At 42.6% G+C, this 144179-nt stretch overlaps 3 protein-coding genes across 5 annotated transcripts; 1 reads left to right on the top strand and 2 right to left on the bottom strand.

Moving 5' to 3' along the window:
• The first annotated feature begins 67944 nt into the window (after positions 1 to 67944).
• On the top strand, positions 67945 to 105101 carry LOC133345910 (late secretory pathway protein AVL9 homolog). The gene is given in 18 exon segments (XM_061557021.1): positions 67945 to 68084; positions 76297 to 76417; positions 77571 to 77656; positions 78870 to 78941; positions 87372 to 87461; positions 88063 to 88129; positions 88441 to 88481; positions 93897 to 93935; positions 94254 to 94323; positions 94914 to 95227; positions 95230 to 95403; positions 95405 to 95554; positions 96178 to 96312; positions 97074 to 97293; positions 98120 to 98237; positions 98917 to 98970; positions 99584 to 99672; positions 100803 to 105101. Coding segments are annotated over 18 exon segments (2034 nt in total). The 5' UTR covers positions 67945 to 67994; the 3' UTR covers positions 100907 to 105101.
• A 198-nt stretch (positions 105102 to 105299) lies between these two features.
• Positions 105300 to 112816, bottom strand: DUSP19 (dual specificity phosphatase 19). 2 transcript variants are annotated; one of them, XM_061557024.1, is made up of 5 exons: positions 111985 to 112718; positions 111849 to 111954; positions 108278 to 108324; positions 106935 to 107087; positions 105300 to 106363 (listed from the first exon to the last, which is right to left on the bottom strand). In XM_061557024.1, the coding sequence occupies exons 1-5, from the start codon at positions 112111 to 112113 to the stop codon at positions 106154 to 106156; spliced, it is 645 nt and encodes a 214-aa protein (XP_061413008.1). In that variant the 5' UTR covers positions 112114 to 112718; the 3' UTR covers positions 105300 to 106153. The 2 variants fall into 2 exon arrangements, with proteins under 2 accessions (XP_061413008.1, XP_061413006.1); XM_061557022.1 differs by having other exon boundaries at positions 111849 to 112816.
• Positions 112817 to 116755: 3939 nt separating this feature from the next.
• On the bottom strand, positions 116756 to 143604 carry LOC133345907 (stAR-related lipid transfer protein 3-like). Of its 2 annotated transcripts, none has more exons than XM_061557019.1 (14): positions 143473 to 143604; positions 140334 to 140730; positions 136273 to 136350; positions 134045 to 134122; positions 131522 to 131575; positions 129840 to 130074; positions 127906 to 127970; positions 124171 to 124263; positions 123797 to 123856; positions 123306 to 123401; positions 121089 to 121168; positions 119710 to 119814; positions 119482 to 119575; positions 116756 to 118732 (listed from the first exon to the last, which is right to left on the bottom strand). In XM_061557019.1, the coding sequence occupies exons 2-14, from the start codon at positions 140580 to 140582 to the stop codon at positions 118589 to 118591; spliced, it is 1431 nt and encodes a 476-aa protein (XP_061413003.1). In that variant the 5' UTR covers positions 140583 to 140730; positions 143473 to 143604; the 3' UTR covers positions 116756 to 118588. The 2 variants fall into 2 exon arrangements, with proteins under 2 accessions (XP_061413003.1, XP_061413004.1); XM_061557020.1 differs by having other exon boundaries at positions 140334 to 140685; positions 143473 to 143603.
• Positions 143605 to 144179: the final 575 nt, after the last annotated feature.

Raw genomic sequence — 144179 nt, 5'->3', positions numbered from 1 at the left:
CCATCAAGGGGGTGGGAAAAATGTGAAAAATGTCCATTATTTTATATGAGCAACGAAAATCCGCAACTAGACAGGACCTGTTATTGGGAAAACGATGTATCTTTTAAAATATATAATCTTGCAAACATATCTCATTAAAATTGACCTAAATGGGAGTATAATTGGTTTTTCCTCTGAGTTTGTCGTATTTATTTTATTGAATTACTGCAGCTGTTGTTCTGCATCTACATCAGCCATATACGAAACAAGAAGACTGAATTACAGTACTTCTTTGCAGAAGTGCCGACGGAAAGGAGTCTCACTGAGGAAACAGCACATTAGTGTATTTGTTCCCCTGTTTAAGCACAATACTTGTGGGTGCTTACAGTTCATATGGAGTCCTCAAAATATGTGAAAATATTGCATTTTGTATGGCCAGTGATCGCTCACCATGATAATGAAAGCTGCAAAATAGAGAAGCAATTTGCTTTTTGGAGCAAAATAATGACCATTTCTATCGTTCCATACCATAGCTAGCCTAACAAGGGCATGATTGGAATGAAAAGGTTGCCAAAATATTTTACGAACGGGATATATAACCGACATAGTTTACTGAAACAGCAAACTGTATAAAGGCATATGAAATTAACGTTATGTTGTAATTTAAAACGCAAATACATTGCGGGAAAAATATATATATTTATAATACCAATCTTTCAAGTGGCTGCCCTGTTTTCCGACTCAGAAATGGCAATGGTTAGTTTGATGTGCTCCTTACAGCTGCGGCCCTCGTAAAATTCTGCAGTCTGATCGGTCGCTTAGATTTGTGTCGCAATCCCAACAAGTGCTTTGCTTCATGTTGTGTTATATATTCGAGCAGGTTACATCGTTTGTGGTTCTAACCACAAAATTGTGGATCATTTGTGGTCCCTGGTGTCTCATAGAGCACAAGTCACTCCTTTACTGCGAAATCACATTGTGCACCTCCTCTGAACTGCAAGGGGAAATTGATTTTTTAAACCTGCTCATAAATCTTCACATATCAAGCAAAAACAACGTAAATATTTTTTCCATTCGACCACCTAATAACATCTAAACATCCATGCAAATAAACATCTCAAATTGTATCGTTGTGGGTTTTATTTTCAAGTACAAATACATGGTGTACCATTTCCACAGTTACACCAAATACTAGTCCGATGAGCTAAAAAGTGATTTTTCACAGATGTTGAACAAAATATGATTGAGTGAGATGTCCCCCCTTTGCTTCACCGTCTACATTCGGATCAATCACGTGGCTCAGATTATAATGTATTACATTCTGTCCTCTATGCAGAATGGAAGGCCATACATACAGCATAGCAGGTGAGTTTGTGTCCATCTGCTTGCAATGAACAACGCCATACTTTCACAGAAATGAACAGAGGCTTTTTCTTGCACATATAGTATCCCAATTTTCCCGCATTAACGCCTCTGATAGTTTGGCATGCAATCTCTGTGACTGCTAAGAGGACTGGCGACTGGCAAAGATATCAGACGAGATCACTAAGTGGACGCAGGTTATTGAGCCGTAATGCGTTCAGAAATAAAAGAGCATCGGAATGCAAGCAGGCATTCATACTGTGCCAAAAGTACAGTAGTTTATCTTGAAACAATGTATGTATCTTCTTGACTTTACCGAAAGAACCAAGAAGATGAATCCCTGTAGTCACGAAAGCTTTAAATCGAAATGTATGTATCATTGGCTAATTATCCACGAATACCCCCCAGCATTAGCGCACGTTAATTTTCAGCTTCGTTCCGTTAAATGAATGTGTCCTTTGTCTCTCTCTCGAAATTTAGTTTTTACTCTTAATTGCCATTGAAAGCTATATACAATATTATTTGGGTCTTTCGGTAAAGCCACGTAGATAGAAAAAATAATAAAATAAAAAATCACGACGTTTCGATCGCAACACAAGCAATCGTCTTCAGGTGAAAGAGAGAGAGTGGGAAATCTGCTGAGGCAGGCTGTTTATAAAGGTTTAGAGATGGGCGGGCAGATAATGCCGATGTAGGAGCGAGTAGGAGAGAGAAATTTGAGGAGCGAGTATGAGACTTGACTTTTAAACAACTTTTATTGCCGCCAGCAGCAACAGCACTGGAGGCGATTCCGATATGAAATACACAGTCACCAGCAAACAAACGAATAAAACGCGAGAAATAGAGCTGGGCCGGGCAACTAATGCCAATGTAGGAGCGAGTAGGAGAGATAACATTTGAGGAGCGAGTAGGAGAGAGAAATTTGCTTGTAAATGTATGCTCGGGGAGTGGCAAGCCGCCATTTACTAACAAACCTCAAGGTTGGCTGTGTTAGTGAACGTAACTCAGAGAGTCGAACATAACTGCTAACATAGGTAGGTAGGATAGGAACATCACAGCCAGTTATGACCTAAATTGGCTAATAACGTCCTTATAGTGAGTGCTCAGTTTGTACTCATCTTCTCGGTTGAAATTGTGTCCGTGTTTATATATCTGGATGGCTTCATGAACGAATCTTTACTGATAGCCAGTGGGTTTGCAGAGTACATTCGTCTTGGGAAAATCAATTTCACGTGTGCCCACAGCATTAAAACAATGATCAGCCACGGCTGAGGTATTTGTCCGACCGTGTTTCAGATCTGCCACAATTTCAACCGAGAAGATGGGTACAAACAGAGCAATCACTGGAAGGATGTTATTAACCAGTTTTGGTCATAACTGGCTGTGATGTCCCTATCCTACCTACCTATGTTAGCAGTTATTTTCGACTCTCTGAGTTACATTCACTAACACAGCCAACCTTTAGGTGTGTTAGTAAATGACGGCTTGCCACTATGTCATCCGGGCCCTTGCCGAGCTTATATTTACAAGCAAATTTCTCTCTCCTCCTCGCTCCTCAAATTTCTCTCTCCTACTCACTCCTCAAAAGTCTCTCTCCTATTCGCTCCTACATTGGCATTAGTTGTGCCGCCCATCTCTAAACCTTTATAAACAGCCTGCCTCAGCAGATTTCCCACTCTCTTTTTCACCTGAAGACGATTGCTTGTGTTGCGATCGAAAAGTCGTGATTTTGACTTTTTTTTCTATCTACGTGGCTTTCCCGAAAGACCCAAAGAATATGAATTCCTGCCATCACGAAAGCTTATATATATACACAATACTGTACGTTTAGCTTCCACCTCCTGCTCTATGGTACGTCCCCCATATATCATCAAATTGACAAGCAATTATCAGATACAACACTCTACGTGAAGATCTGTCAATTTGTCATGTTTTTTTTATCTTAATGTATTGCATTTTTCTGGCAGTGCTCATCCTTGAAAAGGTATACTGATTTTCATGCAGCTTGGGCCATTTGAGGAGTGATTTCTATTTCAGGACATTTATTTGAGCTATTTTCCAATCACCTTTGTTCTTGTTATTAAATATATTTTTTTGTATAAATATAGACAACGATAACAAAGACAAGTGCACACACAATGCACAAGATGAGATGGCAGTGACATCAGTTGCAACTCATGGCTGCAGGCCGAGGAGACGACAAAGTCCACCTCAAATGTTCCAGTCTCAGGCGATCCATGCAGGTAGATTCATTCATCATCTGGAAACTAAAATTTGATTTAAATCCACAGCACCACCCGTAAGCAGCAGCAGCGGCAGCCACAAGCCATTCAAAATGCAGAAATTATCTTTTGCCCCCTCATGTGACCATATAGTAAACCGGGCCTGAAACAAATGCTTTTGCGACATCCCTGCTCCTACTCAGCACGGAGTCTAGTGGCTGTTGTTGCATGTTATTATAAGAAATAAAACATCTCCTACATTCATGTACTGTACTATATTACAGCTTTTGACCAAGGCACCCAGAATTCGCCCGATCTCATCAGATCTTGGAAGCTAAGCCTGGATAGTGGTTGAATGGGTTACCACCATGTACAACGTATACTTGCAATAGGCATTATGGGCTGTAAAGCAAGAGCCATTTTTTTGCACTCCCCCCACCTTCACCAATCTACAGTGGCCAGTATTGAAGTATTGACAAATGACCTTAATGGCCCACAAGGCATGAGGAAGGCCTTCACTCAGCAGGGGATTGACAATAGGCAGACAATTGTTTCATAATGATAACAATATTTACCAGGTCCTTGGATTATTAATTGCAACTTTTGCAGTGCCATGTATTCCACTTTAGCAGGGCAACTAATGCTCAAACTTATTTTCGATTAATCTATGTAAATAACTGGAGGAGAGTTTATTTGAGGCAACATGGTTTATTAAGAGTAACTGCTAAGGAGGTAGCCCCTCCAGACAATTATGCCTCTCACTGACTAAAATACATCTTCTTGAGTGAGGCTTGGGTCTTCACTGCTATAAGCTGGAGCCGACCCTTGCCAGGGGTTCGGCTCTGCCCCTTGGACTCTTCTCTTCAGGAGTCCTCTTCAGTCTTCAGGCGAACGATGACTGCCAGGACCGTTCAGAGGTCCGGCTTTTATACAGAGCCGTGGCTCGCTCCGCCCCCCCCGCCACACCTTCCTTCTCGAACCTTCCAGCAGGACCTGGGGGTGATGTCATTCCCCAGCCCCCTCCTGGGGTCTCCATGCCGTTCCATAGGGGTTACCGTTGGGCCCTGTGGGCCATAGTCCCTTAACACTGGGGCTCAGCCTCTCTTCTGCCCCCTATTGGCATGTTGCCGGTACTACCGGCTCACTGCGTGGCGATGGCACATCTTCGCCCAATAATACCTTTACATCTGTACTCATATGTTGGTTTCAAAATGCAGTAGCTCTCCTGTAGTATGTTTTAAAACGCATTTAATGATTAAAAGTTTCATTGCAAACTTGTATTAGATGTTATTTTATTGAGAAAACCACTTATTTACATAATTGTTGTCACATTTCCATTATATTTTCAAATTTTCTAAAGTTCTGGATGTCATTAAATAGTATACTTTTGAAAGTCCATGTGCAATAATTACCATGCTCGATTGCGCCATTGTAATTTTTAAAGTATGTTCAGGTACGTAGACCTATAATGACGGCCTGGAACGTGTTTTATTGTTCTTTATTTTTTTTAAAAACGACTACTGTTAAATGACACAAAACCTACAAAGTAGCAAAATACAGAATACACACGACCAATACTTGTGCTGTATGTTCCTGTCATTGGTTTTGCATAGATTTAAAAGTGTGGCTCATTTATTTATATGGTCAAACATGGTATGAATGCTTAATATGTAAACAATGCGAGTATTCTTACATTTGTTATGAAATGCAAGAATGTGAAATGACATGCGACTTAATATAACTATTTTGACGTAGAGATGGAAACATCCATCACGTAAAAATATAGTTTTATAAGGTTTGATTTAGATCCCTATTTTTCTTGTAAACAGTACTTCGTGCAACCAAAGTATGTCCTTGTTGTTTACCAATATCCGAATATATACTGCATTCAAATGTAAATGTTCATCGTAAATATATTAGAAATGCGAACACAATTAAAATATTAAACGTCGGATATTAAATCAGATTATAATAAAAGTATTTGTGTCACTTTTTATTCCTTATTTGCATTTATATTACCGAATAAAAATAACTAAATTGATCAATTGCATGTATACCAGCGCTTTACCCCAACCCACACACAACTACGACAAATAGGATGAAAATAATTACACAACATTGACAATATGGCAACACACTGATCTTGGATGAGAAAACTACACTTCTGTTTGCAAAACTCATATTAAAAGAAACGATTTGTGTTCTCAAGGGTGTTCAGATTAGCCAAATCACCAAGACTACTTCATCTGAGAAGATGAAACAATAAAGGACAGCCCCAGAGGCAGGGGGAATGTAATTGCCACCCTCCGTCCCAGCATGCGAGAGTCTGTTGCCCTTACTCGGAGAAACGGGCCCAGAGGGTTCTATCTGAGCTGCTGCATTATTAATCAATTCCAGCGCAGGTCACCAACACCCACAGGGCCGGCACTATTACATTATTTACCAATTTTCATTCGGCTTAAAGAATTGCATGACCTGGTTTCAGGACTGTTCAGTGTAATACAGATATGCTGTTTTTTTTAAAACATCCGAGAAACAATTATATTTTTTATAGCCATTCTTCCTTAATGCAACATTACCCGCAATGTAACGAACATAATTTCCTTTTGCAGTGCCAAACAGGAACGGCCTGTGGTAATATTTTTTTCTCGGGCGGAGCTGGCAATAAGTATTAAATTAAACAATCAATTACTGCTCATCAATAGCACAGTATTGTGCATCATCACTACACCACTACTATCGTGACCATCATCATCACTACTGTGCCCCACCAACACCACCGTCATAATCTCTATCGCGACAATGAATCAGTCGCAGGTCCCAGCCGCCGGGGGGTGTAGCAATGAACCCCACGATGTATCACCATGCAACTCTGCTCTATGCCCAGATGCCACGTTGAGTGCAGGCCGCCGAGATCACGAAGTCTCAGATCGGCCTCAATCGCTCGCATGCAGGTTAGCCTCGGCCTGTCCCTGGATCGCATTCAATCCCAAGGAAGGCCATCGATCATCATCAGCAGCAGCAGCAGCGATTGTATATCATCATCAGACAGTGCCAATCATGATAATCATTAACATCTATACTAGACTGAGCACTATTAACATTTATAATTTTATGCAAATTTACTCGAAGTATCTTGTGATTGGCTATGGGACCGTCAGTAGCTCATCATTCAGGGAGGGGAGTAGATTGAATCGGCTAGGGTTAAATGAGTAAACCCATCAATCCAGGGTTAAATGAGTTTTCCATCTATCCAGGGTTAAATGGATATACCCATCAAATCAGGGTTAAATAAGAATACCATCTATCCAGGGCTGCATGGGTATACCCATCGACTTGAATTGCCCCAGGTCAACTCAAACTCGATGCGGAAAGAACGTTTTTTGAAAACAAGCGAGCAGCCCATGCTTCCTTAGGACATCACCGTCCATCACCAAATCCAACCCGAATGCCAGCCAGTCAAAACTTTTTTGTTGCAATATGATGTTTTTTATTAATAAAAATGTTTTAAGCAAATGTGTGGAGTTCCGCCCGAGCAATCCCAAGCTATTTTGAAACATATAAAAAGTTACATTTATATTTTTCAAACAATACAGTGTACACCAGAGCACAATGTAAAGTGATAAGAAAGTAACATTCCATTTTGTTCTCAGAATAAGTGAAGCAAGTCAACTGCTTGCTTGACTACCTTTGATTGGCATCCTTGCGCCACTAATTATGGAAGAACTGTACACTTTAATTACATCAGTGTCCAATCTAATGACTCGGTTATAGAAGACAATTATAATACCGTGCATGGGAATGTAACGCGGTGAGGGCAGCTCCCCTTGCTGGTATTTTGACAGGAAGTTTAATCATGCACGGAGCAAATATATATAAATAAAACTTGATCCCGCTATGCGTAGCATGATCACATCTTGGATAGACGTTACCGGGAAATGCTGTTGATAAGCATTAATGATAAAAAAGGCATGCCAATGGTAGTGGAGTCCACAATTCACCTGACCATATTTGTTTTTACAAATTCTACCTACAACCACATTGCACTGGGTACCTATTGTTGGCTGATGCGATGCATCGATGGCCACTGGCAAACCAGGTTCTGCGGCCTCGGAACAGTTCACTTACATTTCGATTTAAAGCTTTCGTGACTGCAGGGATTCATCTTCTTGGTTCTTTCGGTAAAGTCACGTAGAATGGAAATAATAAAATAATAAGAATAAAACATAATATAATAATATATGTTTAATTTTTTAAATTTTATTATTTCCATTCTACGTGACTTTACCGAAAGAACCAATAAGAGAGTTCACTTACATTGCAGGATCAGCAGCAGAGTGCGGATCTATGTCGCCACACTTCACGAGCCATCAGCCCAGAGGTCGCAACCGGGTACCCGATACCCGTACCCTACCCGATACCCGGCTACCCGTACGGATACGGGTACCCGTTTGCGACCCTGGTGCTGCCGGGTACGGGTACGGGTAGGCCGTGAGTCACTGGTGAGTAACCGTTTGTCACTCATTTCAGGTAGGGTACGGGTACGGGTAGGGAACGGGTACCTGCGACCCTGGTGCGGCCGGGTACGGGTAAGGAATCAAAACCCGTTTGCGACCTCTGCATCAGCCTCTACAGGATCAGCCTCTCTCACTCCACCCACCCCTGCTCCATCCCCCTCCATACCTTTCTCAATCAGGGAATGGGGTCAGCGAGCAATCTTTAAAATAAAACAATGACACTAAACACAGGATAGGTGATCACAAACTCGGGCATATAAATACAGTGTATTATTTAACAAAGACACGGCCTTGATGTTGAACTAAGCGAGGTGAATTACACCGTTAAATATTTTATTTAGACAGCAATTCCAATTAAAACCTTAACCTTATAACTTCAAAATTATTCCCAATTATGGAATAAGTACACAATTACAGCAAAACTTACAAATGTAAATAATTACTCATAATATCTGATTGCCACGTGACATGTTGTATTGTAAGCTTTTGATTTAAAGAATAGGTACAGAGTCGACTCCAGAATGTGTACATTGCCACATTGAACAACATCTTGGCCTTTCATCTTTGTATTGGGGCGCCACAGTGACGAGATGTTAACGACTTCGCCTAGTATGCGGGTGTTTGTGGGTTCCATCCCGACCCTCACGCCTGTATATTTGGAGTTTGGATGTTCTCTGCTATGGTCGCATGGATTTCTAGAGAGATGAAGAATATCACACCTGTATACCTACTATCAACTCTCCATTTGTGATTGAAGAGATTGTCACCATTCAGATGTATGGAGTTCTTTCCTTTTTTTCACACCTCACTGATAGCCAGAGGTGTGGACTCGAGTCATGTGACTTGGACTCGAGTCAGACTCGAGTCATGAATTTGATGACTTCAGACTCGACTTGGACTTGCATACCAATGACTTTGTCCCACCTCTGAGGTGTGGACTCGAGTCATGTGACTTGGACTCGAGTCAGACTCGAGTCATGAATTTGATGACTTCAGACTCGACTTGGACTTGCATAACAATGACTTTGTCCCACCTCTGCTGATAGCAACTACGTTTCAAATTATTTTCGTTCAATTCTGTCTCCAATTGGACAAACTTTAATTCGCCAGACAGTGTCCGTGTGTTGAGTGTAGGAATGGTCAAATCTTGTTCATAATCGATGATTCTTAGCTCCCTCTGCTCCGTCGCCTGTCCATACGATGTCGTGGCTGCTGGATCCAGAGCCGCTGCCAACTGGAGGCCGTGGTTCAGGTGCATCGGTCATGGCGGCACGGAGAGGGGATGGTTGACCATACTACACCATGCTGGTCAGTGTGGGTTGGTGAAGGGAACACATTTCGTTTCACCTCTCGCAGACTACTTAACTGGTATGGGTGCCCCTATCCAGTCGAGCTACTCCGGTCTCAAAGGAAAGGCACTCCAGCTACTTTCCCCCGACAAGACAGTGCTCTTTCTAGATTTGAAGTTTTCGTGACTGCAAGGATCCATACTCTTTGGTTCTTTCGGTAAAGTCACGTAGATGAAAAATAAAAATAATAATTTAGTTATTTTCATTTTATTAATATAATTATTTTCATCTACGTGACTTTACCGAAAGAACCAAAGAGTAAAGACAGTGCCCTGTTGAAGGAGATTTCAATTACCTAAATATTTCACATGAGAAGAGTAGAAGTGATGGTGAATTAATTCGCGCATGGCACGATATGTTTGATTTATATCTGAACAAGCACTATCCGCCATCCTCCCCACCAACCAGCACTGACAATTGTGGTGAAATATGGTCATATATCCCAACGACCTACATGTGGGGAGGCCCTCATCTAACAGTGGATTGACAAAGAGATGTTCATAATTAGTATTATTTATTCATGGAAAGTCACAGGTGTGATACAATACAAACAAACCTACCACGTAATTTTCTCATAAACAATGCCCAGATTTAAAATGCCTTACGAGAGAGAAACATTGTAAGGGACTGATTTAAAATCATAGATGGGACAATCTGCCACAAGACGGTTCCATTTAAGTCCAATTTGAGCAAATTTGACAAAAGCCCTGTCACTGATATATGTGGTGGCATCGCTAGGAGACAAGAACCTGCTGATACCATTGCCTGCAATTATTTTGTATGTGATCTTTTCTATGCTTTTATATAGTGCTTTTATCTAAGCGCCTTACAAGAATAACAAAATGGTACATTAGTATTGGCTGATGCAGAAAAATGAATGGGAGTTGAGTGTTGGGGAGGGGAAAGAATGGGAGGGAAGGGTGATGATAGGGAAAGTGAGGGGCGAAGGGGGAAGATGGTTAAGGTTTTAAGGATCAAGACAGGATGTAGTAGAGGGATGCGCTTTTAAAAAAAGATGAGTCTTAAGGGAGGAACGAAAATTGTGATGGTAATGTAAAGAAGATGTGCAGATACAAGTCCAGGGATTTTGTTTTACGTCAGCAATTTTTTATAACTTCTTAAAAAGTTTGTTTGGCGAATGTTAATCATAAAATGGGAAATTCATTATCTTGAGTAAAAACGTAATTGTATAAAACTAATTTAAAGTTTTACAAAAATATTCACAAATCAAAAGGAAATGGGACAAAATGTGCAACGACTCAATTGGTTTCTGTGAGGACCTCATGGAAATTGCCAATTGCATCAAGTTGAGTTTTGCCATTGAGTTTGATGATATTATTAAAATCAAACAGTATGCTACTTTTTTGAAAAAAAAATCTGCTTAATTTTATGTTATTTGCAATGTAATATTTTTTTTTCTTTATAAGCAGAAAGACAAAATATATTTTAAAAATCCAATATCTTGACCGTTTTCTTTCATGCTGAGACGTAAATTGTTATTTCATGGCAAAAAAAGACACACTTTTACTTTAAATTGAAAAAGAGAAGCATTAAATATAAACTCTCACCTGGCGTAATTTGAAGCATCATTCTGGGATTGGATATGTGCCCCCAGCAATAACTGCAATATAGCGAATTAGGTATTTGCGAGATATAATGAACATCTATTTATAAAGTACTGGTATTTACTGATTGACAAGCTAAATGCATCACCATCAGAGGTGTACTTTTGGTTTGAAGAAAACTGCAATCAGTCTTCAACAAAGTATTCATTGAATTTCACAACTATGTGTTGCAGCTTTCGTTCATGAAGTTGAGACTTATACAATATTTTACTGTCTCCAAATACTCATTCAACCTCCTAAAATTCCATGAGCACATTGGCTCATTGATATTTATTCCAATACGACAATTGATGGCCGCTTACTCACCCTCCCATCTGTAAAGCCTCAGAGCTCCTTGCTAAGAGGGAGCCTGCAGCGCTTCGTAAACCCCAAAGCCCCATTGGACATCAGTAAAAAAAAAAGCCAACTTGCATAAAATGTGAAAACAACCCCTCAGGGCACTGACAAATGATGCTGACATTTTACCTTTCACATCCCCATGTCCCTAAGTGAGTATGGCTATTTTTGCAAACATAGTCAAACATATGCTATATTAGTTCAGTTTTTTTCTTCAAATTTTCTTGCTGTGGATTTCACACCTGATGATGATTGCTTGTGTTGCAGTCGAAACGTCGTGAGAATTTTATTGTTTTATAATTTCATAATTGTATTATTTCCCTTCTACGTGACTTTACCGAAAGAACCAAGAATATGAATCCCTGCAGTCACGAAAGCTTTAAATCGAAATATGCTATATTGTCAAAGTAGCCCATATCTCATAAAAAATATATGATATATAAGTAAGATTGAATGGTCTTTGGTTTTATTATTGGCCAATAACATTCCGTCGCGATGTTATATTGACTTAAAAAATGTGATATTTTTCCTCGAGATTCAAGGCCACTCGGTAGTCTACAATACGTATTCTGGTTTAACTGAAACTTGATTGAATAATGCATTCGGTAATGCACTTTTTATTGTGTGTAAAATACAAATGAATATCTACCGAAAATCTACTTTTAAAAAGCCAACCCATGTTTCAGATCATTTATGTTTTACACTTATTGGTTATGAAAATACAAATGATGTTGGACCTCAATTCACACACAATAATGGCAGCATCATACTCTAATGAATTTTCAACCTTATCATTCTTGGTTCATATCTGCCTACATAGAGCTATATGTATTCATATCGGATTGCAAGCATTTGTCGATTAAAAATGTTGATGTAGAAAATGTGACCAGACGAACTCTTTGCAAGAAACCCAAAACGAGTAATTCGGCATATGCTGGTGTGCTTTGATTGAAATCCCTGAATATGAAGGAATCATTCTCTCAACAATGCTTCATTATAGAGAGAGATATAAAAATAGGTTATTGGTGCAGGCTTGACTGAAAAGACATTACCCAACATATTAAACACAACAACAATTACACAGCCATCCTTTATAAGTCGGAACTGTATTTGGAAAGGCAAATACTTTAGCCACCCATTGACAAACTGAATAATACATTCTAAGGCGCCCATACACCAAAAAACATTAAGCCGGGGTGTAATGAGTCACCACCTTCCCTGATAATTTGATAAATTGCTTTAACTCAAGTTTGCATTTTGCTGGAAATATATGTTTTTAACCCATTTCATTCAACATATGGGGCTTTCAATTGAATTAGATATGGCCCTTTCATTGAGAGCTTGGGAACTGATATTAATCAATGAATTAACGCATCGTTATAGGCTTAGTACTTAGTAAATAATGTTAATTTATATCCCATTGTCAATACACGAATGGATGAAGGCCCCCCTCCCATTCTGTGTTGCTTCTGGGAGTTGTTTTTACCATTCTTCACTTTGCTGGTCAGTATGGCTTGGGACTATGTGACATATCATCCGCTATTGATATTGACCATGGCCACGGATCAAACTCTAATTGTCGGAGTAAATAGCGTGTTGTACGTACGACTGTGCCACAACTCACCCACCCCCAGTACATATTAAGGCATTCTTTGTTCAACAAAGCAACAGCACCCTACGTATTCAGTTAGAATTGTTTTAGATGAATTATGATAAAACTCGAGCAAACATTGCCTTGCAATTAATACACTAGCTGCCAAATTGTTGTATGTATGTATGTTGAACTTTTCTCGCACCGTACGTAGCCAACCGTGCTAATCAGACGTGCTAAATTGTTCCATATAAAGTATTGTAAAACAATATTGACAAGATCATAGCGGAACAAGTTTCAGATGTTAAAATAACAACAGATATCATTTTAGCATGAACCACACACTCAAGAGTCAAACAGCCTTTAAATATATGAAGTATACCAAAGTGAGGCATTCGGGTATAGGAAAACAAAAATCACTTGACGATGTAATTATCATACTTTAAAGCCCGAGTGAGATCAAATACATACAAGCCTAGAAGTCAGTACATGTATTTCTTGCACAAAGATGGTTATCCAATCCCTGTCTGGTTTTACCAATGGAAATGAGAACCTCAAATTACTATGACAAAGGTTATTGTAGCTATAGGTGCTATGGCGAAATGCCTCGACTTAAATAAGGCATTTATAAAAATAAAAAGGGTCGCACAGGACATAAAATCTATAACAATTGTATTCTGTGCTCTTTAAAATAATTACTTTGTTTAAAATACGTTTAATATTAGAATTAATGGAAAATCAAATGTGTTTCATCAATTTCAATTTGACCTTTTCCCAGAGACAGATAACTCGAATCTCATAAACCCAGAGCCAACTCACGCACCTGTGTCGATTTAACATATTGTACGAGTACAAGTTGATAAGGTGTGAGACAGCTCCATTTTATTGCTGACTTTGAAGGCTGTTCATGCTGGAAAAATACACGAATTGGAAAACACAATCATAGAATACCTACGTAGGTCAGGCCATCCTCACCTATTCTACTTAAACTTGTATTCAGTTCCTGTCAAAAATTGCTTAAAGTGTTACGGTATCTTGCTCTATTGTTTTACGTGCACACATATGACTCATTCCGTTGACGGTGCTGAAAGAGGAACCAAAGATGATGGGGATGTATCATTCATCAATTGTAACACTTCATATGTAGTTAATTTAAAAGGCCAAGCAACTAAAAATTGATGAGATGTGGTGTGTCTAAGAATACTGACTGTTCATGTCATGTAGATTTGTGGAGTTGCTCTTTGCAAAAAAGGCAACCACAAAACTAGAGATGATGGCTTAGTTGTAACTGATTATTTCTGGGGAAAGACGGGCAAACGTTTTACGTGAATTAATAATCACAACGTAGTTCTTGTTTGATGTAATTTGTGACAACTTTTTGACATTTCTCAAAAAAACTTGGCAAGATGTGATAGATATAATGCATGTTCAAATGATTCCTGAGCAACTGCTTAAAACGAAATACAAAAAAAAGGTATTTGAATAAACCCACGCGTGTAAATTTGTAGTTACTTTCATTGGTTTTCATCTTTTGCCAGCAGATTTCAGAAAACAAAAAAATGAGGGTTAAAACAACATTTGATGACTTCGAAAAACAAGTAGAATTAATTTGCTCACGTAATATTACACTATGGTGGTAGGGAGTGGTCGGGCAGTCATTCACGCAGTCTGCTCTGAACCCGGCAACCTGAGGTCAATACCTGGCCACGGTGGTGAGTGACATCTGAACCTTGGGCCCATCACAGCTTTCTCCAACCTGTACAGACCAGTGTGGTGAAGTATGGTCAAACAACCACTACGACTGGGGGGGTCTTCCTCCAGCAATGGATTGACAAAGTGCATTAAATGGATTCATAATTGAGTTTTGGTGAGGCCTCGTAAAATATCACTTTGGAATTCCCGACCATCGTCTCTTTTCCCAAGCTCTTACAGTGACCTTGCTCAATTCAAGAAACATGTTAACTCTTCTATATTACAACTTTGATAGTGCTAAGTTTTGGCCTTCAGCCTTGTGCTCAGAAATTGTGTGAAAAAATATATTGTCTGAGAACATCGAGGTGTCAGGTTATGAATGATAACTATTGAAAAACGTGTAATTTCAATTATACATCGGCTTACTGTATACCATGTAAAATTAATTATAATGTCCAACAGACCCAATGATTAGCAATTAGTGGTACATTGTCATAGATGCATTTATTGCATGATAATTTAATTCCCATTTACAATTTATAGTTTGGTTCCTGTAAAATGTACAACAATTGCTACTATTAAACTTCTGCAGTACATAACATGGCACTACACTCACCCCCCTCCAGTGGGATGTTGTTTAGTGCTTGTACTCCCTTTGTAAAACCTGCCACTTATTCAACATTTCCCCCCACAATATTTCCGTTCTTCTACAGATCAGCGTTCCGTTGATGTGTGATCGTTTTAAGGCTTTCGCTAGCCTATTTATCCTATCAACCAATGGTGTCTAAGGATGATCACCGATAAATACACTTCGGTTAGTACTTGAATGGGCGACGTTTCACCAACATGGAAGAGTAGGCCAAAATAGCCATGAGAGGGGTTCACCAGAGCTCCCTCCAGTGGAGGCCTTTCTGGCAGCAGTGGCATGAGCAAGAAATTGCAGGGACTGCGCCTTCACCCTTTGCTATGTATGATATTCCACCTGCTACAAACGTTTGTATACTCCGTACCTAGAATGAATCTCTCTGAAGATGAAACACTACATGGTAGGCACATGCCACTCATGACCAACAGGAGCCCCTTTAGGACAAATATTGAGTGATGCAAGCCTGCTTATCTGACCTACCTACTGACCCCGTATTAACATTACACTTTGAGTTTGTGGATGGTTATTGTTCAATGTGCAATTACGCACACGTATTCAGAGGTTATGGCATAGAGCATAACACAGATGCAATGCCTTTGGAATTCCTTTTAGCACAGCATAAATATTAATGGTTTTGAAAGTACTGTACATATTATGATTGCACATGTAGTTACACAGCAAGCATTAACTGCATTGTGCACTATTAGGCAGTACAACATTATCTCACCAATAAAATCAAAAAGAGTTTTTCCATGAAATGTATATGGTCATTCGTAATTTTGGGAAAAATTGTCTTCATGATGGAGATTTGCTAGCTTGTAAATCAAAATTGATCGAATTCGTTGTTAATGCAATGATGCGTTTTTGCCATGTTTAGCTAAAAGTGTTTAAATACCCAGCTTTCAAAATTGAATTACATGTCAATTGTAATTACCCAAAATAAGGTCTTGTCTCACAGATGTGCCATATGCACGTGACAAATCACAGAAGTGTATGAACATGCAATGAACATATTTCTTCTCAGCATGATGACAACAACTGAACGATGAAAGCTTCAAAAGAGTGCAAATTCATTTGAAATATGAGGCAGCACCTCCGATTAGCACGGTTGGCTAAGTCCGGGCTGAAAGAATTCAACATACATACAGTGCTGAGTGGACAGTGCCTGGGTGGACAGAGGCAACGTTGTAATGTGCCCATTACAGCATTGGCCAGCATTGGCCAGCTTTGGCCATTCATTCAATTAGGCCATGCAAATCACATATTGAGGGAAATTGCCACGGCGAAAATCTTGGTCGTCAGTAGATTATAAAAAATTACCAGAAAAAAACCAACTCGTGTCCTATACATAGACAAACCATCGATGTAAGTGTTTGCTTGGGCTGTTAAACGAGAGTTGTTAATCGTAAACTGGTGATAATTTTCATAGCAGATTATTAAGTCAGGCATCTGTAATCAATGCCAGTGGAAGTGTTTAAATCGAGCGATGCATGCAACTCCGATTTGGTCAGTAGCAGTCATTTTAAGGCACCAGCGGCAAACCTAAGCCACCACGTGGTACATTTTCCCTCGTTTAGCTAAAATGTAAAGGTGCAGCCATGAAATTGCTTGCTCATGCTACCCACATTTTACGCCACCATGCGATCAACTGACTGCTTGTTCCCATTGCACTGCTGGATGGACAGTGGCAAGGGGATTTTAAGAAACGCACGCATTGTTTCAATTGTCGTGCTAGGCGATCGAATCGACATTGCTATCTCGAGATTAAAAGGCAAGTCTTATAATCGTTACATCGTAGCAGCAGCCGTCGTTTTGCAATTTAAAAAAGAAACAATATATTTCCTTATTGCAAGAAATTTCTAAATGTGCGGCAAGGCCAGGAGGTTTTTTTTTACAATTTATTCATGTGATTACTGGGAACGCAAAAACCCGATTTTAACAAACCTACAATGTCCTCGAAAAAACAAAGGATATAACAAATATCTGCAGATTTTTCAGCAAATGATCTTGGCTTCAGCCAATGACCATACTACAACGCCCTGACCTCCAATTGTACATCACCATCGAACTGCAGCAAGAAAAAAATTATTCTTGTTTCAAATGCACCGCCTCCTCATTACATATGTCATTCTGTTAAGAAAAGTGTGGCTCCAAATAGAACAATTTACTCCCATGCTTAGGCAACTCAAAGTGTGGGTGCTTTATGCAGACGGAACAGCATGTGCTGTGCTTAGAAGCGTGGCTCGTCATAGGTGGACAAATCACCGTTAAATAATAATCATGCAGCTGTGCACTTACGATGGGACTACTGACAGCGACGGACATGCAATGAGCATCATATTGTTACTCGTTCATAAAGCCTGTCTTCGCCAGGCAAACGTTTTCAATAAAGATAATAATGAACCTGATATTATTTTTACAATTTTTATCTATGGTCAGAGACTAAGAACTACAAAAAAAAATCTGCATTTTTCTACCAAAAACTAAAATTGTTGGCTTGAATCAACTTCTTATAGTCTATGGATCTTTCGGTAAAGTCACGTAGATAAAAATAACAATAAAATAAGAGAAATAAAATGTTAAATAAAGTGAATAAAAAATGATATCACGAAGTTTCGATCGCAACACAAACAATCGTCATCAGGAGAAAAAAGAGGGGGAACGCTGCTGAGGCCGGCTGTTTATAAAGGTTTAGAGATGGGCGAGGAAGCTAATGTTTCAAGTTTCATTTACAGTACTAGGTATAGACCTGTGAGCCATGCGGCTCTTGAGTCGGGTGCAACCGCAACAAACAAAATATGAACAGATAACATCTTAAAGCGACGACGCGCAACAGAAACATCCTGGATAAACCAGCAAATCTTCCAGAAAAAAAAACACCGTATTGCAACGCTGTGTCAAAAATCCCAGTGTGATGCAAGACAAACAATAACAACCATAAGACAATTTAGATTCAAGTTATCAGGCCAACGCCGTACTTCCGCAAGAAACATGGCTTAACCATGTGTTTTCGAAATCACCAAAATAAAGCTATAAAATACAATGTAACAACAGTAATCATAGGAACTTTGATTCAAATTTAACAATAAACGATATACATAACATGTACGACCAAACTTGCAGCCATATTTGGCAGCATGACACTCCCAGTGTATGATGTGAGTGAGTCAGTGGTAGTGTGAGTGAGTGTATGATGTGTGAGTCAGCATATGATGAGTGAGTCAGTGTATGATGTGTGAGTCAGTGGTAGTGTGAGTGAGTGTATGATGTGTGAGTGAGTCAGTGTATTATGAGTGAGTGTATGATGAGTGAATCAGTGTATGATGAGTGAATGGGTCAGTGGTTGTGTGAGTGTATGATGTGTGAGTGAGTCAGTGTATGATGCGTGAGTGAGTCAGTGTAAGATGAGTGAGTGTATCACGGCATCCTCCCCGCCATCGCGGCCTCCTGCCGGTCAACGCAATAGTCAACACCCCACCTGGTTGATTACGTTCTCTCTCTCTCGAATTTAGCAATCTTTGGAAGAGCGTAATCAACCAGGTGGGGTGTTGACTGTTGTGTTGGCCGACTCTCCGTGTTGTATTGCGTTATATTTCCAAGTTTACTATGTTTGTTTTCTCATTCATTTGTACCTGATGATGGTTGCTTGTGTTGCAATCGAAACGTCGTATTCTATTATTATTTCATTTCTCTCTATGTGAATTTACCGAAAGCACCAAATAAGAAATGTTCCTGTTGTTTGTGTCCTAAAAGCTACCTATGTACCAAATGTTAGCTTTCTACCTTGTCGGGAAGTACCCTAGTGGGTTTTGAGACACAGATTAAGATATTTATTGATATAGCTATTAAATCGTAGTGTAGTAGAACGACACTACTGTATTGGCTCGGTATGGGGGCTGTAGGCAGGTGTCACGGGGGTCGTGTCGGGCTGTGACACTCTGCGTGAACCCAACAGGACACGTGACCGGATAAACGGGGGGGCAGGGGACCCAGGGAGGTCACGTGGTTGGGGTTCGGGCCTTCCCGAAGGATCGGGAAGGGGGGCGTAGCCTGGGGCGGAGCCGGCCACGCCGGAGTGGTTATAAGTGGGGTGTGTACGGAGAGCTGGGCCGTTCTGGGCTGTTCTGCTCTGCTGCTGGGTCATCTCTGGGATGAAGCTTTCCGGTCTCCGCTCATGGACCAGGCAGCGTGTTGGGCTGTCCTGGTCCAGTGATGTAGTACCCCCGTGGGTTAGCTAAGTTAGGAACGGTGGCTACCACCTGAAGTCGTTATGTTAAGTGTTACCTGTTGTGTTAGCTAATAAATAGTGTTGCCTCCGAAGTCCATTGTGCACCTGAATTTAACCCACTACAACATGAACAAACGAGAATTGTTGTTTTTGAACACGTTTTTCAGTGCTATTAATTTTGTTGGATTTCAAATTAATATTTTGGATGCACTTGCATTTAGTGATGATTCGCATCTTTTTAATAGCCACACTATATCACCAGTTAATAGCTTTTGGTTGAAAACCTAGACATTGTATGTCTAAGTATCATATATTTACATATGATTTCATAAGAAGTGTATTGGCCTGCAGTTTCTCGTGTGTTATTGTATGAAGAACAGTAAATGCAATGGCAACCTATCTTACTGTTTTCGTCATTTAGTTTTCGAAACACTCTATTGCGCTTCCAATTGGCCAGGGATGCTTTAAAATCCTAACAGATTTTTTACGTTGCAACTGTCTGCTTTGAAAGTTGCTAATTTAATGTAATCTACTAAATGAATATTAGTATTTTACATTGGTTGAAAGCATTTTGGAAATTAATTGCTTGAAAGCCTCTTTACAATTCTAATAACTTTTACTTAATTCAATTTACTGAGACACACTTGGCCCTCAAACAAAATAAAAAATGCTTTAAATGAACATAATTGGTAGTTGGGACACTTTATAGATAGTAAAAAAAACCTGTATAATCTAATTACAGTACGGTGACTTTCTGCCACTCACGTTTTGGTCCTTTTATTATATTATTTAAGAACGGAGGGGTCATTATTATACGACTCGATTCATTCTTGAAACCCGTACAGATAGCACAGTGGCAGAGCTCTCCTTCTCACATCTGTATCGTTTCACGCTCAAATCGCCTCAACCAATCATCCCTCATAAATCAATAAAATTATTACTGATTTGTAGGAAGTCAACAGTTATTGCACTATCCATAGATTCAATATCCTACGATATAATTCAGATTATTTGAGAATGGGAGGCCTTTGGCTTATGTGTAAGAGCATTCTGAGTGAAGACCACGTGTGACATGATCATAGGGCACACTCCCATTATAGCCTTTATTAGACTGTTGGGCAAGTGTTGTTGGCGAGCACCTATTAAGGCTGGCATGGCCCACCAATAAAAAGCATTGTTAGAAAACGGCATAAAGTGTGAAGACCCAAAGAATATGAATTCCTACAGTCACGAACGCTTTAAGTCAAGATGTGAATGTAGTGTTATGCTATTTCCTAACAACATTTGTTTAAACAGAAACCTTGTTTAATAATTATTGTAGACATACATTTTTTGCAAACTTTTGTAATATAATTATAAGGTGCGAGTAGAAACTGCAAATGCATAATAGCTACAACAACAAAAAACACAACCCATCCAAAACCATTCTCTAATACATTAAATGTATCGTGACCATTTAAACCAAGTAATGAAATGTAATGTTTTCTACATTAATTGGGTTTGACATGTTATGCATTTTTAACGGGCATCCATAAGTACATAGTCTTAGATTGCTAAGTACTCAACAAAATATAACGTTAGGATTATCTGTGAAAAGTATAATCATGACTCCATAGCAGTGTCCTTTGCAGATTAAATGAGTGCATCAACAGAGCCCTTTATATATTTTAACTCTGGCAACAAATAAAAATAAAATGGCAGTCTTCCTCTTCATCCGGTGTGGTCCCACAAAGTGAATTTTTTTAATGTAAGGCACAGCTGCACAGCGAGTACCATTGAAAGGCGGCAGACAGAAGGTAATGACAGCGGGGTGGAAAGCGCCTAATGAGGAAAATGGCTCGCGTGACATTTTTGTGATCGCACGTGCCAAGCGCCTACTCACATTTGGTTCATACATTAGACGTTTGAGGTTGCTAAGGCACTTAGGAGGACTCCTCTGTTTGTCACGGCTTAACACACCGCTTTGGCGCCTACTTTGCCAAGCCACCCTTAGCAATGCCCCCCACCCATTACATTGCATTCATTATTTATACAAACGGTCTTACCGTATTAATTAATAGCTGTCCTTTTATAGACGTTAACCGGTTCAAAGAAAACCCAGCAGCAGCGGCACCAACACCAGTGTTTGTGGATACCACTGACCGCACTGGTAATGTTATGCTTGCCATGTGCTGGATACCATTTCCCTAAACACGTTCAGATGATAAAGGCATCTTCTTGGTTCTTTCGGTAAAGTCACGTAGAAGGGAAATAATAAAATAATAAAAATAAAACATAATAAAATACAATTCGCACGACGTTTCGGCCACAACGCAAGCAGCCGTCCTCAGGTGAAGAACAGGTCTGTCGGAAAGACAGCGTTTGAACGACAGACTTGTTCTTCACATGAGGACGGCTGCTTACGTTGTGGCCGAAACGTCGTGAGAATTGTATTTTATTATGTTTGATTTTTATTATTATACTAGCTGTACTACCCGGCTTCGCCCGGGACTTGTATCCACCACGGCCGGCCGCCTTTGTCTCCCCAGTGGCGATGTTAATACGCCACACCAGTTACTCGTTTTGCGGCTGAGTCCCTCCCTCACCACTGTCCCTCCCTCACCACTCTTCCTCCCTCACCACTCTCCCTCCCTCACCACTCTCCCTCCCTCACCACTCTCCCTCCCTCACCACTCACGCACGGCCGCCTTTGTCTCCCCAGTGGCGATGTTAATACGCCACACCAGTTACTCGTTTGAGGCTGAGTCGACCTAGGGGAGGTTCAAATAATCGTCACCGGTGGTGGCCGTGAGCGGGAATGGAACTCGGTTCGCTGGGTTTGTAGCGCAGCGTAGCGTTAACCACTACACCCACCGCTCCTCACACACCACACACGCACAGACACACACACAGACACACACACAGACACACGCAGACACACACAGACAGACACACACACACAGACACACAGACAGCACGCTAACCACTACACTACCGCTCCCCACACACCACACACGCACACACACAGACACACACACACATAGACACACACACACAGACACACACACAGACAGACACAGACAGACACACACACACACAGACACAGACAGCACGCTAAGCACTACACTACCGTTCCCCCTACACAACACACGCGCGCGCGTCCATAGGTACACATACACGCGCTTGCTGCAGACACACACGACTGTCAGGGTGCGTACGGCAGTAAACGACTGAAAAAAGAAAGCGGCAATGCTGCGCGAGGAACGCCTTAGACCTGCAACACATTTGTGTAATGCGAGCGTAAACACACAAACACATACAAACACATACACACACATACATACACACACATACACACAAACACATACATACACACAGACATACACATACACACAAACGCACACATACATACACACAAACACATACACAATACACACAGACATACATGCAGACACACAGAGACACACATAACACACATACATACACACACATACATACACAGAAACGCATACACACACACATACATACACACACATACATACACACAAACACATACACACACGTACATACACACATACATACAGACACACAGACATAGACATAAACACATAAAAAAAACCCACATACATACACACACAGACATACACACAAACACATACACACACATACATGCAGACATACATACACAGAGACAAACACATACACACAAACACACACATACATACACACAAACACATACACAATACACACACGCATACATGCAGACACACAGACACACACATAACACACATACGTACACACGCATACATACACAGAAACACATACACACACATACATACACACACACATACATGCACACAAACACATGCACACACGTACATACACACATACATACAGACACGCAGACATACACATAAAGACATACAAAAAAACCGACATACATACACACACACATACACACAAACACATACACACACATACATACACACATACATAGAGACACACAGACATACACATAAACACATACACACATACACATGATCCGGCTTCGCCCGGGACTTGGATCCACGATGGCCGGCCGCCTTTGTCTCCCCAGTGACGATGTTCACACACGACAGCAGTTACGCGTTTGAGGCTGAGTCGACCTAGGGGAGGCCCAGGTCCGTTTCAAATAATCGTCAGCGGTGGTGGGCGTGAGTTGGAATGGAACTGGGGTCGCTCAACCAGCTTAATGACCATTTGTACAAAGAACATATAAAGAATCGATTATAATAACCAGGCTACAGTCCACATTATAGACTGGCAGTACACGCACTCAGCTTCATAAGCAGGCTAGAGTGTACATGATAGAGTGGCAGTACGCTCACCGAGTTTAATAAGCAGGCTACAGTCTACATGATAGACTGGCAGTACGCTGACCCAACTTAATGACTATTTGTACAGTGAACATTTAAGTAATCGATTGTTGGCGCGTTGGGTTTAAAAGTAATATAAATAGCACACATTGTGGTGGGGGTGGAGTGAATAGTAGGAAAAACTTTGATGAATTTACCTCAGAGTGGCGTGGTGGGTGTCGAGGCCTAGTAGCGTGCAGAGCCTGCGGCCTCGCCAAAATTGTCCAGCCGGCAAAGGCAGGGTACGGGTGGCGTGCCTTCCCCCCCCCCTCAGCGCTCCAACAATACTGTGTAATGGCTATTATTTAATTATTTACGGAGCCTATGAAAGTGGCGAAGGCGTGGCTAGCCGTTGCCAGGGGCAACCGCCGTCCAATGAAAGTGCGTATGGTCCGAAATCCACACACAGACAGACAGACAGACATGCACGATTTTATATATATAGATTATTTCCCTTCTACGTGACTTTACCGAAAGAACCAAGAAGATGAATCCCTGCAGTCACGAAAGCTTTAAATCGAAATGATAAAGGCAGTTGAAACAATGGGATATATTTTTTTAAATCCCCCCACCTTTGTCTGTTCACCCAGCAGTATTAATGGGTGCACCACAGTTAGTCGATCGGCAGGTTACGTGTAAGTGGTGTGAAGGATATCTACCCCCATCGCTTTCAAAGACGTCTGATCAGCATAGAAGAGAAGATACATTCACTTTGAGAGCTTCCTCTAGTGGAGGTCCTTCTGCCAGCAGTGGCACAAGATAGCAATTGCAGGGTTTCGCCTTTAGATGTTAACCGAGCAACTACAGTCATTACTAATATTGTACGTGAAATAATGACCGGTTCCTGATTTTAAGAACCGCTCATAGATTCTAAAAACGTTTGCCGGTTCAACGGTTATCAATTAACAATCCGATGTGAATTAATAGCATTATGTTCTCACGATGCTTAACCGCTAATTTAAATTGAATTGGCCATGCATCCCAATGCTGCAGGCTGGACAAAATTCTTCAGATTCAGTGAGGCTTTCCTGGAGATAAATATTACGTTATTATTACTATCTATAAGTGCACATAGGATAGGGGTGGCCACCATCCAGCAGTGGATTGAAAAGAGAGGTATACGTGTAGATAAGACAGGCAAGTGGATGGGTAGGCAGGAGTTCAAGGTAATGGTATGAATGTGAAAAGAAAATACTGTATTTGGTTCGAGGATTAATTATTATGAAAGGCAGCATGATTGATTGTGTAGTATGCAGAATATTAGGAATATGGATAAAAATTATTTAATTATTACATACATATATTTCTGAACAACCATGCTTGCAAATAATGTTTCAAAATTTTTTAAAAGCTTCACCAATCCGATAATTTACTCCGCTTTTTGGACCATTACACCTCATCTCAGCCAGTTCCTGATACTCTTTTACCTATCAATGCCCCATTAGTGAGAAACAAACAATAACTCTCCAGATAAAATTATCAAACAGTGAAGTGGTTACAATTCCCGTAATTCACCTTGTGTTTGATGACATCTTCTGGAAATGTGTGTATGTTGAAGTTCTTTTACACCGTACGCACCTTACTAATCGGATGTGTCGGGGAAATCGGAGGTGTGGGGAAAAGGGTCTTCTAGTGGACCAGATAAATATTGAGCTTCACCGATAAAGCACCTCAGGGCTTAAATGCCTAGTCTAGGGTCATCCGTGAAATGTATCATTTTTGAGCTGTGATCTCAAGGCTATGGGTGATGAGGAGAAAGCCACCCAAATCACACTGCAAGAAATATACGATTCATCACAATCGAATTCTGCCATTAAAAAGATTGCCTTTGCTACCTCAAGACACGTAGAAATGTGTGCCAAATTGTATCCTTGAGAACTACCATTTAAATGTACCATACACATACATGTTCACAACTCTGTGTTCATTAACTTTAAGTGTATATTTTCCTCTTTTTTACACATCGATAAAAAAAATTGGTTTCAAGTAAATGTTAAACAATTATATGGAATAAATACAACACCTAAAATTGAGTGGTATGAAAACTAAAGTTTTATAAAGTGGTTTACATTTGAGAAACAATTTAGACTACAAGTGATACAACAGCATTTTATAAGTATATGTAATCCATAAAAGCATTTTCAAGTTTTAAAACTGAGATGCTAAAGCATGCCATAATAATTTTAAGGCTCTATTAACAATAATAAGCCAGTATTGATTGTTGCAAATATAAAACAGAACTAAAATGCTTGGACTTTAGCACCATGTTTACCCTCTTTTGTCAGGATATAAACAATCATTGGCAATATTTGTAAACAAAAATAAAGTTTTCAAACAAAGTTTTGCATAGTAATATATTACCCATGATCAAATGTATAACGTGCCAATAATAATTATAATAAGACCACATCATTAATATTATTACATATATATATCTAAACCCCGAACAGCGAAATACATATATCTAGAAATATATACAACACACCCTTAATATGCGCGGTTGTGTGTGTGCTTTATAATCGCGGTTTTGCGAATTCACGTCTATTTTAGCGGGATTATATGGCAATGGGAGTCGGTAGATATATTTGTCTGCTTTGAAACCAATCCCTTTAAACTGGCCTTCCCTTTTAAGTTTAGTCGGTTGCCTTGGTTTTGTTTTTATATCCTGCTTTTAGGAACCTCGCATGGAATGCGCATTATACATTTGAATTATACTGGTAGGAACCTCCTGGTTACACCAGCCCACAGGAGATTATTGTGTCCGTCCGTCGTGCAGGGAGGGGCTGGGTGGGGAGTGAAGGGCTAGGTGGGGAGGGGAAGGTGGGTGGGGAGGGGCTGGGTGGGGAGGGTGGGGAGGGGATGGGTGGGCTGGGTGGGAGGGGTGGGGCTGGGTGGGGAGGGGAGGGGCTGGTCACCCCGTGGTGCCCTTATAAAACTCAACGTTTAACCTACTCACGCCGGCTTGTGCCCGCCCTCACAGTCGGGCATATTTGCGGAATACACCACGCCGCCGTTGACCCTGGCCATTGACCGAGCAACCCAAGGTTCCTACCAGCTCCCTCCGCAGGAATGTGTTCATTATATTCGCGTCCTTGGCTCGCGAGTACCCGACAAGATGTCATGACAGCGGTGAGACCAGTGGCGGCTCCTGCAAAATCTCTCAGGGGGGGCAAATGTCTGGATGATTGATAAGGATAAGGTCCACCCATGCAATGGATAAATTAACAGCTTAAGCATGTAAAGGCAACTTCACTTCTTTAATATTAATGAAAAATAAAGTGACTCTTACAATACATCTTGTTTGTTTCTATACTCTCTATTAAAACAAACCACTCAAGTTTATTTTATTAAAGATTCCACTAGGTGGCAATAAATTATATTGTTGGATGAAACGTGCTTACGTATGATGACGTAAGCACGTATGATGACGTAAGCACGTTAGGGCGAGCCCTCCCGGAAGCCATAGAGAATGCATTGCAGCGCCCCCCGTTCGAAAAAAAACATCTTTGAATGTAAGTCTATGGGGCCACTCGGGGCGATTCTCAGCTGGAGGGAAATCGCCCAAAAAGAGGCGGTACTCCACAGAACGTGACATGACGCTGATTGGACTATATCCAGAGGCTGACAGTGACAGCTAGCGTGACTCTGTGGTTGAATGACATTGGTGGTGCGTCGCCAAATCGCCCTAATGAAGAAACCGCCCCTGGGTGAGACCGCGAATGTTTGCCCCCACGACGATCCCTCCCCTCCCCATAGAGATCCCTCCTCACTCCGCCTTTGTCTGCCCGCACCGTTTGCACGCGATTGCTTCCCATTGCAAAGTTTTTGTGAATTACGACACGTAACACATCCATGTATGTATTTATTCACGCGTTGATATTTGCACTTTTGAATATGTTTATGTTAATCATTATTAAAGGTTAGCTAAATAACACAATACGATACAATATATATTTATTAATATATACATACATACAATTAATATGTTCATGGTTTAAGCAAATCTATGTATATGTCGCCTAAAGCCTATTTTTCTGATGAGCTTTAAGTATTAGAAAAATATTAAAGTATTTAAATTCGCGGATTTAGTATTCGTGCCGTTCTCCAGGAATGTTAAGGATTTACTGACTGTGGACAATATAATGTGTATTAGGGGTGCAAGAATAATCGGCTTAAAATCTGACTGGAGCAGGTGATAGGACTACCCACGTGTAAATCAAGACTTTGTCTGGTTCGATGAGAGGCAGGAGGCAATGTTTCCTATTTGTGCCTTGGCATGTGAAGGACTCTTGTCATTTCACTCTGGAATTGAGTCTTAATTATACTCCCTTAGCATTCACAACCTCCTCAGCTAGTGCACCCCTTGGCTGAGAGAAACTTTGTCGCCTACTTACTGTTGCCAAGAAATAAATGGGCGTTTACTTGTGTTGAGTAGTTCCGACGGACGTACTCGGAGACGGAGGCGAGTTAAGGGCTTCCGCCAGGGTGTATTAACATGTATCACTATCCCAGGTTCCCTCTTACCCCTTCTACTATCCCCGTTCCTCCAGTGACCCCGCTTACGTCACGGGGTCTCCCTTAAATACCCTAGGAGGGGTGACGTCACGTGCGCTGTCCAGCGCGCGCGACCCCACGTCCCGTGATGCCACCGCACCGGACAGCGCTCACGACGCCACCACTCCCCTCTACTCCTCTACACTTGTATATCTAAAAAGTAGTTTACACGCTTCCCTGCTATTTAAGTTACATAGTAACATGTAATGTGTATACGCTTTCTGTGTAGTTTGTTTTATGAGTAACTGATAAAACACATGGTAAGTATTTGGAAATTATAATTATAACTAAATTATCCTGTGGAACGGTGATCAATTATTGCTGCATTTATCCCATGACGAACACGATATTTAGTAGAATTCTTGATCTGCAGAAATTGCAACAATAGTGTGGAAAGTTAAGCAACTGTTACAGAAATCAGCTTTAATAAAGGGCATGTATGACATATTTAAATGTAGAATACATGCAGATTGCAATGTACGATAATGTATATTTTTATTGTAATATAAATGACTAAAATACCAGCAAACCAGCACAAATCCATCTTGCTTAACACAGCATATGTATGTAGCGTACTCCAATTTAAGACGTTCAAATGGGAGCAAAAGAAATGAGCGGACCATGCTGTGGAATGAAATATAATCACTGGGATTCCTTCCAATTAACTCCACAGCGCAGACCCTTGCCCCAATTTTCCTTTGGGTGAAATTTAAATGTTAAATACTGCAGCGTAAACAAATATTTAATCACCAAAGGCGAATTACAAGGCTTGTTTATGTAATTGTTGCTGTGAAAAGAAAAAAATGTGGCGTGCTTTACTATGATGATCACATTTGTAATATAGTGTGAGATGCTCTTTTATGATGTTTTGTTTTGTAAAACATTGTGCGTGAATTACGAAAGGTTGCAGATATTCTATAATAATAGGTGACAGTAGAATATATGAAGTCTGTCCCTTAAATTTGAGGATTTAGAAACAATATACACAGCATATCACCAGGTAAAGGCTATTCCTCACATTACATCTGTGCAATGAATGGGAATTGGACAAGCAACTGGATAGAATGGAAAGATTGCTGGAGCAGGGAAAGCAAGAGATGGTGTTTGAAAGGCGATTAAAATGCAATTGCCATTTTGTGGTGGTGCAGGCGAGTGTGATCATAGAGAAAGCACAGGCCCCAGTGGACAGACTTGAATGTGGATTCAGTGAATCTAGACGACTGAGGAATATTACGTACATCATGAAGGTTGTTGAGAGGCTGCGTTAGCATCTCATACAACAAGAAAGACAAGAACGATGAGCAAGGGGAGAATGGTTAAATTCCATGGAATATGACCGAGATTCTGATCAATATGAATTCATAGTTAATTTTGTAAGGATGGACAAAAGAGGTGAGTGAACGATAAATCTGGATGAAAGGAATTGGTTTTATTGTTGAGGGTAGATTTTGGAGGAGGAGATCTGGAAGTGCATGGCAAGCTCTGCAAGAGGTAGCCATAGACCTGGGGAGAGGTGGTGGTTGTGAAAGTGGGGCTGTCGAGCAGAGGTCGCAACCGGGTACCCGATACCCGTACCCTACCCGATACCCGGCTACCCGTACCTGGCCGGGTACGGGTACGGGTACCCGTTTGCGACCCTGGTGCGACCGGATACGGGTACGGGTAGGCCGTAAGTCACTGGTGAGTAACTGTTTGTCACTCATTTCCCAACGTCTTGTCTCTTCTCACAATTCAAGTTCCTAGAATCAACCCACCCGCGCCTAAAGGCTCTGGAGGGTGAGAGACCTGGATGAGAAAAGAGCCTGTGGAGAGGTGGTGTATGTATGCTGAACTTCTTTCGCACCGTACGTAGCCAACCGTGCTCGTCTGAGATGTGAAGGGACAACAAAACTAAACACAATCGAGATTTAAAAGTGCATTGCTCCAGTGGCTTCCTAATATCGGAAGGAAGAGCGTTCCAGACGGCCGCAGAAGCGCATCTGAAAGCGCGCGATTCAGTGGCCGTCTTTGGTTGTGAAGGTGGAGCTGCCGAGTGGGGCGAGAGAACTGATAAGATGGGATTAAAAACACCTGGAAGCAGACTGTGATGGAAGTGAAGGCAAGAGACTTATAACTTTCAGAACTACTCATTGTCATTGCGAATGAAATAAAGTCGACGTTTATCCTCTGTCATGGACATTGTTTTGTCGGGTCTGCTGAGGCATTCAACGCTACAATTTTACCAATTAAAATGTCATGCAATGTTTACGTTACTGACTTGCATACATGGTATAATTGTTATGGGATTATTTATATAATTGTAGTGACATAAGAAGGGAGGGGCTGCTGGGGGCTCTGGTTTCCCAGGTGGGTCCAGACGCTTAAGCTTCTGGGCGCCAGGCGCTGGGTTCCCAGGGGGTCCAGACGCTTAAGCCTCTGGGCGCCAGGCGTTGGGTTCCCAGGCGCTTAATCCCCTGGGCGCCGCCAACGGGGGGGGGGGCTGTGTGTGCTCTGTGGGATGTCTGGTGGCGCACACGGCCCCACCCCTCGTTAGACCAGGCATAAAAGGAGAGCTCCCTGGACGATCAGGGCCCAGTTGTAACTCAAGTCCCAAGACCCACGACCAGCCATCTGAAGATCCTGGGATGCTGCGAGAGCCAGCGCTGGGACTCTGGAACTCCCGACTCTGGAACTCCCGACTCTACGACCTTGTGAGGGCGAGTTCCGGAGCGTAGCCAGAGTAGAGTATCTAGGCTGTGTAGTTAGGCTGTGTACCTAGGCTGTAACAGAGTATCAGGACTGTTGGAGAGTTGGAGTACTGTTGGAGTGTTGTATTGTAATAAAGAAGTACATCTACAAGTGTCTCCGGAACCCGTTACATAATGAATAATGAAGTATTAATATTATTATTGGTTTTAGATTTTTATGATTTTAAGTTTTTATTTTCAAATACATGGTGGCCTCTTCCAATACATTTTTTAAAATATTTTAACTGAAAATAGCTATTTTGAGCATATCATATTTTCAATTCTTGATATTACACAGAGAACCAATGTTTGTTCATAAAACTATCTTTAATAACACTTTTAAAAAACAAAATCCCATCAGACCATTTCGAGTAAGTGAAACACTGTATTATAATTTACGTCATTGCTTTTACTATTGTTAATTTAAAATGCATCACGAAATAAAGAAACACAATGTCATTAAATTCTTAAACTGGTCTTTGTTATAATTACAAATACATTGCATTTGAAATGCATGAAATATACAGTAGATACTTCCCATGGGAAGTCAATTGCATACATTTTTCATGCAACAAATCTAAACCTGCCAGCCTGATGAATGATTATGGAATATGTCAATCAGCATGGCCAAGCAATCCTCATAAGGACACGGCTGTGTTTGTAATTAGCGATGGAACGAGCCACATCATGGTGAGGTGTTTATTATTCAAAAAAATCATCCTGGATATGTCCCTCACATGAGACAAGCCGAAGCAAATATAGTTCATATGCACAGCGTAATAGGTGCACTTCGCCGATTCCCAGCTGGCTACAGCAGGGATGTCACCTTCATTGTAACCTGCCTCTCAAAAATGTATTTCCTGCATTAACCCAGACTTGTCGTGCAAAAATATGCTTTTGCATGTCTAATATTATCTTCTCCCAAATTCTATATCTTGATGCACAGCAAGATGAAGAGGAAACTTGTCTATCATATGTGACGCCGACCATTGCGCTCTCAGATCTGCTCGTGCCTGAACGCTTGTGTGTATCACTCAACCAAGCTTGGTCAGTTTAACGCGTAGGCTTTGTGGCTGTCGCCTGATGAAGCTGGTTGTAATTACTGGAGAAACGTCGCACTCAGATTGTAAATATTGTGGCTTGGCTCTCCAACACACTGGTGTGCTGTACTAGTAACGAATTGGCATGTCCCGTTTACGTGACAAACCTTACTAATTGGATGTGTCGAGTGGTGGCGGGTTTTAAAGACACATTTATATATTTACACGATCTAACCCCCAAAAAACCTGTATTATGCATGCTAGATCAATCTCACGGAACATAATATTCACCAGCACCCTTACTCTCTCAATGCAGGCACTCATGTCTCTAATGTGCACATACTCAGAGTGTGCACTGATGACTTTTTTTTTAATTCAGGTACATTGGTGTGCTTCCTTTTCATAATCGTGCTCCATTTTCTAAAGCCTCTCCAGCCTGCTCTCGTTCTCCTCTTTATTTCACCATGTTGATCCCAACAATGAAAACGATGGAACAAAAATCTGATAAGTGCACAAGATCCGTCCGTGGAGATGGAGCATGCTTACAAATGTATGTATGTTGAATTTCTTTCGTACCGTACGTAGCCAACCGTGCTAATTGGAGGTGCGGGGGGGGGGGACAACAAACTGAAATAAAGGCTTTTCAATTTAGATGACTCGTGCCCACTGTGTCTCGTTACAGACCAATCTCTATTCTTTCACAAGTTTAGAAAATATTCGACAGCCCTAGTGGGGGTTTGAGTGAGCGCTGGTTAAGCGCGGTGGCCACGCACAGCGTGCAGTGTGGGCTCCCGTTGAGAGAGAGCGAGAGAGTGTCAGCCAGCTGGGGTTACGTTGGGGGCATGATACATGTGACCGGATGATACTGGAGGGGGGTCACCGGTGGAAGGGGCCAATGGGTGGTCACATGGTCCGAGAAGAACTCTCCAGAGCATTTGGGCAAAGGCGAAAGAGATCTAGAAGGTGGGTGGGGCGAGAGACGGAGCCAGCCCTAGCCCGGCCCGATATAGGGGGAGCTGTGTGAGGGGCTCGGGGTTCTTACTGTTGGAGAGGCAGGAGATCCACGTCAAGCTTGAAGCCTCCAGCCACGCGGTCCGTGACCCAGCTTGTGGTCCAGATCGGGATAGTGGAACCGTGTCTCGTTCCGTCGTAGCGTGGTTAGTTGGGTGGTCACCACCCGAGAGTATGTTGTGTTAATAGCCTGGAGTAAGTTGTGCTATGAGTTTAATAAAACGTGTTGCTCCCAAGACAACGTCTGTGACTCAGTTGGACTCACTACAATTGCAAGAAGAGCTCCAGGACCGTCATGATCTTAGTGATACCCTCAGTCTCAATTTCTGTGGTGGGGTTTTCTTTTAGGTGGAGTCTGAGACTATCCTGGTCTGGTGAGTTCTCACCTGGCTAAATAAATAAATAACATTTAAATGGAACCTTGACCACAAATCGTGATAATCGAATCGCGGGGAGTGATGTCAGGTTGGCTGAGCGAATGATGAGGGCGGGTACATTTCCTTGGACAGCGCTGCCACATGTTCTCAGTCATAAGAACTTTATATTCTTTGGGTCTTTCGGTAAAGTCACGTAGAACAAAAAAATTAACAAAAAAACTACAACTTTTTTTTGTTCTACATGACTTTACCGAAAGACCCAAAGAATATGAATTCCTGCAGTCACAAAAGCTTTAAGTTGTAAGAACTTTGTAGATTGTATTTATTTTTGTGTAAAGAATGTATCCAGGACAGAGAGCGCTATAACGGATCAGTGTTCTACGGAGTCATGCTGAGCGAGGTCTGCCCATATTAATGTATGTGTAATCACTGAAGGATGACCCCAGGCCAATGTGCAACCTAACGGCTATTTGAAAATTAAAAGGTCTCCTATTGGTAGAAGGAGGCCTCCACGATGATTGGTCGCGAGGCAGACTTTTTAAAGGGATTGGAGGAATAAGGTTTGAACGAGTTCAAATCGGAAAACAGAGAGTATCCTTTAAAGAGGAAGGACAGGGATTGGCAAAGGGAAAAACAAGGACAAGAAGGTTCAAGAAAGGGGGCTGAGGAATATAAAAGGGGAGAGGACGAGGAGTGGGGACGTTCGGAGGAAGATACAAGCTGGAAGACAAGCACGAAGCCTAGGATCCCTTATTGTGGCTGTGTCCAAATTTTAAAGTGTATCTTACTACATCGTCATCAGAGTTGTTTCATATGTGCAGTGACTAACTCGGAGACGATAAGACTTGGAGGCACTTTTTTTATTAACAAGCACCATCGGGGTTAACACACTTAATAATTAGTCCGTCTATTGCCGGCGATGCTACTCAGCCAGGACAGCTGGTAGGCTGCATGACTAGCGACGCCCGAGATGGTGAAGACAGACGACGACAAGAAGAATGGTTAAGACGACGAGGAGATCGGTGACGAAGGACTTCAGCAGCACAACGGGGATCCCACTCCAACAAGAGCCCCGAGGTCCCCTACAGGGGCCCCTCTTATACTGTGAGCGTGGCCTCACCATCGTCCCTGGCCACGCCCCCTTTCTGGAACCTACTAGCGGGTTCCTGGTGTGCCCCTTCTGTGACCTTTCCCCTAGAGCCCCCTCTCGTGTATATCCTGGCCTGCTGACATCAGGACTGCCGTACGCCGCAGATCCCCCTTTTCTGCCAGCAGTCAGTGCTATGGCACTACATCTGTATAGTTTTATATATACTGTAGTTATAAAACAACATGGATTTCATTTTTAAAAATGCGTGCATTTTTTCTGAATTACTGTATTCTTGAACATTTATATATATTTTTTGAGAAATGTGTATGATTTATTTGTGCAGATTTTATATAGACTAGAGCACCTAAAGTGCAGTAAGTGTCTTGAATATGTTTAATTTATTATAATAATGTTTAGTCGAACATAAATAAAGGACCTGTCCTTTTAATTTCTGTCTGCCTTTGTGCAGATAAGCTCTCAGAGGTGTACACATCTTCATTATTTGCATGCCTCCGCTGTTACGGCTTGAATTCACGTGAATGCATTGCTCCTATGATAACACAGCAAAAGAACATTGCCATTCAGAAATGACATTTCAAAATATAGGCAAGGGCTTTTAAATATGCAATAAATATTCCCATGACAATGCTAAATTGTGCTGTGTTCTATTTGCACAAACTAATTTGTAATAAATAAAAATGATAAAGGTAAGCTAATCTACAAATGCACGTACGAGAGTTACAGTAGCTTACTTGTGGAATTATGGGGAGTTTTCTCTCATAAAATATATTTATTTGATAATTATCATTGGCATCATCACAGTGAAATAGTAATTTCATTCCAAGGTGAAATATATTCCCTTACTGCACAGGTTAATCATTTAGTCATAACACTAGCAAATATTGTTATGTAAAAAGATGTATTTAAATATATACAATAAAAATCATAACATTGCACATCACCAAGACAACCCCGACGGCCCTAATATTGATACTTCGCATGCACTTCAGTGAGCACATCACCAACGCCTCGGTCAGTCGTCGAACAGCATTCCCGGTGGCGACTCAAACGGTCAGGAGACCTCGCCTCTTCGCACCCACGTTGCCTGGAGAGACACCTTGGGTGACGCACCAGAGCCCTGTGCGCCACCACCGTCAACGGCGGCAGTGGCGCTACCGCAGGACCGAGGCTGACCTCGGGGCTGACCTCGGATAACATGGACGGTCACTGTTGAGGTTGACGTCAAACACTGCGGTCTGGGACTGTGCTCAGAGTGGTGGCGCGCTCTGGATAGTAAGGGCGCTTGGCAACGTTTCATGAGGACTGCTATGCACCAGCCAGGGGCAAGCGACTGATGATGATGATGATGCATCAATAACATTATTGTTATTGTTACTGCATATATGCCATGCATTCCATCTCCAGAAACACTTCTGTTGGTCAAATAGGATGTCAGCAATTTGTGGTGTGAAAGATGGATGGGCGGCGACGTCCCGAATAAGCAACGAATGCAAGACCCGACACAGGAATTACCCGCGGCTTCAGCTTTGCCCATAATCGTGTTTGAACAACACAAGGCAGGTGTGGCTATTTCCTCCCCAATGTGAATGCATTGAAGTGCAATCTGTTCATTACGTAACAGACCACTGCTCGTTACACACACAGGAGGTACGGACACTATACATGAAGTACCCCCTGATGCAATCGAATGGATATTGAAACTAAAACACACAGTTGTGACATTTTGTCGGTTACTTTTCAAATGCCATGAGAAAGAAAGGGGAATGTTGGTGATCCGGCTGAGACCAATAATTCACTACACTTGAGCAAGTGTGTCATTTCTTGGGCAACTGTCATTATAAAATAAAGATATATCAGAGGTGCTGTCTCCTGCTCAGTGTCACAGTATGCAGTGTTTTGAACATATTCCACCCCCTTGTTTTTGTGGGTTTCCCGTGATGTGCATGCCCTGCTTTTTGTACAGAATATGCTATATAAATTGAAATTGGATTGGAACGGAGTCGTCTGCAAGATGTACTGTATTAACTCCCTGGGCTACCCATCCACCTCTACATTGCTTCCACAAAGACAAAGACACACATCCCCCGTATAGCCTTAACAGACCTTTGGGGCAAGTGCTGCTAGCGAGCACCTATTTAGGCCGGCACCGTACACGAGGGTGTGGGTGGCCAGGACCATGCCAGTCCGCCTTTGTCTCCCCCGTAGAGATGTTTACACACCGCACCAGGTTCTCATTTGAGACTAAGTCGGCCTTGGAGGAGGTCCAGGGTTGGTTCGGATAATCGTCACTGGTGGTGGCCATGAGCTGGAATGGAACTCGGGCCGCCGGCTTCGTTGTGGAGCGCTACCGCTCCCCACCTAATTTAACGCATTCCACACATGCACATACAAATTAAATGGCATTCTCCTGCATCCAAGCGGTTGTTTTGATGTACAATTATGAACAATGCAATAGCTCTCACACCATTTGATGAAGACACACCACCTTCATGTCTTGACATGGTTTATATATTTTGAATCACCACCTTTAGTTTCCATCAACCCCATTACCCAGTTGGCAGGATTGCATGAGGTGCACATTAATGTAACCTTCGCACGCACTGAGCGAAACAAGAATTTACACTTACATGACAAGACCCCCGTTAAGGTGAAGCATGTTTTAAACAATTTTAATGAGCACATTCTCTTCTATGAAGATAACAAAGGCGGAGGGTTGGGACGACTGCGTCGTCAGTTAAAAAGCTATAAAACATTGTCAAATGCAATTTACAAAATGGACAAGACCAAGGATTTACTTGTCAGTATGTATTCTTCAAAGATAATCGATTTTTTTTCGTATTTCAACTAATGGCTTCAGTCTAAAACCGCACACAGCTGGGTGCATTGCCAATAAATGGGTCTCTACACCGGGGTTGTGCAGGCAAACGTAGTAACATTACCATGTGATGTAAATGGTTGTAATGAAACGATGTAAAATGTATAATTTACATACTCCAAATTGGATATTCCAGTATAAGGTTGTATGCCTTATCTAAGATTGCCAATAAACAGTATTGCATAAAAATATGAGCTTAACAAATTGGCTTTATATAAAAGTTATTTCATTCATGTATATTCATGAGATTTCATGAACAATGTTAATTAATTAATGGAATTTGAATACTCTTTTTAGAGATGATAGCGACAAAGACGACATTACATTTCCGAATGTACCGTGTCCTGCCTAAGCGAGGATACTTTTATCAATTTAATATGATGTCTCTAATTTGCACTTGATTTCTGAACCATGTGTTCCTCTTTATGTATCTCAGAGGTAATTCAAGTATTCCTCCATGCATCTTGGCATACCTTTCAGCATGTCTTCCCTGTCAAAGTCCATCTTTGTAGTCCATATGTCATATGATGCCATATGGATTGATTTGACAGGCATTAACAGGAATTGAACATTCATCCGAATGAAATATAATTGTTTTTTTTACCAAATGAAAATGAACCCTCTGGCCTGATATATTATTTATATGGTTTGTGTTTAAAGCATTTCGATAATATCTTCATTTATTATTGTTTACCATTTGGAATATGTGTGGTATTGATGTAATTCTAAATGGAATTGTAAATATATATTAATAATAATAAGGAAATTTAATAAGGAAAAGAAAAATTCCAGTTCCAAACACTCTGAATAACAAGGTCAACATTTAATGCATTCATGCAAACTGAATATTGAATGTGAATGATAAGCTACATTCACATTTCTAAATTATACATGCAGACTCAACTAGAGTCCAATCATTTATTAAGACTTGGCACACTGGCTTTTATAATTATGATAAATTGGACCAACAATTATGACATCTTACAAGAATAATATGACATGGCATTTGATTTACAACCCACAAAAAAACACAAAATGCATTTGCAAACGCCATAACAATGTCACGCATTGGAAAATTAATTTCAAGAAAACATTACCGCACTAGACTGCTGTTTTGTAAAAAAAATACCATACCATTTGTATCTGCTGTAACACAATTCAGATATAATGTCTCTACGTCAGCCTGTTCAAATATAATGTGGGCCAAATATTACACTGTATTAATAAAAGACAGGTTTCACTTTTCTACAATACTGCATGTCAACATTTGTATATGTGCTGTTGCCTACTGCACCGTATTTGCTTTGTGGGGTCAGGAGACATCTTGAGAACATAATTTTTCAGGTTCACTGCTGTCTGTTTGGATCACAGTGATCTCACATGGGAATACCATGGATTTTTCTCACGTTGGGGAATGAAATGCAATGCAGATAACCTCATCACAGACTTTCCTTGTAATTACTCTTAATTGGCCCATCGATGACTGATATAAAGCAACGTACAGCACTCCTACATAGAATACAGTACTAGTAAGTATGTTAATGTATGGTTACATTCAAGACTGAATACTTTGCAGCACATTTGCATGAAACATTTCAAGAATATGCAGAAAATAACAGCACTTCGAGAAAAAAATATGCGTTATTTATTTTATTTCTGCCTCAAAAAAGTCAGATTGCTCTCCTGCTCAGGGGAAGTACTCATCTCTGTTGGCATTACTGAGCAATTCCACGTTTCTGTGGATGAATTCAGCCTCTCATGATGATGACCCATGTTTCCTTAACGCCAGATGGTGCTATCCAGGTGGTGCTCATTTTATCCACCTCGGACGGATAAGCGATTCTGTCAACCTGCATATTTTAATATGTACGGTGCATATTAGACACGCTTTACTAAGCATTCACACGTTGGGGAGAATATGGAAATAAGTGGATGAATATCTTGACCAAAACAACACGCAGAATGCAGCCGAATTCGTGAGACCTCCATAACTAAGCAGGGCTGAGCCTGGATAGGGCTTGGTCATGTGACTACAGTGCACAAGCGGGTTGCCATAGGGTCAGAGGTCGCAAACGGGTTTTGATTCCTTACCCGTCCCTGTACCCTACCCGATACCCGGCTACCCGTACCCGGCCGGGTACGGGTACACGGTTGCGACCTCTGCATAGGGTTTGTGTTGCTACGAGGTGGTGGTGGGCAGTGGAGGGCAGTGCAGCAAAATGCATTGTTGTACTGTACTTCTATTCTTTCACATCTATGCGCCTCATCTTCACGAACCCGCACTGACCAGCATGGTGAAGTATGGACTAATAACCCTCCTAACCCTCACAGGCATGGGGAGGCCTTCATCCAGCAGTGGATTGGCAAAAGGAATGGACATGTATACATACACGGATGAATATGCATGTTTATGACTTTACATTTTCTGAATTGTCACTGGCACATGCAACAGGATGACACATAAATCACTGTGGGTCAAATCTGCCACAAGGCTTTGTTTAGTAGGGGTGGACCTGACAATCAATAAAACCATTAGCTGATTCTTTGAACTCACATTATAAGTATATATCTATTCGCATGTGTAACAATAAATATATTTAAATTTGTATGTGCTGTAATAGGTTCACATCACCCCTGCAACCACTATAGGCACTGCAATTCACCACTAAATAATGGATTTTTTAATCGAATGTCAACCCTGAAGTATGCCAATTAATTGAAACATTCAGTGGATGTGAATTATTTCACCTTCACCAATAAGAATTATGAAAACAAACATGCGTTATATATATAAAATGCTGAATATGTGTTGTATGTCAGGTATTTACATTCATAATAGAGGTTTTTGGGTTAGGTCGCGTAAATATATATAAATGTGTTGTGAAAGGTTTGGCTCCTATGTTGTATTATTATTATTGGTCGTCGATGTGCTTTTTGCTGTTGAGTGCCTCCAAGCATCAGCGTTTAACTTGAGCCTCCGTATATCATCTATACATCACTGAGCTGCTTGCAAAAACATTTTAAAGGTCATAGTTGTACCGATGAATAGAAGGTAGGCAGGGGGTGATTTGATCATTTAATCCAAAATCGTTTTTTGGGGTTTGATCGTGTAAATATAAATGTGTCGTCAAACCCGCCACCACCCGACACAGTCAATTAGTAAGGTTTGTCCAGTTAACAGAACATGCCCATTCGTTACTAGTACAGCATACCGTTGTGTTGGAGAGCAAATCCACAATATTTATAATCTGAGTACGACGTTTCGCCAGTAATTACAACTAGCATCATCAGGCGGACAGCCAAATTCGTGGAGATAATTCTTCTGTTTCGTTCCTTTATATTTACACGATCTAAAAAAAAACTTATGTTACGGATGATATTGGTCGCGAAAGCCTACGTGTTAAATTGATCATTTAATGTCTACAACAACTTGTTTTTGTGACAATGCAGTTATCTCGAAATATGTTGATTGCTTTTTATCAGGACACAAAAATGTATGAATGAAATGCAAACATAGTTAGATTTCTTTTCCCGTTTAGGTTGTATATTCTTGTAGTATTACATACGTATGTGTGTTGCATAACGTATGATGTAAAATTTAATTAAGGACAGCTGGCACTAATGAATATACTTTACTGAACTATGCAATAAATATTTGCAAAAACTAAACAATACAACTGAAATACCTAAAACACTATGTGTATTGATTTTTATACCGTACTGCATAGTGTAGCTCATCATCATTATCATCGGCCGTCATCAATGAATGCTCTCGCACAATGTTGCTATACCTTCCCGTCTTGCAATGCAGTCATCTCTCTCCAGCAACAAAGTTGATCTCATCAATCCATCTCAGTGGTGGACATCCTCCACTCGGGGGTGTGTCCTCACTTGGCGGCCATTTTCATCAATCGGCCATCATCCCTTATGGCGACGTATCCTGCCCATGCCCACAAACATTCCTTGTAGCTCACGGCGCTTAAAATAACTATCAATCAACCTGCAAAAATAACCCGAGGCAACGCTCCACATATTTGCTCGATGATGAAGGCACTATTCACAGTATCAGTGCATTTATGTGCTAATGTAATCGAAAAAATGCCCTGTCAAATAAATGTAGAATTTAACATTTATATGCTCTTGTAACTTGCTTTTTTTTACACTTTACTTAAAGATAAACTTTTTATTTAAACGAAAGAAATATAACACCGTTTTTTACACCATTATTGTAAAATTTCAAATAAGTGCACAATAAAAAAAAAATGTGAATAGTTTTCCAGCCGAGGTGAAATGGGTTCATTTTCTTTCAAGAGAATGCTAATGGAGAAGCTCAGCTGTCCTGTCACACTTGCTACGCAGCCCTCTACAAGCAATCTTGCATTCTTTCTGTCACTCACACCTGACTTCACAAGCCGGGCATCTTAGCCTGTCAAAAATCAAATACCTTCCTCTCCACCGCCAGCGAATTTCACAAGAGAGTGCGAGCTTCACATGGAATTGTGTCTACCGGGGGTTCTCCATTCATGCAGAAAATGTCAGAAGCAACCTAGAAAGCTTGGAAAGAGAAATATAGTTTCAGTCAGAAATATAAACAAACTTTTAGTTCAGGTTATTTTATGGTTCATAGGTGCGCAACCACTCGTGCTTATTTTTGTAACAGTTATTTACGGAAGTATGGTTTTTGCATGCAAAATGTCTGAGTTCCTTGGCAAAATTTCAAACAACTTCACAGCACATTCTACTTCGTTGATGAAAAACTTTATAAAGAAGCATCTTTAAGGTCATAGGTGCACATGATACCATGTCAGTCATGTAGTAGTGTGACAATACTTGACGGTGCTGGTCAAAAATGCAAGTTGGTAGAGACAGGGTGGCTCAGGACCGATTCAGATATCACTTGCCTTAGTGGCAGATGTTGGCGGGAGTTGAACTCGGGGTGCCGCGTTCATAGTGCAGTGCGCTAACTATGCCACCGCTTCACCCAGAAAATACAGCACTCTAAACAGTAATCAAAACCTCCACCCTTTAGAGTCAGGAGAGTGGTTTACGTTACATGGTGGTCCTGCCCAAATTGGCCAGGTCATGCTTGCCTTCAGATTTAGAATTGCTATTAATACCCGCTTATCCCATGACAGCATGCAAATGTGACTAATTATCTGAGCATACTGGCACATCTGGTGCACAGGGCTGTCCACATTTTACTTCAGCCCCAATAATGCATTGAGATTCAAGATGTGTGACAAATCTTGACAAGTAAAATACTTCGTGTGTGCAGAGCAATGTGCGAAAGCCACCACTTAAATTCTCATTTGGAAACTCCGTTGTGTTTACTTTGCTTTTTTTGTCTCATTCTCAAGGGATCTCCTCTAACAATCCCAGATCTATACCGCATGTCCAATGTCATCCACCCTGATTTTTTTTAATCATGAGTGTCTTATTACCTAGAGCTCACCTTGTAACCAAGCCATGTGCAGGTAAGATTAGTAGATCATCGAGTGTGAGACACACACCTCCAAAGGTTATGAAATAAAAAAATATGCAGCTACACAAAGTAAGTTGCTAAACTACAAGCGAGCAATGTTGTGTCTTTTTTTCCATCGCATGCATGTGATTTCTTTTGGCACCCTCATTTCCTTACACTTGAAACACATCCTCAATGAATAATAACCCGAAGAGCCCCATGTGCCCTGCCAGTTAGATGAAATGTGTTTGTCAAGATTTCCTTTTAAGCAAAGCATTTGAGAACTGAACGTCGCCACTAGAGTTGTTGTACTGAAACAGGAGTCGATCATGTAAATACTGTATATTACATTTGCATTTGTTTTCGTTAAGCTGTTTTTGGTGGTAATTCGACCTATTTATTATGGTAATTGCACAGGAGAGGATGTGTGTCCTCTCTACCCACCTAAATATTTTGCAGAATTGGGACTGCTACCACCATATTTCTCTTCATTTATTTATTGCATAGAAAAAGTACTGTTTGGATGCTGGAAAGCAATAAGTAATGCATACAGTTATACTCCTAAGAGTAGCTGCTGGGGGAAATGCTAGTTATGGTCTTCTTCCATCTCAGAAGATTTTCCATTATGTTACGTTGAATATTGTATGCATTTGTCCTTGTGTCCCCCATACCACCACCACTACTATGACCACCCCTCTCCCTTCATAAATATTCATGGCTCTGCTCTCCTGGCCAAAGCCACATTAATATTTTTTTTCATTACGAGGATGCAGACGCCACCTGCCACCAAGCATACCATGTGTGTCACTTTTCCTAAGGGATTCTGCAATCTTCCATTTCCATTGCCTGAAGGTCACCACCGTTAAGGCGTCTTTCTGTGGGTTTCTAAGGCAGGAACGAGCCAAGCCAAACACATTGTACTCTTGTATCCACGCATTCAGTGCCCTCTTGTGGTTATTCATAAATTACATCAACACGTGTCAAAGTGCGATAAAAAATATATACGCATGCAAATACCATAGCCATATTCTGCAGTTGCAACATAATATTATGGCTTCAGTCATAAAACTCGGAGACATTTTTTAAAATGAAAAATCCAATGGGAACTTGTCCTTTTCGGCACATTTCTCCACATATCATCAAACACATAAACGATGACGAAGACAGCAGTACACGTGCCATGGCAATGTCAAACTACTTTGTGTAATTTACGACAGGAGATGAAAATTCACTTCAAGTGACATTGTTCTTGAGAACCCAGGACGAGGGGCAGAAAAGCTTCCCTCAAGACGTAGTAATTCCTTATCCTGTGCGTGGTGTGCACATGTAGCAGAGGAAACGAATTGTTATCCAGTTTTTAATCCACTGCCATTCAATACATAAATGTTCTTCTAACATGTAAATAAATAAATGATCGGCACCATAATCCAACCCCCTCTGACTTGTAGAAATACAGCTGACCTAAGTCCGTCGTTAATGTTGACATTCCAAAGCTAATACCACAACACCACTGCAAATTTTTTTGTGATTTAGACCTTTACAATTCCAAGTCCAATGTGAACTAAATTAGGGTATAAATTAGTGTTACATTTTCTGATTGTGTTGAAAATACTGTAGCATCAGGAATGATGTTCCATGTGTAACACCAATGTGGTTTGAGGTTTCCTTAATTCACGACACTTTCGCGCACACACTTTCATTACCAGGGGGATCGCTGAGAAATGTTGGCTTTTTAATTCACAGACACATTTTACAAATTAATCTTGTCCACTGCCAAAGCAAATACTGTGGTGTAGCACATTCTTTCTGCATTAAATACAGACCTTTGTGTCGATGTTAGCATTTAATTAATTCTGTTCCAACTGAAAAACAACTGCGTTTCTTCTTTTTGCTGAATGCTCTAATGAATACATTGCTAAAGCGAAATTGTTTAATTTAAAAGGAAGTTGAGGTCTCTGTGTGTTGAGAGGCTCTGGCAAAGGGGGGGGGGGGTGCTTGTTTTCTTGCTGCGGTTTCAAACATGCGTACCCTCTGTGCGCAAGGCCCTCCTCTGCTAGCAGAGTGCTATTTTTTTAAAGCTTGGAAGTTCCCTTGATAGGAAGCCTGCAGCGCTTTAAACATAAAATCAGCGCTGTGCAATTTAAAAAGAACCCAGCGGGTCACTTTGAAATCAAATTTCTGGCGCGGTGTACTGCACATGACTGGAAGAATGCGTCGCTCCCGAAACGGATCCAAAAACCTGAAACAAAGTGCAGATTTGAGGATCTCGACCCCACGTGGATTACGCAGATTATACTGGTCAACAAAAAAAAAATTTCTGGCCTGGACTTTTGCATCTGTTTTAGACTAATTTCAGGGTGCTGATTCCAAATCTGATCTCAGATTTGCTCTATCACATCTCATTTTATGCTATCGGCATACCCCATTTTCATTGATTTTACCCAAAATTAACTCTGTCATGATTGCAAGTTGTTGCGAGTAAGTGACTGCTTTAGTGTTAAAATATGGTGCTGTATTTTTAGGATAGTGTGTTTATAATATAATTTTATTTAGCTATCCACATTTATTCAATATTTTTCTTCTGCAGTTTTTATTGAAAATGCAATGTTTGATATTTAAAAAACCTGGTGTGATAGACAAAAACTGATGCCAGATTTGGAATCAGCACCCCAAAATTACCTTCAAACCGTTGGAATACCTTGTGCCAGAAAAAGAGTGTTGACCAGTGTTATTGGAGGGTGGATCAGTGGAGCTCTGCTGTATCATTTTGCGTCGCACTCAGAATGATTTCCTTACACAAAGGGCCCTTGACTATAAACTTCGGGTAGTTTCCCCAGCATTGGTTCAAGCAAGCCGGAGACACTTCAAATTTGCCTGTATTAAGCCAAGGCAGCTGATAAGATGCACTCCCAGAAGACTGTGCGGCGAATTAGGATGCGTATAGAACACATGTGTAAAGACAATACGGAGTGATAGCGGAACAGTGTGGTTATCTCGGCCTCGCTGTGCGCTGCGTTGCACCGCTAGTCGAGTAGATAACCTTGCGTTCAATAAACCCTCGGAGCCAGGATGAACGTTCAACTCCAATCGTCATTTATTGATTGTAACAGGTAAAACTGGTGAGAAAACACAGATACAGCATCTGTTATAATCCGGAAGCACCAACACAATGAACACCACAGCATCAGAACACTGTCTTAAATAACAATAGATCCTGGACGGACCAGGCCCCTACATTACCACTGAATAACTAGACAAAAGCACAAGCCTGTGCGTTGCATACAGGCACATCGTGTATTCATTCCACTGCACCCCAAATGTACAGCATTACAGATAACACTAAACTGTGGATGAGATACTTCGTCATCTTTACTCTCAGGATCGCAACATAGGCACAAGTCTGATCACGACCTACTAAATCACAAGTAACATCCATAATAAGAAAAGTCGCAGGCTTCGTTACTAACTAGGCCTCGTATTTACTACAACAACTTAACGGCACCATAAAGGCATTTACATCACTATAACAGTCATTCCAACATTACAACAGCATTGCCAATATTATAGGAATACTAGCGGAAGTACCCGGCTTTGCCCGGGTGAAAAATATCTTTCTTAAAAACCTTACATATATATACACAGATACTAAGGTATTGTCAAAGCCCGGTGGGCTGTTTGTACATTTTTCCACCAACAAATATATAAGAGGCTTTCACAAGTCCAAAAAGTTGTAGAAAGTGTGGGGTAAATAGTTGATGTCAAAATGTTTCCGAAAATTGTGGTCTCCCCCCCACCTCAAAAAATATCTTTACCCCTCGTAGGTATATATACTAACAACACCTTACATACAACAGAGGAAGTGGTATCTATTGACTCTGTAGTAGTATCTACTGACTGTACCGTAGTATCTACTGAGCCAGTAGTAGCTACTGACTGTGTAGTAGTATTTAGTGACTGTAATAACTACTGACCATAGTAGTATTTACTGGGCCTACAGTAGTATCTACCGACTATATACTCGTAACGACTAACTGTATAGTATCTGCTGACTCTATAGTGTATCCACTGACTATAGTAGTAACTACAAAATCTATAGCAGTATCTACTCACTCTATAATAGTATCTACTGACTCTAGTAGCTACTCACCGTAGCAATATGTACTGACTGTATAGTAGTATATACTGACTGTAGCAGTATTGACTGACTGTAGTGGTATATACTGACTGTTTTAGTATTTACTATAGCGGTATCTACCAACTCGATAGCAGTATCTACTATCGCTACAGCAGTGTATACCGACTGAGGTCGTACCTGCTATCACTACAGCAGTGCATACTGCTGTGTTGGTACCTGTTATGATGACAGCAGTGCATACTGACTGTGGTGGTACCTGCTATGATTACAGCAGTGCATACTGCTGTGGTGGTATCTGCTATGATGAGAGGAGTACATATTGTGGTGGTGGTACCTGGTATGATAACAGCAGTGCATATTGACTGTACTCATCATTCACCCTCACCATTCACCACTCACAACTCACCCTTACCACTCATCCTCACCACTCACCACTCCCACTCACTATTCACCATTCACCCTCACAACTCACCACTCACCAACCTCCCTCACCAATCTCCCTCACCACTCACCACTCACCCTCACCACTCACCCTCACCACTCACTCTCACCACTAACCCTCACCACTAACCCTCACCACTCTCACTCACCACTCTCCCTCACCACTCACCACTCACTCTCAGCATTCACCCTCACCATTCAGCCTCACCACTCACCCTCACCACTCACCCTCACCACTCAGCGTCACAACCACCACTCACCCTCACCACTCAACTTCACCCTCACTACTCACCATTCATCCTCACCAATCACCACTGACCAATCACCACTCACCACTCTCCACTAACCCTCACCACTCAACCTCACCACTCACCCTCAAAACTAACCACTCTCTCACCACTCACCCTCACCACTCAGCACTCACCACTCACCCTCACCACTCACCCTCACCACTCACCCCTCACCGCTCACCACTCACCCATCACCACTCACAACCGCCACTCACCCTCACCACTCATCCTCACCACTCACCCTCACAACAACCACTCACCCTCACCACTCACCCTGACCACTCATCCTCACCAATCACACCCTCACCAATCACCACTCACCTGCACTGCTCACCCTCACCACTCACCACTCACCCTCACTAATCACCACTCATAACCGCCACTCACCCTCACCACTCACCATTCACCCTCAACACTCACCCTCACCACTCACCGTGACCACTCACCCTCACTACTCACCACTCATCCTCACCAATCACACCCTCAACAATCACCACTCACCCTCACAACTCACCCTCACCACTCACTCTCACCACTCACCACTCACCCCTCACAACAACCACTCACCCTCACCGCTCAGCACTCACCCTCACCAATCACCACTCACCCTGACCACTCACCACTCATCCTCACCAATCACATCCTCACCAATCACCACTCACCCTCACTGCTCACCCTCACCGCTCACCCTCACCACTCACCCTCACCACTCACGCTCACCCTCACCACTCACCCCTCACTAATCACCACTCACAACCGCCACTCACCCTCACCACTAACCCTCACCACTCACCCTCACCACTCACTAATCACCTCTCACAACCGTCACTCACCCTCACCACTCACTCTTACCACTCACCCTCACCACGCACCCTCACAACAACCACTCACCCTCACAACAACCACTCACCCTCACTACTCACCCTCACCACTCATCCTCACCAATCACACCCTCACCAATCACCACTCACCCTCACTGCTCACCACTCAACCTCACCACTCACGCTCACCCTCACCACTCACTACTCACCCTCACCCTCACCACTCTCCCTCACCACTCTCCCTCACCACTCTCCCTCACCAGTCACGCTCACCACTCACGCTCACCACTCACCCTCACTACTCACCCTAACCACTCACCACTCACCCTCAACACTCACCCTCACCGCTCACCACTCACCCTCACCACTCACCCTGACCACTCACCACTCATCCTCACCAATCACACCCTCACCAATCACCACTCACCCTCACTGCTCACCCTCACCGCTCACCCTCACCACTCACGCTCACCCTCACCACTCACCCCTCACTAATCACCATTCACAACCGCCACTCACCCTCACCACTCACCACTCACCCTCACCACTCACCCTCACTACTCACCACTCATCCTCACCAATCACACCCTCAACAATCACCACTCACCCTCACCACTCACGCTCAACACTCACCCTCACCACTCATGCTCACCACTAACCCTCACCACTCACCCCTCACTAATCACCACTAACAACCGCCACTCACCCTCCCCACTCACCCACACCACCACCACTCTCCCCCTCACCACTCTCCCCCTAACCACTCTCCCCCTCACCACTCTCCTCCTCACCACTCTCCCCCTCACCACTCTCCCCCTCACCATTCTCCCCCTCACCACTCTCCCCCTCACCACTCTCCCCCTCACCACTCTCCCCCTCACCACTCTCTCCCTCACCACTCTCCCCCTCACCACTCTCCCCCTCACCACTCTCCCCTTCACCACTCTCTCCCTCACCACTCACTCTCTCCCTCACCACTCTCACCACTCTCACCACTCTCACCACTCTCCCCCTCACCACTCTCTCCCTCACCACTCTCTCCCTCACCACTCTCTCCCTCACCACTCTCTCCCTCACCACTCTCTCCCTCACCACTCTCCCCCTCACCACTCTCCCCCTCACCACTCTCCCCCTCCCCACTCTCCCCCTCACCCCTCACTCTCTCCCGCACCTCTCTCTCCACTCTCACCACTCTCACCACTCTCCCCCTCACCACTCTCCCCCTTACCACTCTCTCCCTCACCACTCACTCTCTCCCTCACAACTCTCACCACTCTCACCATTCTCACCACTCTCCCCCTCACCACTCTCCCCCCTCACCACTCTCTCCCTCACCACTCTCTCCCTCACCACTCTCTCCCTCACCACTCTCCCCCTCACCACTCTCCCCCTCACCACTCTCTCCCTCACCACACACTCTCTCCCTCACCACTCTCACCACTCTCACCACTCTCACCACTCTCCCCCTCACCACTCTCCCCCTCACCACTCTCTCCCTCACCACTCTCCCCCTCACCACTCTCCCCCTCACCACTCTCTCCCTCACCACTCTCACCACTCTCACCACTCTCCCCCTCATCACTCTCCCCCTCACCACTCTCCCCCTCACCACTCTCCCCCTCACCACTCTCTCCCTCACCACTCACTCTCTACCTCACCACTCTCACCACTCTCACCACTCTCACCACTCTCCCCCTCACCACTCTCCCCCTCACCACTCTCCCCCTCATCACTCTCCCCCTCACCACTCTCCCCCTCACCACTCTCTCCCTCACCACTCACTCTCTCCCTCACCACTCTCACCACTCTCACCACTCTCCCCCTCACCACTCCTCCCCCCTCACCACTCTCCCCCTCACCACTCTCCCCCTCACCACTCTCTCCCTCACCACTCACTCTCTCCCTCACCACTCTCACCACTCTCCCCCTCACCACTTTCCCCCTCACCACTCTCCCCCTCACCACTCTCTCTCCCTCACCACTCTCCCCCCTCACCACTCTCTCCCTCACCACTCTCTCCCTCACCACTCACTCTCTCCCTCAACCACTCTCACCACTCTCTCCCTCACCACTCTCTCCCCCTCACCACTCTCTCCCTCAACCACTCTCTCCCTCACCACTCTCTCCCTCACCACTCTCTCCCTCACCACTTTCCCCCTCACCACTCTCTCTCCCTCACCACTCACCCCGTCCCTCACCACTCTCACCACTCTCACCACTCTCTCCCTCACCACTCTCCCCCTCACCACTCTCTCCCCCTCACCAGTCTCCCCCTCACCACTCTCTCCCTCACCACTCTCCCCCTCACCACTCTGCTATCCCTCACCACTCTCCCCCTCACCACTCTCCCCCTCACCACTCTCCCCCTCACCACTCTCTCCCTCACCACTCTCTCCCTCCCATTCTCTCCCTCACCACTCTCTCCCTCACCACTCTCCCCCTCACCACTCTCCCCCTCACCACTCTCTCCCTCACCACTCACTCTCATCCTCACCACTCTCACCACTCTCCCACTCTCCCCCTCACCACTTCTCCCCCCTCACCACTCTCCCCCCTCACCACTCTCCCCCTCACCACTCTCCCCCTCACCACTCTCCCCCTCACCACTCTCTCCCCTCACCACTCTCCTCCCTCACCATCTCCCCCTCACCAATCTCCCCCTCACCACTCTCCTCCCTCACCACTCTCTCCCTCACCACTCTCTCCCTCACCACTCTCCCCTCACCACGCTCTCCCTCACGACTCACTCTCTCCCTCACCACTCTCACCACTCTCACCACTCTCTCCCTCACCACTCTCCCCCTCACCACTCTCCCCCTCACCACTCTCCCCCCTCACCACTCTCTCCCTCACCACTCTCCCCCTCACCACTCTCCCCCCTCACCACTCTCCCCCTCACCACTCACTCTCTCCCTCACCACTCTCACCACTCTCACCACTCTCACCACTCTCCCCCTCACCATTCTCCCCCTCACCACTCTCCCCCTCACCACTCTCCCCCTCACCACTCTCCCCCTCACCACTCTCTCCCTCACCCCTCTCCCCCTCACCACTCTCCCCCTCACCACTCTCCCCTTCACCACTCTCTCCCTCACCACTCACTCTCTCCCTCACCACTCTCACCACTCTCACCACTCTCACCACTCCCCCCCTCACCACTCTCCCCTCACCACTCTCTCCCTCACCACTCTCTCCCTCACCACTCTCTCCCTCACCACTCTCTCCCTCACCACTCTCTCCCTCACCACTCTCCCCCTCACCACTCTCCCCCTCACCACTCTCCCCCTCACCACTCTCCCCCTCACCACTCACTCTCTCCCTCACCACTCTCACCACTCTCACCACTCTCCCCCTCACCACTCTCCCCCCTTACCACTCTCTCTCCCTCACCACTCACTCTCCTCCCTCACCACTCTCACCACTCTCACCATTCTCACCACTCTCCCCCTCACCACTCTCCCCCTCACCACTCTCCCCCTCACCACTCTCCCCCTCACCACTCTCTCCCTCACCACACACTCTCTCCCTCACCACCCTCCCCACTCTCACCACTCTCACCACTCTCCCCCTCACCACTCTCCCCCTCACCACTCTCTCCCTCACCACTCTCCCCCTCACCACTCTCCCCCTCACCACTCTCTCCCTCACCACTCTCACCACTCTCACCACTCTCCCCCTCACCACTCTCCCCCTCACCACTCTCCCCCTCACCACTCTCCCCCTCACCACTCTCTCCCTCACCACTCACTCTCTACCTCACCACTCTCACCACTCTCACCACTCTCACCACTCTCCCCCTCACCACTCTCCCCCTCACCACTCTCCCCCTCATCACTCTCCCCCTCACCACTCTCCCCCTCACCACTCTCTCCCTCACCACTCACTCTCTCCCTCACCACTCTCACCACTCTCACCACTCTCCCCCTCACCACTCTCCCCCTCACCACTCTCCCCCTCACCACTCTCCCCCTCACCACTCTCTCCCTCACCACTCACTCTCTCCCTCACCACTCTCACCACTCTCCCCCTCACCACTTTCCCCCCTCACCACTCTCCCCCCTCACCACTCTCTCCCTCACCACTCTCCCCCTCACCACTCTCTCCCTCACCACTCTCTCTCTCACCACTCACTCTCTCCCTCACCACTCTCACCACTCTCTCCCTCACCACTCTCCCCCTCACCACTCTCTCCCTCACCACTCTCCTCCCTCACCACTCTCTCCCTCACCACTCTCTCCCTCACCACTCTCTCCCCCTCACCACTCTCTCCCTCACCACTCACTCTCATCCCTCACCACTCTCACCACTCTCACCACTCTCTCCCTCACCACTCTCCCCCTCACCACCCTCCCCCTCACCACTCCCCCCCTCACCACTCTCTCCCTCACCACTCTCCCCCTCACCACTCTCCTCCCTCACCACTCTCCCCCTCACCACTCTCCCCCTCACCACTCTCCCCCTCACCACTCTCTCCCTCACCACTCTCCTCCCTCACCATTCTCTCCCTCACCACTCTCTCCCTCACCACTCTCCCCCTCACCACTCTCCCCCTCACCACTCTCTCCCTCACCACTCACTCTCTCCCTCACTACTCTCACCACTCTCACCACTCTCCCCCCCTCACCACTCTCCCCCTCACCACTCTCCCCCCTCACCACTCTCCCCCTCACCACTCTCCCCCTCACCACTCTCCCCCTCACCACTCTCCCCCTCACCACTCTCTCCCTCACCACTCTCTCCCTCACCATTCTCCCCCTCACCACTCTCCCCCTCACCACTCTCTCCCTCCCCACTCTCTCCCTCACCATTCTCTCCCTCACCACTCTCTCCCTCACCCCTCTCCCCCTCACCACTCTCCCCCTCACCACTCTCTCCCTCACCACTCACTCTCTCCCTCACCACTCTCACCACTCTCACCACTCTCCCCCTCACCACTCTCCCCCCTCACCACTCTCCCCCTCACCACTCTCCCCCTCACCACTCTCCCCCTCACCACTCTCCCCCTCACCACTCTCCCCCTCACCACTCTCTCCCTCACCACTCTCTCCCTCACCATTCTCCCCCTCACCACTCTCCCCCTCACCACTCTCTCCCTCACCACTCTCTCTCCCCCTCACCACTCTCCCCCTCACCACTCTCTCCCTCACCACTCTCTCCCTCACCACTCTCACCACTCTCACAACTCTCCCCCTCACCACTCTCCCCCTCACCACTCTCCCCCTCACCACTCTCCCCCTCACCACTCTCTCCCTCACCACTCTCTCCCTCACCACTCACTCTCTCCCTCACCACTCTCACCACTCTCTCCCTCACCACTCTCCCCCTCACCACTCTCCCCCTCACCACTCTCTCCCTCACCACTCTCACCACTCTCTCCCTCACCACTCTCCCCCTCACCACTCTCTCCCTCACCACTCTCTCCCTCACCACTCTCTCCCTCACCACTCTCCCCCTCACCACTCTCTCCCTCACCACTCTCTCCCTCACCACTCACTCTCTCCCTCACCACTCTCACCACTCTCACCACTCTCTCCCTCACCACTCTCCCCCTCACCACTCTCCCCCTCACCACTCTCTCCCTCACCACTCTCTCCCTCACCACCACTCTCCCTCACCACTCTCCCCCTCACCACTCTCTCCCTCATCACATGTTAAGCGCGATCCTAAAGGAATCTACAACCTTCGATGATTCCTTTGTGCGATTCAAAGAATCGATTCCTGGCGCATAGGAGGTTTCCATTTTGAATGACAGAGTTTTATTTTCATTGATATGTTATGTTTTAATGTTTTCAGGAGTTTTTAATAACATTTTGCCCCGGTCAACGCCGGATATTTCCCGTTCGTAGCAGTTTATATCGACTTTAACCAACTTATAGTAAACGGGAATCGTCCGAATCTAAAGGAATCTACAACCTTCGATTTCTTTGCGCGATTCAGAGAATCGATTCTTGGCGCGTCGGGTTTATAATTTTAATTACACACTTGTATTTTCATCGGTATGTAATGTTTTAAAGTTTTCAGAAGATTTTAAATGTATTTTCCCCCCGGGCAACGCCGGGTATATCGAGTTTATACCACAAAGTCGTCGCTTGACACGGGTAGGGTGTCGAGGCCTAGTACCGTGCAGAGCCTCCGGCCTTGCCTAGATTGCCCATCCAGCTACAATAATACTGTCTAATCGCTATAATTTTATTATCTACCGACCCTATAATAGTAATTGCACACATTGGGGTGGGGGGGGGGAGTGAAGAGGACTTGAAACTTTGATGAATTTACCTCAGAATCGCGTGTTAATGCGTGCGCATATTTTTAATGGTAATTCAAAATGGCGTCCACCCCGCAGCTCTACCCGTTGCCAGGGGTAACCGCCATGGTCCGCGCCGGCCGGCAAGAGTAAATAAATAAATAAAGCGTTAAATATGTAGGGGTGTTAGAGAGAGAGCCGTTATGTATGGCAGCCTATGGCAAACAAACACAGTGGGCGGGGCTACGTAAGTGCACGGGGAGGTGCCCTCTACGACGTCCGAGCCAGGCACCCTGGGGGGGGGCTGGTTCGAACGTTATGATCCCCCGGGGCCCCACCCCTCAGGGAGGGGTTGGGTATAAAAGGGGATGTATCAAAGGGCTCGAGAGTAGAGTTAAAAGCTAACCAGAGAAGACTGAAGACGTCTTAGATAGAGCCCTGGACTCCCCTAGTTCAATGTCCTTATCAGGGCCGAACAGGACTGAGCCAGCGGCGTGGTCCCGAAAGCCAGAGCCGGTGCTCTTGTAAGAGCTGGTCTGGGACTCCGGGTACCGGGCCCGACTTACCAGTGTCGGGCCAGATAGCCTCCCCTAGCCCGTTAGTGGAGGACTCGGGGGTAGGACAGGGATAGCTAGGGGTGTATTCCCAGTTATACGGGTGAGGGGGCCGATACCCCCTCGAGTGTTATATGCCCACTGTTGTACTGTAAAATAAATACACGTGTGCCTCCACCTCGGTGTCAAGCGTCCTCACCGGTACTTCAAATACATAAATAAAGATAAATCGCACTAAATCGATAATCGGTCCGATTTAAAGTTTAGAGACGAAAAATCGGAAATGCCTAAGTTTACCGCGGGGCCGGGGGCGTGCCCACCTGCAAAATTTAATCTCGCCGAACCCCACGGTCCGAGAGCTAAATCCCCCGGTAGGGAGCGTACGCGGACGGACGGACGGACGGACAAAAAATGAATTATATAGGTTAGATAAACAAACTTACAGACAATGCTTCTTAAGCTCCCACAGTGGACAAGTGCGGCTGTGGTCTCACTGAGATTAGATGCGTGCCGCCATCTTGAATTATGAGTAAGATGACCCATGCCCGCGTGGTTCACTGAAATCTAACATCGTGACTTCCTGGTCACGTGACCAAAATTAGCATAAAAAAACAGGAACTTCCTGTGAACGTACGCTCCACATCTGCCGTGAGGCAAGACAGTGGTTCCCCTGGACCATGGTTACTAATGGATGGGCTAATGATGATTATGGAGATAAGCATTGACAGGGTCACGTGAAGGGGAGCACGAGATCCAATGGGGGGGGGGGGGGGGGGTGTAATTAGGGCGGTGATTGACAGAGCCAAGTGCGGCGAAGAGAATTCGAGAATAGGGGCGTGGCCCGGACCGGGCGAGGTATAAGAGGAGGCACGAGCCGGAGCTGGTGGCTGTTGGCGTGGAGGAATCATCGTCGTCGTCGGTGTCGCCGCCTTGGACGGGTCGTCTCTATCGTCTTCGAGATGTCTTGAGGCTATAAGCTATGCTGTCCCAGAATAGAGTCGTCTAACTATCCAAGTGTATAGAGTCACTCGTGGGTTACTCGTTGAGTTGTCAGTGGACTTTATTCTAATAAATGTACCAAAAAGACAACACGGTGACTCTGAGAGCTACATTACACATGCATATTTTAAGTGTTTGGGAAAAGATTTCGTTTTTGTCATTTTCCGCAACAATGCTTAATTATTATTTAGCTTCAAATCAATATATTATTTAGTGTATTGTAAGAATGCAATAAATTTCGATTTAAAGCTTTCGTGACTGCAGGGATCATCTTCTTGGATCTTTCGGTAAAGTCACACCGAGGTGGAGGCACATGGGCCATCTTACTCCACCTGAGGACGGCTACTTGCATTGTGGCCGAAACGTCGTGAGAATTATTTTATTATTTTAAATTTTTATTATTTTATTATTTCCATTCTACGTGACTTTACCGAAAGAACCAAGAAAGAAGAATGCAATAATTTACAGGAGAATTGTGAACACCATTTCATTCGTATGGAAAACGTTGTTGATGTGCAGACATTATTTAAATATATTATAATGTCCTTATGATGATCTGCTTTCTGGTGCACTCTGCATCCATGATGCATGCAGAACAGCCATTAAGGATGCAATTGGAACCAGGGTGTCGTAACCCTCCACCACCCGACACGGCCAATCAGTAAAAAATGTGTCACGTTGACAAAGACAAATAGTTCACTGCTTTAGCCCACCGGTGTGTTGAAGCAACAACATTCACAATTTGAGTACGACGTTTCGCTGGTAATTACAACCAGCATCATCGGGCAATTCGCCAGAATGGCGAATTGCCATTCGAATGCGAATAATTACCAGCGAAACGTCGTACTCAAATTGTGAATGTTGTTGCTTCAACACACCGGTGGGCTAAAGCAGTGAACTATTTGTCTTTGTCAACGTGACACATTTTTTACTGATTGGCCGTGTCGGGTGGTGGAGGGTTACGACACATTTATAAATAAACGCGATCTAAACCCAAAAATCGTTGATTATGAATAACATTGGTCGCGAAAGCCTACGTGTTAAACTGGAACCAGGGTCTATTTCCATCACCCCAACCCCGCCCCCTTCATTTGCACATTTCATATTAATGCTGTCCTTAACAAAGACGTGTCTAGTACCATAGTTTGAGATCTACATAACCATTTGCTTCAGGCAGTGGTTGGGATCTCCATAATAATAAATTGTAGGGTTACAGGACACAACGACATCAATATTATCACTCCAATCGTGCATAATTTTGAAAGACGGCAGATGGTGTACAGAGCTCTCAGTCTCAATCGTTCGATAAGTCCTCTATCGCCATTAATTCGTATCGATCCCCACCATCCCCCCCTCCTCCGTCCCTGGTTTTCTACGATTTCTGGTAACAAAAATAATAATCTCATAACTTCGTGGGCTTTACCTGGTAAAATAAACCATAGTTTCGTTTTATTTGTATTTTCTTTAAGTGATTTATTTACCTTTCGTATACTCTGCACTCCTATCGTGTTTTGTATTGTTTGTTGTTGTAACGTTATGACCTGCCACTACTGGACATTTGTGAAAAAGAGCTTTCAATATTCTGATTAAATTTTAGGCCACCCCATGGTCAAATTATCGAAAATTACCCACCCTCAGTCTTCTGTTTTCTAGATTTATGAGACGATACTGAAAACCTGACGCATTTGTCGAAAAAAACGATCATAAAAGTGATATATGTTGACTTACTCACACCATACATAATGGGTGCTGTATTGTTGTCAGTAATCACCATGAGTTAAAACCTTTACAGATTTTGGGGAGGAAATATGTTATTCACGACACTGAGAACCTGGGTTTGAATTAGGGTTGTTCACATACTTTATTTCACGACCGTTAATGACATGAAAATAAATGTAAAAAAAGCTACTGGTTTTCTCCATATATAAAAGGCAAAGTTGTGAATGTGTGTGTTCAAAATGTTTAGCGTACTTCCCGACATGCAACAAACTTGAAATTTGCCATGTGGGTACTTTCCAGACTGTACACCATGCAAAATTTATGAAAATACACTTTTTTAGGGGGGGAGCTCAATAATGCATAGATTTTTTGCACGGCAAGTGAGCTGTAACGTCTAATCTGTCACGTGACCCGCGCATGTGGAAGCGTAACGCATTGTAGTGTAGCGGGTAGCACGCTGCGCTACAAACCCGGCGACCCGAGTTCGATTCCCGCTCACGGCCACCACCGGTGACGATTATTTCAACCGGTCCTGGGCTTCCCCTAGGTCGACTCAGCCTCAAACGAGTAACTGGGGTGGTGTGTGAACATCGCCACTGGGGAGACAAAGGCGGCCGGGCGTGGTGGATCCAAATCCCGGGCGAAGCCGGGTAGTCCAGCAAGTTCACACATAGAAATGTCAAGCAATAAACATTAAATGTATTGGGATGCTAGGATGGAATGCGCATTATAAATGTGAATTATATTATTCATAATCAACGTTTTTGGGTTTAGATCGCGTTATTTATAAATGTGTCGTAACCCTCCACCACCCGACACGGCCAATCAGTAAAAAAGTGTCACGTTGACAAAGGACAATTAGTTCACTGCTTTAGCCCACCGGTGTGTTGAAGCGTGAAACCACAACATTTACAATTTGAGTACGACGTTTCAAATTGTAAATGTTGTGGTTTCACGCTTTACTGATTGGCCGTGTCGGGTGGTGGAGGGTTACGACACATTTATAAATAACGCGATCTAAACCCAAAAACGTTGATTATGAATAATATTGGTCGCGAAAGCCTACGTGTTAAATTGAATTATATTATTATCACACCGGACTTCCACCAATTCAAACCGATGTGCCAGCACGCGTTCAGTAATACATGTGCTAGCTTGATTAGATGCGAATTGATCCATTGTGCCAAATGATTGAGATTTGTCAAGAAAATATACCTGCTATTCTTGCTCACATTTCAGACTGCTCATGTCAGAATATATCTAGCACTGATGCTTGCAACAGCATAGCATATATACACACATGCTTGTGACCTTATTACAGTTAAGTCCCCTTCAGAATGCTGTCTAAATATATTTCTTAACACTGATAATTTGAGCATTTAAAACACCAGAGATTGTGTCAAATATGATTACAATAGATATATAATGTACTCTTGAGAAGAGTAATATGAAAATTAACACATAAACATATCACAGACGAATTTGAACAGGGGACTGTATTTGAGTTACCTAGATATTGACGTGACATGCATTATAGCTACGTCTAACACTCCAATTTATTTTTGCACAGTAATTGTTTATTCCGGCTACAAGATAAGGTAAAAGGGTTTTTATGTGTGTGTGTGTATGTGGATTTATGCTTTTCTACGGCCAAATTGTCCACAAAATATGCAGATGACAATCTGCTGTCATGAAAGATCCACAACGAAATTGCTGATTCGGCTGGATGTTGTTGCATATAATAACCACGTTTGAGACTTAAAACTGTAAAAAAAACACCGTTTGAGAGATATACAAGGGTGTACACTGATTCACCATTATAAATAACATTTTCTGGAATGTATTACTTGGTCTCAAATATCCGATTTGGGTGACACACGGACACTGATGTATTCTTATGTACAAAATCACCAGGTTTAACACATTCGTGTATTTTCTGGGTCAGTTTAAGTATTATAAGTGGAAATCAGAACGTATATTTTTTCACCTCCAATCTTGATGAAATTTAGGACAGTCGTAGGTATTATGGAGATATGATACAATTCCAAAATTGAAGGCCAGTGGGTCAAACGGCTTCCACGCTTTGCTACAGGGGTAAAGTTCTGCGTTGCAAGCCATAACATGCTTATTTCTGGTGCTACATATTAAATGAAGACATAGTTGGAAAGCTTTCTTTTAGACTTTCCAGCCAAAAATGACAAAAACCCATACAAAGGTGTTATTATTTTCAGAATGATTGATGACCTTGACCGTGACCCTGACCAAACGACTCATGTTGAGTTTTTTTTACTATGGGGTAATAGATTCCCCAAATCTTGGGCAACATAGATAGCAAATATGGACATTCGCTATAATATACATCAAAGTTTTTTAGGCAACATGTTATTGATCAGTACCTGTATTTGCATGCATTTGTAATCGTTAGTTACTTTCGACAAATATTGTATCTCCATTCTAAGGAGAGTGCATTTCAGTGTAGCTTACCTTGGTAATCAAAGCAAAGTACTGTACTGGACCTTGAGCTTAAATAGGGGATTGTATATGAAAGACAATGGGTACAGTTTAAACTATCGGAGGTTTGATACCTTCAACTGCCGCCAGGCAATGGTGGAGTCAGGATTTTCAGGTAGGAGGGGGCAACCCCTCCAGCAAAGAAAAATTATAGGAGTTGTTAGTAAGTAAGGACTTGTCCCTTGCTTTTTATTCGACGCGTGTGCGGCGATGGCACAGCCATCGATCGAGGGTCGAATTCGAACTGCGTTGTATGATCGCCATCGCGCTCGCTGAAGGTGAATGCCTTCAGGGAAGTCGTGTTGACTGTATACGCAACTGCGCACAATTCTGAGTCACTTACAACTGCTTTGCCGTTACTTATTGCCAATGACGGACTCAGACTATTGTCATATCATCTCATAGAGTCTCTTGGTACGTAATAATATGCTACACAGTGGCAGTGGGGTTCGCAAAATGCCGTTGTAATACTAATAAACCACAATGGTCCGATCAAAATTAGGGATTTCGATCGGATCATGGGGGGGGGGGGGGGGCACGTGCTACCCCACCCACAGGCTCCGCCAGTGCCGCCAGGAGAAGTTGTATGTACCTTGAACTTCTTTCGCACCCTACGTAGCCAACCGTACTTCTCGGAGGTGCGGGAGATTGTGTCTGTTGCTCCAGAGGATAGTAATTATCATTCATTGTATTATAGTACTCCACCACGTCTGCCACATGTCACAATATCACGCGTTCCAATGCATTTACTTTAATATCACGTAACGTTTTGCATCATACATCAATTTATTGTGTTTGTTTGCATTTCATATAAAATTATATAATTAGCTGACTTAATCCAGGTTTTTTTTGCATTCTGGGTAGCCTGGCTAGCTGGGACTTGACTGCATGTTTTCATGACTTTAGAGCTTGTTCAGGGCTGTGTGACATCACAGCTTGTTCTGTGACGTTATAGCCGACGTTATTCTCTTCGACATCACAGTGTGCTCTGTGACATCGCAGCATACTCTCTGATTCGCACGGATGGCTACGTAAGGTGCGAAATAAGTTAAACACACATCCGTCCGTACTCTGTGCAATTTGACATCACTGCGTGCCTCTGTGACGTGAATTGATGTGAATACTATTATACAAGAGTGGAGATGGACAGGTTAGAGGCAACACGTTTATTAACAATGGCTACGATACAGCACGTAGCGAACCTTAACACTTGAAGGGGTAACGGCCCTTTCAGCCGCTGCCGAAGGAGGTACCGCCTCCGGACTGACGTGCCCTACGACTGGGGCTACGGTCTCTGGGTCCTCCGGCTAAGGGTGACCTAGGGGAGGCTATTCTGACCTGACCCAACCAAGGTACAGGTCCCGACCACTGGGCCGCTCGGTCCTGGCCCTTAAAAGGACGGCAGGCCCCGAGGGTTCCAGGGTCGCACCACTGGCCCACTCAGACCCGGCCCTTACAAGGATAGTGGGTCAGGGGAGTCCCAGGGTCCTGGCTAGCTAATCTTCAGTCCTCAACTGGCTCCCAGAGCCGTCCAGAGGTCCGGCTTTTATACAGCTCTGGAGGCGTGCCCGCCCCCGGCCACGCCTCCCTTCCAGAGAGTTCCAGGGGGGGGGTCTCGGGGGATTCCAGCACACCCCGCAGCCCCCCCCCCCCTTGCCTGGGAGCTGGGGAATCTAGCGGCCCCTATCCCGGTCCGAGGTATTGCCCCTGGTGGACCCCGTCTGCAACTGCAGTTAAGTAGCACGACCCATTAAGTATACAGAGGGAAACAATTATTTGATCCCCTGCTGATGTGGAGTGACGTCACGAGCGTTAAGGACAGATATTTCTGGGTGATTATAGTAGGTATAGTGCAACAATAAAATGGTGGGGTTATTTAAGACAGAGACTCTATATTTCCCCAGGGTCCGATTTACATTCAGGCCAGGCCAGGTGTAATATGCACACAGTTAACTCACTCTCTGCGTGATCCAACAACGCCACCTATATATAAGTAATTGGAAAACAGGCTACCACTCTGTAAAAGTATCTGCATACTAAAAGGCCATGCATGACAGATGCTATCGTTTTGTTGACTTAACAAGTGCTGTCGTGTGGTCAATGCATCATCAAAGGGTGTAAACAGTGAACATTCATGCAGCAATGTGGCTGAGAAATGTGTAGAATAAACCACAGAGATTCTACGTTTTTAATCATGAGTAATGAAAGCCAATCTGAACAGACAGTAAACAAATATATGACACCAAAAGGGGATACATTTATTACGTGCTTAATCGTCTAAGACCGTTAATACTCTGATGTTCCAATGCAAAAGTCTAGACAGTTTGTAAACTCAGCATTCACGAGGCACTCAATAACGTGTCTCCAGTGTAGGAGCTTAATTGGACTGTGGGAAAAAGGCAAGCATTTACAGCTGATATAAAACCAGAATATGGAAGACCCTAGCACAGTTGCAAAATATTAATATAAATTATTAACCTGATGCCTATCAGCCCAATGATCAACGCCATGGTATAAATTAGCAAAATCACCTTTAACCAATATGCATTTTCATTTTCTCCCACCTGCATCCTGTTCAATAAACATAAGGCCCATACTACTATTAATTTTGTAGTTTTTATATAGATAGCTATTTACGCAGCTGCAGCACACAACGCTGTGTGATCTGTACATGTGGAGAGGCGCATATATTGAGATGTTTTCAGCATACATTTGGGAGGAAACCGGAGCATCCTCAAATAAAGCCACGTGTGGAAGGGGGAAACAACACATTTAAGCCACAGGCAAAACCACAGGCTTTTCAATTCTGCACAATATGCATGATTCGCTGGGACAGTATACATAGCTATAACTTGACATTGTGGAAGTCTCAAATGATTATTAGCATACAATATCAATTTCATGTACATCCCGGCAAAAACCCCATCTCATACATTTATCATTTAATAATTTCATACGTAGGCTTTGACGACCAATATTCTGATTCATAATTACTTTTTTTTGGGTTAAACCATTTCAGTATAAGCTAAGTATAAATATTTTCGGATTTTGTACGGATCATTTGCAATATGTACAATTGTTCTGTAATTTAAAAAAATGTGTGCCAACAGTAGTGGCATTATCCAATGTGAAGCAACGCAATTTTTCCCGGGAAAAGTAAAAATGTCCTCATCAGATAATTCTGAATCTATAAATATTTTCAGATTGTCCGAAATTTCGTGCCTAGGCTTAATGGATTCAATAAATATTGGATAAAACATCGGAACACTATGAAGCCAATTAAATCCCTGACCTGTGCACAATTTGAAGCAGAGTATTGACACTTTACTGTCTGTTGCAAATGCAGTAAATTAAAATTGTGATTGAACGTACAACTGCAATGCACAGTCAGTCATAAAATATATGATTTAGTTAATGGATATAGTAAAATCAGTGGTGGCATCACCATGAGAAGTATAAATGTAAAAAAATGCAGTACTTAACTGCACATTTTATTTTATTTTATAAACTGCATATTATTTAATGTTTAACACTACAGTTTAAGTGTATTTAGTCTAACCGGGTGAGAACTCTAATAGACCAGGAATTAGTCCAATTTGCAAGAGTGACCTGGGTCACCGAAATGATAAACGCAAAATAAAATTAAATTCAGAACAAAAGCAACTTCATCTATCACATGAGAGTTTTAAATATTGCTGACATAATTGCCTGCAGTGCAAATCGACTCGGGCAGAGATTACGTCCAAATCGAATTGAGAAGTACAATATTGCAAAAGCCGTAGCTCACAACTGGAACAAAATTAGTTAGCACTCTATTAAAAAACTGTGCGCGATTGCTCAAGATTGATCATTACTTATCTATGGGTTTGCTCCCAACCGCCTGCTGTGAAGCGAATACACTCTACAATATGTCCCTGCATATGTCAGTAATATGTTAAGGAGTTAAATGCCAATGTCGAAGTCTGCCAACCACGACAGGGCTTCAGGAAAGCGTTCTCTACATTAATACAGAAAAAGCCCGCGCCTTCAGTGGGTTGTATATGAACAATCGAGGGGCCGGTGATGCTTGGCGATTTCTGCCTGGTTGTGATCTGCTGTACTTGCATTGCGCTTGTTTGCTACGTGCATTTAATTGACTATTATTCTTGTTTACCCAGGAAAGCCTCACTGAGTCTTATGGCTCTTTACCAGGAAGGGCCCTGCCAAGCTTTCTCAGTAATCTGCGGGTGAAATAGTTGATATTTTTTTGTACATTTGGACCACGACGCCGGCACACAATGGACCTAATCTTGCGAATAACGTCACGGCATATTTAACGTCTAATGTGCAGCAGAGGGCGTGTATTGTTTTACGGTCAATACACTCTGCAGTAATAACCAGGGCAGCCGATGGGATTCGAATCGTGGAACCTCTGCAACAAGCGGTGAAGGCAAGGTCATGTCACCCTTAAGAACTTCCCTCTTTACCTCCCAACACTCCCCCCCCCCCATCTGTCACCCGTGCAGACTTCCGTGACCCATCGATATATTTTGCACATTTACCACTACCACCACTGAATACAATTGCTGTATATTAGACGTTACGGTTGTCCACAATACACTCCAGTAGAACAATAACTGTTCGTAATTGTAACGCAATTTAATTTAATAAAACGTACATTTCCTATGCTGAGTATTGCAGGTCCACGGTCAACTGATATCTGTGTTGACTTATTCGACTGTACATTTTTTAATGACCCGTTTTCAAACGTGCTATAAACACGGATACTGTGTTATAAGAAATTGTGCACCGTACAGTATGTCATTCTTGCATGAGAGCGCTTATTTGAATGCTACTCTTTTATTTTCAAGGACTGTTGCTGTTTAACACTTTCTGACCCCATCTATAAAGGTTGGCCTCTTGGCAATGGAAAGTCATCCGACTTAAATGACAGCTGAGGACAACTGTTGACCTTAACACTCACCCTAATGCAATACAGGACGAATAGCTTTTCTCCATCTCAACCCGAATAGCATCAGGTCAATGTCATACAAAATAGGAAAACCACAGATTCCATAATCACCACATTCTGTGTAGTGTAAGTTCAAATTCAATGTATATTGTTCAACATTACATGTTTAACTTGAATAAATGTGACCAACTGATAGCAGCAGTGATGCACTGATAGACAGCTGCATGTGGACAATTTCATGCGTATTTGGACTCATCAGCTCAGTATACGTCACCAATACTCAAATCTTGCAAAGTCTTCATCTGAGAACCATGATATCGTACTTCCACACCATAGGGCCCATTAGCTTTGGCTCATAGAAACAATAATCGTCTGAAAATAACTACACAGATTGCCCAACAACCCAATCAATATATACAACTATTGAAGTGTGTTAGTCATAGCCAATTCCATTAGGAATTCCATTACATATTCATTAATGGGCCATATGGGCATCTCCTGGCTGGTGACGTCATTCACATAGAACATCCATGGGCAATGCCTGGGTGTAGACGTCATTCACATAGGAGAACCATGGGCAATGCTTGGACAATGACATCACATCGTAAAGCCATGGGCAATGTCTTGGCGATGCCGTCACTCACATAGTAAATCCATGGGCAATGCTGGGCTGTGACGTCACTCACATCTTCAAGCCATGGGCAATGACCTGGTCTGTGGCGCTCACTCACACAGTAAACCCATCGGCAATGTCTGGACTGTGACATCACTCACAGTAAAGCCATGGGCAATGCCTGGGCTGTGACGTCATCCAGATAGTAAATCCATGGGCAATGCTGGGCTTTGACGTCACTCACATCTTAAAGCCATGGGCAATGACCTGGCCTGTGGCGTCACTCACACAGTAAACCCATCGGCAATGCCTGGACTGTGACATCACTCACAGTAAAGCCATGGGCAATGGCCTGGGCTGTGACGTCATTAACATAGTATAGCGATGGGTCATGCTGGGCCGTGACGTCTCTCACATTCCACTTGATACAGTCATTTTGCTGTGGAGGTGCCACCTGAAGACGGAAGCTTGTGTTGCCTCCGAAACGTCGTTATTTAATTTATTTTTCACCTAAAAAAAACAAAGTATGTCTCACATCGTAAAGCCATAGGCAATGCCTGGGCTGTGACGCCATTCGCATAGTTAAAGCAACGGGCAACACCTGTGCTGTGACGTCATTCACACAGTTAAAGCCATGGGCAACACCTGTGCTGTGACGTCATTCACACAGTTAAAGCCATGGGCAGCACCTGTGCTGTGACGTCATTCACACAGTTAAAGCCATGGGCAACACCTGTGCTGTGACGTCATTCACACAGTTAAAGCCATGGGCAACACCTGTGCTGTGACGTCATTCACACAGTTAAAGCCATGGACAATGCCTGTTCTGTGACGTCATTCACACAGTTCAAGCCATGGGCAACACCTGTGCTGGGACGTCATTCACACAGTTCAAGCCATGGGCAATGCCTGTGCTGTGACGTCATTCACATAGTTCAAGCCATGGGCAATGCCTGTTCTGTGACGTCATTCACATAGTTCAAGCCATGGGCAACACCTGTGCTGTGACGTCATTCACACAGTTCAAGAAATGGGCAATGCCTGTGCTGTGACGTCATTCACATAGTTCAAGTCATGGGCAATGCCTGTGCTGTGACGTTCCTCACACAGTAAAACCATCGACAATGCCTGGGCTGTGACGTCATTGACACAGTTAAAGCCATGGGCAATGGGCCTAGACTGTGACGTCACTCCACGGAGTACAGTTGTAAACCATCTCCGATGACGTTCCCTCACAACCGTCGCGAGATGACGTCATGTCGCGATAAAAGTGACGCAATGTTGCTCCGGTGACAGGGTGGGGGGGAGAGAGAGAGACACACACAGACACTTTGGTGACGTAACGCGGAACGCGCCCGGGCGTCACGTGGGGCGGGCTCGTGCCCGTGTTGACGCGATTAGGAGCGGTGGCGGTGGCGGCGGTGTTTGGCGGCGCACTTGCACGCACGTTTTTCTTGTCTTTATAACCGCGGCGTTCTCTCTCGCTACGTTTACCGACCCACTCGGGCGCGATGGCGACTTGCTAAGTCGTGGTGTTTTTTTTTTGGTTCTCTGCGATCGGCTGCGGGAGCGAGAGTTGTGTGTGTGTGTGTGGGGTGGTGGTGGTGGTGGTGGAGGGGGGGGGAGAGACATTAACGGGACATGGAGGCATCCGTGGTCAAAGATGAGTCGAAGGGGGGCCCCGTGCTGCACGTAGCCGTCGTGGGCTTCCACCACAAGAAGGGCTGCCAGGTGAGTAAGGGGCCTCCGTGATCGCTCAGGGCGCGTTGTTGACACAACCATGCGGACCCGTCGCACATTCAGATGAACACCCTTTCTTGCATCTTAACAACATCTTAACAACAACACCTTTTCAAGAAGCCATCGCTCATTCAAAACTAACCACGCGTTTCACTCCTTGCCATCGTCAGGTGCCCCGTCCAGTCATCGCGAGAAGGATCTCCCGTTGCCCATTTAAACTACCATCCGTGTCCCCCGATGTTCATTGTCACCGCAGTCGCATGTTTCGATCCACCACAAGATGTTCTGTCAGGCGAGAGGGCCTCTTGACCACGTTTTGATAGGTTATCGTTCAGCACATCATCAATACAAGCCATCGCTCCATGACAATTTAAATGATCACCCTGTTAAAAGTGACCATCACTTTAAGGCGGACCAGGTGAGCACCTTCATTGGCTTCAATGTCCATGAGGCTTTACCTCCCGTCACCCATTCTGCATACTTATCTATAAAATCCACCACATCACAATTGATCACCACCAAAATACCTGCGAGGTTAGGCTTTCCCTCATCACTGCTTGTTTGTTACCCATTCAACACATAACCCATTTAACCAGTCAGCCATTCACATGATCACCCGTCATCATATTCACTCACAAGCTTGTTACACCAGCATACACCATTAGAATGGCCAGAAACTGGTGCCACTATCCAAAATTATGCTTATTGCCGATTACCCTTAATGAACTTCCTTTCTTATAACCTCATTACCCACAACCATTTCTCTCTCGTGATCAATTACCTACTTTACTTGTGTCATTACCACCTCCATCATTAACCCCGTTCCTTCACCGAATCCCTTCATCGCCTTTCACCCACTCAACAACCTCTGTGATATCGCCACCTTTAACTAATTCATCCCTTCTATCACCTCTCTCCCATTATCTTTGGCATCATCCTTTCCGTCCACTGCATTGAGGCTCCCGCATATCCATCAAATATCCCAACATCCTCCTTTATCATGCTCTCTGCATCATGCTCTCTGCATCCACCTTTCATGGGCCCCTTTCTAATGCCTCGGGTACTTGTATCGGTCAAAACGGAATCCCACTCTGGCCACTCCATTCCCCAGATCACTCTTACCTGTCCTCTGCTTACTTAATCTCCTTTACAAACGACTTCTCTTCAGGATTATTTTCTTTCGTGCAAGTCTCTTCATGGCCTCATGTCCAGACTCCATTGTCCCCTGTTCCTTTAACCCCAATATACCCAAACTACCATTATTTAGTTACAGTCCCAATAAAATGATCCTTTCAAGAACCCTGCCTCAGTCGGGTATCTATTGACTCCGCTGCCCCTTGGACCAGACGACGTCTCATTGTAACAACTGTGTTCTCCCACTCAGCGGTCTCTATCTGCACCCTTGTTACAATCGTTGTTTATCTCAGCTTGCAACTTAATTGCCACGTGTAAAGCTCGTCCGATAATTATCTATCTCTTGAGAATCCTTGACGCAAGGTGGTGTTGCGTTTGTGTCCATTGTGAACTTGAGGAACCAGTTTGGCAACCCACGTGACTATCCCACATCAACAGTTTCTCTTACTCTGTGGCCCATCATGTAATTGTATTTGATTGATACAATTCCTGTAACTTGTAATACAGGATAGAAAATGTACGCAGTTTTGAATTGCCCATTCGATTAAAAGAGCATCAGTGTCAACATTAGCTATGATCCACCCACTGCCTTGATGAAGATCTCTCCATCAATTCCATCACTCATCTGATGTTGGGATGCCACAATTCATTTTCCTTCCGCACTTTAAGTTGATCTCATGGTGAAACGTTTGCTGATTATTCCTGTTAGGGTTGTACAAGAAATGGGGCTGACGAGCTGTGTGTGTGTCGTCCCATGGGGAGGGGGTGACCATTATATTCCACTCTGCTCACCTTACATGTCCTATCCTGACAACTCATTATTGTTTAACTATAGTTCATGCTTATTTCAGAGTGTAATGATTCTGAGGTCAACAAGTCCAGATGTTAACACTGTTTGGAACGCAACTAACACATTCTGGGTTTTTTCTCCACTTGAGCATTCGTTATGAATGGCATTGAATCAAAAACAGCATGAGATTTTTAAAAAATATTTATAATGTGCTAGTGTGGAATGTTGCTTTTGTCGCATGGATTTTAAATTGCTGGCTGTGTAAAAACGCGAGCCCTTGTTGTAATGTCGGTTTTATTTCCTATGAGAGGAAAGAAAAGGTAGCAGATGGTAAATTGACAGAAACACAAAGTGAACATAACCATTTTATTTCCTCAGTTTGCCTGCAAGTTTGAGTCTGAACATGTTGGTGCTATAATTATTTGCTCCATCGACCTTGATGTTTCGTACCAATATTTGACAGTACATGCATAATGGTACATTCACGATTAAAATGTGCTGTACAGATAAATTAAGACCTCAAACCACGTGTTACCATTATATTTACCTAGGGTCGTAGAATCACAAATGTCATGTATAATACACTCTCAGCCCAGGTTGCTTCACACTTAAATAATTACCTTCAGTCTACTGTACTGTTCTCCAAGTGCTAAATGTAATATTTAATACATTTGGTATTTGTCATTCTCATAGTGCAAAGCCAAGTCTGCGGTAGTTTGACAATATATGGCGAAGTTGCTATATTTAATCAGAATCGAGTCATTTGCAGGTAATTTTTGGAATTTGGCAAATTTATGCTACGACGCCTGCCAGCACACCATGGCCTCCGTATTTCAAAAGACAGGGGACCCTTTTCACTTCTACTGTGAAGCAGACTGTGCGTATTTTATTGTTAATACACCCGCAGTAATAACCAATGCTAACTGCCGATTTTTGCACTGAATTTCAACAACAACCACCGCTTGGCCATTCACCATTTCAATGGATAGATACAAGTGGCAGGTGGGGTATCAGGCTGTGATGTGTCAAGGCGTTGAACAAGTGCATTGTGGTAATCCTAAAGACCATGAATGGGGATTATTTGAGTACTTTTGTAAATATACAGCAAGCACATGCTGTACTGCATATGTGAGTACATCTAATTGTGTGAAAGTAAGTTTGGTGATGTTTTGTACATAAAGCAGGTGCTTCCAGATACCTTTCAAGCAGCAATGTATTTAGGCAAACATATGGATCAATATTTTGTAATTTAAAGGTACGTGGTTTCTGGCTTGGGTTTAACTGAGGTCAAGTCCAAGGCCATCTTTTATTATATTTAATCTCAGTATGAGACGTGTAAACATAAAACTAAATATTTACCTTGTTTGTCCACTTAAATATATCATCTAGTTTGTAGTAAAATAGTATGTTTTGACTCAGGTAAATCTAACTGGATTGCTCAGTCTGCATATATGTATGGCTTAGGACCCATTCTCTAGAGTGGTCTGTTGCCAGTAGTAAGCATACGTCTCTAGGGAATCAAGTTCTAATAGCCTGATATAGATTTCTGTGGCCAATCATTAGCCCTCCTACCCAGAGTATGATGCCATGAGGGCATGGTGTATGTTTAGAATTTTTGCCAACACCTTTAACCCTGAGCTTTTGTGGGAATTCATTTGGAGAGTACTTACAAGTCAGGATTCTCGGTGTCAGGTGAGGCCATTGGAGTTAATGTGAGGCGACCCAATTATGTCTGTTGATTATGCCCAATTGAGCACTCCAACAAAGAAGCAGCAGGCTATTTAAATTGTCTACACATGACAGAACCTGCTCGAGCGGATTAGTCTTCTGCACATGAATTCTGCTGCAGTTTGTCCTTCGAAGGGCAATAATTTTATTACGTTACGTTCACATACAAGGCTGGTCTTGAAAAATAAATACGAACAGCCATATATATTGCATATGTTTAACAATTGAGTAAATCAAGCAATTGAATGCAGTTTTAATTAAAGGAAGTGTGACCAAAATTTGTGCTCAGGTACTGGACTTGTTTGGCCTGAAACATTGTTTTTTCCCTGGAGGTTGCGTGTCCAGTACACTATTCAGTGTTAAAACCATTTGCAATGTGGAAAAATGTTCCTATTAACTCGTCTCAGCGTATTGTAGATGCCATGCCTATTTTTTGACCTTTCCAAAGTCCACTTTAGACCTATTTTACTTAGGTTTTGTTAATTAAAACTGTTATATGTTTAACAATAAAAATATGGATTTGACAAAGTCTTATTCTTACAATTAGCACATGAAAGAGTGAAAACCTTTCACGCTTCTCACTTTTCAAAGCGATTGTTAGAGATTAGAAGCAATGAGGAGTATAACACTTGAGTTATTGCAGGATGATGAATAGGAAATACAGTATATTGCTGTCAACTAATTAATTATGAGTTATTAAAGGTCCATTTATTATGCTCATAAATTGGGTAAGAAAACCTTTCACAATTGACAAGTTAATCGCTAATTAATTTTCAACATAAGTGTGCCTTTCATTAAGTAGCCTTGGTGTAATGTTAGGGTGTGAAAATTGCCTCATTTTACATATGGTTTAACTCGGAAGAGATTGTGTGGGGTGGCACGTGCCCCCCCCCCCCCAATAATTCGATCGAAATTAGGGATTTATTAGTGATAAATCGGCATTTTGCGACTGCCACTGTGTAGTATATTATTACGTGCCAGGGACTCTGAGATGATAGGACAATTGTCTGAGTCCATAATTGGCAATAAGTAACGGCAAAGCAGTTATAGGTGACTCACAGAATTGTGCGCAGTTGCATATACAGGACATGACTTCCCTGAAGGCAAACACCTTCAGCGAGCGCGATGCCGATCACACAACGCGGTTCGAATTCGACCCTCGATCGATGGTTGCGCCGTCGCTGCACACGCGTCGAATAAAAAGCAAGGGACAAGTCCTTACTTACTACCAACTCCTATCACTTTTCATTGCTGGAGGGGTTGCCCCCCTACCTGAAAATCCTAGCTCCGCCATTGTGTGTAACACGTGTGAAATTAATACCATATTAAAGATGCTCAAGGGAAAAATGTGGTCTTTTTTCACTTTTTGTCACCAAATAAGCTCATGAAGATGTTTTTTTTTTCAATTTTCTCTTGTACATTATTGAACACATTTAGTTTGGAAAATATGTAGTGTAGGGCACCATCCTTTTAGCTCCCCATTCTAAATAGCCCACTGTAGAAAAACTAGCGTTTCGGTTGTAGGTTTTATGCTTTGAAAATCGTGGACATGCTGTTTAGTATCTGAGATGAATAGCTAAATTCTGAATACATTTCTGAAATTATTGGTAAAAAATTTCCATATGCTTTTTGTCAAGCATCTAACTTAGATATAATACACTTAAATGGTTATTTCAAATACAATATTTGGATAATGAGTTGTAATTTCAAGGTCAAAGATCACATTTTTGAAGGGTCATCCCAGAAAAAAATGTTGCAGGCACCTGGAATGTTGGTCAAAATCATATAAGTAAATTTCTCCAGTTAATGTATTTTATGAGAATCTGGAATGGTCATATATTGGTCCAGGTGACTTATAATGACCCCACAAAATGCATAGAGAATGTGACCTGCTGGAGAATAAACGTGCTGAATAAGTCATTAAAGTTAGTGGTTCTCCTTATTTTAGCTCCGGAATACTGGCCCTGCCCTTTATAAATTGACATTTTATGTCATTACACCCATAAATACAAATTTTCCACAATAAGGACCAAATGTTGTAGTCCCTCCGCACCTCTGACTTTATACGGTGTGCAAGAAGTTCAGCATACATGTAGGCACTTGTACAACCCTTGCAAACGAAATGTTCGGGTAAAATATCTTGATAAAAAAGGATGGTCTATAAGGAGTCTACCATAGTATGTGTGCTTATCGGAATAATTTCATCATTACATATATCTGATGGAAACATGCAGAGGTTACCATGTTTTCACATGCTGAATAAAAAATGGCAAAATATATGCAGAGCCCGCACAATCCCTCATCTGTGCTCATGGAAGATTTGCACACATCTCGTTTTATCAATTAGATGTTTCATATATTGTACCCATCGTTTCCTTTTTAATTGTATAATTTGAAAGGAAACAATTCGATACTGACAAAGGTTGATACATTGTAGTGCAGTATTTAAGTTTTTTATGTAGACATTGCATTACTTTAAATAACATAATCGGTTTATTTTTGTAGGACACATGCGTGTATCGATAAGTTGTTTTGAAATCCATATTTTGTTTCGGTGGCTTCTTTTAAAATAAATGCATAGAATGAAATGTTATTGTTTATACTGCAAACAAGCTCGCGTTTATATGAAATGCTGCCATGTGTAACGATGACATTTTGCGTGGAAAAGGAAAAACTGGAAATAATTATTCTTTTCATAAGCCTGGTAGTGTATAAAAATTAGTCCTGGACTTGCATCGAGGATTCTAACATTTTAAACTCGAAATGTGTTCAAGATATCTGAGTTTCCCTGCAGTGGACTGACTTGGCAGTGTGCTATTTTGCAGTGGAATAAAATTTTGCATCAATGTGCACCTGAAGTGAAAAGAAAATGTGATATTTAAAATAATATAGTTGTGTTGGACAGTTATGGTTACGATCTTACACGCACTCTCAGAAGTTTACAAGATTAATTTCAATAACGCAAAAGTAACTCGTACATTCTGCACCATTGACACGTTTTCGATAACTGTCACTTCACTGGAAACAGTCAAGATTTTAGTTGGGCAGCCAACTTATTACCTCCATTCTACACCACTATAGGATTCTCTTTATTTTAGTTGGGTTTTATTTTATTGTAAAAAAAAAACATTTTCTGGAAACCTTACATTGGCTGTACAAGTGGGCTTTTATGGAACTCGGGAGTAATCTTCGTATTTTGAGGAAGCGGTCTCTGATGATATATTTCCAGTATTTTACGCCAAGCAATCTGATCGTGTCACATAGGCCTCGGCAAGGTAAGGTAAAAGGTAAAAACAACGAGCCTACCTTTACCCTACCTTTTACCTTACCACAATACAATCACTATACCCTACCGTTTACCCTTTAGCAGGTAAGGTAAAAGGTAAAAAGCAACAAGCCTACCTTTACCCTACCTTTTACCCTTACCCCCATAAAACTACCCGATTACAGGGTAATTACTGGGGTACTACACATGAAAAAGGTTTATAACGGTAAATGCTAGGTAGAGCACTTTATCCATATAGAATACTCTCGATCATTCCAATTTTACACGCTTGTTGTTGTCGTTGTATCCTCAAATCATGCAACTCAATTTTAACCCACTTCCCAATGTGGTATCGACTGCAAACTTTGTATACTTATGTCATACTGATGACAATACTATATTCTATCATGAAAAATAATATATATATTTTTAAACATTATTTTTTATATGTTATGTTTCGGCTTGGGTCTAATTGTCCACGCTCAACTGACGTTGGCTGAAATTGACCACGGTCCCTTACGTTATGGCAAGCTTCGGGGCCACTTCCTGGAGTCGTGGAGTTCTGCCATTACTAGTACATTTCATAAAAGCAGTGTTTAAAAAAAAGTATTTAAAAATATTGCGTATTAAATGGAAGCCAAGGACTGCGCCACGGAGCTTTTAGCGGTAAACAAGTTACCGTATTTACCGGGTAACTACTTTGCGCTACCTTTACCCTACCCGGTAATTCTTCCAAGCTACCTTTACCATACCCTTTACCTTACCCCTTGGCATGTTGACACCTTTACCTTTACCCTTTAACCCGGTAAAAAGGGTAAATTACTTTACCTTGCCGAGGCCTAGTGTCACAATATACATTCTTAAATCACAGATTCAAAACACCCACACTCTTATACTTTGTATTATTGAACATAAAATGCCAAATGTAATCAATCGTGTTGAATTCCGCTTGGTACTCTTTATCTGTACAAGCAATATGGACCAATGTAAATAGAAGAGGTTGCAGAATTGATAAAGGGTGTTTTCTGAGACACACATTGGGATGGATGACGAGAGTGCCACAACCAAAGCCAAATGGTGAAAATTCACTCTAACAGCGTACCCTTTGAGCACAGGTGTCGGCTTTGCAACCGATACGTAATCTGGGTGATGGCAGAAAGTGATTGCATGGTGTGGTGGCATCAGCGGCATTGGCCAGAGTTAAATATTGCTTTTTGGCCTGTGTCAGACACGCATTTCCAGGACGGTGTTGTGACGGTGCTGCATAATGCTCTCTGCTGGTGCAGGTGGAGTTCTCGTATCCGCCTTTGCTGGAGAAAGAGGGACATGACAGCCACAGCCTACCCGAGGAGTGGAAGTACCTGCCCTTCCTTGCGCTACCAGATGGAGCTCACAACTTCCAGGAGGGTGAGGGCCACACTGTGTCTCTACTATCGTGCCTTTAACATGTGCAACATTTATTAACCCCTAATGAGGCTGTGACTGCATCATGCAGCACTGATTTTAACAGCGTTGTCTTGCACACGACATTTTCAAATGATTGAATGCATAATGCAATTAAATGGGTGTCCATTGGAGAGTTTACACTGTCATTTGAACTAAAAATACATTTGTTAGAGCCTTATCTGTATAGTAAAAGGTAACAGTGCAGCCCTGCCATTGATTGCTCACGTGACTGCTAGTTGAAGGAGCACTAGGGGCTCTGTTCTTCCACACTGACAAGATGTGTTGCAGGAGGTGGGAGTACCCACACTTTACCCCACCACACACAAACCTGCTGATTGACCCTCTGTGGTGTACCCATTTTTACTGCTCGGTGGACAGTCATGGGGAGATTTTAAGAAACTTGTTGTGCCAGAAGATGGAATTGAACCGGCCGACCTGTTAGATTGCAAATCCCATTGTGCTCTCCAATTACATCACGGCAGATCCCTGTTTATATAGTGCCACGGTAACAGTCGAAACACTTTTTCATTTTGTATCGTTGCCTGCATGCTATTTGTAATGAATGTGGTTAATTATTTATTGAATGTGTGGGGTTTTAATTTATAAATGTCATGTGTTTTAATGAATGGAAATAATGTATTCTCTACGTTGCAGCATCAGAGGCAGCCCAGGTTTTCTGAAGTGCTGGTCAAGTGGGGCCATTAGAAAACATGTATTAGTGTAATGGCTTTTCATGAATGGAAATAATTTCTTCCCAATAGTGTGGAACCAAAAGGGGTGAAGTGGAGTTTAAGTGTTCCCCTTCAAGTGGGCAAATATATAACCTGCAAAAATGACACTGAAAACGATCAACATAAAAATGAAATCTACTGGATGAACGTGGCTATCGTTATGTTAAACCCATCGGGGATCATTTAAGGAAGCGTAAATGGTTTCTCAGCCGACAGTAAGCAAACATCACTTTCAGTGCCAATTTTACCTGTAAATAACAGCCTCGTACATCGATACGAGGATAACAGGTGTTTCTGATGAGAAGTCTCCAGCCCTGGAACCTAAACTATAACATTTAAAGTCACGTAAATACACACTTAGGATATGGTGATATTTTCCACAGACACGGTGTTTTTCCTTCTTCCTGCCCGTGACGGAGAGAAAGGAACGGTGTACGGTGTTTCCTGCTACAGGCAGATTGAAGCAAAGGTTAGTAGAAATGAGAATTGCTGAAAAACATCTTGTGCACGATATATTCTGGTACCAAATAGCATACTTAAATTTTGTACATGAGGCATATGCTTCAGTACAACATTCATCAGTGCTGGCAGCTAAATGCCTCACTTCTAATTTACAAAAACAAGCTTTAGAAAAATACCATTGCAAGTCCAGAATATATAAAATTTGAATTCATTTCTCATCCAATCTATGGTAGTGTGTTTTAGCAGCCTTAAATACAGTGAACATAAATTTTGTTTATTGTTAAGAAACCATATTGCTCACCACATTAAGTGCAACGTATCAGACTTGTTTGGATCGTACAAGCCAAAATGATTGATATAGCATCCAATACAGAAGATTACTTTTGCAGATACTCTACACATGCATGCTATTTATTGTAACACCATTTCTCATTGTGTGCTTCATCTTTTATAACAGCCCAGTACTCCATTTGTCCGTTTGTACGTCAACTAAATTACGAGAGCCTCTCAGAAGCACCAAATCAAAAAGTTATAGAACGTGTATTTTGTAAGCATATATGCCTACATACCCTACATACAATAGTTAGTAGTATCTGCACATGGGGGGGTGAGGGGGAAGAAGAGGACATCGGTGGGGACGACGGGTGAGAATAAGGGGGCCATAGGTCACTGAAATTCTAGTCTTGTAAATTTAAGTTGGCTTATTGTGCATTAAACTGTTGAAGTAGTATATTTTTTACTTGCTATTATATATATAAATATACTCAAGCATTGCTGCCAGTGTGTTTTGTTCTTTGAATAGTATGTCCGTTTAAATAATATCATGTTTCATCCAATATATATCCTGAATTGAGTGACTAATTGAAATTGAAATCATGTTAATGAAAGCTGACATTTGACAGAAATATAGTTGATTCTATGCTTATAACTAGAGAAATTCGAACATTTAACATTTTTGGTCTGCCAAACAATGTGGGTCTCACAAAATTAGGAGGCAAAAGGTGCATTGAACCTTAGCTTCTGAAAGTTTTCATCTGGAGGTTTTGAAGAGTGCAAATGCAAACATCATATTTTAAAATCCAAAAATAGAAATGTTGCAATTTAATCAAAGTATGACATTTCCATCATTGAATTGTTTGGGTAGCTTTCGGAATAGAGAAGCAATCTATATGCAGTCTTGCGTAATACATTTCTAAGTAACAATTTGTTCATTTACACAGACACTGAAAGTCCGTGAAGCAGATGTGACCAGGGAGACGGTGCAGAAGAGTGTCTGTGTGCTCAGCAACACGGTAAGTGGCAATTTTGATGCAGTGTAGGAGAGAGGTGTGCGAGAAACTCTCCTGGAAGATGAGTGCTTTCCAGCTACTAATTTGCTCTTTCCATGAAATGTCAGCCTATAGAAGGTCATATTTTTTTTTCAACAAAACTCCATTTGGTTTATTTGTATGTGCATTTTCTTAGAGTATGAAAGAGTTGTATTTTTGTATTCCTTTGGTTTTGGGTAACATTATTTTACATTGTGAAAATAACAACACGCAGCAGGAGTTGGTTTGCTGTATGGTGAGACTCGCGTGATTGATTTTACTTTTTGGGATGATGCATGCCTGCTCATGCAAAAGCAATAGATTCAATACTTTCGGTGTGTGTCTAAAATGTATGCACACTATTATAATAGTTTGTGAATAAAGCTTTAAATCGAAAAGTTTGTGAATAGTTTGTGGTCAAACTTGAGAGGACTCTTAAGAATTGACAAAATTGTTATAAAAATAAAGCAGCAAGAATCTTTAAGATTTTCACACCTTTGTCTAAGTTATTATTAACAGTGGTGTATTTGAAGTATGTAAATTGACGGCAGGAACTTCTTGACGGGAACACACTTTTTATTAAATCTTTACGTGTCAAAATACAACGTGTAGTCTCCTTTCTTCCGACTTCACACTCCACTACTCTCGTGTAAACTCTAGGCCTCTGGCTACACACGATACCCTTCACTCGTGTAGACCCTACGCCTCTGGCTACACAATACACTCGACTCGTGTAGACCCTATGTCCCTGGCTACACAATACACTCGACTCGTGTAGACCCTATGTCCCTGGCTAGATCCGGCCGCCGGTGGTCGGCAGCTGTCAGTTCCGAGACACCTGGGAGCGGATCAGGCGGAGACATGTGAGGAGCAGGCAAAGACAATTCCCCCTCAGGGTCGCTGGTCACGTCACATGCTCGGCCCTCATGACACAAGGGGAGGCCATACGGAGGCGAGAACGGTTTCAGTCGGGAGGGGTGGACGTACCAACGGCGTTTTCCCCATTTTATCTGAACGCACTGGGGGCGTGCAACCCTCACGACCTCCACGGGTCCCCGCCACGGCTTCAACAATTTAGGCGACGTAGCCAAAGGTGCCTGCGGGCAATGCAGCCAGGCCCTGTCACCTGGTTCCCAATTGTGCACGGACACCTTCCGTGCCCGCAACCGCTCGTTTGCAATTTGGCGAGCCCGTGAATTAAGCCGTGCGGCCTCCCTTGCCTCTGTCAGCTTATGAATATTAAATTTAATATGCTCTGCCAATTTCGAATTTGCTCGTGGTGCGGACAGACCCAGCTGCGTTTCCATGGGCGGGTCGGCTTCCCGACCGTACATCAGATAAAACGGGGAAAATCCCGTAGCTGCATGGGGGGCCATTCTATACGCGGCGAGGACCCCAGGGACCTGCAGGTCCCAATCAATATGCGCCTCACACACCTGCTGGCACAACATAGAAGTCAATGTCCTGTTAAGCCTCTCCACCATCCCGTCCGTCTGCGGGTGGTACGGGGAGGTACGCACCTTCTTGGTACCCAACAGGTCGCACACCTCTTGCAGTAATTTACTCGAAAAATTCTTCCCTTGGTCAGTCAGCAAGCGTTCGGGAGCCCCCTTGTCCAGGACGTAGCCCTGGACAAAGGCGTCCGTCACAGCCGCCGCCGACTGGTTGGCGAGTGGCCACGCCATAGGCCACCGGGTAAAATATTCGACCCCCACCAACAGGTACTTATTACCCCTAGGCGTGACCGGAAAAGGCCCCAGAATATCGAGTGCAACGAGCTCGTTAGTGCGCGAGACCTGGATGGATTGCAGCGGTGGATTAGCTGGCACAGGCGGTGGTTTCCGTCTGGCGCACTCAACACAACCCTTCAGAATATTCACCACGTCACCCCCCATTCCCGGCCAATAATAGTCACGCTGAAGCAGGGCAAGCGTTTTGTTAACTCCCAAATGCAAGAGGCGTTCGTGTGCGGCCAAGACAACCTTCCCCCTCACAGCAGCAGGCACCACAATCGCATGCCGCTGGGACAAACTGTCCCATCTCATCAATAGGCCTTGCTTAAGCTCGTAGGAGCCAGTTTGGTCGTGGTTACCTTCGGAACCCCCCGTCTTGCGGCGCAATGCCAGCAGGGAGCTGTCCGCCATTTGGAGACGGCCCCACTCAAGCAATGACATTGAGAGCAGCGAGTCCTGACCCCCAGGGGTAGCGGGACCATCCCCAATTGGTGTGCTCGCGGCCGCAACCAACGCCTCCCTACCTTCCGTAACCGGCGGTTTACAGCGCGCCGATCCCGATAAGCACGCACATTTGTGACAAGGCAACAACCGCGACAGGGCATCGGCATTTGTGTGTCGCAAGCCTTTACGGTACGTAGTCGTGAACTGATAGTCCTGGAGGACTTCCAACCACCGCGACAATTGGCCCGAGGGCTGGGCGACCCGCAATGAATACTGGAGCGCCGCGTGGTCCGTCCGGACCGTGAAATGACGGCCATAGAGATATGGCCTGAATTGTTGTACAAAAAAAACAATGGCAAGCAGTTCGCGACGGGTGACGCAGTAGCGCTGCTCTGCCGGCGACAACACCCTGCTACCATAGGCGACCACCCGTTCGACCCCTCCAACGACTTGGGACAGCACTCCCCCAATGCCCGTGTTGCTAGCGTCCGTGTCTAGCAAGAAGGGACTCGCGAAGTCCGGATAGCGCAAGGGTGGGGCCCTAACCAAGGCGTCCCGGAGGGAGCAGAATGCAGCCTCCTCCTCCGGTCCCCATCGGAACTTCACTCCTTTCGCCGTTAGAGCGTGCAAGGGTTTTGCAATGGTGGCAAAGTGCTCAACGAATCGGCGATAATACGAAGCAAAACCGATGAAACTGCGTACGTCTGACACTGACGTGGGCGTTGGCCACGAACTGACACAGTCCGTCTTCGCAGGATCGGTAGAAATCCCCGAAGAGTCGACAATGTGACCCAAGTACCTCACGGATTTACGAAAAAGGTGGCATTTGGCCGGTTTAAACTTTAATTTAGCCGATCGCATTCGCAAGAACACCCCCCTCAATCGCTGGAGGTGTTCTTCAAACGTTTTACCGAAAACAATGACATCGTCAAGGTAAATGAGGCACGTATCCCACTGCAAGCCCGACAAAACCAATTCCATAAGACGCTGAAACGTCGCCGGAGAGGAGTGAAGTCCCATGGGTAACCGGTTAAACTGAAACAGGCCCCCTGGAGTCCGAAATGCGGTCTTAGGCTTAGACTCTTCGTCGAGTGGCAACTGCCAGAATCCGGATAATAAATCAAGAGTCGAAAAGTATCGCGCACCAGACAATGCGTCGAGAGACTCGTCCATCCTGGGGAGCGGATACGCGTCGGCCACAGAGATCTTATTCAGGCGACGGAAATCGACGCAAAATCGCAGGGACCCGTCCTGCTTTTTAACGAGCACAATAGGCGCTCCCCAAGGACTGGAGGAAGGCGAAATAATGTCGGCTTCTAGCATATCGTTAACTGCCGACTGAACATGTTCCTTCTCAGCAGGACTCAGTCGGAAGGGATTTTGCCTGACCGGTGCCGCATCGCCCGTTTCAATGTGGTGGCGTAGCAGGTCCGTGCACCCAATGTCATACTTATGTTTACTGAAGATATCCGAAAATTCAATGAGCAACCCGCGCAGCGCACCCAACTGTACCGCTGATAAATCGTCAGAGTCCGCGCACAGCGAATCAACCCAATCGAGGTCCTCCTTCAATGCAACGTTTTTCGTGGGACTCGGATCCGCCTGCGCAACCAGCCTCTCCTCCGCAGGGACCCGCGCCGCGTGAGCTAGCACGGTGCCCTGCTGAATGACGGCCGGCCGCGCCCCAGCGTTTAAAACCATCACAAACGGATCCCTGTCAGCCCCCACCAAAGTGTGAGCCACCGACAAATCGAGACCTCCAACAGCCCTATTAGAAGGACCCAAAAGCATGCCCTGTTCCGAGGCCTCCTTCACCCATGGCTTCCGCAACCGGAGGGGAATTAACATTTGTGAACCCGGAGGCACGTGCACGGTCTGTGTCGCTAACGCCTGTATGGTAGCGCACGCCGTCCGAATTTCATTAGGGCTCGTCAAAAATGAAATACGGCGACCCGATGGTAGTTCAATGCAACGCTGATCAATGAGAATTTTGATGGGCATTTTTGCCAAAAAATCAGTGCCCAATAGACAAGGGACCGCCAGGGAGGACGAAACAAAAACGGGTCCCGACAATTTGATATCACCAATGCAAATGGATGCCCTAATCTGACCGATAATGCCCAACGATCCCCCGTTAGCGGCGTAAAATGGCACATCCACCCGAAGAAGCGGACGACATTGTACAGGGAGAATATTATAAATGAGATCCGATATAATAGTCGCCGATGCCCCCGTGTCCACTAACACCCTGACCTCGATCCCATCAATAGATCCGGTAACTACGGATGAACCCGCTGAGGCAGCCACTATTCTGTGCCCCAACTCCGACCATTTAATGTCTCCCCGGTCTCGGCCGAATCGCCCTCTCTGAACCGAATCCCCGAACTCTACTCGGCTCTCCCCCGCCGCAACGCGACGACCCATATGTGCCGAGTATGCGGGCCGAGCATGTGAGGTGCCGCGACTTGCCGGGGTTTGCAGGGACGACTTGGGGCCTTGGTCGTCGTCCAGCCGAGGTCCCATGGCGCGCTGACGTGGGGCGCGGCAACCGGAGGCCACGTGGCCCCGGAGGCCGCAGTTATAGCAGGTGATGACAGTCGTCGGAGATCTCGGTTGCTCCAGCTTGCGGGCCGTTTGCAGAGGCGAACGACCCCCCGATCTCCAGTCCCCCGGTCGTCCCGCGATGAACGCCTCCTCTCGTGGGCTGACGACTTGGGGCACGGTGACAACTGGGCCCGGAGTTGAGGCCACGGCAGCGTTGCAGACGACTCCCTGTTTACGTTGAAGGACCTCGTGCGCTTGTATGCTTGTGGCGACCCGTAAGGATGAAATATCGGTCTCATCGGCCGTGTTGATGGGGACCCCCAGGTCCTGCGCCAACTTGAGCAGCTGCTCCAAAACCATGGCATCTTGGCCCTCCTCGTCCATACGAGGGAACGCGGCGTCGGCGAGAGCAAGCAACGCCGTGCGGTAGGCGAGCACGGTCTCCGTGTCCGCCTTCCGTCTTGCATAAAAATGATGGCGGCACGCGGAGGGAGGACCATAGACCTTGGCCATGAGAGCCAGCGCATCTTTGAGCGTGGAGCGGTCCGACCTGCGTGCGGACGTGAAGGCCGCGAGCGCGTTGTCATCCAGCATGGCAGGCAGTGCCCGCAGTGCCGTAGCGTCGGACCAGGCGGACATCTCCTGATGCGCCAAAAATCTGCGCTGAAATTGGCTCCAATCCCCGCCTTCCGCCTTGAAGGCTGACAACGTGGGAAGGCGCTGCTGAAAAATGAAGTCGTCCTCCTCCTCGTGCTTCCTCTCTGCCGCCCCGCCGGTGTGTAAGATGGCGGCCCCATCGGCGGGTGTGTGATGGCGGTCCGCCGCGCGCGTTGGTGACGTCAGCGGGCGCGCATGGAGAACCGCTGCCACGTGGTGATGGCCGTTCCCGCCAAAAGTCGGTGCAGATGAAATGGCGGCCATGGCCAAATCGTTTTGGCGGGAATCAGCAGGGCGACCCTGCAGAACGTCGGCCGCCGTTCCCGCTCCTCCCGACGAGCTGATCTCCGCCAAGATGGACGCGGCGGCGAGCAGCAGCTCCGCCAGACGGGAGTGCGCTTCGCGAAGCACGGCGTCAGTCCCCCGTGGCTCGTCCGGCGCCGTCGGCGGATCCTGCCCCGTGGGCAACTCCTCTTCCTCACCCCCCGATGCCAGTTGACCCGCGTCGTCGAGGTTGTCCCCGTGGTCAATCCCGTGGGTCCGACGGTTCCTCCTTGTATCCATGCTTGGAAGACCGTTTCACTTCTGACGCCAGTTGAAGTATGGAAATTGACGGCAGGAACTTCTTGACGGGAACACACTTTTTATTAAATCTTTACGTGTCAAAATACAACGTGTAGTCTCCTTTCTTCCGACTTCACACTCCACTACTCTCGTGTAAACTCTGGTCCTCTGGCTACACACGATACCCTTCACTCGTGTAGACCCTACGCCTCTGGCTACACAATACACTCGACTCGTGTAGACCCTATGTCCCTGGCTACACAATACACTCGACTCGTGTAGACCCTATGTCCCTGGCTACACAATACACTCGACTCGTGTAGACCCTATGTCCCTGGCTACACAATACACTGCATTCGGCTCGTGTAGACCTTACGCCTATGGCTACACACACTACACTCGCCTCTGGCTTACACAGAGTCCCGGTCCCGTTAGGACAGCGGGACTAGGTACCGCAGGGCCCTAGGTCTTCATCCCCGTCTTCATTCTTCGCTGGTTACACACTGCCCTCACGCCTGTGTGCATCCCCTTTTATAGCCCCTGCTCACGAGAGGCGGAGCTGATGCGTACTTCAGCGTGAGCATCGCTCCTTAATGAACCAATCACGACGCACTCTCTCTACGATCCGGTTTCCCCAGCGCGTGTTAACACTCCTCCACCAATCACACCGCGCTGCCACCCGATCACTCCCTCTCAGCACGTCACCGGTCCACAGCCAATCAGTACCCCGTAACCCACGACCCCGCGCTGACCCCTGATCCTCCACCGTCAGCGCACGTCACCACCTACACAGCCAATCATTACGCGCTGGCATACGATCTCTAATTCCAGCGCGTATCACCTCTACATATTTATAATGTTCATAGCAATTACTGTCGTTTGTTACGTTAATTTAAATACCGAGCAGACATCTGAATAATGCCTAAACAGGACAGATACAAATTATGTAGGTGCTTTTTTGGGACACTATGATATTGTCTTCTCAAAGGGAAATACTTGAACCATGTACAGCATCACAAAATGGCTCTACATTTCTAACCATTCTCCACTTGGTGAAATAATTCAGAGATGTATAATGACCTGTTACATATTTATAATGATAGACAAGAGGTTTCCTATGGTATCATAAGTAGGAACATTTGAAAAGAATAAAGCATGCAAATGAGTGAGACAGATAATACTGATTGAGATGGCTTTAAGATAATCAAATGTAGGTATCTGAGAAAATCATGTGCTGTGTGGTGTGTGAACATCACCACTGGGGAGACAAAGGCGGCCGGGCATGGTCAATCCAAGTCCCGGGTGAAGCCGGGTAGTAAAGCTAGTTTTCTTTTATCTGAATACTCAGATTGCAAATGTTGTGGCTTGGCTCTCCAACACACCAGTGTGCTGTACTAGTAACGAATTGGCATGTTCTGTTTACGTGACAAACCTTACTAATTGGCTGTGTAGGGTGGTGGTGGGTTTAACAACACATATTTAGCGATCTAACCAAAAAAACATTGTATTATGAATTATATTGGTCGCGAAAGCCTACGTATTAAACTATTAATTTTGTGTTTTTTTTCCAACCCATAGTAATAATATTAATTCCCAAGATTGTATTAACATAATCGTGCCTTGAAAAGGAAATTGACAATTCCGGGTTTTAAAATTTTATGTTAATATGAGTTGATGTTTCATATGAATTACATGGACAATTTAAACAGTGGTCGTGATAATGTCTATGCAGCAGGATGCATTTTAAGCAGATGGCTAGTGGATGTGTATTCAATGAGCAAGTATCTAACTACAATCTGGTAGTTCTATGTCAGCAAAATTATGATTACAAGTGAGATAAAAACCTCAGTTGAACGTTAGCTAAAGGTGATAACAGTACGCATGTTTAGCTTAATGCCCACGTTGACCTACAGCACCAGCTGTGGATAGGCCTCTGCAAGGTAAGGTAATTTACCCTTCTTACTGGGTAAAAGGTAGGTAAAGGATAAAGGTGTCGACATGCCAAGGGGTAAGGTAAAGGGTAGGGTAAAGGTAGCGCGGAAGAATTACCCGGTAGGTATTATTATAATGTTTTATTATTTTATTATTTCCCTTCTACGTGACTTTACCAAAATAACCAAGAATATGAATCCCTGCAGTCACGAAAGCTTTAAATCGAAATATTACCCGGTAAATACGGTACCTTGTTTACCGCTCGCCAAAAGCTCCGTGGCGCAGTCCGTGGCTTCCATTTATAATTGGAATCATCAAGAGTATTCTATATGAATAAAGCGCTCTACCTTGCATTTACCTGTTATAAACCTTTTTCATGTGTAGTAGTACCCCAGTAATTACCCTGTAATCGAGTAATTTGGTAGGGTAAAAGGTAGGGTAAAGATAGGCTCGTTGTTTTTACCTTTTACCTTACCTTGCCAAGGCCTAGCTGTGGACTCACTCGTCAATATCTCACTATGCTTGTTTTTATGTCGTTCAGCCACTGTTTGGTCTGCTGCAAGCAAAGCTGCAGCTCATTACGCATGCCTACTTCGAAGAGAAGGATTTTTCTCAGATTTCAATCCTCAAGGTAGGTGATTGCTGTGGCTACATCACCTCAGTTTTATTGTTCCTATATAACTAAACAACATTCTGAAACCAACATTTGATGAGCGGATCTACTTTTACCGTATAAAAAATGTATGGTAAACTTTGCATCGTTACATTCTCATGTTTTTCATGCATGCATCGAATTCATTATCTCACTAATACTGAGAATTTCCACAAGCTACGCAATCTGTCACAAATGTTGAATAGTCTTAATGTATACTTTGGGTGTAAATAATTAGCATGTGTTTTTTGCATGACAACCCTTAAGAATTGGCCGTCGGGTCGTGGCGGATTTAACTACACATTTATATTTAGGCAATCTAACCCAAAACCTTTATTATGGATCGTATAAAAGCAATATGTAATAAAAAAAACTTTAACATTTTTATATAATTTTAATGATGAAGACGATAATAAAGTATTTTAACCCATACTGTAATATGTTACTAGTTCTATAATGTTTTGCTGAAAACGTGAGACCCTGATAGAAATTATCTACAGTGCTCACAGCATCGTACGTAACACCGCATTGCTGCACTCTACATTTTGGTTATACAAAGCTGTATTGTTTTATGCTGTAGGAGTTGTACGACCATGTGAACAGCTCCCTCAAGGGAAGCCTATTGGAAGGCTCCCAAGCGTTCCTCGGTGAGTCAAAGCTTTTACTTAGTCTGGCGCTTTGTTTACCCTTATTACAGGCCTCTGAAGGATTAATAAGTTATCTTACGGAATTCATACATTGTCACTCACCTGCCTAGCTTATATAGTTTATGGATATAAACTATATTGATTATAGCAGCTGTAGTGTACATACATAACGAAATAAATAAGTATCAATACTGGAAACAAATGTAATCTAGGCATCCATTTATAATGTGCTTGTGGTGTTCTGTTGCTGTTCTGCTCTTTAATTGGTAATTTAAGTTGACAAAAGGTTGTCCCTGCTATCCCCTGTGTAGGTCTGTCTGCACGTGATCTGGTGTTGCGTTTCAAGCACAAGGTAAAGCAGCACCGATACGGTGTTGCCTTTCTCTTACATCTCGCTGTTGCTGCCCTTTGTTTAACAGCTGTTGTTTGAAAAGGCACGGTGTGCAACTCGCAGCGGCAAAGCTGTACAGCTTTGTCATCGTCGGGATCATACATGGTGGTGACATTTGTACACGTCCTCCAACAGAGCTTATGTTATGTGGCAAGCAAGGCCCAAATTTCGATTTAAAGCTTTCGTGACTGCAGGGATTCATCTTCTTGGTTCTTTCGGTAAAGTCACGTAGAAGGGAAATAATAAAATAATAAAAATCAAACATAATAAAATAATTCTCACGACGTTTCGGCCACAACGCAAGCAGCCGTTCTCAGGTGAGGACGGCTGCTTGCGTTTCTTCACCTGAGGACGGCTGCTTGCGTTGTGGCCGAAACGTCGTGAGAATTATTTTATTATGTTTTATTTTTTATTATTCCCTTCTTACGTGACTTTACCGAAAGAACCAAGAAGAAGCAAGGCCCACATTGATTATGAAGCATAGGCCTGAATGTTGGAGGAGGAGTGACTATACATTCAAAAGCCTCCTAGCAGTGAGCCTTTTGGGTGGAATAAGTGGTGATTGTGGGTCCACCTGGATCCTGCATGTTAAAATATAGACCTATCTCATTGCTCTCCAGTTATTACCCCAATAAGTTTATGTTTTTGCTCGTACCTTTTTGCCTCGGAATATGTAATGATTGCAATCTTATTGAGCGTTTGTATCGTAAGTATAAATGTTGTGCTGGCATTCAAAGGTTTGCTGTATGTTAGAGCACATAGTAAAAGTATTTGTGGCGTTAACCTCTTCAGCAGTGCAGAGGCACGTGTTTGGAAAATGCAAGGGGAAGTGCTTAAACTTGCGGATAGAGGCCTCGATGTGCTGTGACGAAAGGGCCAAGGAGGGCCTTTGCCTGAAATGTTGCTCATTATATATTATTCTAAGGAAAAGTAATGTATTAATATGTTCAGTGTATTTGTTGTGTGGTTGTGGTACCACTGCAAATGAGTATCAACAAATAATGTGTTTTAATTGGAACAATAAATTAGCTAGTATTATTGGCTAGTGTCCTTACTAGAATGCATATTCGCTTTCATAAGACACGAGGTCATGTTACCAAAAGAGTAAACACTTTTTAGGCATTGTCATTTTCACAGAAACATTTGCTTTACTGAAAGAAGCCATGTGTTCAACGGGGCCTATATTATTATAAACGCGCGAGCCCCACGAAGAACTCGATGTATAATACACGTAAATTGATATCCCTATTCAGATTTCATGGGTAGCATCTGGCACACGTACCACGGAGATTGTGCAGATTGTTGGGTAATGGTGGCAATGGTGTAGTTGTCAGTGAAAAACGGGAAATCCTGCTTTTGTAGGAGGCTGCTCCGGGAAGGTTCATGCATTGCACGGATCTGCCCTGGCAGCTGCCTGCCAAGCTGTCAGCTGACATACAGTGCTTAAATACTTATTTATTTGTCTTGAGCTTTTTGCCCCATTGTACACTGGTTTCAATGTATAATGGGATCAATTGCTCGACCGCTGATTTACATTTTCACGTAACGGTGTAGTTTTACGTTATGAATTGTGTCTTAATGTAGATAAGTGTTAGGAAGGGCACAGGAAAAACATCAGTTTTATGGTAGGATGCATTGGCAGAAGTATCCACAAAATATTCCACATTAAATATTATCCATGTTTGTTATGGATTGCGGTTGGGCTACAGTATTTGGTCCCTGTATATAAGTTCTTAACAGATATTGGAGCAACTTCGCTGTTTAAATTGCAACACTCAAGGTTAAGTAGCATAACAAATATAATTAAATGTTCTGAAATATTTAATCGTTTTTTTTAATGATTCAACCAAAGGGCATGTTTGTCTTTTTTAATGTGTTGGAATTATTAAAGGAATGCGGCTGAACGTTATGTTTAGAACAGGAAACAAGCCTCTTTATTTTTTGTAACAATTTAATCAAAGAAATACAATGTTGCTAAAATCAATAGACGCTGAAACATGATATAAACTGGAGCATTGCAAATGGTGAGAGAGTGCATTGTGTGTGATAACAGTTGAGGCGAAAATGTTTTTGTCAATACTGCTCATGGAGAAAGCTATGTTATGGCATAGTTTTTCTTAATATATGTTGCCACAAACGTATCCATTCTGCAGTTTGTGGTGTGATCTTACATGATTAATTTAGTGGTATTGATTGTATGTACGTTGAATTTCTTTCACACCATACGTAACCAACCCTGTTAATCGGACGTGCGGGGAAAGGACAACAGACTCTCTAGACTATTAAATGTATTCCTTTTGGGAATGTTGAAAACATCAGTGTTTATAGTGCACCTACCCCATAACATTCACAGGGTACAGTAATGTTACTTTTCAAATAAAGCAAATTTGCTAGTTACTACTTGATCCATTTCCACATAAAAAAATAAGGCCTATGCATATATCTACTTTGTGATTGACTTCCACCTGAATATTAACACACCTTCAGGGTTTTGTCCCAATAGGCCTTGAAATTATCCATATGAAAATGAGTAATTTAAAGTGGTAAAATTGTCTGGCTTAATAAAGTTAGCCTTAAGGGAGTGCTTATTTGTGGAAGTAAGGGATGTTGATTGCTTGTTGATCTTTATTTAAGCCTTGTAATTATTAGTCTATGCTTGTGTAAATATGTCTGAATGAAAGGGGATGGACTGAGCTACAGTATTGTCATGGATAGTGAGATATTTTAACATACAGTGGTGATACATTAATTGAGAATTGCAGGTTTCTATAACTACAACAGTTTTCTTTTTGTGGTGACAGTTAATTTGTCTAAGTTAAAATATGTAAATAGGAATAAGAATTATTGTTACATCAATGTTATAATATGATTTTGTGCAGTGGTTTCAGATGTTTTAAACAGAGGTGCAGCACAAATAACCTCTTGAGTTAAATAATGAATTCAGTCTGAAGTGAGATGCTCTTTCATGTACACAAAGGATGTAGTCTGAGGACACTTATTGTTGGGGGGCTTTCCTAAGTGTACAAATGCCATTTTGCCAAAGCCAAAATGTCAACAACAAATAAATCATATTTACAAACACCTTGTCAAAGGTAGCTTTCAGTCGTTTCCCGAGATCTCAAGTGATGGCCTCCGATGTCACGAGAGACTTCACCTGAGAATGGTGTTGAGAATGGCAACTGTAGATGATCCCAGGCGATGCACTGTCTTTTACATTTAATTCTATCACCTTCAGAATTTTTTTAGGTGTTTTAAAAAATATTAATGGACACGTAAATATAGTTTTCCATAGAATGTTATTTTAAGTAATACAACATTTTTTTTAATGTTTTACTGTGTGTGTGTGTGTTCATGCGTGCATGTCAGTGTGTTGTACGGAATGTGTGTAGAAGCCATTTCCTAAAATATTCATGGACAGGCATAGGGTTTTAGCCCAATCCTTTGCTTTAGTCCTTAAGCATTCTAGACCATTGGACATGGGATGAAAATCGTGAATGTTTGTTTACATGCTATTAAGTCCAGATAGATATGCTTATCATTCGACCAATTTTTCCCTCGTACAGTAATCTCTCTATGTTTTAGTTTATTTAACATTTGTCAAATATAAGGCAAAAAGTTTAAATATCTAAATCTTGCAGTTCTGAATATCTCTCTTCTTTTGAAAAGTAAGAATCGCATAATAGCCTTGACCATTAAAATATGATAAAATACTCACTATAAGGATTTTTGTCATTTTAAGAAATATATATACACATATTGTTCCTTTGTTAAATGGGAAATACCTGAATCGCATTCATATATACAGCTTGTGTTTACTACTCTTGCAAAGTGTCTATAGTTTTTGCACATTTATATTTTCTATTAATGTTTCTTCAGGCATTAAAATAAAAAAAAATTGCCAGGTCGTTCGTTATTATATCCTGAATGGAAACAACATTGGACTTGGACACAGATGCGGCTTTCAGTTGCGCAGCTGATTTGCTTTTTCATTATCCTTTTTAATGAGAGCTGCCTCTTGCCACACAATAATTTCACTACATTTGTGGCTTCATTTGAAATCTCAATGCTGAGCAAACCTAAATCAGCTGATGAACACGTCTGCTGACCAAACTGGGACCATAAAAACAGACCCTCACAGTAATGTTTCACTTTGAATGAGCTGGTGTTATTACTTACTTATTGCTCTGGCTCGGGGCTTAAAACAGTCATTGTTGCAGAGCACTTGTATTAATTCTGCTACTTGATCATCAAACAACAAAGCCCCTTACAGCATGTTGTTTATTTAGCTGAAAAATGCCATCACCAATGTCCATGCAATATACATATATGACTATTTAAAACAACAGCAGCACTGAAGACACACTTAGAAGGTTTCTGATCAGGGGTTCATTCAGCCCATCATCCCTAATGAGGCTGATAAGATCAGTACCGTATTTTGGGAAGTCAGCAGTGGTTATATCGGAAGAGACTAGCCCTTACTTTGGGAACATAGGACTTTCGCTGCCATCTAAGGGTCTGCACGAGAGAGGAGTGTTTTACCAATGTTAGCTTGAACAAAGAGATGCTTTAACTTTACTTCGGAGTGCTATACATGGTACAGTACAATCATTTATAAAATAAACACATTCCTGCGGAGGGAGCTGGTAGGAACGTTGGGTTGCTCGGTCAATGGCCAGGGTCAACGGCGGCGTGGTGTATTCCACAAATATGACTGAGGGCGGGCACAAGCCGGCGTGAGTAGGTTAAACGTTGAGTTTTATAAGGGCACCACGGTGTGACCAGCCCCTCCCCTCCCCACCCAGCCCCACCCCTCCCAGCCCACCCCACCCTCCCCACCCAGCCCCTCCCCACCCTCCCCACCCAGCCCCTCCCCACCCTCCCCTCCCCACCCAGCCCCTCCCTGCACGACGGACGGACACAATAATCCCCTGTGGGCTGGTGTAACCAGGAGGTTCCTACCAGTATAATCTCAGCCCATTGTTAATGCACTGCTAGATGGACTCCCCATGCCGTGTCAGTCTTGGGGGTTGTTTGACCATACTTCTCCACGCTGGTCAGTGCACAGACCGGTTCAGATATATCGTTTGTCATTGATGTCACTTGTGGCAGTGTATTACTGAGATCGCCAGACTCCTAGTGAGGTCATCTAACCATTACAACACCACTCCAGTATATATACACTTTATACTGGGTTATTTTTTTATATGACAATTCTATTATTGCCCAAATAGAGGACTGTATCTACTAATTATGTGCTCTTTGCTCTGAAAAGTTACGAATGTTGATGGATAAATGGTTGAAGTTGTATTCCATATTTTCGCACTCGGATTTTGTATTAAATATTATTGCATGTTATTAAAGCAACTGTTCTTGCAGGTTCTCATATTATTCAAGCTTCTGCTTCTGGAAAAGAAGGTAATCTTACAATACATCATGGTTCTTTTGGGATTGAGAAACATACTGTAAATGCTTAATAAATACTGCTTCACAATTGAGACACTAAGCTTAGGTGATGTCAGTGATGTTTTTATAATTGTCAAGCATGTTTTGTTGCAGTATTACTCATTACTTAATGTGTAAAGCTATTGCATATTTTATTATGCAGATATGCAAGTAGTACAACGATGAGATTTTTTGGTATGACTGCGACTTATCATCCAATAATTTTGTGTTGTTTTTATAACAATGATTGCATCCTTATGGCCTAAACAGTTCGTATGTTCTTTTTCACAGGTCATGTTTGTAGGCTCCCCAGTTCACAAGCTAGTCTCTCCAATGATTGCTCTGCTGTCTCTCTTTCCAGGTGACGTATGCACCAGCAACCCAAATATGTATGAAAAATACTTGGCTGGGGTTTTCTTTTGTTTGAGAAAAGTATTTAGAATTTCGATTTAAAGCTTTCGTGACTGCAGGGATTCATATTCTTGGTTCTTTCGGTAAAGTCACGTAGAAGGGAAATAATAAAAATACAACAATAAAAATTATCTACGACGTTTCGACTGCAACACAAGCAATCATCATCAGGTGTGAAAACCACAACAATAATTATTTTTTCTTGTTGTAGTTTTCACACCTGATGACGATTGCTTGTGTTGCAGTCAACATCGTGATAATTTTGATAGTTTAATTTTTATTATTTTATTATTTCCCTTCTACGTGACTTTACCGAAAGAACCAAGAATATAAAAGTATATTGGCTTTGTTATTTCCATAGCTGGCATAGTTTGTTGATTTATCTCCAGTGTGATTATTAAAATGTATTTAAAATGTCAAGTGGACCAACTCCTACTTAAATTGAGTGCAACACATAAATGTCCTCTGCTAATCTATTGTGTACAATCCTGCCTGTGGTTCACCTGCTAAGTAAAATGTTGGTGTTTGTTTCCCTCTTAGGCATGATAGAGTATGGCCTACTGGAATCGTCATGGTACAAGCCACACAGCAGTGTGTCCTCGGAACGCGACGTAACAGACATCAGCACGGATGAATTTGTGTCTGTGTCCGCATCGGACATCCCCGAGCCTGGCGAGTCTCGTTCCCAGTCGGAGGACACCAACGGGCAGCTGGACGAGAACAGCCCAACTCCGGACAGTGACACGAGCCTCGGCCGAACGCCCACGGCAGTCGTGCTGCTCAGGCCAGAGGAAGAGTCGGCACAGCGCTCCCAGGACCGGCTCAGCCCGTACCGCTCGCGCAAGATCCCGCCCAGTCGCCGGCTTCCTCCGAGAGCGACTGGGAAACTCTCGACCCTGGACTGGAAGGCGAAGACCTGGGACCACTTGCCACAAAGGCACAGGATCAGGACTATTCTGTGGAGCATGGCGTGGGATCTCTCATCTTGTCACCGGCACAGGATGAAGAGAGCGCAGCGAGGGCGACGTCCGCTTCTTCCCGTAGCGCCGTTAGGCCCGGTCCACGTGGCGCAAGTTGGCAAGCAGGATGATCAAGCGGCCAAGCGTGACGTTCACGTGCCGGGAATTGTGTCTGGGTTGGAGGAGGACCTACATGGTATGCCGTTGCCCATCTTCACCAAGGTAACTCCCTCATACAGAAACAATTTAACGGAGTGTTAAAATGTGGGTTTTCTAAATGTTATTGTACATATACTAATGGCTCAAGAGTATTCACTGTGCATGCCGTGAGTCTGTAGTTCGTTCAGATTAAGGTTAAGAATGAAAACGCCATGGAACTGCATCATGTTTGATCAAAGTTTAAGTGTATTTTAATACGTTGAGCTGAAATTAATGATCATTATGGATCTGCTGTTTTATCATGCATTAAATCATGTCATGCTTCTAAAATGAGATACAGATTTTTAGTGCCTTTTATTTTAAAAGGTGGAATTTACCCAATTATTTTTTAATGGCAGCTTTTATTTGTATGTATTTGTAAACAAGAATTGTGCCTCGTGTATTATATCAGATTTAATATTTTAGCAAGCATATAGCATAAAACAGTGATTGAAATATAGAGGATTAATGTATAAAACCAGATGATTGAAATATAGATAGCAACCATCACTCCCTACTGCTGAAGAGCCTCCTGAAAAAGAGACTAGAGATTAGGTGAGGCTTCCCTGGGTAAACAAGCATCATAATCTTAAAAGTGTCAAATGGAGTGCTAAGTCCATGTCATTGCTCGTGCTGTGGTGCTCCAGGGCTATCTGCTGCTGCCCTACATGGCTCTCCAGCAGCATCACCTCCTCTCGGACGTGTCGGTCCGCGGGTTCCTCGCAGGTGCCACCAACGTCTTGTTCCGCCAGCAGAAACACCTCTCGGATGTCATCGTCGATGTACGCGATTGTCGAAACGCAGCACCACTCCCGGCAACATGCACAGCATTTCTCTATTTTGCTCATAATTGCAACAATCATTTAATAATGCGTATCTCCTATTTGTCACTCTACTTGTTACTTTTGGGCTAACATTGACTAAACAGTAGTTTCCTTTTTTATGGCATTTGCCCAGCATAACACCTATAATGTGAAAAGTGTAAGAGTGAAGATTGTTGGTGGGTGATGGAAAGTGTCTTGAACAGAGTAGGTTTACATGGTGTTTGAAGAACAGATTCTATTCCTTAACATGCTTGAGCATATCCTGAGCTCTTGCAAATTCAGGGGTTTAGCGGAATACCACGATCCCGAACAAGCACATGATTGGCAATCCCACTAAAGAACCTCCTGCATCTAATCTCTACCTCAAAAAGAAAGTTTCACGTAAGGGGGACTCCGCACATCTGACGGGCACATCCTGCCACTGCTTTTGCAGGTGGAAATTGAATGGAATCCCACTTTATGCGCCTGTAGAAACACCGACCCACTAAAGCGATTCCATGGTTACGTAATCTGGACAGAAACTTAGAAGTTTATATTCATCCATCCATACATAATAAACATTCATCCAAAAGTGAGATTTTCGAGATATAAAATTTTAAAAGTGTTCTCTTATTGCGAGACACTTTTTACAGAGCATACGTCAGTTATAGCTGTACATAGCATGATTGTGTTGCAATAGCAGTTACACAGGTGTGTGTGTGTGTTCTCACTAATTACAGGTGGAAGAGTGTCGGCTGGAAATACAGGACCCAGAGCTGCGGCGCATGCTGGCGCTTGGCACGGCTGATCTTCGCTTTGCAGACTGGCTGGTGAAGCATGTAGCAGATAATCGACAAGACGTCTTCCTTGACGGCACGGGTTGGGAGGGTGGCGATGAGTGGGTGCGGAGCCAGTTCTCCTTCTACTTGCTGTCGCTCCTGTCGACCACATTGCAGCCAGGTAACAGCAGAGAGCTACCCTGGATGCCCACACTACGTTGGGAAATGCTTGAAGGCAGAATTTGCGTAGTAGTTGTACATGCCAAAATGTAATGGACACTTGTAAGCTCTTAATTATATGCGGATAATACACAGACTGCTGTCACCTCTGCTATTTAAGTGTTGGTAATTTAGTTATATTAATCCATATATTAAGAACTGCATGTGCTTTGGTATGGGCGTTCGGAAAGTAACATTTATTGAAAATTTAGTTTTGGAATTATTATGCAGTGGCAGTTTTCTTAATTGAAAATATTTCACGAGTTGTTAAATAGATTGTTTTAAACATCTTAAAGTTTCAATTGTATTTAAAATAGATACACATGACAATTACACATGCATTGTAGGTACACATTTAATTTATTTTAATGATACCCCAAAATCAATTTATAAAAACCAGTGAATGAACTATTCAAAAAGTCTTCCAAATAAATATCTTGTAAAGGTGATTAGAACCTGGCCAATTACATGTCTTTTTTTAAGGAGTAAACCAATAAATCGCATATTTTGACTGGTTTAAGTTAAAATTCAGCCCTAACATGTAACATGAAGAAAGCTACAAAGTGATATTGACAGTTATATAGATATATATATGTTGGCCCTCATAATGCAAATTGATTCTTTACTGCTTTGGCTGAAATTCCATTATATAAAACAGAGTGGTGCTCTAGTGCCCACATGTCAAAATAATCCACATGTGATCCCACAATACAGTAGAGGCAGGTTTCATCAACATTCAAGCTCCAACATCTGTACAGAGTTCTCATTATGAACGTTTTGTCCCACAGACAATGAGAAGCTTTTGGCTGATTTTGGTATGGGCTTTGTGACTGCTTGGCAAAACACACACAATTATCGTGTGTGGAACAGCAACACGCACCCTGGAATGGATGATGTCCAAGCAGGGTAAGTCCTTTAATTAAACCATTGAATCCCTATTCCGAGATTCAGGTTTGTAAAGCTGCTCATAGAGATAATATGCAATATTAAAGATGCCAATGAAATGTGTATTGTAATAAATTTAGCTTAAGCTCCTTTTAACACTGGACAATTATACTTCAGTATCATAAGTGGACCATCTTACATAAGGATTGTTTAATTCGCAAAATGCTTTTATAAATCAATTTCCCACCGATTCATTGTTTTATAACCATATATGTAAGACATAATGGCCCTAGCCATTGTGACACTTGGCAAATTCTCGAATAACATTTGCATTGTACGATATATTTTTTTTACATAACTTGATAATGTTTAGTGGCTACATGCAATTGCTATAAAAATGCACTTTAGAATGTTTGCGTTGTCTACATTCGATGGCATATTGGTCTGATGGGTCGCTCTCTATACCACCGACCAAGCATAAATGTCGCTAAATCCACAATCAATATTCTCACCATGCTTTCAATTTGAGGACAACAGAGTTTGAGGTACACCTCATTCTCGTTGTAGCCTTGTCACAAGTGTGACCATTGCATTGTAATAATCCTCAAATGCTCGTGGAGATTCCTCAATGCGTTATTAAACTAAAAAGTTAGTTTTTTGTGCATCCTAATGTATGCGTTTTTTCCTCCCATTTCTGCAGACATGCTTTTCATGGGCAGTATAGTGTGGCTGACGTCAAGTTGCGTCTTGCTCAGTGAGTGCATTATCACCAACAATAAATGAAATGCATTGATGCATGATGTCTAGCCATAATGGCGTGTCGTATTTAACCCATTCACCTATAACGATATTTCTCTTCCTACTGCATGTGCTAACATGCTGGTGCATTGATTGTGAAACTTGCATTGCTAACTTGCTTAGTTTATTCGTGCTTTCAGGATGTCACTGAGAATGTGTTGAATACAGCTGAAAACATGACACTAAACATTTCAGTTTTGAGATTTTTTTTGTCACTTAAAAGTGTCATTGTTGATTTAAAGCTTTCGTGACTGCAGGGATTCATATTCTTGGTTCTTTCGGTAAAGTCACGTAGAAGGGAAATAATAAAATAATATAAAATATATTGTTTTAAAATAATATTGTTTTATATTACTTTATTATTTCCCTTCTACGTGACTTTACCGAAAGAACCAAGAATATAGTGTCATTGTTACTAACCTTGGAATGCCTGTCAATGCTTTAAATGTTGTTTTGTAATATAATAATGACTAATCGGAATGTTATGCTAAAAAAAGTAATTGCATTTGAATGTAATGTTTATGGCGAGTGATTGCACCAGCTAAGCATTCAATTGCATGCATTTCCAGCTCTGTGTCAAACAGTGAGCGAGGCAAGAAGATTGGGAATGCTGTGATAACTACAAGTCGCTCCGTAGTACAAACCAGCAAAGCTGTTGGTAAATCATACGTTTTATATTCATTGGCAAGTCTGAGAGATGTGAAATGCTTATCCTCCCATGTTTTCTTTAAATAGGTATACGGTAAACCCTGGCTAGCCAGACCTCAGCTTGCCGGATTTTGCACTTAGCCAGACCTGGTTGCCTTAAGTATAAGAAGAAAAAAAACCCCATCTAAAATATATGTTAACTGCAAAAAGAGTATAACACATTACAATGCTTTAAGTATTTAATACTTTGGAATATGCTCTGTAATATAGAACGCATATTGACATTCACTCGGAACACGTTATAGTGTGTATAATGTTTAAAACACAGTTCAATGTGTTACTTTACTTGTGGCGATATATTAAGTCCTGTAGTGTGGGGCTGGTGGGAAGGGCTGATAAGGGAGGGGGGTGGGGCAAGAGGGGTGTGGGTGGGAAGAGGTGGGTGGGATGTGGGGGGTGATGGGAGTGGGGGTGAGAGAGCCGACACCCTCAGATTGACAGATAACCACAGTTCTGTACAACACACCGTCGAGATTTTTACCTGTACTGTACTCACTGCACACACTGTATAGTGCACGTGTAAAGGAAAAACACACACACGTGTATTGTTTTTTTTTATATGGACAGTATATAGATTTCATTGAAATTTTGGCTAGCGAGACTTGCCAGCTCACCGGCAACAGAGCTGCCTGCCCCCTGTTAGACCGGCTAGCCAGGGTGTTCCTGTCCTTTGTTCGTTTAGTGACAACATGGAATGTTGTTAGGATTGGATAGATTGTTGTTAAGCATCGTTGTGTACTGCTCATATATATATTCAAATATATGTCTTTATAATTGGCTTTATATCAGTAAGGTGTTACGCAGGAATATCTGGAGACTTTCTGCTGTCAATTCCACGGCAGTGTTGAGCGTTTGTATTTTAACAGGAAGAGAATCTACCTAAAACCCTCCTAAATTCTCAGTGTACTTGGTCATAGTAGGTGTAAACAAAACAATGATATGCCACTCTATCTTCATACAACAGTTGTAAATGGAGATGTACACATAACATTACTTGCATTTCTGTAGTAGAACCCTGAAATAAGTGACATCCGTAGCCAGTGTGTTAAACTGAACAGCTGGTGTCTTGTTCCCTTGCAGGCCATTCCGTTGGGGGAGCCCTCACCAACGCCAAGAGTGCAATGTCATCTTGGTTTACCAACCTAACCACACAGCCAGCTGAAAAGCAGCCCGACAAGGACTGAGGACAAACCACATGACCCGATTGGAGGCATCACTTTCTGAATGTGGGCCATAATGAGCAGTCCTATCCACTCCACTGCCCGTAGTGTCAGCCTGTGTGATTAACTCTTGCCTTGCTGTTGCTTCTCGATTTGCAATATTCTTTTTGTTTTCAACTTGTAATTGTGTTGCGAGGCATAGGTCTGCCCAGTGGCTTTTTTAAAATGGTATCTCAGCATTTGCAACTATGTCCAGAGTCTCTGGTTTATTACCTGAGATAGCCTTTGCAAAAAACATGAGTAGCTTTGTGTTGTACGACTCTTTAGGTTCTTCCCTCCCCCCACACAAGTATGGCTTCATGTTGACTGATGCTTAGTTACATGTTACATTTTCTTTCCTTCCTGTTAAAATCTGACAGTGCATCCGAGTTATTAATCATTGTGATGCTCCATTTCTGGATGATTGAATAACTACACTGCGATTGACACCATTACATTTGTACACTCATTGTATAATCGTAACTGTTTAAATGCAGCTCCCAAAATAATGGAGTGCTTTCACATTATGTGAGCATCATGTGATAATTTCTAATGAATGTGCAATCAGTAGCTCTTGCAAAGCCTCGTATAGCAGTTTATACATGAAACCTTTGTTTACAGCTCCCTGTCACTTGGAGACATGTATGTTTTACTGTATAGCCATGCAAGTTCATGGGGATATGCATAGCACTTCTCAAGAAATATTGATCCTGTCAAGTCCATGTTGATGTTGAGTCTTCTCGATTAGCTATCCATAATATTCAAGGCGAAGCACGTTAGTTTACGATAGTGCTACAGTAATGGCTCTAGCAGATAAATCCACTTGGCAGTACAACATTAATCAACCACAATGGCTAAGAATTCAGATAATCGTGAGGACTGCTGTACTTTGTGTCACCAGCATTTATAAAAAGAATAATTGGATTAATCATGGGCATTATCTTGAAAGGTACACTTCTCTAGCTCCTAACACAGATATTTGGGTGAAAAGTAACATTCCAAGAGATATTTCCTATAAATTGGTAATTTTACACATACGTGTACGAGCGAAATATCTGACTTGAAGCTATTTGTGGTTCCAGAAAGTTTGTGCATGCTGCATAGTGGAAATTAGGCATTCCACTCAACCCTTGGTATACACCAGGCCACTTCATGCAATGTACGAAAATAAGCTTCTCTACTTATTCCTTTTGAAAGCAGCTGAGAGGATCATTCATAGATGTGTGCAATATTGAGTGATTTCTGTGACATTCCTGTCTCAAAATAATAATGGATCAGTCGAAACAGAATGGGACCCATGATGTGGCAAGGCATTTTACAGGTTGCTTTTGTTAGTAATTGTTTTACTGTAGACCTCAGATATTTATCATCTGTATGGTATAATACAGTTTTGATGACTCGATTTTTGTGTAGTTTTGGGAGCTATTTTAAGTGTGCATGGGTAAACGGGTAAACTGTAGGATAATTTTATTAAATAATATTTATAGTCCTTTTGGGTTTTGTATGCAAGATACGAGATACATTGCATTTGAGCTCTCCTATGACTTGTTTTTTGGGTTGTATTGTGTCTTGTTCGTCATGTCCATAGTTTCGCTCCACGTGCTGGTAGCCTCTCCAGCACATGGTGTGAAACATTAGACATCATTCCGAACAGCACGTAGTAGCACATCCTGAACATCCACGGAGAGCCGTACAGCATAACTGCAAAAACCTACAAGGTAGTATATTGCTTTTAACATTCGCAGTAATCTTGGATTCATACGTGAAGGTGTACTTTCTACATTGACACGGCCAATGTGATGCAGATTTTGCTCATGTCGAATTGACCACTCCATACCTTAGGCCTCAGCCACTATCGTAGTATTGAATTTATGTTGTATGTGTTTATCACTACATCGGTCATCAATTACATTATTAGTCATCTGTATTCCAGAGAAATAAGTATCCAGTATTCTCTTCAAATGAACCATATATTGAGCAGCTCATCGTTCCCATGGACCAAAGGAGTGACTGCCACTCGCTGTATTGGACATCATTTGGGTTTTACACACTTTTAGTTGGCACTAGTAATCTAACAAATGGTAGTCGTAGAAATATTATAGTTGACAATTGTGGCTTGTATAGTAATAGCGTAAACAAAACGGTTTAATATAAGCTAGTGATGTTACTGCCTCTCGTAGGTTAGAGCCCAGTTGTGATTTTGCACATGTTCCAGATTGAGGTGCAGAATCAATGTTAAATGTTGTACTAATGCCATCCTACAACTAGACCAAACGTGTATCTCCCATGTTATGGTGTATTTTGTGCATTTTTAAATGAGCCTCCAGTTAATCAAATTGAATACGTATCCCACTGATTAAAAAAAAAATATTGCATCGTGTGTGGTAAGTTTCAAAATATGCATTTCCGTTTAATCTTGCAAAACAGTTGATATTCGATAAAAAAAAAAATGTGTACTAGTGATGTGTTCTGTTGTCCAACAGTACAGGTATTGCTCGTTTTAACCTATTGCCGTCAATTTTTAACGAATATAATTTGGTTAAATAATGTTTTAGGTGCCGTTTAATAAACTCGTAAACTTTTCCACGATATATATACTCTTACAAAAATTGTTATCTTTGGCATCATGAAACCTGCATTCAAACTTTAACTTGTCATGAATTGTGCCTGCTGCACGTATGAACTTATACAGGATAATGCAGTTATTTGAATGTTTACCTGACTTAATGTTGCAGAATACATTCCTATGAACACCAATATATGGTAATATGCTATTTGTTAAGTCTTGCCAACAGCCTGCATACGATGTACTGTATTTGTAAATCATATGGTAAGTACTATGCCCATCTCGTTGACTTGTATATAAAAATCCTTCAACAATTACAAATATTGTACTTGACTTTTCGTTGGGGTGGGGCGGTTATTGCTAAATCGTACTAATGCAATTGGTAATATCTAACGATGTTAATGTTTATACCTTGACTTTGCTTTACACGTAATACGCTACTCTTCATTCACCATGCACCACCAGACATTTGGTACAGTACCACAACAATTCAGTGGTACTGGCAGCATCAGCCCAATATTCTAGGCGATGTCATGATTATTTCAAGTGCTCTATATCGTCTGTGAGACGAACTGCAGTTGGTGTTTGTAAAATGTAAAAAAATACCCCGTGTGTCATTGCTACTTGTTACTGTCAACTATATTCAATGAGCGTTACCTCTTTGGTGATTGCTGAGTGGTGACATTGTAAATACTGTACATATAATGGTATTGTATATCTGTGAGGATGTTAAGAATGATGCCCAATATGTTGCGCAGTGACTTCTGAAGTACATTGTCAAGCTTGTTGAATACCAATGCCTTCTAGTGGCGTAATGAGGCTCAATTCAGTGCTGTTAATGTCAGCTTGTCCAGGATTCAATGGTGAATGGTCAGAACTCATATCGGAATGGCACTTAAAGGAATGCACCATTCTGGAGATGGATTGATTCAATCCGGTCGTGTCCAGGTGGTAGATGACTTGCTACATTGCCAGACCATATGGCTGGATTGAGGAGGGCTTCATCCAGCAGTGGATTAATATAGCTGATGACATTGATAAGATTGTGTTATGCAGTAGCGCCTTTAGTGTATATTGAAGTGTTTCTGCTTAAAAGCCTGGATTTGGAAGGCAACTGAATTGCTGAGAATGTAGATTTTCAAACATTAAAGATATTAAAGTATCACAGTATTTGTTTTAAAATATATACGTTTATGGTATTTAAATGTAATGTTCCAGTTTTGGAAATCCCTATAACTTTTCATTTAAAGGGTAAAAATGTATACTTCAATATCATTTTGGCAAAAAAAATAAGATTGTAAAATTAATGTCGAGGAAAACTGAGACTACAATAAAATCATCACCTATTTTTGTAAAAGTTAAATAAACAATGGAAAAGTCTAATTATAAAATAAGTGTACTGTGGGTTTGCATTGAGACGTATGAAGTAGTATTGTAAATTTATCACGTGTATAATGCATATGGAAAACTAAGAAATTTTAAGTAAAATATAATAAGTTCCCCCGTTAAATGTCTGCTATCCTTGGAAGGAAATGTCACGATTAAATATGAATAAAATATGAATGCAATGCATTTCAATTGTTACCTTGAAAAAAGTATGGAAAAATACATTGAGAATGGATCCAAATATAACCATTTGGTTTGGACAAGTAAAGCGACACCCAGAGGTAGATGGCTTAGACCCAATTTAAAATAAAGGATATGTTATGAAGATGCAGTTGTGGAGTAGTAAACATCCTGTGCAATACGTTGCATTCTTGGTTGCATAAATAGAACAAATAGTGATCTATAGTGCTATATAGAAAATGAGTATTCAGGTCTATTAGTTTTATTTGGTGTCACATTTTGCACACTTTATACATCATTAAAACAGTACTGCTGGAACCCCTAGTGAAGATAATTAGACTTTTAAATGCATGCATATTTCATGTTTATTTAAAGAAGAAGAACATTGTAATAAACAACCGCAAACCTAAGTTAACTGCAGTATTACAATTAGCATCGCAGCGTACAATGTAACTGTTAGAAACCAGAGCCTTATACTCTAGAGGAGCCCCATAAACTGATTTGTTTACACAGGGATTTCTTTGATTTAAACAATACTGAATTGGCCCTGAATAAATTGGCTCTTTTAAAAATGTCATTTAAGATGTGCAGACCTGCTACACATTTCTGGGTTGCGATTATAATTCTGAAACAACCAACTTATTCCCCCTGTGACGTGACATTGAGGGTTTGCCCTGGCTATTTTTAAATCCTTTATATTAAGTTCACTTGCGCACTTGCTTGCTTACGACCGTGCAAATCTTTCGGTCGTTTTTTAACCCACTTCCCGTGATCCAATCGAGCTGACATTTTCCACACAGACTCGTTGTGCGTGACAATTAATGTTCGTGAATTTTTTTTTCCAAAATTGTACACTTTTTAGGACCAAAATATTATATTTAATTACCAATTGCTTAATGGTGCAATGCAATCATCTGACCCATAGGTGGCAGCCATCTCAAGCCAGAGGACGAGAGGACTCTAGCCGCCACGCATATAAAGGATTTATAGTGAAAAACTTTGTTTTTACGGGTTATACTTGTTCAAATTAAAGACCTTCAAAGCCAACGCGGACACAAAAAAGTGTCATTGCCACTTCAAAAAAGAGTCATTCGGGGAGCCTAGCTCTCGCCCCTTTGCCCTTGCTGGCAAGGGTTGTACTCGCTGAGCTGCTGCATGAAGCCGGTATTGGGATGAGCTGCGGGACGTGCCCTCTTGACGAGGGAGAACGCATCCTGGAAGGAGAGTCCGTCCTCTTGCATGAGATAGCCAATGACGACACTGGCAGCACGAGACACTCCTGCATTGCAGTGCACCAACACCACGCCACCCTGTGGCAATAACATGTCACATCAGCAGGCTGCAGCGGCGTGCTGAGCATGCCCCAATATTTCATGCTATGCTCCCCTTTTCCCTGTGAACAGCTGTACCTGTCGGTGAGTACTTAAACCATACAACTGCATATTGAGACGTGTATGCAATCGTGACAGCATGAAACTGCGTGTTAAACCCAACTGGAGTGTGAACAGCAAATTAATACAATGGATATAGATTACCATATACACATCAGACATCAATAACTTACCAATTCCTTCTCGTAATTTATAATCACGTTACATTCATAAGCAGACATTCAGATAAATTTCCAAACATTCGTAGTCAACTCGTCACGTAAGTCGGGCCTGGGTATGGTTCCAGATGACAGGTAAAACAATTGCCCTTTTTTATTTGTTGGGATAAACATTGTGGGACTTTCAAATCCCTGCTACTCCAGATTTCTGATACAGACTACTTGAGATGTATAACCACACCTGGCTTTGCTCCAAAGGTATGTGATTACATTTAGCTTCAACTTCCTGAATGCATCTGAAATACGTGCTGTGGTTGAGTAATTTTCCGCACCTGTTCGTGAGCCCTTGTAATGAAGTCGAAGCATTCTGGAAAGTAGTTGGTCAGCTTCGTGTCTGGAACATCCAGCATCGTCACTGTCTTGTAGATGTAGCTATCGGGAAATGCATTGTCCACTCCGTAGGCCACGTTCAGAATGTGTGAAACCTTCAGTACACATTAAGAGTTAATATAGACCATATTTTATGATAAAGTACTGTATAAATACTGTGAATGTAAGATATGAACTCTCCAAAGGCCAAGCACAACAACACAAATTTCTAAACTTTTTTTTATAGGTTATCGAGTGTAACTTGGCAATCCAGTCATATTCATGCCATTTAACCTATATGTGACATTCAGAGAGATTCGCTGTTCAAGCCCCAAGGCCAACCTGGTTAAGTCGGTGGGTGATGTTATTTAAAAAAAGTAGTCCCAAGTGTTCTGCAGTCATGGTTCAAAACTCAAATTGTTTGAATGGATTTCCCAAATTACTCGATTGGAAAATGCAAAACTAGTGCAGACTGTGTTTTTGAAACATAGTGCATCCACAATTGCCTTGTGCTATAAGAATGGTGTACATACCAAATGTCCTTTTGATTTGATTACTTGGTCATGGATAAATTACATCATGCGACCTCCTTTGCCAGTACCAAAATATGAGAATAGGTTTTCCCCTTTTTTCTGGCAACAAAACAGGTGTTGAGATGTTAAAACACCAAACTGAAACCTTTTACAAGGAATCATGTCTGCATTAACCACAATACTTGTGGTCAGAATGCAAACAAAATACATACTCTGATAATATATGCATTGTCCTTGAAACTGATTGGTCGACACGAGAGACAGCTTTCTTTTGAGCCTCGTCTCAAACGGTGTTAGACCAGAGGACGCCAAAAGGCGTACAGCACAAACACAACGCACTATTAGAGTAATGAGAGCTTGGGGTGAGCAACTACATCATTTTGTTGCCAGAAAAAATGGGAAAACCTATTCTCATATTTTGGTACTGGCAAAGGAGGTCCCATAATGTAGTTGCTCACCCCGAGCTCTCATTACTCTAATAGTGCGTTGTCTTTGGGCTGTACGCCTTTTGGCTCCTCTGGTCAAACACAGTTTTGAGACAAGGCTCAAAAGAAAGATGTCTCTAGTGTGGACCAATCAGTTTCAAAGACAATGCATGTATTATCACAGTGTTTTTTGTTTTCATTCTGACCACAAGTATTGTGTTTAATGCAGACATGATTCCTTGTAAAAGGTTTCAGTTTAGTGTTTAAACATCTCAGCACCTGTTTTGTTGCCAGAAAAAAGGGGAAACCCTATTCTCATGGATTAATTATTCAGCTTATGCAACAAACCTTATGTTGCTGTAGTGTCTGGATGTCTTGAGCCACGTCTTGTGAACCTGCACCCCGGGAAATGTATACCAGAACATGAGCAATTTAACCATGTTTTAAGTACAATGTTCTGTATATACTGTTTAGCCTGATAAAAATAGTTAGGATAAATTACACTGATAAACTTTTATTTAGCTATGTTTTCGCATTCATATTGTGTAGTGTTTCAGCATGACTTTCTGAGCCACAGGCATTGTAAAATAAAAATTAAGAATCCTATTTTACAATTATAATGTAAATCTATGTATTGCTGATACCATTTTACATTTTAATGCTGAAATGAATAAAACCAATATGTTATAGTGACAGAAAATATTTAATGACTATACCCAATTCAATTTTTCTGGGTATTAACACTGACATGGAATGTAACTGAGGTCAATGTAATATCACCACAACTTGGACTATTGTACTAGGTGGAGGTGAACACTCAAAATATAACACGTCTGTGTGCTGCAATATGTCCTTACTCTGTATTAAAGTGGGCATATGTGTATGACACAAACAGCTATGCTTGCAATAAGAAACAAAAGTAAAGTGTAACGGCTATATCCTATCCCTGTATACTGTATATAAACAGGGTTCTAGTCCTGCAATTTACCAAATTCAGAATCTGCACACCTTGCACGTAGTCACGTTTGTAACCATTAAACTACACAATCAAAATGTAACGTTTGTGCATTTGCACGAAAAATAATGTCGTTATGCAAAACGACAATGATGTTATATTATCCACATCTCTGTGAATGGTTGTCATGCAGCTTGCCACCACACGTCTGTCCCACCTGTAGTCAGCCCCACCAGCAGATATGCTTGCTGACCCTCCCCCCATCCTTCCCATCACACGCCGTCTCCTATGTTATTCAACGACCTCAAAGTGCAATTTTCACCATATGCACTGCATAATTATCGTTGCTATGCAATTACACTCCATCTGCTCCAGCCGTGTAAATGGATTTTCTGTGTCTGCCCTTCATCCCGATTTCTAAACCCTCCCTCATCCACACTGATGGCACAGCCACTCTGCATATACATTCGGGAGTTAAAGAGATTTCCACTTGTTCCCAAGGCAAAGGCAACTGTGTCAATATGCACAGCCATTATAATTGGCCTTGTATGCAATGTCCTCTTATTCGTAGTAATATATGAAACCAATATCGCGGATCCGATTATCCACGGCATTATTCATTATTTTACTCTTAAATACTTTGGGTAACCCGTGGGTATGAGAGTGAATGAAAGCTGGAAATTGCAATTTTTCACTCGGCAGAATGAGGTATGGTTGCCCCCAAATCAACACTCGTTCCCAACCAACCCCAACTCCAGCTACCCTCTATTGACATGTGCATAAGTTGCTCAAATGTATTGATTCAATTGCGGTGGCCACGTTCCCTCCTTTTGTTGGCCCTCCATCGTTAGTCTCTATAACTGGCCATCATCCCTTCTCGTGACACGTCCCCAACGCCCACTTCTATTGTCATTCGATTTGAAACATCCCTTAATGCCCAATTCTCCTAGTTCAAAGGAAAATACCAAAGCATTCTTAGAATGTGGCTATTTAATTTTTTAAGGAGGGACCTCTGTGCGAGTTAATGCTTGGAGGCACTTTTGGCTGAGAACCCATCATAGTAATAGGTTTTTACCCTTTCAACTGGTACAAAAACTGACACTTTTTTGTACCAGTTGAAAGGGTAAAAACCTATCATAGGTTAAAGCTTAAAATAGTGGCAGTTGCCGTGAATGTTAATCAAAAGTCTAGAAATAATCAATAGTGGCACTGACTGCGTACAGAACTACACATGTTGGGATGTCCTTCTGATAAACTACACATGTGGCTCAATCTTGGTCAAGTTGGGGGTGTTGTGCAGTTACACGATTAACCTATAGGAGGCTAATGAGCCCTTTATAAGTAACTTGTCCTGCACGGCATCCATGCCGCAGCCTGCACCACCCTCCCCCCATCATGAAAGGCTGATGGGGGTTAAGTGCTGTGTGCGAGCCACATAGCTTGGACCAGTACAGAGGACATAGAGATCTCATGGTTCCCACTCATTCTCTGTTATTGCCCCCGAACAGCTGAAATTCCATCGATTCAAAATGTATTTGGTGACTACTCCCATCTGTCACAATTTGATGCCGAGCTGTCGATTCTTGATCATTTCACTTGCAATTACATTTTACATATATCATCGTTTACTTACACATTAGTCGCCCAATATCTCTTGCATTTGTCTGTAACTTAAACGTACAGTATACTGAAATGAGTCTGAAAACCATCTGCCCGAGCCGACTAAGACAACATCCAATGCATTCCTGTATTGAACACTTGTGCAATTGTTTGCTCTAATTTCTGTTTGATTCATTGCTGTACTTTATTCGTTATTGCTTCTGCCATGTTGGTGATCCCAGGTCACTTTTGCAAATCAAATTCATCCTGGTTTCTCGAGTTCTCTCACAAAACTTAGATCGGCAGTGCTAACTTCAACCACCAGGCGGGACTACAACACAGAGTGTAGAGGACAATCTATTCCAGTGCAATGTCAAAGCCAGTAAGGCCATAGGGGTTATTATTAGGCGAGTGGTTCCTTATAACCTTTACTGTAGCATTTGGTGTTGGTGGAGGTGGTGTTGATGGTGGAGGTGTTGTTGGTGGTGTTGGTGGTGGTGTTGGTGTTGTTGGTGGGGTTGGTGGTGTTGCTGGTGGTGTTGTTGGTAGTGTTGGTGTTGGTGTTGTTGGTGGGGTTGGTGGTGGTGTTGGTGGTGGTGTTGGTAGTGTTGGTGGTGGTGGTGGTGTTGTTGGTGGGGTTGGTGGTGGTGTTGTTGGTGGTGTTGTTGGTGTTGCTGGTGGTGGTGTTGGTGGTGGTGTTGTTGGTGGTGTTGGTGGTGGTGGTGATGTTGGTGATGTTGTTGTTGGTGGTGGTGTTGTTGGTGGTGGTGGTGTTGTTGGTGTTGCTGGTGGTGGTGTTGTTGTTGGTGGTGTTGTTGTTGGTGGTGTTGTTGTTGGTGATGTTGTTGGTGTTGCTGGTGGTGTTGGTGGTGGTGTTGTTGGTGGGGTTGGTGGTGTTGCTGGTGGTGCTGTTGGTAGTGTTGGTGGTGGTATTGGTGGTAGCGCTGTTGGTGGTAGTGTTGGTGGTGCTGTTGGTAGTGCTGGTGGTAGTGCTGGTGGTAGTGTTGGTGGTGTTGGTGGTGGTGTTGTTGGTGGTGTTGGTGGTGGTGGTGTTGTTGGTGTTGCTGGTGTTGTTGGTGGTGGTGTTGGTGGTGGTGTTGTTGGTGTTGCTGGTGGTGTTGGTGGTGGTGTTGGTGGTGGTGTTGTTGGTGTTGTTGTTGGTGGTGGTGTTGTTGGTGTTGTTGGTGTTGCTGGTGGTGTTGCTGGTGGTGTTGGTGGTGGTGTTGGAATAGAACTCGGGTCGGCTTCGCAACGCAGCAGCGCGCTAACCGTTGCACCACCGCTCCCCGCTCACACACAGACACAGCGATGAAGGACACAGCGATGAAGGACACAGTGATGATGGACACGGGGCAAGACCCTCACCCAGCAGCAGCCACGGCTTCACCACCCCGACCTGCAGGTCGGCACTCCAGTCGGGCACGAAGCCCAGCGAGCGGCCGCCCGGAGCCCCGCGGGCCCCGGCCTCCCCGCCCGGGGGGCCTTCGGTGTAGCTGAGGCCCCCCGGGGTGGTGCCCCCCAGGGGCCCCTCGGTGTAGCTGAGGCCCCCCGGGGTGGTCACCCGCGTCCTCTGCGGCCGCAGGGAACCTCTCGCGAAGGCCCTGATGCCTGCCGAGAGAGACGGCTCCATGCCGCCACGGGGCGTCGGCTGCGTGCGTGTGTTGTGTGTGTGTGGGCTGCCTGGGCTGTGTGTGTGTGTGGGCTGTGTGTGTGTGCTGCCGAGGCTGTGTGTGTGTGGGCTGTGTGTGCTGTGTGCGTGTGTGTGTGTGGGCTGTGTGTGTGCTGTGTGCGTGTGGGCTGTGTGTGTGGGCTGCGTGTGTGTGTGGGCTGTGTGTGTGTGTGTGTGGGCTGTGTGTGTGCTGTGTGCGTGTGGGCTGTGTGTGTGGGCTGCGTGTGTGTGTGGGCTGTGTGTGTGTGTGTGGGCTGTGTGTGGGCTGCGTGTGTGTGGGCTGTGTGTGTGGGCTGTGTGTGTGTGTAGGCTGTGTGCGTGCTGTGTGTGTGGGCTGTGTGTGTGGGGGGGCTGTGTGTGTGTGCTGCCGAGGCTGTGTGTGTGTGTGCTGCGTGTGTGCGTGCGCTGCCTAGGCTGTGTGTGGGTGTGCTGTGCGTGCGCGTGCTGTGCGTGTGTGCTGCCTAGGCGGTGTGTGGGTGCTGTGTGTGTGCGGTGTGGTTGTGTGTGTGTGTGCTGCCTAGGCTGTGTGTGGGTGCTGTGTGTGCTGTGTGTGTGTGTGCTGCCTAGGCTGTGTGCGGTGTTGTTGTGTGTGTGTGCTGCCTAGGCTGTGTGCGTGTGCTGTGCGTGTGCTGTGTGTGCGGCTGTGTGTGTGTGTGTGCGCTGCCTCGGCTGTGTGTGTGTGCGTGTTCTGTGTGTGTGTGGGGGCTGTCTGTGTGTGCGTGCTGACTAGCCTGTGTGTGTGTGCTGCCTGTGCTGTGTGTGTGCTGTGTGTGTCTGTCTGTGTGTGTGCTGTGTGTGTGTCTGTGTGTGTGCTGTGTGTGTGCTGTGTGCTGTGTGCTGTCTGTGCTGTGTGCTGTGCGTGCTGTATGTGTGCTGCCTGCGTGATGTGTTCGCAGTACTTCATCTTATGTCATACGCAAAGAGCACACACAGACGCACGAGCAAATTGATGAAATCCACACAAATCACACCGATATAATCGCGTGCCACTGCACTGCGAGTTTGCGTGTCCCTTTGTTGTCAGCGTTGCATTCGTTTCGTTTGTTGATGTGAGTTACAAATTGTTGTGTGTCCTGCACGGTCAGACTAGTTGTGGGACGTGTTGGTTTAGTGTGTACTGTGTGTTAGTTTATAATAGTTTACAATACAGGTAATGTGCACCGTTTAATTGTGTTAAAAAAGAAATACATACCGGAATGTCCTGAGATGTATGAAGCTTATTGTGGGTTTCACCTTCAAATCGGCGCACATGTTGAGCGTATACGCCAGGTGGCGGTGCAACACATGAGTACGTATTGGTCTTCAGATCTCAATCCATCTTAACCTTATAATTATTACTATGACTATAACACATTCTGAGAAATGTAAAGATGATCAATAATCAACATGCCTGTCAACCCATACGATTTACCCGCATTCTTGTACAGGGGGAATTGAGTTTTCAGGTCCATACGGTGTACAGCCCTTTAAATACGGGCAAAACAAAATGTTTTGTCTCGATTTAAAGCTTTCGTGACTGCAGGGATTCATCTTCTTGGTTCTTTCGGTAAAGTCACGTAGAAGGGAAATAATGAAATAATAAAAATGAAACATAATGTGATTTTTTTATTTTATTACTTCCCTTCTACGTGACTCACGTAGAAGGGAAATAATAAAATAATGGAAAAAAATACAATTAATTTATTTTATTATTTCCCTTCTACGTGACTTTACCGAAAGAACCAAGAAGATGTTTTGTTTGTGTTTCTCCCTTGCGATGGGAATTTGTTGGATGAACGTTGATATTTATAAGGACACGGGGTAACCAATGAGGTCTGAATTGGTCTGTTATACGGTAGGCTCTGATAAGGGGTTGACAGGTATGAATCAAATACGTGTTGATTTCCATAATGACATTTCTCTTATGTGGAATTTGATGGGGCGTTTCGTCTCTGGCATATAGACAGACCTGTCATTGCCATTGAAATAGTTTTCAAGGTTGGGTGCCACGGTAGCGAGATGTTTACTCAGTAACCTGGTTTGCAGGAAGGCTGTGGGTTTGATCCTGACCCTGAAGCCTCTCTCTATATTTGGAGTATATGCGTGTTCTCCCCGTGGTCGCTTGGATTTTTCTCCGGGTCCTCCGGTTTTTTTCCCCCGAATTTTGAAGCATGCTTTTAGAGTATTTGGCTGCTATAAATGTCCAGATGATAAGCCACTTCGTTGAGCTATCATTTGTGGCCAAATCCCTTCTGAAAAATATCTATATAGCTCAGTGGGTCTTACCTGGTAAAATAAAAAATGGTTGAGGTTGCATGTGCAAAAGTAAAAACAATCATCATGCTGTGTCTGCTGTTAGTGTCCACGATTCACAACCGCAAATTGCAATGACAGTTGTGTTCAGTAAATGGATCTTAAATTTGATCAATATATATTTTCCAATCCATTTTATCTCAAAGTTAGCTCGTGGCCTCTTTGCACTTGCTAACCTTGCTTTCACTTAGGAGTCTGATCTACTGAAAGTGTTGATGCTTCCGAGCTTGCTTGGAATGATTACAGTATACTCATTCAGGTTCCTCTCCAATAAGGATTGACACAGAATCTATAGTTTCATTTCTGGTTGCCATCAACTTGCTTTTCTCAACACTGATTTACATTCTTGCTGCTTTGACGAGTCTAGATTTTAAGTATTCTACTTCAATGTCATCTGAAATTAGATCTGTTTTTCTATTAGATCAATGTCATCTGCTTATATTATACTGCTGACTTTCCTTTCCTTTAACTGTGTCGATCATCATCGTCCCCAAAACGAATGAAACATGCAGAGTGACAGCTGGCGGCCTTGCTGTACTTCGTGCTCCATTTTCCGTGTTGAACCATTCGCTGAGTATACTCCTGAAAAAAACTGCACTTTGTGCAGGGCCTTGATCCTATTGCTTTCATTCCTTGAATAATATTGTGTTTCCACACAATTTCACATGAAGCCTGGTGCCAGACTTATTCAAATTCCTTTTTTTTAAATCGATGATGTTCCGGTGGATTTTCATTAGACTGTCGATGCATTTTACATTCTGACATTGAAAACATCCTCTTGTGCTGTGTACAGCTGTGAAACTGGCTTGTTCTTCAACTAGTTTCCTGCTATGAATCTATAAAATGACATTCTCATTCCATTTCAGACTTACGTGTTTGATGTATGAGTACTTTTTACCATGCTTTCTCTGAATTCCCATTGCACTGTTTCATGGATTGTTTTGACATTGCAATTTCACATAACATATTGCTGTTCTCGTCAAACAGGTTTTAACATTATGAGAATGAGGAGCTTTTTCTTTGCCTGCATACCATTACAAGTTTATCAGTTTTTAAAAGTTCCGTGTTTTATTAATGTATAATTGTTTTGGTTCATGCATAGATTACTGAATTAATGTATTGTGAGCCATATTTACATAAAAAAAACTAGGTATCCCTTTATTCATGATTATAATTGTCATATATTGATGATTATTATATTATATTACTTGTCCATCACCTTCATAATTATTTCAATGTTAATTATTCAACATCAATAATCTACTCGTCATGGCCTCGTTAAACATTTAATCAACGTATCACCATAAATGTACTTTCTAAAATTCAGCACACCTAATCATTTTAAACGTGTACATTGCAGTGCTCTCAGCGACACACATTCTGACATTCTTTACAAAATATATCTCGCAATAAAAACTGTGATCCAGCACAATATTGACACCTGTTTTTTTTTATCACAAACGTCTCCAGTTCCTTAGGGCTTGACACATTCAGAGCACGTCACCATGTGCTAGATTTATGCATTTTTATAAATGACACCTACAGCTTTAAAGATGTACGGATATTTGTCATGGGTATTGATGGCCAACGAATTACAATCATTCTGGTAGCTTCAAGGATGTTTGTCAGAAGAACCTTATGGAAAGTAAATGGGGTTCGATGGTGGAAAGAGCATTCCATACAACCTTGAAGTCAATATAATGTGTTATATACAATTCAGTAGGAATTTACTTTTCAGGCAATTTTAATCCAGAGACAACTACTTGTAAAATTAAACTATATTTAAAATTACATACCTCGATTAAAATGCTGTTCAATAATGTATAGGGCAGATGAGGTTAACATAAACAATACATCTACATTTCTATGGGAACTAGCATCTGACTTGTGTTAAGTTTATCATTCCATTGCTTTATTTTTTTATCATCTGCCTTGCGTGCAGTGGACAACGAATTTGACGTGTCAAATACCTGAGGTCATAATAACGCACAAAGACTTGCAGTCAAACCTGGCAGACTACAGTATATGAACTTGAGCCTCAAACAGGGAATTATCAAGAAATGTTATCAGTACAGTCCAGGGGTTTGTGAGAAAATGACATGCCTGAGTTTGAGAAGTTATTTTACCTTCATGACAAATACAAGGTGTTATACTGTATTCTTAGCTCACATAAATCCGATAAAGCCAGAATGTGGATTTGATTGATCCAACTGAAATGTGTAAAGATACGATGTAAACCAAACTTAGATGTATTGTGCAAAGATACTACATTAGTAACACATTTAAACAAAAACAAATGAAATGTGTTCCGTACAAAATACATTTATTATTATGAAGTTGAATCATCAGCTTGTCCATTACTACAGTACAACACAAAAACAGGGCACTTTTATTCCTGTCATATTTTACTGTTATTTTGTTTGCTGTACATTGATGTACAACAAATGATAACGAACATACAGTATAAATACAATTATTTTCCATTACTGTACTCTAAATTAATACTTTCATTATCTACAGTGTAGTAGTAGCTATACTGTACTGTAATTTTCAGCATTTATAGACAATGGTACAAAGATGCCAGATCTGAATGGCTTAGCAAAACTCTACTTTTCTCTATGCCCTGATGAAGACTGCTTGTGTTGCGATCGAAGCGTCGTGGGTTTTTTGCTTTTATTATTTTCTATTTAATTTAATTTTACTATTTTTATTGTGGGTTTTTTTGCTTTAATTTTTTTACATTTATGATTTCTTTTCTTTTTTTCTTTTTTTATCTACGTGACTTTACCTAAAGAACCAAAGAGTATGGATTCCGGCAGTCACGAAAGCTTCAAATCAAGATAATTAATCTTATCTGTATTTTAAAAAATGTAACATTTTAAACTACTTAATGATCATGAAAATGCATTCCCCTGATTGAATGAACACAGTTGCAGTTTAGAACTCATGGGTTATGTGTCGGAGAGTTCATGTGTGAAAATAGATGCGTTCAGGTATATGGAAGGAGATTTTAAAAAAATATCCATAATTATGCACTATAATTCAAGTTCAACGCAAAAGTTACAACTAATGTATAATATAATCAGCCATGATCTGTTTACTGCTGGATGAAGGCTTCCTCAATGCATCATCCCTCACGATCTCGTGATGAAATAATCCTGCACGTGGTCTGATATTAATACTCAATATCAGCAGTTGCCATCTCAGATGTGTCCTCTCTTTTGGCTGCCATTCGACTGTCAGTTTCGACCATTTACAACTCATCCCTTGTTGTCCTTCCCCCGCACCTCCTATCAGCACGATTGGCTACGTACGGTGCGAAAGAAGTTCAACATACATGCATAAATACGTGGCGGCGTGTCTTGTCCAATCCCACTGACTTGTGTTCACAGTCAATGTCCATAATGTGTATCTGTTCCCCGTTTCATTTGTTCTTTCAATCAGTTCAATTCCAAGCATGCATTTTTCCATGCTTTGCATACTTGTAAGCGTTTGTGCCGTATATATGCTATGTGCCTCATGAATTAGTGCAAATCATCACAGCAATGTAATAGTGTTTTTATTATTTTAACTAATCCATCGCTATGAAATTCATACTTTTTTGTTAGTTAAAAATTTGCCGTTCTATACAATGCCATACGAGAGAGAGTACTCTACGGTAATGTATACTCAGTATCGAAGAATGGCGTTTTCAAAATACATTGTACAAACTTCGTAACTTATATTAATGCGAAGGAATCTTCACGAGGATAACTGGCATTAATGAGATGATGAATGTATTCGTTTATTTGTTGCTGTGTCATACGGCCATGTGTAATTATTCATAAAACCTCAAGTACAACAAGCGTAGTGCTATATAAAAGCAAACGTGCATATGTCACGGTGTAGAATTCACAAATATATTCACAAAACACCCCTTTATCATAATAGTCTCAACTAGTCAAACCCATGTTATTCCACTTCTATATTTTTCATAAGATAAACCACCCAATACATCAGTCATGCATTTCAAAAGTACTTTACGGGTATATCATTGTACTCTCTGCTGGCACAACAGAGGCGATATTTTCAGAAGCCTCCTTAAGTCCAGCAAGAAAACAAGTTGAGCATAGCTGTCCGAGAAAAGGCTGTGCACAATTCAAATTCACAGCCGAGAGTGGCGAGGCACTGCACCTGATGAGGGTCTATGCTGCGTGTGGGTGTCTTTGAGGTGTTGCCGCAGGCTTGATGCAAACGCAAACATGATTTCTGCAAGGCTCTTGTTCACCAAATAACGGGGAATACTGCCCTGCATCGTTCAGAAACAACACATAATTGACGGGCGTGGTGTGATGGACCAGAATTGTGCACAAATTACAGTACTTTATATAACAAATTGTTTAAAAACAGAAAATATATTCATATGAAAATGCCAAAGTAGAGCAGGATTGTCCTACAATTATTATTTGGTTCTTTCGGTAAAGTCACGTAGATAGAAAAATAAAAATAAAGTCAATAAAAATAATAAAAACCAAAAAACACTAATGTAGACTGTAGCCTGGTTCTTAATCGGAGTGAGTGTACTTCCAATCTCTAATGTGGACTGCAGCCTGATTATTAAGTTTGGTGAGTGTACTGGCAGTCTATAATGTAGACTGTAGCCTGGTTTTTAAGCTGGTGAGCGTATTGGCAATTTATAATGTAGACTGTAGCAATGCCAGTACACTCACCAAGGTAAAGAACCAGGCTACAGTCTACATTATAGGTTGCCAGTACACTCACCCAGCTTAACCATTTCTATAGTCTACATTACAGACTGCCAGTACACTCACCAAACTTAATAACCAGGCTACAGTCCACATTAGAGATTGCCAGTAGACTCACTCCGATTAAGAACCAGTCTACAGTCTACATTCGTTTTTTATTCACTTTATATGTATAATTATTTTTTCTGTCTACGTTACTTTATCGAAAGAACCAAAGAATATGAATTCCTTGCAGTCACGGAAGTTTTAAGTCGAAATTTTATCTTGCATTAAATAGTTGTAAATCTCTTACCTTTATGTCTGTGCTAAGGATCCATATAAATGAACAGGCATTGCGTTGCTCAGAATTCTTCTGCACAATGAAGCCTCCAGAGTCATTGTTGCCCCTGGAATGTAAAGTACAAAGCTTCATTATAAACTGCACAGAATGGCGTAAGTAATATGGCATTACAGACGTTGATTTATTAGTGATGTGTTGTGTAATATGAAGGTTGTCACTGATCTACACCCACGGTATTACCGAACAAAATCGGAGGACGGAGGTTTGTCTTCATGCGACGTGGACATCCCAGCTGAGATGTATCGCTGGCCTTGCTTCTCAATCCTTCTCACATTCACAAAGTCCCTGGGGAAAATAAAATATATATGGTACTGTAATTACTTCAGTATATTCTTAAGATTTATGGGAGATCAGTTCCATATTCTTGGTTTTTTTCGGTAAAGTCACGTAGAAGGGAAATAATAAAATAATAAAAATAAAATATTATAATTTACGTAAAATAAAATAATAAAAATAAAACATACGTGACTTTACCGAAAGAACCAAGAATATGAATCCCTGCAGTCACGGAAGCTTTAAATCGAGATCAGTTCCAGTAATGCATTCTTTTACTCAACATCAAAAATGTATGAAATAATGATGAGCACGACTTCTTTGAATATGATCCTATTCATAACGGGATCATGAGATTGGGAGAGTCGCACATGGGTCCACCACTGGGACAACCAACACTGTCCCATACTACCACGCAAACGACTGGGAATCTCTCAGAATAACCAGCACTATAATTTGAACATCTGGAATCAGTGATGCATAGCTAAGCACGGTTAGCAATTGCATTGCAATAAAGTGGCATTCCATTGTACTCATCTTGCATGGATGAATCCCTGGTAGAATGATATGCAAATTAATTGTAGATTAGTATTTGCAGAAATCATCCAGGTTGCAACTTTAGGAATCAAATATGATACCTTCAAAATTTCGCATGCCCACATTGTCCTATCGTATTCTTCAAAACACATTGTAAAAAATCATGGTCAACACAGCACAGTTATCACAATGCATTGTTCATGTTTTCAGTAAATACAATGACTGTTCTTGTAGAGACACAATTTTAATATTTATGATTGTGTTTAGTTATTTTGTGTGTGCGTGTGCACAGAAATGTTTTCTTCCATTACCAGAATAGTCAAACAGTTGAACACGTGCTGCCAGACTTTGGAATAGAGCATTTGCGAAAATGTAGGATCTCCATTATTGCAATATTAGAATATGACCTTAAATCACTTGATTTTAATATTTTCTCACAGTTCGTTGCAAGCTACAGTTTTGACACAATACAAATGTTGTGTTTGTTTTACAAGCTAAAAGTTTGGGGATGAAATCCAGTCGCATTTTACTAATTGCATCGAGATACTCCAGCACAGTATTCGTAATGCATTGGTCTCTCACTAACATGGAAACGTTCTGAAAAAAGTGTACATATACACACACACTGTTGTGTAATTCTGCAAAGTTGTGTAAACACATGTACTGCTTATTTAATGTTAACTACGAATTATTATGGTGGATAGCATTAACATTGCTATGTAATTAATTTTCCTATTAAGCATAAATACCTTGGTTTGACATAGCCATTAGCTGCTCCTGCTGAGACATCATATGTAACAAGTGTGTGGTCACTTATCCTCATCAGTACCTGCAAACGTGATTTAAAAAAATATATTTACATGACTGTGTATCCCATCAATTTTATGCTAACGTTCCACGAAACAATAACTTTTAAATACGCAAAACAAGTAAGCAAACATGTTGAGCAACTGTTTATTGGCACACAGACAATTTCAAAACAGGAATAGCTGCGGGAATGAAAATATTGTAATATACTGTAGAATTTTCAGATATTACATTGTATACATACAGCGTGATTTGAATTCAAACATTATTTTAGCTGTTTTACATTTTACTTACGTATATAATTTGCAAATGTTGGCCATACAGATTGTCTAATAATTAATTTATGATACTGTACGTAAATGGAACAGTAATGATTTTGCATATTCTTGCCACTACATTCTGTTTGAAAAGTCGTAGTGCCTCCCTGCTCAAACAAGCATGCAGGCGTTCTGATCTCTGGCAGAACTGAGTCAGCAGTGGAAATTCCACGTCACTATGGCAGGGACCAGTTCATATATGACACAACCACTGTCCCCATAAAATGGGCAATTGGTGCTATTTCTTTGGACATAATTGCATCTCCGTCATTTCACGTGAAGCAACCGAAGCATGGAATAGAATTAAGTGCATGTCTAGGTAAAATGAAAAATGTGCTTTATTGTCTCTTCCAAGCCATAGTCATTTTCTTTTATTTTTTATATGAGTTACATTAGCAATTCATTATTTAATGCATTTCTTTCAAGGGCACAATCAAAGTAAAAAAAAACACAACCTAGCTGTAGATTTAAAATGTTCGGTAGTGACAGAATAAATCTTGTAAAAATTAATTATGTTTCTATTGCTGATTTACTCCTGCCTCACGTAATCACAAAGCGGTTTGTTCAAGGCCCGTGCTATAATTTAAAGCTACAGAGCTGTTTTGTTTTGTTTGGCACGGATGCAGGAGATTACTTATTTGCGTGTCTCTACGACTCTGAGTTTATAATCAACACCTTTGCTCTCCTGCTTACATGCTCATGCATTCATCTATACAAATATACACTTGACTAAATAATATTATTCAGAAGCAAATAAGTTGCATATTATTTGGTTAGCAATTGTAGAATTAATATTCATAAACTGCTGAAGTTAATTACGTGGTGAACTATGTTCGGTACACAGTACTTATAATTTAAATCAATTGTGCGTGTTACGAACTATTATCTTCAGGAACTTAATTGATCTCTAAAAGCATTGCACACTTACATATTTTACCACAGACACTTCCACATTTTTACGTGCAGTACTGTATTTTGATTGTAAATTCACCTACAATGTCTAACTGGGACCCAATCACTACTCATTCACATTTCCATTCGTGATGCTTCACATTACAATCGCAATTCTTCATTATACGAAGTTACTGCTTAAAACATATAATCACATCAACGGCCCCCTTAGCTTGGAATTCAATGTGTTTTTTTTCCATGTGCTCTGAGCTGTTAAATAATACCTATCCTGTTCAAACATTTGCTCGCCTCGTAATCCTTGAAGATTCAGACTTTGGTTTACCCTCAGTTATCCTCACGAGGCCTCCAAAAATGTTGCACTGCACATGCATTGCACTTCCCTGTGCTTAAAATAAATGCTGTTATGAAACTAACAATTTAACCATTTCGATTTAAAGCTTTCGTGACTGCAGGGATTCATCTTCTTGGTTCTTTCTTGCGTTGTGGCTGAAACGTCGTGAGAATTGTATTTTATAATGTTTTATTTTTATTATTTTATTATTTCCCGTCTACGTGACTTTACCGAAAGAACCAAGAAGAGGAAAATTTAACCATGTATTTTTGTAGCTTATATTGAAATCGGGGAAGTCGTAATTCAGTTGTTAATCACTACGCTAAGAATTAGGTAACTGGAGTTCAATTCCCGTTCACGACCAACACTCGTAACGATAATTATCTGAAACCCCCCGGTCGACTCAGCCTCAAATGAATACCTGTTGTGGTGTGTAAACATCGCCACTGGGGAAACAAAGTCGGTCAGGCATGGTGCCGGGCACCCCTCACCCCGTCGTGCACCTGTGCCGGCCTTCACAGGTGCTGCCAAACAGCATTTGGTAGCACCTGTTACAGCTACATGAGATAACTTTCTGTTGGGCTCATGCGCATGCTCACCTGGCAGTCGATGACTGCACGGTTCCAGCTGGGCATTCTTTCAGGCCGTAGCATCACCTCCTCGTAAACCACTTCGGGAGGGCACAGCAAGGACATCTGCTTGCATACAATTTAGACAGTTCTGTTGCATTTGCTCTCTTGTAAGGATAAATACGTGTAGGGAAAGGTCGTTGATTTATTGAACAATTCTAGATAATTTACAACGTGATTTCATATTCACAGTAGCACACAATGGGCTTGTTTTGCAAATGTTATCACAAGGACGAATGTAGAGCTTGTAACAGATGGCATGTGTGGGTGATTCCTTGCAGAAATAAATTGAGCAGTAAGTAAAGCATGGTGAAAATGCTAATCAGTAGGTTATCAATGCTGTACTTTCAAAATATTACCCACGTTTACAATTCATATTTGAAATTCACCAGAAAAAAAGTATTAGAAACGTTGTGTTTTATATACGTTTGGAAATTATAAATGCTGTATGGCATGGTAACCTTGAGTATAAATATCTTCATGTTATTTGGTCCAATTAAAGTATACACATCTCCATCATCCTGAGAAAAAAACAACAGGCATTATTTATAAACTATACTTACATTTATTGTCATCAATATTCATATTTTGATGCATTTACGTTGTTAGCTTCAAAACTATAACAGCTTTGTGATCCTGTGAATTTCCATATTCAGCTCATTAACTGGGCAGCATTTCTCTGCCTGTTGACAGTATGGATACAATAATATAAACCATAAATACACCCAAACATATTGTAACTGCTTGCGAGGCAATTTTCCATTCCCGTTCACCTCCACAAAGCAGATCACTTCAATTTAATGAGCTGCTGAGGCTGATTATAATGACGACTCACCCTGCTTTTTTCTTTATTCCAGACACTTTCCATACCCAACATAGATATCACATTCCGCATAGCATCTTCCCCCTGCTGTACGTACTGGCGTTCCTGCAACAACAAAAAAACTCCATTATAATCAGTCATCTTTTTACGTGCATGACTAAACGTCCTTTAAAAAAATCCTTTTTATAAACACCACCGCATTAAATGTGGATGGGTGGCTCAGTTGGATAAAGTTGTGCCCGTGTCAGATACTTGCAGCAGCACTGGGATACTGGATTAAAATCTCAGAGACACCCAAAACGAAACAACATTGTTTTTTTCTTCTTCTTGGTTCTTTCGGTAAAGTCACGTAGAAGGGAAGTAATCAAATAATAAAAATAAAACATAATACAATAAAATAACATTGTTTTTAATGCAGCACGTTTATAGATTTCAGTGACTGGACTAAGAACTTTGTATTTAGTTAAAATTTGTCCATGATTAAAGGCAGGCTAATTTTGAGGATTCACAGATAAGATAAGACGTTCTTATGGGCATCTGCACGACAATACAGTGGCATTTGCACAAGTGAACAATGTCAGACAAACGCAATTGGAGGCCCGTCAAATTGACGTTCTGCTTCGATCAATTACGGAATTTTTGTCAACCCACTGCTGGAAGAGGGCTTCCCCACGCCATATAGGTCACGGGGATAATTTGACCATATTTCACCATCTCGGCCAGTGTGGGTTGGCTAAGGCAACAGAGTGCCGTACTATAAGGTCGGAGAATTGGCGTATGGTACAACAATGTATCTTGCTGCACTGCTCTCTACTGCTCACCAGGAAACTCTGCAGCCTCTAACAAATGTTCTGCGTAATGGTTCTCAGCCATCAAAGCACCATCCAGGCGCAAACCAGCTTAGCTTCTGTTATCTGACAATATTGAGTGCATTCCGGATTATTTAATCTATACCTATATAGTATTAGCAATACTGTACACCGTAACTGCAGAAAAATAAGCTAATAAAAATACGAACGTATATTGCCTATAAGAATAAACTTGTTCAGAGATGTTATCTGTAGTAGGTTTTTTTTATTGTAGTAGCTTTTTTATTGTGTCAAATATAGTAATCTCGAATGTAAGTACTGTATATGATATAAAGAATGGAACTACTCTTTTGTTCAAACCGCTGAGCTTGTGTGAAAAGTGTCATGTGTTTTTAAGAACTTTTTTAATTTATGGGGAATACCTAGGGGTCAGAAAACCATGGAGTAATCGTGTATAACACTGGATAAAATGACACAAGTGAAGTATTAAATACAATGACTTCCACAGATGCCACAATCATGTAATCTGTAAAACCGGAAATAACCCCCCCCTCCCCACTAAACTTAAAAATAGCGTATGTTAAATACGTAACATTTAAATATTTTATATTAATAGTTACAGATACAAAGGGTAGAGAAATATTGGACGGCTGGGCACTTTTAAAAGTACGGACAGTCACATTTGATATCACTAGTTTTTCGGCGATAAACCCCGTAGGCATGTGTATATTTGGCCAGCAGTGATTGCTTGCCAGGTCACATTCGCTTGGCTGTGTCCTCCAGATATGAAATGCTTTCTGACTGGTTTCTGTAACATCTCACTGAGCGAGCCACACAGACATGACTGCCTTTGTTTTTCTGGAAAATGTTAATGGATAACTCTCCCATAAAGGAGGTCAACCGGTCAAGGCAATACAGCAGTTGTCCTGAAGCTCAGATGCAGTAAAATGTGTATTCCTACCGCGTCTAAATGCAACCATTTCCCAAGATCCTGTACATAACAGTGGGACATAGGTGTATAGGGGAAAGGAGACATATGTTGATGTAATTAATAGAGAGAAAGAGACAGTCAGAAAGTAAAAGTGGATGATGTTATTACGAGACTTGAGTCAACAGCACAGATGGCTTGGGAAAGTGAGTCCCAGACCGTGGGTGCAGCAGAGGAGAATAAGTGACCTCCCACTGAGCTAAGGTTGACCGGAGGTTTTGATATACAGTGAGGGAAAAAAGTATTTGATCCCCTGCTGATTTTGTACGTTTGCCCATTGACAAAGAAATGATCAGTCTATAATTTTAATGGTAGGTTTATTTGAACAGTGAGAGACAGAATAACAACAACAAAATCCAGAAAAACGCATGTCAAAAATTTTATAAATTGATTTACATTTTAATGAGGGAAATAAGTATTTGACCCCTCTGCAAAACATGACTTAGTACTTGGTGGCAAACCCTTGTTGGCAATCACAGAGGTCAGACGTTTCTTGTAGTTGCATACATCTCAGGAGGGATTTTGTCCCACTCCTCTTTACAGATCTTCTCCAAGTCTTTAAGGTTTCGAGGCTGACGTTTGGCAACTCGAACCTTCAGCTCCCTCCACAGATTTTCTATGGGATTAAGGTCTGGAGACTGGCTAGGCCACTCCAGGACCTTAATGTGCTTCTTCTTGAGCCACTCCTTTGTTGCCTTGGTCGTGTGTTTTGGGTCATTGTCATTCTGGAATACCCATCCACGACCCATTTTCAATGCCCTGGACTGAGGGAAGGAGGTTCTCACTCAAGATTTGACGGTACATGGCCCCGTCCATCGTCCCTTTGATGCGGTGAAGTTGTCCTGTCCCCTTAGCAGAAAAAAACACCCCCAAAGCATAATGTTTCCACCTCCATGTTTGACGGTGGGGATGGTGTTCTTGGGGTCATAGATAGCATTCCTCCTCCTCCAAACACGGCGAGTTGAGTTGATGCCAAAGAGCTCAATTTTGGTCTCATCTGACCACAACACTTTCACCCAGTTGTCCTCTGAATCATTCAGATGTTCATTGGCAAACTTCAGAACGGCATGTATATGTGCTTTCTTGAGCAGGGGGCCTTGCAGGCGCTGCAGGATTTCAGTCCTTCACGGCGTAGTGTGTTACCAACTGTTTTCTTGGTGACTATGGTCCCAGCTGCCTTGAGATCATTGACAAGATCCTCATGTGTAGATCTGGGCTGATTCCTCACCGTTCTCATGATCATTGCAATTCCGCGAGGTGAGATCTTGCATGGAGCCCAGGCCGAGGGAGATTGACAGTTCTTTTGTGTTTCTTCCATTTGCGAATAATCGCACCAACTGTTGTCACCTCATCACCAAGCTGCTTGGTGATGGTCTTGTAGCCCATTCTAGCCTTGTGTAGGTCTACAATCTTGTCCCTGACATCCTTGAAGAGCTCTTTGGTCTTGGCCATGGTGGAGAGTTTGGAATCTGATTGATTGATTGCTTCTGTGGACAGGTGTCTTTTATACAGGTAACAAGCTGAGATTAGGAGCACTCCCTTTAAGAGTGTGCTCCTAATCTCAGCTCGTTACCTATATAAAAGACATCTGGGAGCCAGAAATCTTTCTGATTGAGAGGGGGTCGAATACTTATTTCCCTCATTAAAATGCAAATCAATTTATAACATTTTTGACATGCGTTTTTCTGGATTTTGTTGTTGTTATTCTGTCTCTCACTGTTCAAATAAACCTACCATTAAAATTATAGACTGATCATTTCTTTGTCAGTGGGCAAACGTACAAAATCAGCAGGGGATCAAATACTTTTTTCCCTCACTGTAAGGCCTTTCTTGCTAGAGCAGAGAGGGCATGAAGGGGAGTAGAGTGAGATGAAAGCGGAGAGGTATAAATGTCTCTCTCACTGAAAATATTAAATTATTTTAAAACGGAATGTGATGTTCCTTGTTTACCTCATTGGACAGGTGACTGATGTCTTCAAGATCCAAATCTAGATCGTCATCACCTTCATCCATACCTGAAAAATAAATAATTGTAACATCCGAGTGTTTGCCAACAGGGGTCTTAGTGTTATCATGACATCCGTTATTTGAGGAGTTTGTTTTACTATGGATCAGACACCTGGATATTAATCAATTGTTTTTTCCAAGACCAAGGTACTCTGCAAACCTTCTGGCTACCATCAAATATTTGTCCATAAAGCCATCCAGATATATAAACACAGAGACAAATTCAACCGAGAAGATAGGTATAAGCTGATCAATCATTGGAAGGACGTTATTAACCAAGCAAAGTCGTAACTTGATGTGGTGCTTCCATTCTTCCCTGCCGTTTGGCTGTTATCTCCGACTCTCTGAGTTGCATTGCCCTGTTGGGTGCCTCTGCATTAACGGGCTGGGGTCTCACTAACATGGCCACCTCTGCTCCCTTAGCCTCGATGTATCGATGGTTCTGGTGGTATGATGGGCTGTGTGTCTTACTGGCGTTGCGGTGGTTCTCTCGCGTGGACGCGCTTGCCTCTCACAGCGCAGTTGGCAGCGCCGGAGCTTGTGTTACACATAGACATGACATTAACTTGCTAATCCCCCTAATATCTCTGCCTAATGTCTCCCATCACCATAGTGCTAATCTCCCATATGCAGGGGCGAAACTATTATGCGGTGACGGAAGCTCATTTCATGCTAATCTCTCTCCCTAATCTTTCTCTCCCTAATCCCCCCCATTAACACAACTGACGTGGTTGCGTGCGGGGATGAAATTCCTTTCTAGCTCAGACCCCGTCTGTTTGCCCTTCGCCACATATATAACGTCTTGTTGTAACAGCTCTCTTGCTTTGTTTCTTCCTGGTTCAGCACTTCCACTGCTGGATTATTTTTTTCCGCCTGAGGACGACCGCTTGTGTTGCGATCGAAACGTCGTGATATATTATATTTTATTTTTCTATCTACGAGACTTTACCGAAAGAACCAAAGAGTATGGATTCCTGCAGTCACGAAAGCTTCAAATCAAGATTAATTAATAAATTTGAAAAAAAGTTTACATTTGAGCACAGGTATCTGAAATGGATGCTGGGAATTTCATCGCATGACCATGAAGCAATGCACATTCTGGAAGTGACCATAAACACTAAAAGGCAAAACTTGTTGCGTCTGCAGGATGGGGGATGGTCAATAGCCGAGACAGGCATTAGAGTGGTCTCCACAATCCAGCTAGCAGGAGGAAGACCTAATAACAGATGAGTGGAGACTGTTATGCCAAATATTTAAAACGTATTATCTTTAGAACTGTTCTTTGTGTTTAGTTTGTTGTCCTTCCCCTGCACCTCCGATAAGCACTGTTGGCTACATCCAGTGCGAAGTTCAACATACAGTACTTACATACTTCTTCTTGGTTCTTTCGGAAAAAGTCACGTAGAATGGAAATAATAAAATAATAAAAATAAAACATAATAAAATAATTTTCACGACGTTTCGGCCACAACGCAAGCAGCCGTCCTCAGGTGAAGAACAGAGTCCATTCGGACTCTGTCTTGTCGACGGACCTGTTCTTCACCTGAGGACGGCTACTTGCTGTTGTGGCCGAAACGTCGTGAAAATTATTTATTATGTTTTATTTTTATTATTTTATTATTTCCATTCTACGTGACTTTACCGAAAGAACCAAGAAGATGAATCCCTGCAGTCACGAAAGCTTTAAATCGAAATGCTTACATACTTTCTGTGGGGCAGCTGTGGGATCTTACAGAGAGTAGAAAGCATTGATGAGGTGTGGTGGCATCAAGGGCTTTAGCCATCAACACATCCATCGACCTCTTGGAATGTCTCAAGCAGAACCCTCCTGGTAAATATTCCATTGTACAAAAGGAAAAACATCGGTAGAGACTCACCGTCCACAAATTCTGAGAGTGAGTGGAAGTCATCTTCTTGGGTAGGTGGGTGTTCTCCTCTTGGAGACTGGTGTTGTCTAACATGGAGATTGTGTTGATTATGGACTCTTTGTGTGGCTCGCTGCTCCTTAGGTAGCACACGGTAGTCCATAAACAATGCCTCAATCCAGGCAACCACGAAGGTTGTAATGGGCATCATAATTGCAACAAACTTATAACTGTTTTCACCTGAATACTGTTTGGGGGTAGGGGGGATATACATATACAGAGTATATTGGAAGTTAATATAAATTTGTGTAAAATAACATTACTTGCTGGCACTCTGAGTTGGTGTCTTCACATCAATTATAATTATGAAAAAGTAACATAATCCTAACCCCGAAGTCCTTCAGGAGAGTCAAGAGGTCAATCAGCTTTGAGGTAATGGATTAGTTCAGGGTGTTCGAGCACTGAACCGGCACCAATGATATCCTGGATTTAATTGGGGCAGCCAACCATAATGAAACTCTTCTTTGCAAATGTTAGTGAGTTGATGGTCTCAGCATGGTCACCATGGATTTCACAAAAAACTTCAGCATAAAAAAAATGGAAGGTTAATATGTGACCGTATTATTGTTTAGGCCAGGAACTGAAAACGAGTTAAAGGCATGTTGAGCGTATGGCTTCGACAACGCTCAGATCACTCATTGTACATGCAATGGAACATGCATGCAAGGGACGCTGTACAGTCATACTGTCCTGCTATGTCTTGGAGCACTACCTGTGTTGTTAAAATCTATGAGTTGTACTTCCAGACTGTTGAGTTTTGGTTTCAGACTGGTGGCTACACATTTATTGATTCGTTCGCTCGGACTCTTGCGCCGTACAGGAGCGCACTTGGTTGCGCTGACTTCAACCGTGTATATTTACGCAGACAATTACAGACTCTGCACACACACACGGACACACGCTTCTTCTGGTGCTGCTGCCGGTGCTGGTGCCGGTGCTGATGCTGCCAGGGCCACTGCCGCTACCGGCTCCACTCCTGCTGCTCGTTCCGGCGCTACTTCTGCTCCTTGTGCTGATCGTGCCGGCGCTGCTCCTGCTCCTCCTGCCGCACCCTGTGGTGTTCACCTGAGCTTCCTTTATAGGGGGTGCCCCCCCCCCCCCCCACCGGGGTGCCCCCCACCACCCCTTTTGTCTTGGCCGGTCTCAAAACCGGAATCTCTGCCTGTAACGACTTATGAGCAGAAAGAACTCCCCTGCCAAAATCTACAGGTTTCACTGTATTGTCTAGCACGCATTTTCCTGTTGGGGTGGGTTTTCTCATAATTTATATCAAAAAAATAGTATGTGAATTATTGTTCCCTTTTGTCAAGCACTATCACGGGTCTCCATAGTGTAGAGGGAAGCCCTCTTCTCCATATATGGGCTCCCAGATGCATAAGGTAGCAGTGAACATTGATGATAAGGATGCAAACAGTTGACAGTTGTCTCTTTATTTCACTGCTTCCTGTTGGGAAGGCCACATTTGCAACTCTTTTTAGTTTCTGGCTTAAACTCTATGGCCACACATTCAGCTCTGTTGAGCTGGTGGCTTGGACAAGGCTGAGAGCAGAGTATGTGCAATATGGTGGTCCCTTGACATTCATGCAAGGCATGATGTGAGTGGACCTTTGTGCGCTTTTCAAGCTAGTACTTACATCTGTATGCAAAATCTTGAAAAAGGCATATCCACTTGTAATACATGTTGTCGACTGTCGCAGAAATGGGAATAAATTATACATTTAAACATACATCATATGTGTAATTCAGCATTACTTTGCATATAGATCATACTTGCTATTTATACAATACACCAGGTGTATAACATTTAAAGCAGTCTTTCTCAAATGTATTTGTACCGTTTCATGAATATTTCACGGAAAATCTATTCTCATATACATCAACACATCGCATGCTGATTAAACTCTATCTACTTATTGAACTCCTGCTTAAACAAATTCATTTAGCTTTAATTGTCTTAATTATCTTGTTGGAAACAATAATGTACGCGAATATACGTATCGCTAAGTCAATGTGTTTATGATAGCCCTGCGCCAATGGTGAACATTCAAACTTCAACCCTTCTATGACAGGGCCAGTCTCTCCTAAATTGTACACATTAATCAAGAACATATGGTTCTCTAATGTGTTGTTGGGTTGTAGCACGTCTTTCTCTTAAAGAACGAAAGTTCAGTTCCTGAAAAAGGTCCCAGCACATGCATGGAGAAAAACTTCAGACATAGCAAACAACACAAACAAAAACCACATCGGAGCGCCATATGTTACATCGGCAAAAAGCTCCACGGTAGAATGTTAGACGTCCGTCGTACTGTAAGAGAGCCAAGGCGACTCCTGCTGCAGTTCCAATGTGTAACAAGAGACTTCCCAAGAGTCAAAGATCACATGATGCATTCTCGAATATGCATAATCCGCACAAAATATCGTGTTTGACATATTATGAAGCTCTCCCAGCCAGATCTGTAGGCAACAGGACATCGAGGTCACGGTGTGGAATACGCCTTCATGTGTCTGCGCGTTGTCAGTGCCTAAAAGTGCCGCCCGCTGTGATTGAGGTCATTAATCTTCATTCCATGGACTCAAATTTTTCCGGCATGATTTTCCACGTTGGGAAGTATAACAGGATCACATTTATATTCGCCTTATCTGAAATGCCGAATGGAGCTTTCACCTGTGTTGACGTCAAGCCCGATGCTGTTTAGCGTATAGAGAGTATGTGTTGATGGTTTGTGCCATTACTAAGCCATTTTGTCACCCATGTTCGATCTCACTTGACACCCAGTTTCATACTCTTTTGCAATGTTGAGCTATGCCTTGTGCATGAATGATTGCACGCACAGGAATGTGATGCGAATAACATGACTAGAAGTTTGATGATGTTAATTGTGTGATTTTCATTCATGATACATTTGCCTTTGCCAACTTTACAGCATTTATGTACATTTAGTATCAGAATCTTTATTGATCCTGCAGAAATCCGATGAGCGTTGATGCTCTTTTTCACAGATATCCAGTAGAGGCAGTTCAAAAAGTTACAACAAAAAAAACAAGACGAAACAAGATGATCGGTGTGCAAAGTATAGGAAATGTAAGTACATCAATAGAAATAAATACATCGCAAAAATGAATACAAATTCCAATAGGATGGCTAACAAGTAAAATATACTTCTACCCTGACAGTTGTTATCAGATGTAAGCTGGATATCAAAACCATGCATATCCCGCTTAGCCCTACATCTAAGTCAGAATGTTCAAAGTATGGGTATTGTTTAGACTTAAAACTTTCGTGACTGCAGGAATTCTTATTATTTGGTTCTTTCGGTAAGAACCATTACCGAAAGAGTCAAAGAATATGGGTTTTGTGGGAGAGTGAAATTGTAGTACAGATAAGTCACACAAAAGGAGTTGACACGAAAAACCAGTGGTAAGTGAAAAGTGAAAATTTCGCCTGTACACGGAACATAAACATACTATAATTCTTTGGGTCTTTCGGTAAAGTCACGTAGATAGGTTCAAAGAAAATAACAAAATAACAAAAAACGATGACGTTTCAATCGCTTGTGTTGCAATCGAAACATCTTTCAACCTATCTACGTGACTTTACCGAAAGACCCAAAGAATATGAATTCCTGCAGTCACGAAAACACTTTTACTGTACGTCTAAAGTGTTTTTTTTTTTAAACATTATATATTTATTAACTTGCTGACAATAACTCTGCACAGGACGATTAAAACATGACTTTGTTACTCCTGGTGAAGATCGGAAAAGTGGCTCTGGAGTAGTGAGTGGCTCGCAATAACAAGGTTCTGAGTCTCAACCCTGATTTGAGGTTGACTCAGCCCATAATCTCTCTAGGGTTCATAAAATAGGTACTCCCACTTTGTAGGGAAGTCAAGAGTAGTCCTATGGAAAGACTGAGCCCCGTCATATAAATGTGGAATTTCTACACTGGCCTCGAGCTATAAACATTAAATGGCCACCGCCTCTATGCTTATCTGAGCAATAAATATACTTTAAATCGAAAAATACTTAGGATTTGCTTTTGAATACATTTCCTGGAGGAAATGTTTGATATGTTTGATGCCTGCTTGGTTTGTGGATTAAAAAAACCACCAGGTGATGCTGCTGTGGTCTGTGGGTGGTTTCTGTGTGGCCGGCTCACCGCGACAGGAAACCTGCATTTCCATTTGCACGCCGCGTACGCCAGCAGCAGCACTGTGGCCCGGAAAATTGCCAGCCACTGTGGGGGAGCACACAGCATGCGAACATAAGCACTGCAGTCCCATTTCATTACAGCCGAACTTGTTCATGAGGTATGCGACCCACATGTGTGAATTGTGGGAAAAAGAATCAGTGGCATACATGGAAATTTCACCCATTTGCCTGGGCTGTCATGATACAAAAAAAAATCATTTTTACGTGTTTTTGAGGCTCACAATACCCAGAAAAGCTGGGGGAAATTGCATATAGCACATTTGTATGCCAGGCATTTTCAGCAAACCAAGCATTTGTAAAGTCCTGTCATTTACCCATTCATCATCTGTGTGCCAGTATTTGCACTCTGCCAGTCGGATTCGTGAAATGATTCCTTTATCACTTAGGTGAACTTATTCATCAAATGAACAAAGCATCGGCCCAAGGTAGAATAGTTAAAACCCTGCACGCAGAAGTGGAGATGGCTCAGAAAACTATGTTCAAAAAAAGTTATAATTGCCAAATCCAATCGCTGGTCGGCTATTACATTTATAAAACAAATACCATGTTTGCACATAATAAAATATAATGCACTGAAAATGCTCATGACATGTTAGATTACATACACCTGCATTGTCGGTGACTGAAGTTAAAACAACATTACATTTTTATTAAGGTCCTTGCATCCTCATGATGTTTGCTGAATGCAGGCCATATGTACTGTTTAACGCACTGACCAGCGTGATGAATTATCAAGTAATGCTCATTACCCGCACGGCAGGAGGCCTTCATCCAGCAAGTGGGCTAACACAAGGGCTGCAGATATAAATGGTGTCATATTTGATTACCCAGGTTTGCCTTGAAAAATATACTTTTTTTTACTTAGTGTGTTTACCACGGGTTGAAACAAAGGCGAGTCATAGACCAGGAAGGAGGTTTACCCAATTTGGCTCAATTATACTGTGTGAGTAATGTCAACGTTGATACTTGGGGTCAGATATAACAGGAAGCCTAACTTGTTACTTTAAGAAAGTTAGAGTTGTTACATTGTTTTAAAATAAAAATAAAATATTTGACACTGTGAAAGTTAATATTTACAATTATCATTCACCATGGGGCTCAGCTCAATCCTCCCGTAAATCACGTGACTTATGTTTGGCCACCCCCACTCTGAATCCCCTCTCTCTCCCCGCCACCCCCTGTGGAAACAGACGCTGCTCCGTGTAGCTTTGCGGCCCTTGTGCAGTCTCTTCCTCCCCTTTCCTCGTCTCTCCGAACCTTATGGTCCCATTTCTCTGCTCCCATTCCATCCTTTCCCTCTTTCCGTTGTCTCTTCCCTTACCCATTCCGTTTTATTTTTTCCACATATCATATTCTTAGCTCTACTCTCCTTCGCGCTGTGTATGTCATGGGTAAAACGTTGCTCGTGTTCAACCGAATAGAAAGAAATGACAATGGATGAAAGGCTAAATGGGTGGGGTGCAGAGACGAGCGGGGGATTAAATTGTGTAATGGTTTTTAAAAATAGATGAGAGAATGTGCCAAATACACTTTCATCTTATAAAATGCATTTCCCTCATGTGCCCTGTTGCAAGATAAATGATTTAAAGAGATCAGAGATATGCAGCTAAACTTGTTTGTCGGTGCTCATATGGGAAAAATATATGCATCACAAGATCCTTCAGTTTTCATTCCTACAAATGCTAATTAAATAACATATCTTAAAACACACTACCACCCTTGTTTCCTCACCCTCAAGGTACGTCTATCGGGAGGACTATGTAGTCGTTTGTACATGGCCCTCTTCACAGAATTGAGACATTTATTACTATACACATGCAATTGTAACTGAGTGAATGACCAACGTAAATGGTGATGCTTTAACTTACAAAAGGCATTCCCATAGCATTGCCATATCATTTAATTAGGGTTGGAGTGAGGTTTAGTGTCAACGTTTTCGGTCAAGAGTAAATGCAAAAGTTGACCTTAGCGATGGCCTTATGAAGGTTAAGTACTTGCAGTATGCTGCAATGGGAAATAGTGCAACACACGTCGTGCGAATTGGCATTCATGCGATGAAACCATGATGCTCTGGAATTATTGGGTAGCATGAATACTGCACTTAAATTCACTTCGATGATTATCAAAACACTTTTATTTAAAAAATAGGTGAAAATATGTTTGTGCGATACTCACAGTTATGTCAAACGATGTTTTGCTCACATCAGTCTGTACTACTTCTTCGAGGACAACTGCTGTATAACTGATACCTGTCTGTGATAATAATAATCCAATTCATCAAGCACATTTTATCGAGGATCTCAAAGCGTTGCACGATACACAGCAAGCAAACACTCAGCATAAAACTTATGAAACAATAAAATTAAGTGGTGAGAAAATAAATGCTGAAAGACATTTTATGAATTCATTAAATGTTTGAATCACCAAAAGAATATGAATACGTTTTAGACACGTTAAATAAAAATCGTATCCAGACTCAGAATTTAGGAGTCTGACAGCTGCACGGGAACAAGCTTGGTTGCCCATAGACCGAAGCCACGACGTGGAAACACAGAGAAGATCTGCATTCCAAGATCTTAGATACCTTGAAGGGGAAGTATCGGTTCTGCATGTCTCTGAGATTTGCCGGGACAATGTGGTTCAGAGCTTTGTTAGTTAGCAACATGAGTTTAAACTGAATGCTATGTGAAACTAAAAGCCAGTGCAGAGGCCAATACTACGCCAGGGAGCAATACATTGCAATAGTCGATGTGAAATGAAATGAATGCATGGACCAGCTTCTCTGCATCTGACGCGGAGAAGGGATTGGATGTGGGAGATTTACCAAAAATAGAAAAAATTCGTGTTTGTATTATTTTAATGAGCCTCCAAGGATGGTGTAAGTAGCACATATCATAATATCTGATTATTCTCTGAGATAAAAAAGCCAAAAAATACGAAGCTATTGATGTGAAATGTACTCGTGTAAATTTTTAAACAAAAAAATCACAGCCATGATTTTACGTCGGGGTAAAACCAGTGTGAACAAATAAAACACAGGTTGTCTATTAATTGCTGTTTCAGGGTCATCAATGAACAGGTGAAATAATTTTGATCGTATGACTTGGAATGGTGCGGAAATGCAAGAAAAGTGATGGTTCTGTTCATTAATGATACCGTCCCCAAAATGTGCGATTGCAGATGATTCAGTTGTGCTCATGTTTGGACATGATCTAATTTAGTTAGCATGCTGACAATGTACATCTTAAGTTCATCCATATATATACGGTATGTATATATTTGCACATCCACTTGACATTTTGAAGCCTTACGTTTTACTGGAGTCAATGTAAAAACCCTCATTTGCATTGGTTACTTGAGTCAAGTTAAATTTAAGCTTCTAAAGTCCTGCATAAAACACACTTTCATGGACAAAGTCAACTTTCCACATCCACAACAACAAAGGTCTGCCCTGCCCCTATCGTGGGTGTGCATGCATCACACCAACGATGAAAATGAATGCATGTAACGAATAGTTTGCATACAATATTTACTCAAACTTTGTTTACTGTACAGAAATTAATTTTAACAAAATAAAATCACTTTTTTTTTTACAAACCAGCAGCATCTGGTCTACAGGTCATACTCTGTCGAGGAGACTCACAAGGTCCAAACCAATCCAGAGATTGCCTGCTTATAAACACAAATGCTGCATTGGTCTGAAATACTTTTTTTGGACCAAAATTCTGTACTCTATTTTTAAGGTTGTTTTGTGTTCCAAGAGCCTCTTGTCTGTATATTATGTTATTGAACGAACGTTCTCAGTCCCACAAAGTGGATTGCGTCATGGTCTTGGTCAATGAATCAGCTCTTTTCCCTCTCACAAATATATTGAGGGGTCATGGGAGTATGCTTCTCCAGTCTACCTCTGCTTTGTAGACTTGGAGATGGCATATGACTGTGTTCCCCGCAATGGATTTGTGGGAGGCGCTGCGGAAGTACGAGGTACTGGTGCCGCTTTTGTGCGCTATCCGGTCCGTCTATTCCCGGAGTGAGAGCTGTGTCTGTATTCTTGGTGTTAAATCAAAGTCGTTCACTGTGGGTGTTGGATTCCGCCAAAGGTGCGTCTTGTCTCCACTCATGTTTGTGATTATCATGGACAGGATATCAAGGCGCAGCCAAGGCATGGAGAGTATCCAGTACAGGGGCATAGAGTTGGTGTCGCTGCTTTTTGCAGATGGCATTTTCCTCTTTGCCTCGTCAGTCTGTGATCTCCAGCGTGCACTTGAACGGTTTGATGCCAAGTGTGAAGCGGCTGGGATGAGGCTCAGCAACTACAAATCTGAGGTCACGGTTCATTCCTGGGAGACGGTGGATTGTTCTCTCCAGGTGAGGAGGAAACAACAGCCCTTTGTGGAGGAGTTTAAGTACCTCGGGGTCTCTTTCGCGAGTGATGGTAAGTCGGAGCGGGAGATATCGGCACGGCATCCGCAGTGTTGCAGACGCTGTAACGTTATGTGGATAGTGCAGCGGGAGCTGAGTTCTTGAACAAAGCTCTCCGTTTACAGGTCGATCTATATCTCCACCCTCACCTATGGTCATGAGCTTTGGGTAATGACCAAAAGGATGAGATCGCGGGTACGAGTGGCCGTAATTAGGTTTCTCCGTAGGGTTGCTGTGCTCACCATTCTCCGTGATCGGGTGAGGAGCTCGGTAATCCGGGAGAGGCTCAAAGTCGAGCCGCTGCTCTGGATCGAGAGGAGCCAGTGGAGGTGGTTCGGGCACCTTGTAAGGATGCCCCCCGGTAGGCTGCCCCTGGAACTCTACCGGGCACGTCCCACTGCGCGAAGACCCCGGGGCAGGTCCAGGACACTCTGACGGGACTATGTCGCTCGGCTGGCCTGGGAACGTCTGAAAATTCCCCAGGAAGAGCTAGAATCTGTCGCCAGGGAAAGGGAGGTCTGGACCGCCCTACTCAACATGCTGCCGCAGCGACCCATACCGGGACAAGCGGATTGAGAAAGGAACGAAAGTTCTCCCTCCCTTTCGAAGACAATTTAGGAAACATTTTTTGGAAGATCCGAACTTTGACTTTTGCCTATATAAGCAACAGATTTCTCCTGATAAAGAAGACACATTTACCAAAATATCTTGTTGGCATTGTCACCTTATAATTGTGATCATGTACACCAGTGGCGGCTCCTGCAAAATCTCTCAGGGGGGGCAAATGTCTGGATGATTGATAAGGATAAGGTCCACCCATGCAATGGATAAATTAACAGCTTAAGCATGTAAAGGCAACTTCACTTCTTTAATATTAATGAAAAATAAAGTGACTCTTACAATACATCTTGTTTGTTTCTATACTCACTATTAATACAATCCACTCAAGTTTATTTTATTAAAGATTCCACTAGGTGGCGACAAATTATATTGTTGGATGAAACGTGCTTACGTATGATGACGTTAGCACGTATGATGACGTAAGCACGTTAGGGCGAGCCCTCCCGGAAGCCATAGAGAATGCATTGGAGCGCCCGCCGTTCGAAAAAAAACATCTTTGAATGTAAGTCTATGGGGCCACTCGGGGCGATTCTCAGCCGGAGTGAAATCGCCCAAAAAGAGGCGGTACTCCACAGAACGTGACATGACGCTGATTGGACTATATCCAGAGGCACAGTGACGGCTAGCGTGACTCTGTGGTTGAATGACATTGGTAGTGCATCGCCCAATCGCCCTAATGAAGAAACCGCCCCTGATGTACACTGTCAGTTTGTGTGATTCGACCTTTTGAAAAGAGTGCATACATTCACATATTTGTCAACCCTGGTTAAGTGGCATAGTGAATAGTGGGATGTGTACTGCAGAAAGACTCATGATGTTTTGACAAGCAGTTGGATGTACTGTTAGGTTATGGACACATGAATATGTTTCTGTTCATAGGAAGGCCAGCAACTACATTGTGTGATTGAATTAAAGTCCAGTACTATGACTTTGATACAAATTAGTGGGATAAATCACTAATGCTAATAAATGTAACTTTTAAATTGAAACTACATGCAAATCGATGCATCAACTTGGCACCTAATGTGCTGATCAAAAATTAAACGTACCTATTGCATGTACAATTAATGCCGCCTTGTACCTTTTATATTCTTAAATAAACACGTCAGTAGTAAAACAGCGTACATTCAATGATATTATTACATTGCGATGGTTGTAAAATTGTTACATTCTGAATTTTTTAAAAATCATACCTGGGAACTTTTAATGCTGACCATAATCAACCACAGCAAGACGATGAGATTGCAATTGAAAAAAGTAAAGAGGCAGAACGTCCGCCGCTCTTTTGACACGTGGCCAGTCCTGGACTCTGGAGAAATCCCAGGTGACAGCAAGGCTGTCCTCTCATCGTCGTCGCCATCGATGTGGACAGATGAAGAGGGCTCGTGGTCCACACGCTCTCGGTTGTGTTCCGGGCACTCGCGGTCTTCGGGAGAATTCATGATCGGATTTCAGGTGCAGCGAAGCGAGACGTTTTCTTCTGTACCGCCCTCGTGCTTCATCACAGCTGTCCCGTGGATTGTCCGGCAGCAACGCCGACGATTCCTTAAAGCGAAGAGAGCCGGGGTTGATTCTGCCACAAACGTGTGCCTATAGGTGGAAGGTGGAAAGCACCCTGCTCGTAAACACACTTGGAGACACGCTGTTTATGATGGGTATCTATTTTGACAAGTCACAATGTAGACTGCTTGTCTAACAGGTATAAACCTTGCAGATAGAACGCTTGATGTCTTCACCACGACTCGGCTCGAAGCAATGTTGCACAGGAAATGTTTTTCAAATAAGTTTGTACAATTTTCCTACAACTTATATTTTTATTGTTATAAACTATATTTACGTAAGTGTAATAAAATAAACAACGATCAAGACATTGTAAAGTACAGTAGGTGTGTTTGTTTGCATGTTGCCACCACACTGTTGTAATATAATAGTGTCACAAGACATTATATTGACCCATTATATTGTGCAAACTGCTGGACTTTGACTAGATGCACAGTTGGGTGTTTTAGCATTGGGTATAAATGTTACAGGTTAAACAGTCACGAGACTCAGTGATAGTAAAAACTGTCTGTGTTTCATAGTTCACACGGTCACACTTCATCACAAAGAGACGCAGTATTATTGATGTGTAAATCATAATATAATCAAATACATCATAATAACCAGTAGTACTATAATGATTAGCACAGTTGGCTGTGTAAGAAGTTCAACGCACATACAAGTGAAAAAAAAGGCTGAAACGTGTGGCTTAAGATAAATATGCGCAAAACGCAAAAAGAATGTACAAGTTCGCTGAACAAGAGGAAACATTCTGAGGGACACAACTGGGAAATAACAGTGCAGCAACACCGCGTCTAGGGCATTTATTGAAGGAGGATTCGGATGAAAATTATTAAAACACATTCCTGCGGAGGGAGCTGGTAGGAACGTTGGGTTGCTCGGTCAATGGCCTGCAGGGTCAACGGCGGCGTGGTGTATTCCGCAAATATGGCCGACTGTGAGGGCGGGCACAAGCCGGCGTGAGTAGGTTAAACGTTGAGTTTTATAAGGGCACCACGGAGTGACCAGCCCCTCCCCACCCAGCCCCACCCCTCCCACCCCCCACCCAGCCCCACCCTCCCCACCCAGCCCCTCCCCACCCTCCCCTCTCCACCCAGCCCCACCCCTCCCATTTTTAGATGCACGACGGACGGACGGACGGACACAATAATCCCCTGTGGGCTGGTGGAACCAGGTGGTTCCTACCAGTATAAAGACGTGGGCAAGATCAGGATGGAATGATTTTGCAACATGAAATTTGATGTTGAAGTAACATACCTACGTGCCGAAAGAAGAGAGTTTCGATATTGCCCGCCACGACATACAGGATTGGAAACATTGAAGCTAACAAATAACATGGAACGCAACTTTCAAAGTACACAAAGCAGCACGGATAAATGCATGCGGAGAATTACACTGAGAGAAATAGGAAAACATGGATCACGAATGAAAATTACACCACGGAGATGGAGCGATGAGATCAGATCATTTGCAGGAGTGGAGATGAATTGTGGCATTGCGGGGCCGTCCGTGAGTGATGCTAACAACGTGGGGCAGATGCCTTCGTATTGAAGTGGACAGAACATGACTGGCAATGATGAATTAACAGTGTCTTCACCATGCTGGTCCTTCACCGCAGTGCATACACTTCGCCACACTGGTTAGTGCAGATTAAAGGTGGCCCATTAGTACAACTCAGCGCAACTCCACACCTGTATGTATGTTGAACGTCTTTCGCACCGTACGTAGCCAACCATGCTAATCGGAGTTGCAGTAGGTTGAACGAAACGTCACCGGATGTCATTCATTATACTGTAAATTGCTGCACACTGATCTCAACCAGAAGCTTGGTGGAGCTATCAGAAGGTGAACCTCCAGCCTATGCCTCATATGTAAATGTAATATAAAATATGCGGGAATTTCACGTGTGGATAAGTGTGATTTAAACTTTGTGTTTACATATGCTTGCACTTCAGTCAAGGACATTTTTTTAAGATGTTGTTTTTGTAAATCATAGGCTGCTGCACTTATTCTCATGACAGCATAACTGATTTGTATTATTAAAAGTCTGTTGTGATTATGGATTCCATTTGCAGCAGTCTAGGTTTTTGTGCAATAAATACTATACCGTCGCATTATATGGCAAAATTGCACTAATTTACAGTTATAGAGATTGCCAGAGAAGAAACGCGCAGAGTTGTGATGCAGACAGTTCGTTCCCTACGCTCTAAACTCAACCTACCTGAGTTAAATTCCCAGCCAAGGGTAACACGAGTGGCAGGTGTCATCTAAACAGGTCCTGGGGGTGGGGACCTCCAATCACCAACCCGCACTGACCAGCGTGACGACGTATGGTCAAACTACGTTCATGACCAACACGGTGTGGGGACGGAGGCCTTCATCCAGCAGTTGCCAAAATGTATAAATGATACTGTACTTAAACAAATTAGCAAATGACTGTAGTATGTAGTCTAACTTGACGTTTGGCTTGTATGATTTTGTCCCCGAAACATTGATTACCACAGAGTCTCCAAACCTCGTTTTTATGCAGCAAACCAACACACGTTTAAGGAGCCTATCCTTGCCGAAACTCCGTGCAGAAATGAACAGTGATAACCACTCTCTTCATCTGCCACCTGTGGCAGATGGCCATTTGTTTTAAGATTACCAGTGATTGAGTACTCATCACTGCGAGCCTGTACATCAGCATCACACAAACAAGCACATTAAGTATATACACACACACAAACACCAGGGTGTGTTATACGTGATTAAAGCTGTGTGGTAACTTACCAGAATGTATTCGCAGCCACTGGACCCGGTTGAAACAAGAAAATCAAGAATCTTGCTAAGTTTCACATCATGTATATGTGTGCTTCTACTTCCGTGTGACGGGCCACCACGCATCAACAGGCTGCTTTGGAATTTCCAGTGATTTAACCCTTCCACACCCCCCCCCCCCCTCTGTTGATAAGCAGGACGCCCATTCAAGGTCATCGCACCGAACTAAAGGTGCTTTTCACGTCATAATTTCCCATTTTAAATGAACGTCACGCGCGGTGCAAAGGGTAATAAAGGCGCATCCCTGCAATTGATTTCGCTCGCTCATGCCACTGCTGGCGGAAGAGCCTCCACCAGGATTTTGCTCTGGCGAGTGGTGGGCAGGGTATTTGGTCTACTCTTCCACGATATTTTATTGTTGAGTGTGGCAGCAATACGTTCAGGAGCTCGAGGTCAAAAGTCGATGTCTGCTGGCCATGACGAGAGGGCTTCAGGAAGAAAGTTCGTGGAGTTTTTTGCTCTTCCTCCGTCGAAGGATCTCAGACCACATTTGCGTTTATTATATGGTCCGTAGTGTTGGTTGCGTGGCTACCCTCGCACGACTGTGGCTTGTTTTTCATTAATCAGGAACCCTTCCATACCCGCATCGATTTCTTCCGTGAAAACGGCTTCTAAGTCCAACCGACACTAACCCGCCCAGGTGCCTTCTGGAAGGGTAT

This window comes from Lethenteron reissneri, chromosome 23 (assembly GCF_015708825.2).
Source record: "Lethenteron reissneri isolate LAM-NWPU_2019-01 chromosome 23, ASM1570882v1, whole genome shotgun sequence".
Classification (NCBI taxonomy): Eukaryota; Metazoa; Chordata; class Hyperoartia; order Petromyzontiformes; family Petromyzontidae; genus Lethenteron; species Lethenteron reissneri.
Note: the sequence above shows the minus strand (reverse complement) of the source record. Positions and strands in the feature narration are given on the sequence as shown.

What these genes read in the sequence shown, in the direction of transcription:
- LOC133345907 (XM_061557019.1), bottom strand. Translation starts at nt 140,582, where the DNA reads ATGAATTCTCCCGAAGACCGCGAGTGCCCGGAACACAACCGAGAGCGT. An exon ending in TCAGCATTAAAAGTTCCCAG is followed by an intron (nt 136,351 to 140,333) that starts GTATGATTTTTA and finishes TTATTATCACAG; the next exon opens with ACAGGTATCAGTTATACAGC. An exon ending in ACTCTCAGAATTTGTGGACG is followed by an intron (nt 127,971 to 129,839) that starts GTGAGTCTCTAC and finishes TTTATTTTTCAG; the next exon opens with GTATGGATGAAGGTGATGAC.
- DUSP19 (XM_061557022.1), bottom strand. Translation starts at nt 112,113, where the DNA reads ATGGAGCCGTCTCTCTCGGCAGGCATCAGGGCCTTCGCGAGAGGTTCC. An exon ending in GAAGCCGTGGCTGCTGCTGG is followed by an intron (nt 108,325 to 111,848) that starts GTGAGGGTCTTG and finishes CCCGGGGTGCAG; the next exon opens with GTTCACAAGACGTGGCTCAA. An exon ending in TTACAAGGGCTCACGAACAG is followed by an intron (nt 106,364 to 106,934) that starts GTGCGGAAAATT and finishes TTATTGCCACAG; the next exon opens with GGTGGCGTGGTGTTGGTGCA.